The sequence below is a fragment of the Molothrus ater genome, chromosome 23 (assembly GCF_012460135.2).
Source record: "Molothrus ater isolate BHLD 08-10-18 breed brown headed cowbird chromosome 23, BPBGC_Mater_1.1, whole genome shotgun sequence".
NCBI lineage: Eukaryota > Metazoa > Chordata > Aves > Passeriformes > Icteridae > Molothrus > Molothrus ater.
The window spans coordinates 7,655,796-7,764,323 of NC_050500.2; the positions used below are offsets into that span (position 1 = coordinate 7,655,796).

Here is a 108,528-nt window from a genome sequence, read left to right on the forward strand (position 1 = left end):
TCCTCTTCCAGCCCACAGCACCCCTCCCTGGGAGCCTACAAACATCCTCTAGGCTGTTCCCCGTCCCTGTGGACCCATCCCATGGATGCTCCTGCTTTGCAGGGAAGCATCCTTCACTTGTGGGAGGCTTTCTGGAGCAAGGGAGGTGGTGACTAGCTGAGCATCTCAGTGCTGGTCCCCCTGAAGCAGCTGGGGTGTCCCCTATCCTCACTGCAAGTGGTGACAGCTCTGTGCAGCCCAGTGACAATTACAGGCGAGGAGATGGATCACGGAAAGAGGGATTTTTATTGTCCGGGGGAAGCGCACACTCTGAACATAAAAGGTAAACCCTGCCCCACCATCCCCACAGCCAGGAGCAGCCTAGGGACCCCACACTGCAGGATCTGACTCATGAACCACCTGGAAAGGGGCCATCTGGCAGCTCCCAGCCTCAGATCCTGCAGCCCACCTGGCTGGGGTTGCCCAGCAAACCCCAAGGACACAGGTGTGGCACTGCTCTGACCTCTGCTCTCACCAGCATGTCCATGACTGAGTCCCAAATGTTGGGAAGAGAGGACAGGGCCAGCACCAGCCCCCTGTGCTGCAGGGCTTGGATGAGCTTCATCACATGCTGGCTGTGGGGAGGGAGTGTGCCAGGGCTGAGTGCGGGATGTAGGGTGCAATACAAATGAAACAACACATTGCATCTGTCCCCCTCACAAAAAGCTTCCATAGGAAGAAGTAAAATACCCGCCATAGTCAGAGAATCCATCAGCACACAAGTGCTCTGCATGGAAAGCCAAGCCAGCCCTGGACAGGCTGGTTTAGCCAGGATTATTGCAGCTGAGAAATGGCTTCAACCCACCCCCCACCCCCTTGTGCCCCAACAGGCCTGGCAGGAGCAGCCCTCAGGCCACATCCCACCAGCACCTGCACTGGAGTGATGCTGAGTTTGCTGTGCCGTGGGAAGGACAGGCTGCTGTGGGTCAGGCTGGACCCTGCAGGGAGTGAGGCTCCTCTCCAGTCTCTCTGCCCTCCTGTCACCCCCCAACCCAGCCATGCTCCCAGCAGGTGTTTTTTGCAGTGAGTTCAGCCCCACAACTGAGGCTTCTGTGCTTTGAGACCATTTTGTGTACCTAACATCCTACTTCAGTAAAACAGCTCCCAAACCCATAGAAAATTGTATTTACACCAAAAGGAAACTCCCAGCCCACAGCCTGCCCCACTCCCCAGTTCATCTGCACCTCTGCACCCAGCTCAGCCTCTTGGACCAGCTCCACACATCTTTGGAGGCCACTGCTCAGCACCAGGCAAGCTCACCTGGATGAGACAGATGCTCCTGTGGAGGACAGACCACTCTCCCAGACACTGGGGTCACCAACAGGGAGATCCTGTGCCCAGAGCCTCTGTCCCCAGCCATAGGACGCTGTGATTGCAGCTGGAAACACGGCCAGGACCCCTCCTCTGCAGGTGATCCAGCAGCCCTGGGCACTGGCAGCCAGGTGATGGCACAGCTCCTGGGTTTCTCTAGGACAGTATAAGAACAAAGAAGAGCTGTTTCTCTATCCCTCTATCATGTGCTCCCATGAGCACACTCTCCCTTTCCTCTCTGTTCTGGGGGAGGCCAGGACGATTCTGCTGGTAGAGAAACCTGAGCTTGTGGCCCTAGAAAATATGCCTGGGCTGCCTGGAGGGCTGTGCTGGATCCATGGAGTAGTGCTGGTGGCTTAAAGAGGTGGAGAGTGTCCTGCAGCACTCCAGGGCTTCTTGAGTCTCCAGGCAGAAGTCCCTGGACAACTCTCCTCCCAGCTGGGAAGGATGGTCTGAAGGCAGAGCTGGGTGCTCCTGGCACTGCCACCTTGTTTTCTGTCCCCTGGCCTCCTGCTCTTGGTGGAGGTGGACCATGAAGTCACCTTCAGGCTGGTGCAGTTCGGGAGGCCCAGGCTGGAGTGTGCTGGGAGGTGCAGGGAGCAGGGCTGTCTCTGCTGTGTGCAGTGTGTGGAGCCTGCTCAGTTCAGAGATCCCAGGAGCTCCCCAGCTGCCTGATCCAAAGGAGCTGTGTGCCATGGCAAGCCCAGCCCACTGCTCCTGGTTATTGCTGATGTGTCTGATGCCCCTGCACCTGCAGGAGCAGCTGGACCATCCTACTGGGTGAAGGGGTTGTCTCCTGTCCTGCATAGTTGTGGGGAGACCCCCAGTCCCACAGGGAAATAGCAGAATCATGATGTGTCTGCTTGGAAGGCTGCTCCCCCCTTCACCTGGGGGAAGGAAGCAGCAGGACCACCAAGGTATCTGGAATACCACGTTTCCACCAATGCTGAAATCACAGAGATGCTGGCAGGGCTCCAGCTCCTGGCGCCCCTGTTCCTGCTCACCACCCTGCAGCCCCTTTGCCAGGGTAAGTGTTAAGGAATGCCTGATGCAGCTCTGCAGAGCTTTTGGTCAGAGATGCCTCCTGGGGCCATTTGTGTTCAGCAGCTGGGATCTCATGGCCTGGATGCTGCTCAAGATCTTCTTCTGGTGGCCCATCATGGTGATGCCCAGACTCCGAACATCCCTGGAGAACAAAGACACTGTCAAAGACACCTGAGCCAGGCCCCAGGGAGACAACTGCACCCATGGAGCAGCCCAGGAGCCTGTGCCTGGCTCTGCTCCACCTGCACATCAGCACAAGGCTGGTCCTGCCGAGGCTCCATGGACATTCTCCCAGGGACAGACAGACTGCCATTTTCTTGGACATGTCCTCCTGACAAGGCTGCTGTGACAGCCCTGTGGGAGCAGGAGCAGGATCAGTCCTGACAGGCTCGTAGGTGACAAGATCAATGCTGTGAAATTGGATTCAGTTTTAGTGAGATGCCCTCAGATAACCCAGTCAGAAGGATGGATGATGAGCCTTCCCCATTCAAAAGATTCTCTGATGTGCATGACAAACAAGGATCACTATCAGCTCAATCCCAGAGCAAAGGCCCCATGTACAGCTCCGATCAATACACTTGACAACTCTCTGTTTGTGTCTCTCTGCCTTCCCTTTCACTGCCACAGGAACCACTGTCCAGCAGCTCTCTGCCTTTGGAGAGGGAACAAGGCTCCTTAGAGGCTGAACAGGCTGTCACTCCTGGTAACAGCAAGGGATGAGAGATGTAAGCAGATATAAGGGCAGGAGCTGGCATAGTTGCCTTCTTTTCTGGTACTGCTTGGATGCTCCACCTTGGAAACTCCCAAGACAGGTGGGAAATCAAGTTCCTTACAGCAGGAGGGTGATGAGACACATCTTCTCCAGCTCTATCTACTTAACCCACCCTTCGTAATGTGTGAATGACCTTCCAGTGATGTCTCCCTCCTGGCTGCACTGAGCAGGGAGCCAGTCCTGTGCACAGGGGTCTGACAAAGCTCCAAGGTAATGCCCAGCTAGGATTGTTTCCCAGTGATCCTAGAGAAGCTGTGCAGAATAGCACAGCCACACTCTAGTCCAGAGGTGCCTTTTGCAGGGAAAACAAAGATGAGAAGCACAAGGAGACAGCAACCTCTTGCGTGACCCTGCTCTGACCAGGAGGCTGGGTTAGCAACCCAACCTGGAGCACCTTGCAACCTGAATTACCTCCTATGGGCCTATGGTGACATTGGAGAGCCACCATAGAGCACTGGAGGTGACTTGGAGCTCACAGCCTCTCAGTACAACTCGCACACCTTCCCTCAAAGCTCAGTGAAGCCTTGGACATTGTCCCAGGTCTCACCGCCATGTGCCTGGAGATACCTCTCCAGCACCAGGGACCAACCAGGCCAAGCCAGCAGAGGCAGGAGGTCACTGTTTGGGGCTGGGGGGTTGGTGTGGGCCTGGGCACACCCAGACAGCGCTGTTTGCTCCCTGATACTCACTCGAGGTTCATGTGCATCACCATGCCCAGGGAGGAGTACCCAGCCATGGCGAAGTTGTCCCGGTAGTGCCCCAGGCGGATGGAGTCCAGCCAGTCCTCCACAGTCAAGCAGCTGCTCAGGTCCAGGAGACCCCTGTCCAGGCGTGTCTGGGTGAACCTGGGAGCAGAACAGAAGGGGTTAGACAAGAAACGTTGGTCCAAGGTGAGCAGGCTGTGAGGGCCACCTGAATGCACCTATATAATCAGGAAAACATTAAGGTTGGAAAAGCCCTCTAACATCATCAACTCCAACTGTTGACTCAGCACTGCAAGGGCTACCACTATACCATGTCCCCAAGTGCCACATCCACACCTCCAGGGCATCCATGATGACTTCACCACTGCCCAGGGCAGCCTGTGCCAGGACCTGACCACCCTTTGTGTGAAAAAAAATTTCCCCAATATCAAACCTAAACCTCCTGTGGCACAACTTGAGGCCATTTTCTCTTTTCTGTCCCTCATTCCCTGGGACCAGAGGCCAACTGCTGCCTGGCTGCCCCCTCCTGTTGGGGAGTTGTGGAGAGCCAGAAGGTCCCCCTGAGCCTCCTTTTCCCCAAGCTGAGCCCCTCCCAGCTCCCTCAGTCTGGAGCCAGGGTGCTCCCGACCCTTCCCCAGCTCTGAACACGCTCTACCCCTCCATTTTTGTCTTGTCATGAAGAACCCAGAACTGACCCCAGGATTCAAGGTGGGGCCTCACCAGTGCCCAGCACAGGGGGGAAATCACCGCCCTGGTCCTGCTGGCCACATTATTCTAGATGGCACAGCTCTCCCTTGTTCTCCTGCCCACCTGGGCACACAGCTGTGACACAGCTGATCTGCAGATCATGCAGAGCAGCACAGACAGAGCCCTAGCAGGCAGGTAAAGGCAGGGATGCTGCTGCATGGGCACTGCTGCACTTTGTTGGCCTTGGCATAGGGATGTCGTGGTGGGAGCAAGGGGATGAAGTGCAGGAAGTTCCTCCCTACTCACCACAACCTCTGTCCACGGGCCCCGTGCACATCCATGCTCCCAAGGGCAGCCATCGCTGCTACAGCCAGTCAGAACTGCAGCCCACATGCTCTGAGCAGTGTCAAGTCATTAGGCCCTGCTCACAGTCATTAGGCTCCCTGCTCCCTGGGAGCCCTCACCTGTTGATGGTGCCTGTGCACTTGAGGCTGTCGGGGTTGCGGATCAGCTTGTCCAGGATGCCGACAATGTGGGAGAAGCGAGGCCGCTCGCTGCGCTCCTTCTGCCAGCAGTCCAGCATCAGCTGGTGCAGGGGGCCGGGGCAGCCCATGGGGGCAGGCAGGCGGTAGCCTTCCTCCACAGAGGTGATGACCTGCAAGGAAGCCACAACTGCAGGGGGGCTGCACCCCCATCCCACTCCAGCCCCACCGATGGGAAGATCCATGGAAACTGCTGGGGCCGTGGAATGGGAAGCAGAGGGATGTGCACAAGCTCCATGCTAAACAAGTGAATGGCTGCCTGCAGGCTCTGTGCAGAGCTGGCAGTGGGCTGGACTGTAGCAGACCCCACAGAATTGTCTAAGACCCCGTGGAGGGCTGAGACTTAACAGTAGGGATTGCTGAGTCATGATGAGACAGCAAAATAAGCTCCTGTCTTCCACCTCTCAGACCCCAGCTTATCTCTGTAACCCCATAGGTCACTTTCCCCTAACCCTTACTATTGGACAAGTTTGGATCCCTCTGTACCCTATAAAAAGGGGCTGTTTTAGCCCATTCAGCAGAAGAGCCGTCGCCGGAACCCTTCACAGACCCCTCAATAAACCATTGCTGTGGAACGCCAGGACCTCTCCTTCTCTCTTGTGTCTGCTTCTCCCCCTAGCCCTCTGGGACCTTAGCAAGCAAGCAAAGAGCTGAAATCATAAGAGAGCTGATAATCACTAAAGAGCTGAAATCCACTAAGCTTGCTTAAGGTAGCTGTGGCTATGAGTGGCCTGGGTATTTGGGATAACTCTGTCTCCAAGAGGGATTGAGCTATCCGGATAGGACTGCCTTGCTTGGGGACAAAGCCTGCTCTGCAGGCAGGGGAGACCTTTACTGGACATCACACACGCACAGGAAATCAGTGTTATGACAAGAGAGTTGTTTAGTGGTCCAGTGGCCTAAAATACTGCAGCTTCCCTCCAGGAGACAAGCCATAATGGCTGCACTCACACTCAGTTTTTCTACAGCTGGGGTGTGGCACTGGTTGGCAAGGCTGGAGGAAATGCTGCTTGAAGAAATTTTGTGGAGGAGGTAGTGTAAGCCACTGCATTCATGCCCTACTGTCACCAAAGCCACCACAAAATAAAAAAAAAAAAAAAAAAAAAAATAGGAAGAGAGGGGGCTCCCAGCACAGTGGGGCATTTATAGTACTCATAGGTAAAAAAAGGAGTCCTGTTGTTCTGCAGAGCCGAAATACTAATTTTACTGCCTCCTTTTGAAAATTTTGCCCTCAGGTTGTGGTCAGGATTATAACCTACATTTCCCTTCAGATTTTATGCTACTCTTGAGGTGAGAATGGTTCCACACAACTCAGACAAGCCCAAAGCCTACAGCTGGGTGGTGCTAGCCTGAGGCTCTCAGCAGCCTCATTTGGAAGGGATGGATGCCCAGCAGTGGAACTGGCAGGCTGGTCCAGTGGGGCTGCAATGATTCTAGGAAGCCCTGACCCCTCCCAGGGACTGGAAAATGTGGCACAACATAAGCTGACTCTCTCCAGCCAGCAGAAAGGCAGGATTGTGGACAGCCACAGAGCACACAGCCAGTGTGGCAGTGATCTCCCTGCCTGCATCTGTACTGGGAACTTAAGTCAGTGTCCCCAGGAATGGGGCAGAAAGGCCAGCAGGTAAGTCCATATATGAGCTCTGGTCACTCTTGGGTGCCACAGGACTGCAAAGGCAAAGGCTGTGCAGTGCAGGGATGGAGTGCTGTCAGCACAGAGGGGACATGCACCCTGTGCAGAGCCCTGGGAGGATGTGAAGAGAGGCAAGAGCTGATCCTTGGGCCCCTGCCAGGCTGGCTGGGAGGGCAGGAGGAGGGGCAGTTGGCAGCGCTCACGTCGCGGTTGGTCATGTTCCAGTAGGGCCGCTCGCCGTAGGCCAGCACCTCCCACATGACAATCCCATAGCTCCACACGTCGCTGGCCGAGGAGAACTTGCGGTACGCGATGGCCTCGGGAGCCGTCCAGCGGATCGGGATCTTCCCCCCCTGGAAAAGGAGCGAGAGTGGAGGCTCAGAGCAGGCAGGGATCAGCATCCTGAGCTCTGCAGATGGGACAGCTCTTGGACAAGCTGGGGTGGCATCTTCTAAAAAGGACTGAGGAAGTAATCTGCCCAAAAGAAGCCCAGGGGTGTATGTGAAGGACAACTTCAAGGTGTTTCCAGCAGAGCAAGGAGAACACTGTGCTCTTTTACAAGGTCTTCATGCACAGTTTGGTTCCCCTGTGCTCAAGAGACAAGGAATTCAAAGTGATGAAGAGGAGCCCTGGGCTACCAGAGCACACAAGCACAGAGCTAACTCTGTGTGCAAGCAGAGAGCCTGACCTGAGCAGACAGGGAGAGTGATGGGATGTGCTCCCTGTCCTTCCCCGCTTTGACAGGCAAGGACTGAAAAGGCAGATGCATTCAATTAAAGGACCATGCTGACAAAAATCAATATATGGACTAAGAATGCTTTTAAGTTGGAAATGTGGTTGCCAGCCATCTGAAGAGTAAAGTTGCAGCATAGGGGACATTGGGTGGGCTTCCCAGAGCCCTGGGGCAGGAATGGTGTGCCACCACCATTCAGGGATACCTGTATAGGGAGAGCTGCCTCTACCCAGCTGAGTCCTGCCTGCTCTGGCATATCAAATGCCATGATAAGGCATATCACATGCCATGATAAGGACTGAATATGAACAATGAGTCTTTTGGGAGAGTTCCTTGGGTGAAGCAATATCCTGAGCATGTTGAAGACAACACAGAGAAATACAAGTTTCTGAACACAAAAGAAACCGCATTTGTGGGGTACCCTGACTGAGACCTCACCAGAGATCTGACTCTGGCACTGCATCCTTGTGGTTCAGCTCTACCCACACTATGCACTATCCAATCTTCTTCCAGAGCAACCAGCTCTGGTGGGTTTCACTGCACCAAGGTACCTCAAAGCACCAGAAACCAAGCAGCAGGAACCTTGCCCAAAGTTAAATTATCTGGAATTACATGCTGTTTCTTGAGACACCAGAAGGGGCAGATTAATGCATAGACACACACACACACAGGGAGCCCCTCTGGCTCAGCTTCTCCACTTTGCTGAAGCCAAGCAAAGACCATGGAGGGCCATGTTCTTTAGGCTGGGCCATGGTGCACTCATTCCTCAGAGCTACAGCTACTCTGGGACATGCTCAGCATCAGCTACCCCAAAGGAACCTGAAGCTCTTTCTGCTTCTGTAGTTGTGGTCTTTCTGACAAATGATGCTTGGACTCCTCTGCTGCCTCCAAACTGGCCTCCATCAGGAACAGTCTGTCCACCAGATGTGTTCCAGGGGAGGACACCAATTCTTTTCATGGCTAGAGAAGAGCAAAGAGAGCTCAATTTATTTAACATATTCTATGTATTTCATGAAAATGTATTTCATTTTGCTCCTAATGACCTCCCATGGAGGAGGACATCAAGAAACAGAGCTGCCAGGTTGGCCAGAAAAATCTCAACAGGGCTTCACAGACAAAAGTGTCCTGCATGAAATAAAACCACAGGCTGCAAAATCAATTCCCACCTTTTCCACATCCATGAATGAGACAGAGTCACATGGAAAAACCAGTGTGTGGCCACAATGTTGAAGGGTGGACCAGAACACCCCTATGGATTGATGGCTCTAGGACAACTGCAGAGTGGATGGAGCTACACAGCCTAGGGAAGGACTCCAGTGGAGACACAGAGGCCACACACACCCATGGGAACAGTTGGCTGGGGATGTTTGATAACTCCCTGTCCTGCCATCCTGCTGCTCTTTGTTCACTGCACACTCAGTTCTGGGATGTCCCCGTGTCAAGGACAACGCTTTAAGGCTCAGGAGCTCTTTGGGTTTGAACTGCTGGCTCAGATATGAGCAGGAAGTGACATCGCCATTCCTGCCCTACCTATTCTGACTTGAGAGTCTCTGACTTTTCCATGTGTCAGAGGCCTGGGGCAGCAACCAGCAGCAGGGACCAGCTCTGTGAGCCACCCACCGTGGTGGTGTAGGCAGCGTCGGGGTCGTCCTCCAGGATGCGGGAGAGGCCGAAGTCAGACACCTTGCACACCAGGTTGCTGTTGACCAGGATGTTGCGGGCAGCCAGGTCCCGGTGCACGTAGCCCAGGTCAGACAGGTACCTCATGCCTGCCCCAATGCCCCGCAGCATCCCCACCAGCTGGATGATGGTGAATTGCCCATCGTGTTTCTGGAAAGGAAATAACCCAGAGTTCGCTTGTGGTGCTCACCACCATCCTGCTGGTGCTCCTGTCATTAAGCCAGCTCCCAGTGCCTCTCATCTTTGGCTTTGTACATCCTCTGACCCCACTGCCTCCTGCTTGTGCCCCTGCCCACTTCCTGCCCTCTCAGTGCCTGTGACATCTGCTCAGGCTGTTGTCCCTGCTTTTTCAGTGTCACTTCAGGGAGTCAGACACAATGCCTGGAGCCTGTGTCTGCTGGAGAGGTGAGAGCCCAGCACCCACAGCTCTCTCTAAAACAGGGGTTTCACTGGCTGTGAGGCTGAGGAGCAGGAACCAGCCCCAGGGGATGTGCAGGGAATGAAAATACAAACTCGCTCCTTACCCTGAGGAAGGTGTCTAGCGAGCCGTTCTCCATGTATTCAGTAACAATCATTACCAATTTGCCTGCAGAAAACAAGGGAGGTCAAGTTAGCAGAGAAGTCACCTTCCTCCAGGAAGCCCAGTGCCAGGTTTTCACTGGGAGAGACATGAATTCAGGTCTGTGGGTCTTCTGCAGCCCCTCAGACTGGTGTCACCCCTGCACTGGGCAGGACTGGCCCAATGATGGGGATGTGGCAACAACCCAGACAGGTATCCCTCCCTCCAGGTGCTATTGACATGGCTAGGTCAGTTTCGTTACCCTGCTGGAATTTGCATGCCATTAGTGTGAGGCTTTGCATCAGAATGTGCCTTTTTGGAGGAAGACTTCAAATTATGATTCAGTACAGGCAGCCTTTAAAATAAATGCCTTTGAGTAGGACATCTCCCAAACCAACAATGATCTGGAGCATGCTGCAAAGCACGATGTGGAACTGCCATGGGGAACTTTGTTCTGGAAGAGAAGGCAAGGGGATGGCTGTCCCAGGTAAATGCAGAAATCTGAAAAGCCACTGGGGCAGTGAAGGATGGAGTGCACCCAAAGTGAGCCCTGACCCACATCTCCCAGGTTGCCTGCAGGGAGATGCATCCCAGCTCTGCTCTGCCATACACTCCCTCCCCTGCCAGCCACGTACTCCTGGTGACCACCCCCTCCAGGTGGATGACGTTGGGGTGGTCGAACTGTGCCATGATGCTGGCCTCACTCAGGAAGTCCCGCCTCTGCTTCTCTGTGTAGCCTGCCTTCAGTGCTTTGATGGCCACGGGAATCTCCCTCTTCCCTGGCAGCTTCAGGCGGCCGTAGCACACCTCTCCAGATTCCCCTGCAAGGCAAGGGAAAGTGGGAGCATGGAGAGCTCCTCAGCTTCTTGTGCTCGCCCACCAACACCATGAGTCATCCAGTCTATCAGCATACTCACAGCATGCCTCAGTCCCTCTGGGTTTCAGCCTGGATTTCGATCCCCTCCAACCCCTCCACAATTTAATCCTCTGAAAGGATTGATCAGCTCTTGTTTCTAGTTCAGAAAGGGTGGGAACATATGAAACCACCTCTCTCTGGTGCCTGTCACTGAAGGCAATGGGCCAAGGGCAGTGATTACAATGGCATCATTCCTCTGGGTTCAGTGTCAGGCAGCAGCTGGTGAAGTTCCAGCTCCAGCTCTGCACTGTCCTTCTCCAAAAGTCCCTGTTCCTATGTAAAATTCCCTTTTGTTCTGAAAATGTGCCATTTTGCTTGCAATTTCATTTGCATCTTGTCATCCAGGTTTTTTCATGGGTGCATGTTGGGACACCCATGGGGACAGGCTGAGCCATCTGCTGTGTCAGCCTGAGCCACCAGTCCCACACCTGCTGACAAGCAACCCCCTGCACCAGGCTGCTCCAAAGGGTTTATTTCACTCCCCCAAACCCCCACTCTGTCCAAGGTTTTGATCTCACAAGGCTCAAGAGCAGATGAAGCCCCGCTGAGCACGGCTCTGATCCCAGCGGGCCAGGGGCATGGCTCAACCTCAGAGTATGGATTTCCCTGAACAGACACCAAGCCAAGGGGCAGCTGGCCACCAGCACTCACCAGACCCGATGACCTTCTCAATCTTGATCCGGGAGGCCTCTATTTCACGGGTGAACTCATGCACAGCTTGGCAGGGGTCCTCGTATGTGTGGGGGTCCACATAGAACTTGGACTCAGGGAACTTCACTGCCGGGTTGCAAAGTGGAGAGAGGAGATCAGCACTCTCAGGCAGCCCTGCTGGGAGGAGGGACACCAGCCACAGGGCAGAGGGTGGGCAGGGGCAGGACAGGCTGAGGAGCCATGGAGATGCAGCACAAGGAACCCTAAGTCACGCTTTGGTGCAGCAGGGTCCTCAGAGCAGTTCAGGACCTGGCTGCCCAGGTGTTCTCCACATGATTGTCCCACTACCCCACTCCTGCCCCTGGCCTGCTGCTCTCTGGCATGATCCTGCTGCACTCTCAGTGCACAGTGTTCAACATTCAACCCTGTTACCAGGATGCCCCTGAGATCAGATCGCCCACTCAAGTCTCCTAAGACACGTTCCCAGAAGGAGGCAAGATACAAAGACCTTCCCCCTGGAAACCACAGCACTGCCAGGGGGTAACAGTCCATCTCTGTCCATCCATGGGGCTGGAGTTCTTCCCAGAGAGTGTCCTACCTTGCCCATTCTGATAATGCATCTTCTCCTCATCAGAGTCCTGGAAAGCCTTGCTGTACCCACAGTGCCTGCCACAAGAGGACAAGGGTCAGAATAGAAGCCCCCATCCCTCACTCCCACAAGCATTCCAAAAGCAGGGTAGAAGGCAGTGCATGCTGGGGCTGTGGGCAGGCAGAGAAAACACTTGGCCATCCACCAGCTGCATCCCTGCATCTCACTGGACTGACACTTTGGTACTCTCCAGGTGCTCTCCAAGGCTTGGCAGTGCTAAAAGCATGTGAGCTCCACGTGCCTGGTTCAGCATGCTCATACAAAGCACACAGTCTCCCTTGGATCTGTCTGCTGTAGAAAAGATCTCTCCACCCCTGACCTGCCCACCGGTCCATCCAGTCACCTCTTGTACTGGTAGTGGTTCTGGTACTGGTATTGCTATTGCTCGTGCTACTGATATTCCGTATATCATATATTATAATATACACACTGATTTATTACTATTCAGCCTGCTGGCATGAGGGGAAGATCTGGAGGCTGGCTCTGCCTCAGGGAAAGTGGTGACCCTTAAAAGAAGTCCCTTGGCTGCTTATTAACCCTGGACCTATAGATGCTCTGGACAAACTGAAAGGAGAAAAGTTGTGCTCAAGTTCTCCCCTCCCTCCTTTCCCTGCTGGAGACCTCCAGGAAACCTCACTATCCTCAACAAAACTCTTACCTCTTCTTGCAGATCAGAACCACCAGCAAGGTGACAAGGCCAGTGATGAGTGACAGGCAGATCCAGACAATTGTCATCGTGTGGTACCGGAGAGACACTGGAAAAAGTGGGGTAGGAAGGGGCTGAGCTGGAATTCACTGCTGAGCTCAGGCACATACCCACCCCATGGTCGTCAAAGACAAAGTCTTGGGCTGACAATGCAGTAATGGCCTTCAAAGATGAAGCACTGTCCCACCTATTCCCAGTTTTGAGCCTCTCCCAGTGTACAGGGACTATTTACATGTGGGGAAGTCAAGGAGAGATCTGAGAAAGCCATAGTGACACAGCAAACGGGTACAGAGAGGAGACTGGAGCCTCAGGACCTCTGCAGGTCTTCCCTGGCCTAACTGCTGCATCCTTCCTCCCTTTTCTTTCTAATGTATAAGCATAGAATCACAGAATCATTAAGGTTGGAAAAGACCTCTAAGGTCATTGAGTCCAGCGATTAACCCAACATGGCCAAGGCCATCACTTAAACGTATCCCCAGGTGCCATATCAACAGATTAATCGAGCACTTCCAGGCATGGTGACTCTACCACTGTCCTGGGCAGACTGTTCCAGTATCTTCTTTCAGTGAAGAAATATTTCCTATTATCCAACCTGAACCCTGTTTCAACTTGAGTCTGTTTCCTCTTGTTCCAAACATGTCAGGAATGCAACCTCAAGCAGTCCCTGCAGGCTGAAACACTGGGGGGATGTGCCTTCAGGTCCCCTCCCTGTGTGGCAGAGGAACAGTGGCCATGGAGAAGGGCATCACCAGCCCCAGGCTCCCTGCCCCACACTTCCCACACCCACACCTGCACACACTCACCTGGCTTCCCCGTTTCCACCTCCACGGTCTGACTGAACCTCCCGCAGCCGGCAGAGGTGCGAGCCCGCACCTGGAAAATGTAGCGAGTTGCAGGCTTGAGCCCAGAGATGGTGGCAGTGGTGCTCTTGGATTTCAGAGTTGAGTAGCTCTGCATTTCCTTGTCCTGGGGAAAATCAACAACAAAACCTTCTCTGCATTAGCACGGCAACCACACGGTCTTCCAAAGAAGCCCCTTGTGCAAGGCTGGCTGATAGCAGGGGCTTTCTGAGAAACAAGCTCAGTGTTACCTTCTCATAGTACTTGATCTCATACTCCAGGATGATGCCGTTGGGCTGGTCCGGCTCTTGCCACAGCAAGGTGACACTGTTCTGGCCTGTGCTCTCCTGATGCACCACCACCACCTGTGATGGGGCTGGGGACCAGACAGGGGGTTAGGTGCCTGCTGAGGGGGGGGCAGCAGGAGACAGCAACAGAGAAGGGTGGAACCAGAGGCCCAGACAGGACTCCTGACTTAAACCAGGTTTCTGGTCTAATTAAAGCCATGTGGAGATGAGTGCTGTGATGGGGATTGCAAACAGGCTTTTCCTTGTTTTGGCTGCATCAGTCTCTTTCCCATGGAGTAAGGAAGCTCTGAGAAGATGAGAGAGGAGGGCCCTGTCCCAGCACAGGCAGGAGGGGACACGGGTGATTAGCTGTGATCTGGAGCCAGAAAGGAGAAGGACCAGTGTGGTTGCAGGTCATGGAGAGTGTGGAGGCTGGTGGGCTGACACAAAAAGGGTCCATTACAGTTCCTTGGATGGACAGACCCTAAGTTGGAAAAATCTCTGCTGTACAAGGCAACTGAGCAAAGCCTCTTCCAGGATGCTTTGCTGTGTATGCAAATGTACCCCAGTTCTACCTCCCTGGTTGGCCTGTTGGCCTCTCCGCCCCTTTTTCCTTATATGTATATGCCCTAGAATGTTCTCCTTCCCTGCTTTACCCATTGGCCCCATATGGCCACAGTGTCCAGCCCCCTTGACCCTATTGGCTGCCACCCCTTGTCCTGCCTCCGTACTGCCCTGAGCCCTCAGCCCATTGGCCCTGATGCTCTGCTTTGCCCTCTTTGTCCCCCATATTTAAACCTGGACCCTCCACTGTTCTTTTATCTTTGTTCCTGGACCCCTTCATGCATGGCTGGAATAAACCTCTTCCTCAGAGCTCCATGCAAAGACCCTTTCCACTTCTTTGTCATTGGTGTTTCTAGAATAGCTATGTGAAGTGTGTGCTGGAGTGATGGTGTGTGTTTGTGTGTGCTGCAGTTACTGTGTGTGCTGGAGTGATGGTGTGTGTGTGTGTGTGTGTGCTGGAGTGATGGTGTGTGTGTGTGTGTGCTGCAGTTACTGTGTGTGCTGGAGTGATGGTGTGTGTTTGTGTGTGCTGCAGTTACTGTGTGTGCTGGAGTGATGGTGTGTGTTTGTGTGTGCTGCAGTTACTGTGCGTGCTGGAGTGATGGTGTGTGTTTGTGTGTGCTGGAGTGACTGTGTGTGTGTGCTGGAGTGACTGTGCGTGTGTGCTGGAGTGACAGTGCATGTATGTGTGTGCCTGTGCCACCAGGCGAGCAGCTCCGTTACTGGAGACGTTTCTGGAAGGTCGGGCACCACTGCCACTCGCGCCGGTGCCAATGGGCCAGCGGCTCACAACAGGAGATCCCTACTGCACAAGAAGTCCCTTCTTGTTCTACCTGTGGTAAAGGGAGAAGGGCAGGGGAAGAGGGAAAGGGGAGATGATGAGCATGGTCAGGGTCTGAGCAGCAGTCTAAAAGTGCCTGGGGGTGCTCTACTGCCCTGGGATATTTGTCATCTTCCCAGTTCTGAGCTGGGAGCCTGTGAATCTGTTCTTGTACCTGTAGGCATACCTGAACTGTAGCTGTCACAGCTGAAGGAACCAACTCACCAGCCTCTTTTCCTACTAGGAAAATAGCCACTGGGATTTCCCCAGAGTGTAGTGGGTGCTGTGATGGCCAGGTGCAGCCATAGGCTCTGACTCATGAGAAGGTTTTGGGCCCCACTTGTGAGCTTCATTGTCAGGTGAAAAATGGGACGTGGCAGCTCTGGGGAAGACAGAGCTGCAGTGGCCATGGCTGCAGTGCAGGGGTGTTGCCAGAGCAGCACAGAGACCAAAAGAGGCCACAGGGACTGCAGCAGCAATTTTAGCTCTTTGGGGCTGGCTCCTCTGAGAAGCAGAAAATGCTGCTGGTACAGAGCACCCTGCACCAGATGGGGAGATGGGACAGGGTGGGATGGTGGGAATCAGTTAAACTGCATGAGCATGGGCAATGCTTTTTCTCCAAACAGCCCAGGGAATCTGTGCTGCAGCTGCCTCAGCCATTGGGGCTGGGGGGACAAGGGTGACAGCAGCCAGGAGGTCCCCCCATGCAGTGTTGGGGTCCCTCAGCCCCCTGGAGGGCAGGGGGCTCTGCCACATGCAGCAGCTGGAGCACAGAAGCTGAACTACTAAATTCCCAACCCCACTGCTTTCACAGCACCTGCTCAGAATCCATTTTGCAACTGAATGGTCAAAATAGGAATACTCAGCACTTCCTGAGAGCATATCCGTCTGAGACATCAGGATGAGGCAGCTCATCAGCACTTGGAGGGATTGTGAGGGATCAAGCCAGCAGGACTGAGCCATTTCCACGTGCTGCAGAAGTGCTACAGGCTGGCATTAGTGACGAAGGGACTTGTTCTCATGCCAGCCATGAACTAACCAGCAAGGCTCCCAAGTTTCTCCCACTGGTACCTCTGCCACAAGACCAGAAGGGGCTCAGCATCATGGGAAGTTCTTGTGGGCTCATGCAAACTGGGAGGACTGGCAACGAAGGTCAGTCCCTGCCCTGATCTCTCTGCTGACAGTGTGCTCCATTGAAAAATGCTATGGAACAAAGTCCTGTCCTACCTGGGCTAGAGCACTGCTCAGAGGAATTTCCTGAGGAAAGATCATTTTGCAGTGAGGGATTTGCAAAGGTGAGACGTGCATAAGAGAGACTTTTCCCAGCAAACATTGCTGTCATTTGCCAGGGCCTGGCACTGGTGTGAGATAAGAGCAGAGTATGAACTGCTGCCTGGCCCTTGGGAAGGGACAAAAGGCTGGAGGATCAGCCTGAAATATTCATACTCTCCTTAGTGCTACTGTCAATAAACAAGTATTCTCTGTGTCCCCTGTCTCTTGCAGAAAAGGAGCCTCCAACAGTGTCTGCAAGCTGAAGTGAAGGGAATGGAGAAGGGAAAAGGACCCCATGAAGCAGAAGCAGAGTAGGGTAAGAGTTACCTTGGGCAGCAATTTATCCCCATCCCATTCCAGTTCCCTGAACCCACCTCCAGCAGCATAGAGGACATGGGACCCATTTCTTGGCTGTCCCAAGCCCATCACCAAATCAGCCCCTCACTGCTAGAGCAGGTTCTGGCTCCTGCAGACACCCCCTGGAGCAATGATGGAGCAACATCAGCATCACCCCGCAGGCCAAGTCTGGAGGTGGGTCTGCTCCTCCTACCTGCCTGGTTTGTCGTGATGTTGGCCACCGCGGCTCTCCTGGACTCCAGGCTGAGGTCGGAGACGCCGTTGACAGCCTCCACCCAGAAGGAGTAGTTGGTGTGTGCCAGCAGGTTGGTGACGGTCAGTGCTCCCTGCACCAGGCTCATCTGCTGCGGCACGAAGCGGATGCCGCTGCCGCAGGCCTCGCACGGCCCCGCGGCGCCCGCGCAGCGCCGGCACCGCACGTTGTACACGACATCTGCACGGCCGCCCTTGTCCAGCGGCGGGCCCCACTCCAGCGTCACCGAGGTGCCGTTCACACTGGAGATCAGGTTCACCGGAGCAGAGGGGGGCCCTGCAAGAGAGGCGGGGATTCAGGCAGAGCAAGGGCTGCTGGAGTATTGAAATGGTGGAATGTGGGACCAATGGATGTCGGAATCCAGGACATTCCTCTGGCTACCCTGGAGAACTCGAGACCCTGGCAGGGGCCTCAGAGACCTTGGCATGGGGTCAAAAACACCTGTGCCTTTGATTTTAGCCCATGGAAAAAGCTACCAACTTTGTATGAAGATGTATAAGCCACAAGAGTTTGAGTAGAATGATAGTGAATTTTCCACAGGGTGGAAAAGTAGAATTTTGGGGTTTTTAGAATGGGGGTTCACAAGGAAAGATGGAGGAATCTGGGCGTGTTCTGTCTTTCTCCTTCTTCTTAGCCTCCATCTTCTGCTGTGATGGTGGCACTTTTGGATTGGTTTAGAGACAGACTGTCTAACATAGGGGATAGGTATTGGAAAATTATTGTAAATAAAGTACATGTAGTTTTTAGTATAAAAAGATAACACCACCCTGAGGCGGTCAGTGTGCCACAAACTGACCTGCCAGACAAATCTCAGCAGGTCAGAGAAAGAATGTTATAGATAAGGAAAAAGAAACAACCTTGAGAACGAGAGCCAAGGAATCCCGTCTTCTTCTTTGGTCTCGGGGCTGGGAAAAAGAGACTTTCTAACACCTTGGGGTCATCTCGACACCAGAGACCCCATCAAATGGAGATGTGCCTTGGGCAGCAGGACCTGAGCTCACAAACACTGCTGCAAGGGACACAGAACTGCCCAGAGCAGCGAATGTGCTGGACACGAGACAGCAAAGACACAGGCAGGGCACAGGGTGAAATGCCCTGGAGGTAAAACCATCAGGATCAGGATGCCAAATGCCAGACAGCAAGAGGTGGTGTTAGTTCTGGGGGAAGCAGGAAGCAATGGTGAGGCATGAAGATTTGTGGGGAGAGCCACAGTGGATGAGCTGGATATGCTCACCTAAAGGGAAAGGTGAACTCACATTTCCTTGCCAGACTAATAAACTTGGGTGGATATTCCTTAGGGAAATACAAGTCAAGTGCTGCTTATCCCTCCTTCACTCTGGCCTCAGCTAGCAATGCCACACCTGTCTGTCCTCCTGGACCAACTGCAGAAAGGAGGACACTCCCTGGGATGTCCTTGTCCTCTTTTAATAGCACTGGGCCCCTCAAAGCAGCATATTGCAAAGCTGAGCTGAGACCATATGACAAACTCTGGTGTCACCCACAGAGGAGAGCACAGCAACACTTGCACTGACCCCATGGCTTCCTAGGGGTGTTTGACCACCCAGTGCACTTCTAGGAAAAGAAAGCTGGGGTGGGAGTCAATCACTTCTCCCAGGTAACAAGTGACAGGATAAGAGGAAATGGCCTCAGGCTGTACCACAAGAGGGTTAGATTGGGTATTAGAGAAAATTGCCTCAAAGAAAGGACGGTCAGGCTTTGGAACAGGCTGTCCAGGGAAATGGTGGAGTTACCATCCCTGGAAGCGTTCAAACAAATGTGTGGATGTGGCACTTGGGGGCATGGTTTAGAGGTGAGATGGTGGTGGTGCTGGGCTGATATATGGACTTGACAAACACAGAGACTTTTCCAACCTTAACGATTCTGTGACTCTCTGACCCTGGTCAGCGGCGTTTGGAGAGCAGCAGGATGGGGCTGACACAGAGGCAGTGAGGGAGTGCAGCTAAGGAGGGCTCTCAGCTCACATGCCAGACAGATACTTGGGGTTGTAGGGCTGGTGGAGCACCTTGGGCAGCAGGTACAGGGCCTGGGGAGAGTGCTGGGCTCAGGCAGGAGCAGCAGCTGCGTCCGAGGATGTGACACTGCCCCAGTGCAGCACAGTGGGCACAGGACAGCCAGGGTTACTTAGGGGTTACTCAGAGGCTACTCAGGGGGTACTCAGGGGGCACTCAGGGGATACTCGGGGGTACTCAGGGGATACCCAGGGGGCACTCAGGGGATATTCAGGGGGTACTCAGGGGGCACTCAGGGGATACTCAGGGGGCACTCAGGGGATACCCAGGGGGCACTCAGGGGATATTCAGGGGGTACTCAGGGGGCACTCAGGGGATACTCAGGGGGTACTCACGCGTGCAGGCGGCCGAGGGGGGGTCCTGCACGGCGCGGTAGAAGCTGCTGTCACAGTGGCACACACGAGCTGCCCGGCTCTCCGAGTGGCTGTGCAGGGGACATTTGGCACACAGCTGGTCCCCAGGGGCTGATTTGTAAAATCCCAGCTGGCAGGCTGCAGGGAGAAGGGCACAGGTCAGAGGGATGTGCCTGGATGAGGATCATCCCACAGCTCAGCAGATCCCACCAGCACAAAGCTCAGCTCTGCTCTCATGTAGTGCACAGCAAACCAGCCTTTCTCCCCTGCACCTGGGCAAGTCCCCTCCAGCTGCTTGTCTGGAAACTGGGCTCTGTGGAAGCTTCTGTTCCCCCAGCTGCCATCCTGACACCCGTTCCCCACTGCTTCACAAACAAACTTGGGTGCCTCTGCTGTTCAGGAGCTGCCTGCAAAGCTCCAGGTATTCTTGCCCCTGTGCCTGCTGTCCAGCACTGTCTGCCCTCAGGACAGAGAGCATTGCAAGGATCAAACTGTGGAAGCACTGGAAATCTATTGGCAACTATTCCAAAATACCATTTATGGGGCAAATTTACAACACAATCCTCGCTTCATGGTGATTGCCACAAACACTGGCTATGCCCAGGTTCCCAAAAGCATCTATGTGGGAAGTTTCAGAAATTAAATTTTCCACATCTGGAACGTGGTACATGTCCCTCTGTAAGACCCTGGGGTGCTGCCACACAGAGCAATAAGTTTTCTTACACAAAAGGATAGGGAAAGAGCCTCTCTGGTTGCATAGTACAGCAAAAAGGCACTGCACGCCTGCTGCCCTCCCTCTGGAGGCAGAGGGAAATTCAGGCCAAATGAGACAGCCTTGGAAAAAAGTTTTTTTCTGACAATACAACCTGCCTGCAGTTCCTCTGCCTCCTCCTGATACAGGAGCTCATCTCACACCCATTGCTCTGCTTCATCCTACCCCTTCTCCCAGCTGCCCCTCAAGTAGATCATTTGTCACACAAACAAACAGCTTGTCTCTCGTTAAAAATCGATTTCTTCAAGAGGGACATGTGGCACGTCAGGTATCTGTCTCGGGGTGGAAGGATCTGCCCTCTCCTGCAGACTTAGATTCCAAATAAGGGAAAGCAGGCTCTGTCTGGGTCCCTGTGCTCATGAGGTACTTTTAGGACCAGTTCTAGTGATTCAAGGATTATTCCTGACTCTGACTCATCTCTGTTTTTCCCACTGAGGTAGTAATACCTTCATTTTCTCATCTTTACCTCCAGTGGCCAGATTTGCGTACAGCCTCAATCTTTGCTTTCAGGCATGTAAAAGGGTTTTTTGTGATCCAGCATCCTCAGTGGGCTGTGTGCCTCCATGCTGTTTGTTCTGTTTCAAGGTGCTGATTTGTTTTCTTATTAATAACACTCCTTTCCTTGCCACAGATCTCCCTGGACTGATGCTACCAGCATATTCCACCTCTCACACACTGTACAGTGACACAAGGGCCTTTTTATAACTGAGCCACTCTAGTAATGGCAGCTGAAGGCAGTGCTCCAGTCACGTATCCCTGGTGTGGGGAGCACTTGCTGGTCCCTCTCTGGGCTCTGTCACCAGTTTCTGTGGCACTTTTACACCAAATGCTTTGTTAACAGCAGCAGTGATACCACTGACAGGATGCACGTGCTGGATGTGCCAGAGGTGGTGGCACAGGCTGGTGTCACACCTTGGTTCAGCAAAGACCAGCAGTTCCAGACTTTGTTCCTAAATTTCTGCTTCTGCACTCCCCAAAGGGCATCAGGGCAAGGAGTAGAAATGCCCAAAATTGGAGATGCAAGGGAAGGCAGATGTGAAATTGCAGCAGCTTGGGGCTGGTTTTGTTCCTCAGCTCTTCTGGCACCTTTCACGTCCTCAAGTGCATCAGGAGAGGAGACAACACGGGGGATGCAGATTTTCAGGGGATTTCATGTCCTCCCAAGGATAGCCGGAGACATTTGGCAGGCTCTGGTGCTGACTGGTCCTGAGGATACCAAGAAATTCAGGACTCTGCCCTTGCCAAGTGGCCCCTGATGCAGCACCCTCCAGTCTGCATCATGTGAGCGCAGATACACCCTATTCTCATGTGGGGACAAATCTGGGGGGCAGCCAGATGGTGGGAAAAAACTGAACCAAATTCCCAAAATAAATCATAAAAAAGAAAATTTCCAGTTTTCCTGTGTGGGAAAGGATGAAGACACTGCATGAGCGCGGATGGGAGCTGAGCAATGGGACAGCCCCAGTCAGTGCTGGGCAGGTGCAGGACAGGAACTGCTGCCTTTAACTTGTGTGAATGTCCCTTGGACCTGCAAACCATCATCTCTACCCATGCAGCAACCAGCCACTTGTGGCTCCAGAGGAACTGGAGTGCTTCCCTCCACTGCTATTTAATTAAGGGCAGAGAAATCAGTGCTACCTCAGGTAGGAAAAGACAGGCAGCAGGAAGGATGGGAACACAAAGCACAGCAGATTTGCACGGAGCAATTGTAATCACTTAGCATTTAATGCTGTAAAAAACCCATTAATTACCTGTAGCAATGAGTCACAATTATTTTAGATGCATTCAAGGGGAAAATTATACTAAATGACAAATTACAGGTGAATTTGTGCACCAGGGCAGAGCCATCAGGAGCCAGCTCCCAGCACATGGACAGCATGAGCACGCAGGGAGGGCTGGGGAGCACCTGGTGCTGGGACAGGCACTGCTCAGGGGGTCATGCACTTCTGAGTGTCTCAGTGCTCACTTTTGAGGGAAGCAGGACATGTGCAAAGCCTTCAGGGGAGAGGGCACCAGCTCCAACCTGCACATAGTATGAGACACCTTCAGTACAGGATGCCAGGCATGTCCTGCTCTGGACTGAGCTCTCTCATGCCATGACAGTGACATGTGAAAGGCCAGGACCTCTCAAGTTAGCTCTGGGAAGAGCAAACAGCAGAGCCGTGACCAGTAGGAAAAATTCAATCAAATGCACCAGGTCTAAAACACACTGGGCTCCACAGCCGTGGTTGTGACACACACAGAAGCCTCCCAAGTCTGCAGCCATCCAGCAGAGAGGTGCAGAGTAGTTGTTCTGCTGTTTTCACGGCAGTCAACTATGGCCACCTGCCAGAAGTGCCCTCCCTGGAGCCCTGGGGAAGGTGAGGGTTTCTTTTACTCCTATTATTTTATGTGATAGACTCCTTTGCTCTGAATCTGAGGATCTCAGGTCCTGCCTCTTTGTGAGCCACCAGAAGTGCTGCAATGTCCCAGTGGCAGCCCCAGCTGCCCGTCCCTGCAGTTTGATCTCACATGCACGGTGGGACAGGAGCAGCCCTTCACCTGCCACTCAGCCCAAGACTTGTACACCTGCATTCTTCCTGCAGCCCAGGCACCCGGGTGATCCTGGTGTCACCAGCAGAGCCTACAAACCCCAGTGTTGAACCTGTGCTGGGCAGAGCACATCTCTAGCCCTGTATTGCACAGGTGAGTCCCCTGTGATCACTCCAGACCTGTCTGGGTCTATCCCGTGGGGCTTGCACTGATCCCCCCACCCTGCACTGCACACCTTGCCTGTTTTCCCAGCCCACCAGCCCCACTGTCATGTGTCACCTGCCCAAAGGACCCTGCAGCAGCAGGTTTGTCTCAGGAACAGTGAACGTGGAGGGCCCTGCCAGCCATCTGGAGTTCGGTCCATTTGTTTCACTCCCCCTCCATCCTCTGGGGACAGGACAACATCTGCTAATAAGCTGGCAGAGCTCAGGAGATGATGGATGGACCTGTCAAGGATCCGCTAGCAGGGAATGAGCTGCTCCTCTCCCTCTCAAGTGCTGCCTGGAAGCAGAGCTCTGCAGGTGGCCCTGGTGGGACCACCAAGGGCTGCTCCAGCAGGGCTGCAAATGCGAGCACTGCCCTCATGTCAGTCTCTCCTGGCTCTGTCCTCTGCCCAGGAGGTCTGGGCAGGGTGAGGGCATGGCTGAGGGTGACATGGGGCAGCTCTGTGACACTGGTGCCACCCTTCCTGACCCTTCAACAGATCTGGGCATCTGCAAGCAGCAGAAGAGCAGCCATGTATCTCCCTTTGGCCATGCTGGGAAGAGATAGAGATGGAAATAAAGGTGTCGCAGCCACTGTGACAGCCAGAGACAGGCACCAGTCCCAGAGCCCCCCAGGCTGCACAAGCCAGCACAGAAAATCCCAGCCTCCTTTCAATCCAGTTTCAGCATGATGCCTCAAATCTCAGCTCCCATATGACACAGACACTGAAACAGAAGCCAGTTATTCTCAGTCATGTCTTAAAATGACACATTTGCCTCATTGCCCAAAATCTTCTGTTTTAGCAGGGCTGTGCTCCCCTTTCCCTGCAATCCCAGGTCAGCCCAGGCTCTGTGGCCTGGAGGGAGTTTGGGGGCCTGGCTGGGCTGGTGCTCTCAAGTCATCTCCTGGTCCAGAGGTCATGCCTTGCCCTAGGGCCTGCTGGTGCTCACATACCCTCCTTGTGCTGCTTGTCTCCACTCTGCCTCAGCCCTGGTCACCTGTGGTCCCTGGGCACCACATTAGCCTGTCCACAGCCCCAGTACCACCTTGCAGCCCCTTTGCACAGTTCACAGATCTTCCCATCCCCAATACAACCCATCTCACCACTACACACCCCTGAACTTGTCTCCTATTGCCCCAGACTCCACCTCATATCACTTCCCCACTTCTTGGCCCTTCTTCCCACAATTAACCCACTTCACACCCCATTGTACCCCCGAGTCTTTCAGAGGGGGAAACAAGAGGAATTTTTTACCTATGAAAGCTTTGCAAAGCCAGAAGGACCCTGTGCTTGGGGCTCCCAGCAAATGGCACACACAGCAAAGGACACCCTCCATCCTTCTTGGTGATACCCAGATTTCACTGCCACCAGAACAAGTTATATTTAGGAGGGTCCTGGCCTTCCAAGTGGAGTAATTCCACTTGTAGTGCTGGGAAAACTAGAACTGCAGTTGCACAGACTGGCTGCATCCCAAACTAGAAATCTGCATGATGCTGCCATAGAAAAATCAGCAGGTCTTAGAGTCAGAATCACTTAGAACCACACCTCTAGCATAGAATTCCAGAATCCCAGAGCAGTTTGGTTTGGAAGGAACCTCAAAAACCATCGTGCTCCCCTGCCCTGCCATGGGCAGGGACACCTTCCACTAGACCAGATTGCTCACATCCCCATTCAGCCTGATTTTAGTACTGTTGGACACACACCTGACACTCTTCTCTTTCCTACATCTTAAAAAAATGAAAAATAAAAGCAGGAAACACCCAAGTCCCAGTTTGCTATGAGTGCTGCTCTGCTGCCTGGTGCAGACATCCCTCTGTGGGAGTGGAGGTGAGGCTGTGAAGACTTGTGTAGGTGAGACACCCTGACATGCTCAGAGCAAAGGCTTTTTTATAAAGCTTACCCAGGGAAAGGCTACAGCTTGCTGGAGTAGGATGGAAACAGGCAGCCTAGTGCCAGAATTAGAAAAAAGCTGTTTCCCAAACTCAGTCTTGTCAAAGAGTTTTAGACAGAAGTATCCAAAGCTTCTGAAATAACCCCACAGATTTCACCAGACCAGAAGCAAACCCAGAAAACGCAGTCTAGAGGAAGGGGTGTCACGCCTGAAGGGTGACAGTGCTGGAGGTAACTCTGTGTCCATTGCAAGGCATGAAAGAGGAAAGGACACACGGGACACCAAGAGCTTCATCCCATCTCTGGCAGGAGCTGGAGTGCAGTTTGGGGGGCATGTGAGCCCTTTCAGCACATCCATATGGCTGTGGATGTGTAGAGGGGCTCAGCTGTAAAATGAGGGTGCCCAGACATGCCAGGGCCAGCACAGCCCTTGGTCCCCTCTGCTGAGCTCCACCAGCCTTTGGATCTTTCTCCTTCCTGCAGAAGTGGCAGCAGCAGTTTTCAGAAGGGGAAGAAGCCCTGACACAAACAGTGTCATAAGTGGCATCTGGAGCTCCTGCCAAGGGCAGAACAAGTTTCTGGCAGGGCCCTCCTGCTCTGTGGGATGAGGAGAATCTTCTCCATGCAAGGCCATCTCACCAAACCTCTGAATGTGCCAGTGGGGAATTTGAGGTCCTTGCCCCGTACTGTGCTACACTATCTCCAGTGTAAGGACTGGTGCAAAATTCCAGGTCTTTCTTGTGTTCTGTGTCCTGACTCCCCAACAACAGCTTCCCAGGCACGTGCACACTGGAAATCCAGAGGAACAGCCTGTGTTTACCACCCAAAGGCAGCCAAGTTTTATGGAAGAGTTCAAAATAAAAATCCTCTGAAAAAAACCCACATTCCCAAACTGGTGAATGTCCTCATCCATCATAGCCCAGCTGCTCCTCACCACTTCTCAGAGGGACACAGAGACCTGCTAAGCACAAATAAAATTTGATTAATCCCCATCACTACCCTGAACTCCAGCTCACTATCATTCTCACCCTTCATTTCTGTCAGCACTGAAACACAGAAAACTCAGAGGAAAAGTGGCACACAAAATATTCAGCCAAGGACAAACCCTATATTGTTGTGTTGGTGAGATACAGTGGTGCTCTGCAGGCAGCTCCATCCTTTTTGTTTGTTCCTTAGCAGAAAAATAAGTGAACGGGTTCAGGTGCTGGGGTTCTGCTTTGTTTTGTTTTCCAAGCAAATGCAATTAGCCGCTGCATTTTAGAGGTGGGAGTGATGCTGGAGATCCTGGGATCACTCTGTCCTGCCTCCTGCCTTCTCCAGTGATCTCACTGGGCTGAATTAGCTACACACACACAGCCCAGCATCCCTGGGCTCCAAGCCTGAAGCCAGGTCTGTGACAGTGAGCTGGAGATCCTGGTACGAGACAAGTGTGAATCCAAGGGTCCCACCCCAAGGCTGGATAAGCCTCTACAGGAAAAAGTCTTTCCTAATGAAAAAAAGAAAGAGAGCAGGTTTAGATGGTATATTGGGAGAAATTCTTCCTTGTGAGGGTGGGCAGGCCCTGGCACAGGGTGCCCAGAGCAGCTGTGGCTGCCCCATCCCTGGAAGTGTCCCAGGCCAGGCTCGACAGGGCTTGGAGCAGCCTGGGACAGTGGAAGGTGTCCCTGCCAATGGCAGGGGCTTGGAAGGAGATGAGCTTTAAGGTTCCTTCCACCCCAAACCTTTCTATGATTCTGTGCTCCTAGATAGTCACAGCTTATGCATCTTGGAAGACAAACTGGCTTCTTTCTTTCTTTCTTGGGAGGATGCAGAGCTTTGGGATAACCAGGAGGTGACATGATCTCACCAGCAAGTATTCCCTGTATTTTACAGAGCACCTGATGGCCTTGCAAACCACAATGAAAATCTTATAAGTCACCAACTTTTTTTGATTCTGTTGCCTGGAATCACAGAAAGGACTTTTGCATAACTCCCATAGCACCACTTTGGAACTGTTTCTGCTCCTTGCATTGGAAGCTTTGTCTTGGTACACTCATGGCAGAGCCCCTCTGTGTGGGACACCTGGGGCATTGGTGCCACCAGCTCTGGGTACCAGGTGCAGCCTGGTACCAGACAGCAGGCAGAGGATGCTGCAGGCAGGTAAGGCTGTGGCTTGGGCCTACCATGTGTGTGCTGGGACTTGCACAGAAATTCCTCTTGAAATCCACTCCATGAAAACTGAAACATCTTCCAATATGTTTGCTTGGAGCTGCCATAACAGGATATTCTCATAGAATCATGGAATCACCAAATGGTTTGGATTGGAAGGGACCTTAAAGCCCATTTCATTCCACCTATGGCTGGGACACCTTCCAGTAGACCAGGCTGCTCCAATCCCCATCCAGTGCCTTCTCCTGGCATGTTTCTCCTCAGGTGTTTCCAGGGCTTTCCCTGCCCCTGTTCCAGGCTTTGCCCCCAGCACAGAACATGGGGTGCAGCTGGATAGGGTTTCCCCTCCTTTCACACAGCTCTGCTCCCCCCTTGCCCACCAGCTGTGGGACTTCCTTCAAAAATGTCCATGGATACAAAACTGTATTCACAAGCACATAATTACCAAGCTGGGTATTTTCTCCTCTTAATTAGCAATGCTGTGGTGCTTTAATTGCTCGATTAAAGTTGCCCACAAGGAAGTTTTAAGGTACATTAAATCTGCTGATTGGTTCATCAGCATGAATTCCACCAACTGGAAAAAATTAACTGGCTTCCAGATTGCTAACCAGACTCTCCAGATCCATTTCCACCAGCTGTGTACCACAGGAGGCACGAGAGAGCTCAGCAGTCCTTCGTCTGTTCCCACCTATCCTTCATTTTGGGGGCTGGAGGGGAAAGGGTCCCATCAGTGGCAGTGTCCCTCTCCTTTGCCCAGAGGAAAAAGGCCATTTTCGTGCTGAAGCAGAGCTGGGTAAAATCTAACCCAGGGCCAGATCCTTGTTCAGCCACACACATCAGACCTGTGTTTGGTGGCTGTTCTCACTCAGGCTACAAACGCCCATCTTCATGTACAAATGGGCTGCTGGAGCAGGAATTAGGAATTGCTCAGTTCCTGCTCCCTCATCAGCATTTTCCATCTAAAGGGAACAGCCAAACTGAAGGTCCCAAGAATGGAGGGAAAGCAGCCAGAGCAACCAGAATACCCAGAGGATAAGATGCCTGTTTCCAAACTTCAGACAGAAATGTCTGAACAGCTCCTGAAAGCCCTGGATATTCAACAAAGAAGCTCTTTGAGAGTGGCATTTCTGCCAAAGGCTCATCCACCCACTCTGACAACAGGAAAGAGGGCCTGCCCTCTTTTCTACTTGATTATTAACAAAAACCCTTCCTGGGAGATTCTGTGCTCCTGGGGGTCCCCCATGGCTGGATGCTGGATGGGTTTGTGTCAACTCCCAGAGAGCAGAACCATGATCTATAGCCATGGCACTGCTGCTGATGCTGCAAACAAACTCCCTCTGCATGTACAACCTGTGAGCAGCTGAACAGATTTTAGCCCAACTTGAAGTTTTGCTCACTGATACCTGGTGAGAGACGCAGCCCAAGAAATAATCAGGACTTGGCTCAAAAAGGGGACCCTCATGCAAGGACCATGGAATTACATGGTCCAAGGACCAAGGTCTATCCACCAAGGACCACCACCAAAACCCAAGGTCTTGGTGGCTCAGGAGCCTGACAGCCCTCCCCAAAGAGGGTAGGAGGGATGTGGTTGAAGAGCCACTGCCCCCACCTGTCTGACCCTCCATGTCCACCTCTCCATCCATCCACACACAGGACAGGGTACCAATGCTCCAGCTCTCAGCCTTTGGGGAAGTGGATTATGTGCCCTTCCCTGCCCACAGAAGCACAACCAGGCTCCCCTTTCCCATCCCTCTAATTGCACTGACTTTATTGAAATGGGTATCTATGTGTCCTGCACAGCAGTTGCATATCAATAAGGTGAATTATGCCGATTGTCTCCTTATCTGATAAATTGCTGGGACAGATCCCTTTCCCTCCTGCTCTTGCTTATTCTGCTGTTTAGGCAGAACAGTTGCTATTTGCAGTGTGTAAGAGATGTTAATGTGTTCTGTGTGGACTGTTGCATTTCAAGGAGCAAAGAGCAGTCCGAGGCTGTGGGTTAGGGGGTGAGGGAAGAAAAGTCCTTCAGAACCTTGAAAACAGAGGGAAAAACAAGTGGGCCGTGCTGTGCCAGGAGGAGTTTTATCCTTGTGGTGGCTGTGGCACAAGATACTGTGGGGCTAAATGTTGGGAATGTTAGGAGCTGGCAGACCCCAGGATGTCATCAACAGATGTAGGAATTCCAGCTCAAATCCCATATCTGTCCAGTAAGGTACTGTAGCACATGTGCCCAGTCCCAGCTGGAGAAGGGGGTTCTCTGGAGAGGAATCTGGCCAAGGCATTAGGCACAGATTTAGGGACAAATGTCTGGTGTGTGGGGGTTGTGACACACTCAGTGCCAAGCCAGCTGGCATCCTCAGACAATCCTGATCCCAGTGACCCTGGGCTGAGATCTGGCCCCCTCAATCCTGTGGAAACTGCCCTTCACATCCTTATTGCAAACAGCAGGACATCAAAGCAAGGCAAAATGTGGATCCTGCTGGGATGAGTGCAGGAGTCAGAGACCCCAGCCACCATCCCCCTGCCCCAAAAAAGGGCAGTGAAGGATCCAACATGATAGATGACAGCAAAGCCCCATCCCTGCAAGGCCAGGCTGGACAGGGCTTGGAGCAACCTGGTCAAGTGGAAGATGTCCCTGCCCATGAGAGATGGTGGAATAGGATGAGCTTTAAGATCCCTTTCAACCCATACCAGTCTGGGATTCTACAACTCTGTAATGGGGATGAAAGGCAAAGAAGTTCCTAATGTTCCTATACATCTTTCGCCATGTCCCACCTCACCCCTTCCTCCCCAAGTCTGTGGCACTGCCTTACTTCTCCTCTGAAGGGCTGGGAACACCCCTGGCTATGGTCTGGTTTCCTGAACTGTCTTCCATCACTCTGGCAGGCCCTTAGGAAAATGAATGTTAAAGAGGAGAGGAAGAAACCTCCACTATTCAAATATCTTTAGCTTTGACAAATAAGGCGTCTGGCTGTGAAAGGCAGAAGGAAATTAATTTGGAATCAGATTTTAAACACTGCCATAGAGGCAAAGTATCTTCTCTAATTTCTCCCCCTCCACACCTCCTCTCCCCAAGCAAAAAATGAATTTCCCTGATATTTATAGAAAGATTATTAGGGCCACAAGGAGTGATTTATACCATCTCATCCCTGTGACCAAGAATGAAAAATTGCTGGGGCGACAGCCACTGGAATCCTGCTTTTATCCGCCTGACAATTAAAATGGCTAATTTCCAGCTCCAACAGATCTGCTGGGCTTATAAATCATCCCCAAAAGGCACTTTTCAGCCTGAAAAATGAACTCTGCCCCAATCAGGCACAAGATGAGACATTTGCATCTGTTTGCCTTCATGTGTAAATATATGTCGTGCTGCCCCACCAAAGGAGATGCAGGAAAGGAGGTGCTGCCCCTGTTCCTTCGATGTTGGGTCATCAAACTGTGCTGGAGCCAGAAAAATGGTACAGGGAAGGCAGGAGGGTGAGACAACACTGATGTCAGAGAAAGTCCAGTGACATTTCTGTCTGTTTCTGATGCCACAAGGCTTGGAGAGTTTTACCAGAGAGCATTGCTGGGTCTGAGCTGTCTGTGGAGCCACCTGGGGACACATGCTGGACCACACTTCCTCCTGTGCCATGCCTGTGGTAGGAGCAATCCCACCAGAAACAGACAGGAGGGCAGAGAAGGGGCGCTGCCATAGCTTCACTGCCAGGAGAGAGCAAACCTATCCAAGGAATCACATGAAAATGAGGCAGGCAGAGCCCAGCACCAATGCCACAGCCTTGCTCAGCCTCCTACCTTTGGGGTGGGGATGTCCTGGGGCAGAGTGTGCCGTACAGGACTGCTGGAGGGGAACAAGAGGAAGGGCTGTTTTGTCTGTCTGAGCCAACTTGCAGCTCCTTGTAGTGGTGGGGCTAGCACAGCCAACCAGGAGGCCCATGCCAGTGCCCTCTCCTGCAGTAGCACACACCTGGCCCCACATACATCTTGCACCCACTCTTTAACATGATGGAAGACCTTTTCTGAGTTATTAGATCTATCCCAGGACAACTTTCAAATCGACTGTCACAGACAGAAGGAGTTTGACATAAAAGCATTTATTCTGCCCATCCTTCCCACTCTGTAACTGGAGACCTGCAGGAGCCAACGTGGGTCCCAGCAGCCCCTGGATCCATTCCAGTGTGGTGTTGGACGTCCTGACCTTGAGCCAAGCCTCCCTAACTTGACGTTACCATGAAACTCAAACAAAGGCCCCGCACTCATATTTGTGCTGCTCCCCCTCAACACATCCCATGAAGAAACAGAGAGCAAACAAATCTGTGTGGAGGGCTCTCCCGGGGAGCCCGTGCTCTGTATGCACACATCCCTGTGCTGATGCTGGTCACCCCACTTCCTTATCACAGTTTGTTCAGTTGGCAGCTCAAAGCTGCCCAGTGGCACTGAGGGCCCCTGGGAAGGCTCCCCACACCCCTGCATGAGGGGCTCTGCAGCAGCCCTGGGAGGTGAGAGATGGAGGCAATGACCTTGTTCCATGAAAGCTCAGTGTTTTCCTTTTTGCTTTTCTCCCTTTTAAACCCATTCCAGCAGTGGGTGTTTTGGAGAGGCCAAGTAGTGCCTTGCTGGAGCACACCAGAGATCTCAGCAGCAGTCAGAGCTGCTGGGGGCACTGAGCTGGGATCTCTGGGCCAGTGATCCATGGTACAGAAAGATGGAACCAGAGCAGCCCCTGTCCTGATGCCAGCCAGTCCCCATCTCAAAGCCCTGCCCTGTGCACCAGGACCTGTCAGAGCCACAGGAACTCCCAGGGAGTTTGTCAGTCACACCAGCCACATATTTTGGAAGGATCAAGCCAGCCAGCAAAGGCATGGACAGCCCTGGGCCTCCACAGAGACTGGCTGTCCCAGTTTCTGTGAGCAGGCTTCTGTCTTCAGCCCTTCCCCAAAGAGGCAAGAGCCCCTTGCAGCCACCCCTTCCCTTGCAGGCACTGCAGGTACTCACCCATGCAGGAATCCCGCTGCTCTTCATAGCCAGCACTGCACACACACTTCCCGATGGGCACCAGCCACTCTCCCTCGGCACTGCAGTACATTTTGGGGGTGTCCCTCTCCTCGGAATGGCCCACGCACTCTCCCCGCACTTCCACCAAGGAGGACGAGTCTGCCCCGGTCACAGCCTCGGAGAAGGACGCCAAGTTCCTCACGGTGGCCGGGCACTTCTTGTAGTACACGCGCACCGAGACGATGGCAATGCAGGCCCCGATGTCCTGGAAGGCCAGGTAGAAGCCCCTCTTGCTCAGCGGCCCCACGCCCCGCACCTCCGTGTTCAGCTTCAGGCGCCGCACGCCCAGGTCCACGTTGGTGAAGCTCTCGTCTGCTGCGATCGTGTCGATCTTCAGGAACTGGCTCTCGCGGGTGCTGGTGCCCAGGTCCCGGTCAGACTCCATGTAGTAAAGGTTGAAGGTCTCCTTGCAGGTGCCCAGCACACCTGGCATGCTGTTACAGTCCCTCAGCGTGAATTTGATCTCTGCGTACACCCGCCGCGCCCCGTCCCGCTGCACCCAGTTGGTCCGGAGCCAGTTGTTCTGGTTGGGGGTCATGACGTTACAGACCTGGTAGGTGTGGATGGGGCTGAAAAACTCATCCATTTCATTGATCGAATCCCACTGCAGGATAGAGAAAACGGGTCATTCCAGATATTCCCAACTCCTGGGGGAGCAGGGAGCATGCAGGGATGTGTGCCATCTCTGCTCCTCTGTCTGGATGGGAGGTCACTGCTGCCACAGAGCAAAGGGAAATGAGGAGCACTCATTAGCTGCACTAATTTGGGTGGTCATTTCCAGCAGCAGCAGGAACCACCTGCCTTGTGCTCACCTGGATCTCCACTGGCTCATGCACTGCCCATGCACAAACCAAACTGGGTGCTTTCCATCTGGAGAAGGAGTTTCTGGGTGGATACCAGAGGGTGAAGGGGAAGCATGTACTGAGCACAGGACTGTCAGCAAGAAATGTGGACTCATGGGGGCTCAGAGGTCTCTTCTTCCCTGCAAGGTGGTGCCAGTGTGGCTCCTCAGTGTGAGCCCACAGTGCCCAACCCAGCTGAGAGGCTGGATCAGGGCTGGCTCTGGGAACCAGAATGTTCATGGCTTGACAGCTCAGGGGTGAAAATTCCATATACTTGTGGCTGCAGGGCAAACCTGGGGAAGAGATACTGGCAAAAGCAGGTTGCAGCAAGCAGGATTGCAATGGAAGGTGGTCTGGATGAGTTCGGAGGGACAGGGCGTCACACAAGGGAGGGAGCTAAATGGGTTTAAGTGATAGGAAGTGAGAAGAAGTAGTGATATTTTGGATATGAGTTCCATGGGTGAGGAACAAGTAGAACTTAGCTGTTGGGAGCTACATGACGCTTCTGGGGGCTCAGTCTTGCCTGGCATCTCCCTCTCCACTCTCACCAAATGCCTCACCAGGACACACAGACTTTTGCTGCACTGGGGGCTTCTCACCACCTCTTTAGCTCACATTTCTGCTCAAACCAGGTACTCCAATCATACCCCCATGGACGGATGTGGGACCCCTGAATTCTTAGGAGAGAAAGGGAGGAGAAAGAGGAGCAGAGAGAACTTCAAACCATCTGGCTTTTCCCCAAACATAGAAACAGGCTTTGAAGTCCCACCCCCTATGCCCAATCCAGCTGTAAGTGACAGGCCTCAGATGCAATGCTGCAGAAACTGGGGAAGGCTCTGGCACTCCTGCTCCTTTGCCTTCCAAATGATCACCACCTTTCTACCCCCAGCCTCAGCATCCTCCTCCAGCACCTTCCTGGGGTCCTGGCTCTGCCTGGAAGCTGGCAGGGAGCAGCCCCCATCTCGGCACCCGTGTGTACCCAGCTATCCCAGGTAAATCAGGGATTTACCTGGGGGAGCCAGGTAAATCCCCAGCCATGCTGCACAGAGCAGGAAAACAAATCTTTTAGGCAGCATTTTAAGTACTTTAAAATAAACCTCTAGGCTTGCTCTGACAGGGCAAAAATGGTGTTTTCTTATGCAAGTGGTGACTTTGTTTCATTAGACACAAACCAGCAGTCCCAAGAGAAGGATGCTCTGCTCAAAGGAGGTGAGCCTGCAGCCTTCACCCCGGTGATGTGGGAGCTGACAAGGATGCAGATCCCTGGGACCTGCACCTGCCAGCCTTGCTGAGTGGCTGCCAGCAGTGCAGGGAGAGGGCTAGGAGAGGGCAGCACGCCTCCAGAACATAAGAGATACAGGAAAGAGGTCTCAGTGATACCTGTAAAACAGTCACTCCCTTCTCCCCTCTCAGATGGGAATGTCCTTCCTTGTTTGACCTCCCTGACCTGCTACTTCTGGGGACGTGTTATCATGTCTTCTGCTCATGTGAGGGTGATCAAACACTCACTCCAGTCATGTACCTCTTCAGTTTTCTCCAGCATCTCCAGTTTTCTCCTGCATTTAGGAGAAAACTCTGCTTCTCTGTCCTAAAGAGATTAAAGCAACCTGGAAAAGGCAGCAGCTCCAGGTGCAAACTACAATGGAAGCTCATTTTAAGGGGAATATGCTGGCAAAGGGGGTCAAAATCAAACCATTCCCAGGGAAGAAATATGTTTTGTGATGCATTTAAAAAAATTGTGTTCTGAATTCCCAGAAATGCCCAGGTTTGTCCTGGGATCACTGGGAACATGCCCTGCACTCCAGTACTCAGGTGGACAACATGGAAAGGGGCCAGGCTACAGGTCTGCTTGGCCAGAGGGATGAGGGCAGCAGCCCTCAGCGTCCCAAGCCCAGGGACGAGCCTGTCAAAGGTGCTGTGACACCCAGGAGCCTGCCCTGCTGCTTGGCCGGGGGGCACAGGGGTACTGGCAGTGTGTGCCAGCCACTGGCAGTGCTGCAGAGCAGAGCAGTCCCCAGTCCCACACCCACTGGCGCTCAGGCTGCTGCGGTGCTTCCGAGGGGGTGGAAGCTGCTGTCGAAATTAATTGAGCACAAATTAACACAACATCTGTTTCCTGTCTTTTCCCTGCTGAGTTTCCCAGGGAAAGGGAAGCAGAGCTGTGCACGGAAGGAGCCACACAGTGTGAGGGCAGAGCTGTGGGGGTGAGCAGGGATGTCCCCACAATGCACAGCCATCTCCCCTCGGCACTGCCTGGGCTGGCAGGGCTCTCTACGGGGGTCGGGCAAGGGAAAGATGAGGTGATTGTGAGCACCAAAATGCTTTGGATCCAGGTCATCTGGTTGGTTTTGGTCTCCAGACATTCTCTCCTAAATCTGGCAGAGGAGATGGAGCTTACTACTGCCACGTCCCCACATGGCAGTCCCCATGTGGCAGTCCCAGAGCTGGCAGCATCCTCCCTGTTGACAGAGCAGGAGATAAATGCCCATCTCTAAGTACCAGCAACAGTCAGTATCAGCCACACGTCCACCCTCTGAGGTGAATTTGGAGAGTTTGCATATGCACCATCACTCTTTCAAACTTAGTGCTGTTTTGCCCAGCAGCTGCACTGTCAGTTCTGTCCCACAGTCCCTTGGGATCCCAGTCTGAGACCAGCCCAAAATGCCACACTTGGCCTGCAGGGAAAGTGCACTAAGAATGGGGCAGGCAGGCTACCTGAGCTCATGGCTCACATGCCACAGATTCATCTTCCCAGCGTGTCACAGGTCAACCAAGGTCCCATAGGCCCTGCCAGGTCCCAGGAGTTACAGGGCCTTTGGGATCACAGAATCCAAGAAATTATTTGGATTGGAAGTGACCATCTTGTTCCAACCCCCTGCCATGGGCAGGGACACCTTCCACCATCCCAGGCTGCTCCAAGCCCTGCCCAGCCTGGCATTGGACACTTCCAGGGATGGGCCAGCCTGGGCACCCTGTGCTAGGGCCTGACCACCCTCACAGGGAAGAATTTTTTCCCAATATCCAATCCAAACGTACCCTCCCTCAGCTTAAAGCCACTATCCCTTATTCTATCACTGCTTAACCTTGCAAGAAGTCCCTCTCCAACCTTCCTGTAGGCCCTTTTAGGTACCAGAAGGGAGATGAAAGGACCTGCTTCAGGAATCCCCATGACTGGAGGGGTTTTTCTGTTTCACCTTAGTTCCAGGCTCTGTGGGCAGGAGGGGACCTCTGTGACACTGGGTACCACTGGTTCAGGAATGCAGGCAGCTTGCATGCCTCAGGCACTGCTGGCTCTCAGTTCATGGGCTGAGGTGGTTTTCTGAACCAAAGATCAGCTGGGCCCCAGCAGTGTGATAAGATCCCCCAGCGAGATGGAAATGAGGACATCATAATTAACGTGGTGAGCGCACGCGCTGGGGAGGATGTGATTGCATCTGCATTCAGGAGTTTGCCTAATAGTTTAAATTAAAGTCAACACCAGTTATAAAATATTTGCCAGATTATGAAAGGCAAGAGATGCAAACACCAGATATCTGGGCAGCTGAGTAAGGTCTTATAAGTCTCCCAGGGCCTGTGTGGCACAGCAGAGGAGAAGGAGGAGGAGCAGAGGAGAGACTGTGTCCCCTTGGCAGCAGCTCAGCCTCCCTCCATCCTTAGAGTGCAAAGGAACGAGTGTCCCCAGCCCTGGGACAGCTTCCAGGAGGGATGCCAGGTCTGCCTGGCATAGAAAGGCTTTTGTGGCCACTGAGACATCCAGCGCTTTCCTTCCCAGCACGCCATGGCACCTTCTCACACCATTGTCACTGGGAGAGGAAAAAAAGAGAAGGCTGTTATTGAAGCTATAAATCATTAGATGGGAGGACTTAATGGAGATAATCCCCATGAAATCAGTCACTGCTGTGCCTAAGGAGGGATTTTTCAGGCAGTTAACTACCCTGAGCTTCACTGCAGGTGATTAACTACTGGTAGTGACCAGCATCTGGGGAATTAGCAATAACCCAGGATTTACTGAACAAGCACTGGGAGATGAGCTTTTATCTCAATTACCAGTCTAAATCTTTATTTTCCAATGTTCCTTTCCTACACTTTTTTTTCTTTCCTCAAAGAAAATTAATTTCACCACAGCTTGAGCTGTAACTTGCTGGTACTTCTGGACCCAGGTAGAGGCTCCAGCTTGGAAGAGAAACCCAAGAAATACAACAGGGACATCAAAGTGAAGGAGAGCAGAGACATGGCCTAGGCACGTGGGAGAGCCCCAATATCTCTTGGTGGTCTGAGAAGAAGAGATGAACCTGAAGGGGGCTGGAATAGCAAGGACACAGCACAGCTCACACTGGGGATGGGATTTTACAGAGTGAGCTTGGGGCAAAGGGAGACCCTGCTTCATGACAGATGAGGCTCATCCCAGCCATGAACTGGCTGTTGGCTGCAGGATCAGACCCAGGTAAAAAACGTCCCCTGGTGTGTAGGGACAGCTCTGCAAATATCTCAGTCCCAGGGCTGAAATCCCCATTCTTAATGCACAAATACTGCTGGGAGACCATCCTGTGGCCATGTCTGTGCTTTCAGCTGAGGATTTCAGCAGATCTGGTGCCTTTCTGACAATGTTCTCTCTGGGTACTGTAGGATGAAGGAGGAACACCCTTGTGCCCAGGGGCTTCAGGATACATCCCTTTCTGAGGAGCAAAGGGGCAGGGATAGGGAGATCCAAAGCCCTCTGAAGTTCTTTCCTGATTCCCATCAGCAAAGCCAACATGGAGCATGCCAGGTGGGATTGCTGGGGATTGTACAGGGCCAGGAGTTGGACTTGATGACCCTGCTGTGGCCCCTTCCAGCTCAGGACAGTCCATGACTCTGTGACAGATGACGGGGCAGCTGCCTGGGTGGCAATGCCCAGCGGCTCTCTGGGCTGACCCCAGCCCCTGCTGCAAGAGGGAAACTGTGGGGCCACCACAGAAGGTGCTGGTGGGGGTGGATGGGGAGGTCATGGGCAGCATGGGGGGCCTTCCTCCAGCACTCAAGGTGCTCCCATTCTAATTACCTTTTGCAAGGCATCATTCAAGCTCCTTAGATGCCCTGTGTCTGAACAAAATAATTTCCTGTTTGACTTTGTAAATCAAAGTAGACGATACAATAATTATTAATAATATGTTGACTTATCTCATCAGTGTTTTAATTAGTCAGTAGAAAGGCAATTTGCAAAGGGGCCGATCAGCTCCCTCTGATCCAGCAGGTCACGTGCCCAGCAAGGAGAAGGGAGAGAAGGGCACTGGGGCACTGGGGCGTTTTGCTGGGCAGAACTGGGATACAGGAGGCATGGCAAGGGAAGGGGTTGACCACACTGATAAGAGTTTAATTTTCAATGCAAAGGGAATTGTTCTGGGAAAGGAGCGAGCTGCAAAGCTCCTGGGAGCCCTTTGAAGTTATAATTGAGAGGAACCGCAGCCTGCGGGACAGGGATGCTCCCGGTGACCCTTCTGCTTCCTGCACGTGTCTCTGGGGTGGAGGTGAGGGGGGGGATGCAATTAAACCCCTGAGCAGCAATTACAGCCAATTACCCCTCAGTTAATTGTCTGTCAAGAGAAAATGTCAAAACAGGCCAGGCATGGCTCCCTGATGGCCTGACATTCCCCAGGGCCCACGGCACTGCTGACCCTCACTGTGCCCATTGCTCCCAGCTCCTGTTCCTCTGCTCTTGCTGGCCCTGGCAAAGCCAGAGAGGGAAGTAACCTTCCAGAGAGGCAAGTTCACCTTGCCCACAGGTGTGATGAAGTGGCACCCGTCCAGTTTTGCCTTGGCTGTGCAGGTAGCTCTGGGATCTCCCAGTCAGAGGATGAAGCCTCTGAAGCTGCTGCCTTTCCTCTGGATCCCCAGGTGTGACAGGACCTGCAAGTGCCACAGGGCGAGCCATAGGGCACTAGACAGTGAACTAGCAGACACAAGTCCTCTTCAGAAGCTCCTCAGGCTGGGGACCAAGGCTCTGTGCTGCTTAGTGCCATGAAAAGACCCAGGCAGAGCTACCCACCTCCTACTGTCTGTCACCCATGTGGTGGCCCTGGGGGGAATGGAGATCTGGGTAAAGCAAAACAAACATGACTTCGGCCAGCAGTGCTGGACCCTTGGCAGGAGGATGCTGTCTGTGTCTGCCCACGGATGGAGCTGACAGGCTGTGGGGAAATCCTGCACTCTGGCCCAGGCAGGACAGCTGGGAGGTAGCAGGAATGAGGGGCCACTGCCACCAATCTTTCAGCTAGAGTATCTAAATTAAGGAAATGGCAGCAAAAATAAACGACCTCCATGAAAATCTGGCTTCACAGTACAATGCCTCTATACAACCCCAGCCCAAAGCTACAGCATGGGGCAGGGGCAGGGACAGCCCCAGGGACACCCAAAGCACTGGGCACAGATGGTGACCAGCAAAGGGAGTTCCTTTCTTAGTGCAGGGATCACACCAGATCTCTCCCACCTAAGCCTGAACTGCACTGTGGAGGCTGCTTGAGAGGCATCTGCTCAGAGCCAAAGCATTGGCACTGCCAGCGAGGATTCTACCCCAGCCTCCCTGAGACACCAGCACCCTAATGCAGCTCCTGGTGACAGCAAACAGATCCCAGAGCAAATTTCCTACTCAGAAAGGGCCTGGAGGTGAAGGACCAGCAGGGAGGGAAAGGAGTGAGATGTACTTTCCAGATTAGTGATGCAATGGCCCATGGAGGATGAACCATGGTCCAGACCAGTGTTCAGAGGAGCCATTAAAACGTCCAGCTGGAAAAATATATGAAAAGTTGAGGGTATTCAAGACAGTTTCCACACAGGTATGTGGTCATCCTGTTGGTAATAGGGCCAAAATTTGGGCAAAAGCACAGGGTAAGTGCACAGTGGAGTTACCCCACGCCTGACTAAGGTCGTGTAGGACTCAGCAGCATGGCCAAGAAGTGGCTCTGATGTTGGGTGGTATACAACATTTAATGTTGTGAGCCTTTTTGGTTTTCTTTTACTTTTTTGGCATCCAGTATTATAATTTTGTTTTATTCTTTGTTATATTTATTTACTCTTTTTAAAATTTACTTACTCTTTAATTTATTATATATTATTTAATTTATTATATATATTATTCATTCTATTATTATTTATTGTTAATAAACATCACCAATAAGATGGAGAACTCAGATGTACTAGTGTTCAAGGGCTGCTGGTGAAGGACTGCTGGGCATCTGCTGTAGAGAGCCCTGAGACTCAGCCCCAGCCCCTGTGGTCACCTTGCAGTCACAGCTGACAGTCCAAATGGGGTGGGGCTCTGGATTCATCCCTGGATTTGTCAATGTCCAGTACAGGATACTCCACCTTAGCTGGCCAAGGAAGTCCCTGGTGTGCTGAGAATGAGGCTCCTGTAGGCTCAATCCTTTTGTCTGCTTTGGGAGTGCAAGGACCAGCCCAGCACAGCCTGCCCAGGTGGATTCATCCTCACCCAAGTCACCTCAGTGATGCAATGGATTCCACCTGCACCCCTGACAGGGACCAAGGGCCTGGGCACAGGGACACCCAGAAGGATAACCTTGGGCAGTCTGCAAGCAGCAGGTGGTCTGACTGTGGGGAGGAATTGCCTGGGGAGGGGTTAAGGACAGATGTGAACAATGGAAAACAGCCCTGTCTCCCTGAAAATCCCAAAAACATTCTCCCTTGCAGGAGAGCAGAGGAAGCCCTGAATGTGTGTCAGGCTCCTCCAGGATGCCACAATCTGGCAGCAGGGCTGGGATGAGATGACAGCTGATTAGTGACAGGACAGCAGTGACAGCCAAGGGCAGCCATGAGGAGGACAACATCTGCCTCACCCAGGCAGAGGCAGAGGAAGGTCCCTGGCTGCAGACCAGAGGCAGGCAAACCCTCGGAGCGATCGCTTTTAACAGGGGCGCGTTAACAGCATCACCACAGGACCTGGAGGATTTACCATCACCAGCAATTTTGCAGCCAAGGATGTTTTTTCCTCAAAGCTGGGCTGCTTTGAGAGCTGAATGAATTGACAGGTCTGAAGGCCCGTATTTATGCAGGAGATCACATCACATTAGTTCCACAGTCCCCTCTGACCTTGTACCTCTCAATCTCTTACATTCCCAGGATACTCATCATTGCAACAACTAACTGCTAAAATTAGACTTGAGTTAACAGTTTAATATATTTACATGTATGATAAAGTCTGATAGAAATCTGATCATTGGTATTATTATGAATTCACTGTTCTGATCACTCCTGCTCAAGCAGTGCAGGGACTGAAAGTCGCAAGCAACAGATCAATGAAAATTATTAGAGACCTGGGAAGATTTCTGTGGGAGGTGGAATTGAAAAGATTAGGACCATTTAGTTCAGAGAGAGGATAAAAAGAATGGACATGAAAAATCAACACAGCAGCAACAGCCAGGTAGGCACCCCAATTTTGCACGTTTTGTGCCTGCAGAAAGCCCCACTGTGCCTTGCAGTTGGTCCTGTGGGTATTTATGGGATTGTTTCTGTTCACTAAATGAATGAGCAAAATCCTTCCAGCCAGGTCACCCTGACATCTGAAACTTACTATTTCCAGAAAGCTACTGTGTCAGGAAAACCTGGGCATGGAAATGCAAGTGAAGGGAGAGTGTGGAAAGGATCCAGCTGGTGGAGATGGCAGGCTCACGTGGGGGTCACCATGCCACCATCCCTCCTGGACATGCCACAGGGCTGTGAGTCTGCACTCCCATTCCTGTAAGATGCAATCCACAGGGGAGGCTCCCCTGCCCCTCGTTCCCAGTGCTCACAGAAATTCCTTGGATTCCAGGTGGTTGGGAGCTTCCTGGTCATTTGGGGCTGTTCCCCCTGATGCTCACCCAGTGCAGTGAGGAATGAGACACTTCTCAGCATGGCCCAGCTCTTGAGTCCCTTCAGAGTTCAGGACCTGGTGACAGCCTGGTCCTTACCAGGGGACATGGAGGGTTAAATGCCATTTTCAAAACAGCTGTATCCCTCTGCCAGTCTATCAGGCTGGCATTTTCCCAACAGACATGGTCTGTTTGCCTCATCAGCACTGACTTGGGGCTGAGATGTCCATTCCCTACTCATGCCCTGACCCCTGACCCGGTGACCCATGGTGACCCATCCCACTGGGGTCCCCCTCTGCCAACAGTCACCTCATACTTACCCCATGTGAGGGATAAGTCATCCAGCCCCAGTCTCCCAGGATTGTTGACGTGTCTAGCAAGTTCACTGGAAAACACAGGAGCAAAAGCTGTGTTAGAAAGCTTTGTCCCCATCCCTAAGGAACAGAGTCACCATGAAGAAGCCCTCTTCACTTGCCATTTCCTTGAAAATGCCCCCCATCCATCAATCTTTCTTCAGAGACTGCCTGGCTGGATATGAGGCAGGTATGGAGTTTGGGGATGGCAATAAGGGATGCTCCCCAGAGCTGGTGGTTCAGGATAGAGTTGAGTCCTGGCCCCAGCACTGAGAGCAGTGTGACCTTTGAGGGGGGAGGAAGCTGCAAAGAGCAGGTTGGAGGGAATGCAAAGCAAGGAAGGTTGTGGAAACAAATTCCCAGCATCAGGTTGTCCACCAGTCCCACCGTGGGCCAAGACTGATGCAACTGGAGCATCATTTCTCAGCTGGACACTTCTCTTCTGGAAGCCCTTTAGGCTCAGCTCCCTCTCAGCATCACTGGTTTGAAGTCTGCACTCCAGCAGCTGCTGTAATTGCACGCTGCAGTGCCCAGCTCCAGCACAAAGAGACTCCCCATGGTCCTGGCTGACACCCCACTGGAGAAGTCCATCAAAGCCAACCCCTCCAAATCCCTGCCATCACCAGGAGCCCAACTTAAAGAGGAGACAGAGGCAAACTGCAGGAAGAGGGGAGCAGATTGCGTGGTAGGAGAGGTGAGGATGCCTTCCAAGGTGCTCAGAAGCTTCCTGTGGAAACCTGTGCAGTGGCAGCAGTGGAGGAAAGCAGGATGCCATGGAACTGCTGCCTCTGAGCCATCTGAGCCCCACGCTCAGATCCCACAGCATCAAGCAGAGGAGAGCCTTGCCTTGCCTGATAAGCTTGAGTTGCTCAGCACCTGGGGAAGGAGCCCCAGCCCCAGCTCCATGGTGCAGACCCAGAGGGATGGAGGCTTGGGGGAGGCTGCCAGCAAGGTGCCTTGACCCTTGGTGCAGTGGGCACCAGGACCCTGATGCCTCAACACCCCCCCCAAGAGCACCAGACTCCCACAGGGACCCCCAGTGTCTCCAGCTTTCCCCATTCCCTTTATTCTGAAGCCACCCAGTGAGGTCAATGCCGCAGGAAGCTTCATCCTTGCTGGCTGCCTTTCCTCACCCTTGAGGAGCACCAAACTGGACCTGGAAACACCTTGTGACAGCATCCCTCTGCAGCAACAGGGCTGGGCTGGTCCCTGGGCTCAGGAGGGATGGTGGTCTTGTTGCCAGGACCAGCTTGTCACAGCAGGGACAGGGCATATCAGGACAGTGGCTCCAGTCCCTGCAGAGCCTGGGCTCAGCATGAGGCTGCTCTCTGTAGCCTGAGGAACGGGTGCCACTTTCATTTACTATTACCAGGCAGGGAAGGAGAGGGGAGGAGAGAGGAGCAGAGACGTGAGCTGGCTGTGAAACACCCAGACGTCATGCTCCTGACAGAGCAGATTAGGAGCTTTTGAGGCATTTATTAATGTTAGCAGAACAATTTGAAAGAATTTCCAGGATTTCTTGTGTGGTTCCATTGGCCCAACAGCAGGCCAAGCCCCTTCACTCCCTGTGCAGCACTGCTCCCACTGCTAAAGAGGCCCCTTGCCCTCAGCACAGAGTAATTACCTCAGAGATCTCAAATCCATTTTTATTTGTTATTGTTAATCTGAAGATTTTCTGCCTATTTTCCCTGGGTAATTCACCCAGCAGGAGCCCAGGCTTGGGAGGTTCCCTGTTGGCAGTGCAGGACCACAGTCCTGGTGACCCTCAGCAGGCAGGTTGCAGGGAGGAGACAGCTTTTGCAGACCCTCTCTCCCCCCCACCGTGGTCTCTGCACCCTCTTTCCCACGGTGGGATGCTCAGCAATGGATGTGGCTGCCTCCCACTGCTCTGCAAGCAGGATGAGGAGCCTGCATGAACTGGGGTCCAGCGGGATCATCGCATTATGAGGAACAATGCTGAGAGCATATAGTGGGGTGTACCCCAGACTTGTCTGCCAACAGTGTGTGGGACCTGGAGCCAGCTTGCTACACCCCATCCCACCACCCTGACCATGTGGTCATCACCCAGTCTCACAAAGATGTTGTCATGACCTGAGGAGTCTTCTCCTTTCAGTTGCTTTGGTTCCCAGACAACCTATGTCAGTTTGCATCCCACCCATTGTCAGATTCCCCTTTGCAGGAAGAGGGATAAGTTTCTTCTACTCCCTCACTTCAGCCAAGTGCACAGAGCCCTGCATTTTAAGCCCACACAGCAAACTGCACAAACACAAAGGCACTGTGTGTCCTAGAGCTCCTGTTAACTCATGAATAGCACACCCCCTGTGGATACCAGTGTCCATCCAGCAGCACTGTGACATGCTCCTATATGGGGACACCAACGCTCTCCCAAAACCCAGCTGGTTACAGCCCAGGTTACGGCCCAGCTCAAGGGAAGCCGCCACCCCTGCTGTGGCCAGTGCCTGCTCAGCCCTGTGCAGTGAGCTCCTGGCCGCGCTGCCTCTCGGGGGTGATGCTCAGCGCCCGCCTTCGAAGCCGCAGAGTGAGCAAGACCACCACAAAGGACCCCTTTCAGCTCAAACATTTTTTCAGAAAATGTGCTGGTTTGGGAGACCTCTCTCCTACAGCTGGGCAATTCTCTTTGATGCTATGGACTGTCTGCACGTATCAGTCTCAAACCGTGAGCTCCATTTTGTTTTCCTCAGCACCATTTTGTCATTTCCCTATTCTGTGCCTTGGCCTTGCCTCGGCATATTGAGCCAAAACACCAGGAGGTGTCAGGGGAAATTCTCGCCCTGGTGGAAAAGCTGTCAAGTCTGATTGCCCATTCAAATGTAAGCACCTAGGAGAGAGCAGGTCGTTTCCCAGCACAACTGGGGTCTGCAGACAGAGCCTCACGTAGGGCAGACCCTCATGCTGCATAAAGTTGCATCGTGCAATGGTGCATGAGTAGTGGACATTGCAGCCTCATAGATACAGACTAGGCAGGAGTCAAAGTGTGCAAGTCAGTATATGATGTATGTATATATTGTATTTATACCTATATCTCTACTGTTGGATCTATATCTGTATCCATTTCCATACCCATATCAACCAAATTCTATATCCTGCTTGGGATAAGTGAGGGACCTGAGACTGGGACTAGTATCCAGAGGATTTGAGTTTTACTTGGGACCATATATCTCGTGCCATATATCTGTATCTATATCTATTTCTATCTGTATCTGTATCTGTATCTATATCTATATCTGTATCTATAACATACGTATATCTCTATATTATCTATATATTTATATCCATATCTATATTTATATCTGTATCATATATATCTATATCATGTATAAAGAGTGAGTGCTTATATACCCTTCCCAACACTTTCACTGCTGGCCACAGCTCCTGCAGGGATGTATTGCATCCCTACAAACAGATGTGGGAGCACATCGGAATCTCACATCCAAGCATCCTGGGCTCAGGAATGGGCTTGTGGTATCTAGGGGAGCTTGTGCATCCTCAGCCCACCCCTGTGTTCATGGTGGGGTGGTAGAACAAGTCTGTTGTGACACATAGTGGATGTGTGACACACACAGTGGATGTGCTGAGTCCCAGCCTCTGGAAAAACAGTGGGGGACCAAAGAGGGCTCTGAGCACCCTCACTAATTGTTAACCCACTGTGGTCCTCCCTCTAATTACTCCACCATCTCCCTCTTAGGCAGGGGCTTTGTAGCGCAGGCGTAGGGAGGAAGGGTCACTGGGAGCAGCCCTGTTCCCTTGGGCTTCAGTTCCTCTCCATCACAACTTCAAAGGCCTCCCAAGATTCACAGCAAGGCTCCCCCCCCCCCCCCATGCAACAATGCCTTTTGCATCGATAATTAAACTCTTACCAGCACAGCTTGGCTGCTCCCCACTACCCAAAGACCAGCAGGCTCAGCTCCACAACTCCAAGCAGGTCTGCACAGCCCATAGCAGCCCCACAGCCCCAGCCCCTCTTCATGGGGGAATGACACAGGGAGGGTTATCCGCATGGGAAGAGAGGCAGCAAAAGGCTTCCTGAGAGGAGGGGAACAACAGCCAGTGGCAATCATTTCTTGTAATCTGCGGCAAAACTTGGAAGAGGCAGGTGGGGCCAGGGTGGGTCAGCTGTTTGTGTCCCGCCATTTAATGCAGAGGCCAGCTGAATAGGCAGCTGTGACCTTTCCAAATCAGGAGGCAAAGCTGAGACACAAAGTCAAGTCTTACTGGCCTTGGAATATGGCAAGAGGACAGGATGGGAAGCTTGCTTTCAGCCTCCTGATCCCTGGGACAGTATTTATCTTTAAGGAATGAAAAATAGCCATTTATTCCCCAAGACATGAGGCCAACGGGCAGGGCTCAGAGGGAGGAGCAGCCTACCTGGAGGGCAGGTCAGCTCCCCCCTTTCGGGAGCTGTGTGCAGGGATGTTCCCCACAGATCCAGGTCAGCAGTGGGTTGCTGCTCTGCCAGACCAGCAGCCAGATTCAGGCAGGATTTTTCCTGCAGCTGCTCATCCACAAGGCTGTACATAGTAAGGACACAGTGGGGATGGGGCTACACTCGGCACCCACCGGCCTCGGCTGCCCAGAGAAGGAGTTTAGAAAAGCATTGCGGGTAGATCCAGGAAATATGAAATCTGGCAGGAATTTTGGATTTCCACACTTCTGGAAATGCCAGAATCAAGCTAGAAAACAAAACAAAACAAAACAAAAAAAAGGAAAAGAAAAAAAAAACAGAGAAGAAAAATACCAAACAAACCAAAGGAAAAAACAAAACAAAACAAAACAAAAAAAAAACACCAAAAACCAACCCACCAAGCTAAAAAGAAATATTTTCAAATGAAAGCAGTACTGCTTTTTGGCTGTGCCCTAATTCCCATTTCAGGATTTCTTCTCAGACCTCCAGATTTTTGCTGTGAACTTTCTGCATTTAATTTTATATCATTTTGTAATGCATCAGGAGCGGCAATGCCCATAAGGACTGCCCAGAGGGTCACCCCTTTTCACTATACCCAGAGCAGGAGATACTTTGATGTAGGAAGAAAGCTTGTTTGTTCAATCAGTGCTAACAAAAAGCCTCAGTTCAGGTTTTAAAAATAAAATTATCAACCTGATCCTTCCAGCCCCTGCATGATATCATCTAAGATAATGTGCAGTGCAAGAGCACCTTACCTACCCATGGTAGGTCTGAGGTGTTGTGAAATAATGCAAAAAATGAAACAAAACAAAACACCCTGAATAAAGTATTTCTAAGGCTAAAACCCTTGAAATTATAGGGCAGGTTTTTTTCTTCCCAGAAAAAAAAAAGCACATCAAAAGCCGAACAACAAAAAGATGTTCCCTCTCAAAACTACAGGTGAGAAAATAGAGATGTAAAATGGTCATGTATCCTCCTCGCTTAGAGACTCCCAATGCTTGTGTGCAGGGGGACAGACAGGGAGAACTGGGCATGCTGGTGTAGGAGACCCAAATTAAACACACTACCCACCACTGGGCAGGGTGTTACAGTACAGGTGTGCATCCCCAGTACAGGTGTGCAGCCATCCCCAGTACAGGTGTGCAGCCACCCAGTACAGGTGTGTACCCATCCCCAGTACAGGTGTGCAGCCTGGCACTGTGGCACTCATTGGTTCCAGTGCAAGCTGAAACTGGAAATGTCAGGACGCCCTGGGCTGTCCAGGGCTCGGGGATGAGTGCGCAGGGCTGGACAGGGTTCCAAGTGAGGGTGACCCCACACTTCTGTGTCCCTGGTCCCGGAGTCAGGGAAAGGAACTATTTCAGGCTCCAGGGGTGACTGAGCTCGTTGTAATTCAGGGCAGAAGCCAGAGGAGGAGGTGGGAAGGCCCTGGGGATAGGGTATGAGAAAGGTCAGGGATTCAAGAAATTCCACGGAAACAACAAAAGTGAGCAGGGGAAGAGGCAAGACTGCAGTGAGGCTGGGGATGGAGCACTGGGGTCCCTGTGGCCATGGAGGAGGCACAACTGGTGCCCTCAGGTCTGGATTTGGCCATCTGGGAGTCACACATGTATTTTCTTCCACAACGTCCCCAGCCTGAGGGACAGCACAACGACATGGCCCTGTCCATCAGCAGAGAGGAGCCAATGCCTGGCACAGCCACCCCTTGATATCTCATCTGGCTAAAGCCCTGTGAGAACAGATCTATTCAACTCCCACACCACCAAAGAGTGGCTCCTGGCATCCTTGACCAAAGCCAGAAGCTTAAGGAACAGGTAATGGACCTGCGCCCAAATGGGGACTTCCCTCTGAGCTGCAGCTCAGGTACAGGCACAGCCTAAACACCTCATGGTACCAGTAATGCAATATTGTGACAGCCTTTAAAAATTACACAGGAGTTTTCTAACACAAGATAAATGTCTTCTGCTTGCAGTCAGCAACACCTCTGTCGTACAGATTCCAAGAAAGGGGAGCTGTGTCCAGAGGGGTTTGTCCCAGTGTCCTCACACTAGTCCTGACTCCTTCTTCTCTTTTCTCACATCTGTTTGGTATAATAAAATAGACACAAATGCATTTTCAGCTTTAGTCACTGAGTTTTCCAACCTCTGCTGCATTTTTTGGACATTGAAGCTCATGCCACGTATGCTGCTAACACTGTCCCAAGTCCTTTTCCCAGACTATCTCACTCCCCACACACAAGCTGCGTGCCCCCTCAGTTATCTCCTGCCTGTTTGGGGTCTGGAAGATTTCTTATGCCATACTGCCACTTCTTCCCATGCCACCCACTTTGACTCAGGCAAACCTGGCACTGGAGATCTGTGCCTGTATCAGAGCCAGGGCAAACCTTGCAGCACCCTGAAAATGCCATTCTGCCCTTCCCACCGGTCCCTGTGTCCCTGCAGTCCTGGTAAAGCTTTGAGTGTTATCCTCTCTGGAATCCTCACTAGGGAAACGTGGGTTTTACAAATGTGCTCGCTTATCTGGATTATCTGGAGGGGCTTTGCATGGCAGTTTTTCAGGCTATCATATGCTTTTTCCCTAATTTCTCTGAGGACATTTTTGCTCTCGCACCAGTTGGCCACCCTAAACTGTGCCTGAGCTGTTTGTACCCCAATGACATTTTAAAAGCAAGATAATTTCTTTTAAAGGCTTTTGCCTTTGCTCTCTTAAAAATAGCTTTCTAAAATGGAACATTTTCACAGACAAAAATACCAATACTAACTGCCTTTGAGGGGACAGGCTGAATATCTCATACCACTGGTAATTAAATATCACAAAAGTCTTTAATAATTGCATGGAAGGTGCATAACACAGAAGGTATTTCATCCAAGGAAAGACCCTGGAACTTGCGGCATCATTGATGCTGAGATGGAGCTGGGATGGATTCATCTATCCAGCTGCAGCCAGCACTGTTGTCACTCACTGGTGTGGTTAAATAAGCATTTTAAATATGAGAAACTGGACATAAAGCAGAAGATACCATAGGCACAACTATGATAACCAGGGCTGGAGGTAAAGAAAAATCACAGAAGGGAACCTGCAGAGCTCAATCTGTTCATGCCCACAAGGGCTGCGAGGTGCACAGGTTGAGTTTACCACTTTCACCGCCGAAAAAGATGGGCTCTTTAATCCTGCAGGAAAAGCCTAACAAGAACAAATGACTGGAAGGTGAAGCCAGGGAAATTTGTATCAGGGAAAGAGGGACCTGATTTTTAAAGGCTGGGGCTGACGAGCCCTTGGAAGGGATTATTAAAAGCAGCACTGCCTTTGCCGATTGTTTTTAGATAAACAGTGAATACTTTTCTGGCCACTATCCCTGGGCCAAATACACCTCATTAGGCTTTATTGGTGTGCCTGGATCTGATCCATTAAGGAGTTACATACTTAGGCTTTATTGGTGTGCCTGGATCTGATCCATCAAGGAGTTCCATCCTTTACACAGCTGTTTATGACACTGAGTATCACGCACCGACACGGGTTTTGTTTCGTTTTGAAGGTAATACAAGTGCATTATCTAACCACTGCCTTTGGGACTAGTAAGGCTGAAGGGGTTAATCGCCTCTGTGACAGAGGAATCATTTTGAGTGTTGGCCAGGCAAACAGGCTGGGTTAGAAGAATGAACTATCAAAAACTGTCAGGGTATGAATAGAGTTATCATATGAATGGATGTGCCCCTGGAGATAAAGGCAGCACCGAAGACTGCCAGCGAGGCCAGCAGGGACAGGCAGAACACAGGACCCGAGCAGAACAAAGAGCGGAGGTGGCGGGATGTCTCCAGAAAACCAGCGCTCCCCAAGCCCTGCCGCCGGCACCCAGCACTGACCTGGGATGTGTGGGATGAGCTTCCACCCTTCCTGAGCATCTTTGGGGCTGGGGTTTGCTGCTGGCTTGTTGAGGGTTTTTTTGAATAAAATATTTTGCTAACCACTTTTCAGCAATCGAAAAAATAAGGAATTTTTTCCTCCCCAAAGCAATTCATCAGGTTTTCAGCTGTACTTAAATTTGGCTTCATCAGATGCATTTCCACCATCACCAAAATGGGTGCTCATTTATTGTCACTGGAAACAACCCCTTGCAATTTCAGGAAACGAGAATTCAAGGAGAATGAAAAACCTGCCAAAGTAGGTGTGTTTTGTACACAGGTGTGTTATTTTTCTGCAAATTTTGGAGGTTGATTTTCCAGAAGTTTTATAAGCTATTAATACAGGAGGGATGGAAATGAAGATGGCACCAGAAACATATCCCTGTGAGCCTACCTAAAATTATGCAAATATTTGCTTTATATCAGCATTTTGGGAGCAATCAAAAAATTAAACACCCCCAGATTTTTTTTTCACTAATGTAGCCTAAACCAGCTCCCTGTTTTAAACCAATGTTTCTCCATCCCCCATCATCAAAAGTCCATAAGCTTAAACACTCTTGTTTCCTTTCCTCAGAGACAGAGACCCCCACAACCTTTTTAAAACGGAAAAGGCGATTTCCTCTCCCTTTCAATGTCTTGCTTTTCCCACAGCCTCGACTTCGGCATTGCTGCAGAGAAGTAGGAAAGAAGCATTGAATAAACATGCAGATTAGTTTTTACCTTTTTTTCTGTTTGAGCAGAGGGGCAATTAATGAGATTACAATGAGAGATTAGCGGGAGAGACCCCCATGAACCCTTCCTGTGGCCCCCGTTTCTGCGGCGCAGCAAGCGGCTGGGCTTTCCCAAGGATTCTGGTGCTTTCCCGCACCCCATCCCTGTTGAGTGGAGGAACAAAACCCCATCACTGTGGTACAAGGAAAAGATGAGCATCCTCTCCTCGGCTCAGCATCCTCCCCTATATGTCACCCCATCCCCATCACCTGCTGTTTGGCTCAGCCAGCCCTATGTGCCCCAAAAAGCTGGGGGAAATGTCCCCAAATCCCTCTCCCCTGCTTCACCAGGTCCCCACATGGAGCTCTCCAAGCTCACCCACGGGCCACGGGGTCCATGTTGTGATGGGGAGGAAAGTCACCCGTCTCATGGACGGAGGGCAGAGCTGAGCTGGGGGCACCACCTGGGAGGGAGTAGACCCCCAGCAGCAGCATTTGAAGTGCCATTTTTTGACAGAAAATACAATTTTGTTACCCCCCACCCAAGTTCCAAATGTGGTGATTTCTGCTTGTCTGATTTTCTTTCAATTTAATGAAAATATTTTGTATTTTATTATTTAACTTCAATTTGTGCTATAATATAAAATACCCGCTTTCATATTTTCACATATGCAACTCCATCTGCAATAGTGTAAATATTTTTAGTCTCTCATACTTCATATTATTGAAATATCTTATATTGAAATATTATATATATCGAAAATAATTTTTCTACCTCCCTGCTCTAAAGCAATTTAATAATTTCAGACAATTCTTTTTTCAGTACTCCAAATAAAAATCTTCCACATCCTGCAAATTTTTACCCCTCTTTAAAAAAAATCTGAGTTTTGGCTTTCAATGCATTTCGCAATGGCTGCCGTGCTGAAATGGGGGATTTCCCATGGAATAGCGATTCCCTTTTCCTCTTATTTCTCAGACACGCCTGCACACAAGACTGAAAGGAATAAAAAAATATAAGCTTAAAACTTCTTGGAACAAATATTTCAGGAAAGAGAAAGGCACTGGGAGCTCTTGGCAAGTAAAAAAACTAGGGTTGAAGCTGGTTTTTTAAACAGGTTAATACATGTTTTTATACACCAACTGCCTCCCAATACATGCATGCAGAGTGTAGCACACCGTGGCCTGAAATTTGCTTTGTGGTTGTAATTTTCTACCTTGTAGTTCCCAAACCAGCACTGGGTTTGCTCGGCAGCACAGCCAGAAATGCAGGGCACGGAGAGGCTGTGGGAGCAGGCAGAGATGATGGGCAGCCAGGCTACACCCTCACACCGTGCCCGTAGCCTCCACACGCTCTGGGATGGGCAGCCAAGCCTGGCACAACTGGAGGGTGGCATGCACCAAGGTTGGGCTCTACTCTGCAACATCTCCCACATTTCCAGTCCCATCCCATGCCAGGGTGCTCAACAACCGCCACCACAGCCGATCTAGTGCGGACGCTGCTCCCAGCCCTTCCCAACACTGGCGCACTGGGGACTGGCAGAGCCCACAGCCACATCCCAGCTCCACTGCTTATGTTGCAGACCTGGCTGGCACTGAGTGCCCCATGCCAGGGCACAGCAGAGCCCCAGGATCCGCGCGGCCACGAGCATCATTGTGGTGGTGGATGGAGCACCAGTCGATTTCTGCAGGCTCCCACACCTTTTCTTGATGCCATTCAGTGCCTCCTGTCTGGTCTAATTGAGATCCAGACTGCTTGGTCTGCCCCAGAGCCCAGCATATCCCCAGCCCTGTGCAACCTCCTGACCAAGGCTGTGATTGAGGATAGCTTTCTTTTCCAACAAATCTTGTGGGAAAGCCAGGTCTGTCCCAGCTGGCGACAGGCAGACAGCAGTGCAGGGCCTGGCTGTCCATGCAGACACCATAAAGCCCAACTCAGCATCCAGCGATCTCCTCCGTAGAGTACAGCAAGGAGCCCCTTGCCTCACTTGTCAGTGCCCAGCATGCGCCAAGTCCAGGCAGGGCTGTTTGGCTTTGCGGGGCTGCAGCACTGAGAGCCTGGCGCTGCACAGGCAGCATCCTGCACCACTCCCTGCCCGGGGCATGGGGCAAAGGGCAGCTGCTGCATCCCAGAGCAAAGACCAAGCAAAGGCTAGGAGAGTCGGGGTGCTGGGGCCCCATTCTGCACCGTCACAGCCCATCCCCAGTAGTGAGACCCCAATGCATCCCCCTGTGTGGGCAGCAAAGCAGATGGGAAAAGGAGCAGGAAGAAGGCCAGGAAGTAGGCATTTGGCAGAAAACAGAGTTAGGACCAGCAAATAGCTGGAAATTGGGGAAAAAGCGAGGAAAATGCTAGTGGGTGTTGGATGATGGCAGTAAGCACAAGGACCCAACCCAGCAGGGTTCTTCAAAGTGCACGAGGCACAGGGGTGGCAGCCCTTGGGCCCCGGTGTGCTGGAAGGATGGCAGAGATGCAGGGGCAGGAGAAGGGAGAGATCCCACCACCTCCATGGGGCAGGGACACCGGCCCCAGGGCTCACTGCAGAGCCTGTGCCGTGCTGGCCGTGGTTCTCAAGCACAGCAGAAGGGAGGAAGGATGCTGCTGCCGGTGCCAAGGACATGCTCGGGAGCGGGAACAGCAGATCCCTGGCGATGAAGATCAGCAGACCTGGGAAGCAGCCGTGCCGCCGCTGCCAGCACAGAGGGAGACAGGCGAGCGGGTGGGTGGCAGGAGCAGCACTGCCGAAACCCAGGGGGGCCTGGAATACTGGAGCAGGGACACGGACGAGGGCCGGGGATGAGGGCAGCCGGCAGCTGGGTAGAGTGGCTGGCTGGGGAGAGCAGGCCTGACGTGGCTGACACCAAGATGTCGGGAGAGGATCCTCAGCTGCGTCCCTGCTTCCTACTTCAGAAGTTTCCAGCCCTTTCTCTCACGAGAAGTTTCCCACCTGAATGCTCTTTCCAGCTCCCCTCATCCTCCACACACCTTCCTGTGCCCACCCACTCGCTCCATCACAGCCCATGCTGCTCAGCCAACACGCCCGGCCCCGCACTGCTGCCAGCTCCAGTGATGGGGATCGCCATGGCTGAGCTGGTGCCGGTGTCCCTGTCCTCTCTGCAGCCACCCCTGCATGCTGCAGCAGAGCCTGGGCAGAGGAGGGAGGCAGAGCTGCCGGCATTGCTGCAGAGTCGGGTTCTCCTGACCAGCTCCGAAGTTTTGCCTCTGGTGCAAAAGCTCCAGGATTAGCAAACTCAGGCAGGCAGGAACCTGGAGCTGCACTCCCCTGGGAGCACAGAGAAGCAAAGCTCGGCAGGGCTGAGCCCATGTGGGTGCATCCAAACAGCCACAGCGATCCCGCGAGTGCCCCTAACGCTGCCCCGTCACGCCAGGGCCACCCCGGTTCCTACCTTCGCTGCTGGTGGCCGAGAGGCAGGCAGCCAAGGTTATGACGATGGAGAGCGAGGATGTCAGATCCTCCTGTGCCCATGCCATGGTCCGGCGGGGGCCACCAGCGCAGGGCCACCTCGGTTGTCCCAGCACCTCTGCGAGCGAGCTACCTCTGCCCAGAGCTCCGGCAGTGGCCGGTAATGCAAAGGCACTTTGCGCACATTGCTCGCAGCCACACGGGCGGGCGGCAGGGAGGGAGCAGCCTGCCCGTCACCGCTCGCAAGCCAATGGGCTGGGTGGGCTCTGCAGCGAGCCCCCCTCTCCGCGCCACACGCGCTCGCTGTGCCCAGAGCCAGCGCCTGGCCTCGGGCTCCCGCTCCCCGCTGTCCCGCACCCCCCGCCCTCGGGGAGCTCCGACAGCCCCCGCTGCACCTTGTGCCCCCCATCCCGCTCCGCTCTCCTCACCGGCCGCGGCCAGAGACAAACTTGCAGCGCTGAGGGGAGCCCTGCACTCGGCCGGGGTCAGGTGTGAAGGGGATGGGGTTACACGTCCCTCCCGGTGTGCAAGGAGAGGAAAACCCCTTGTAACTGCTGCCCTTGCTTGTCTGTAGGAGACAGGTAGGACACCCCCATCCCGATGCTTTCCGTGCCACATCATTCTGGGACAGACACTGCTCACAATTGACCTGTGGCAGTGGGAGCAGGGGACAGCACACGGGGCTCACAACGCACTGTTTACTGTCACCTGACGGAGGGTCAACCCTCTCCAAAGCAGTTTGGGAAGACACAGCAATTGTGCCAAGGCAGAAAGGCTGGGCACTGGGCAAGGGTGTCCTGGGACAGGCTCCTGGGATTACCTAGGAAACACAAAGCATCCTTCCACAGCCTCTGCATCCCTCTTGCTTGGAGCCACCAGAATTGCCAAGCCAGGTGAGTACCTTGCTCAGCATTAGACACTCGACATCTGTCAACAGACCCCCTACAGCCACTACTGCTTCCCCATCTAAATGCTGAACAATCATTAATATCTGCCCGTGGTAACCACAGATGCTGACTCCCATCTACGCCACGTGCAGTGACTTATTTGCTCCTTCATGCACTCGTGGCCAGCGCATTGTGACTGCAGCTCTGCCCTGCCCCAGGAACTACCCGTGGGCAAGGCACACAGGGCAGGATAGGCATCTCTTCTGTTGTCTGTCAGGCCATCCCTTGGAAATGGAGATTTGCTCAGTGGCGACAGGGAGGAGAGGGGCTGTTGCACACCCTCCATTCCACTCTGTGTACCCTGTATGTTCCCTGGAGATGCTAGACCCCATGCTGGGGCACCCCATGGTGCTACCAGCAGCTTTCTGCCTGGAGGAGTGAGAAGAGCTCCCTGCCCGCCTCCCAGCGTGTAGTGGTAACAATTTCTCATTCAGAATGGATGAGGGCTGTTACCTGCAGGGATGGGTCTGCACCACTCATCACCAGGACCTGGGAACAGCACAGAACCTCAGGTCCCTCCAGGCTGTGTACCCTGCCTGCCTGGGAAGCAGTCAGTGCAGAGACAGTGCTAGAGAGATCCTGTCATCAGCAGTATCACAGGATGGGCTCGCAGAGTGGCTCAGGCAGGGACACAGCTGTGCCTCAGAGGACACCAGACACTCCCAGGGCAGCCGTCAGAGGCCGAGTGGGGCTGTCAGGTGACAGGTACAGCTACACAGGGGACTTTGCAGTGGACCTTGGAGCAGAGGTGAGGGCTGATGGCCTCCAAAATCACAGCAAGCCACCAGGAAACCCCTCATGATGCCACAGTAGTTGCACCCCTGCAGCTGGTGGGAAAGCAAATTTTCTGCCAGCTATCACATTGCTACTCTGACCCAGACATTTCCATTTGCTGAAAGGGCTTGTCACAGCTCAGTGCTGGATCATTCAGCTCTCTGTCCCACAGTGCCCAAGCAGAGCCAGGCATTCCAGAGGGATGATATTCACACTGCCACCATCTGCCTGGCTCTTTTGAAACCCCCCTGCAGAGTTACGTCCAACTCTGGTGCTCATCTGGAGAAGATAAGGCTCTGGGGAGTCCTTTTAGCCCCTTCCAGGGCCTAAAGGGGCTCCAGAAAATGGACTTTGGACAAGGGATGGAGGTATAAGGGGAAATGGCTTCACACTTATACAGGGCAGGGATGGATGGGATGTTGGGAAGAAAATCCTCCCTGTGAGGGTGGTGAGGCCCTGGCGCAGGGTGCCCAGAGAAGCTGTGGCTGTCCCATCCCTGGGAGTGTTCAAGGCCAGGCTGGGTAGGCTTGGAGCAACACGGTCTGTTGGATATGGGGTGGAATGAGATGGTCTTTAAGGTCCCTTCCAACACAAAGAATTCTATGATTCTGTGATCTCAGTCCCAAACTCTGGAAAAAGCTCTGGGGAGGCAGAAGCCAGCTTTGGCCTTCCAGCACTGAGTGATTCCACTCCCAGTGCCATGCCCCTAACCCTGCAGACCTTCAGCACATCCCAGCTACCCACATGGGCTCTCTAGTCCCCTGGTGCCCTCCCAGCCCCATGTGTGACAGGACTGTGGGTCCTCTGGGTCTTGCAAAGGGGCCAAGAGCCAGCAGCCATTGCACGTCCCCCCAGGTTTGGGTTTGCTGTGCTCCAGGACTGCAGAGAAGCTGTGCTGGCTGTTATACACTGTAAAGCAGCTTTGCAGGAGCCAAGACACAGCCACACCAGAAATGCCCTGAAATCCCTGCCAGGGAATGGGAGGCCTCTCAGATACACTGTCAGCTCTGGGGAGAGGGGATGGGTGTAATGGGATGCCTGCAAGCAGAGGTGGGTGCAGCAGGGAGTGGGGTCAGTGTGAACTCTGTACCACAACACAGTGCACACACGCTGGGCACAGACGGGCTGTAGGGGTAGGGGCAGACATTCTGCTTTCCCTGGACACTTGGTTTCATGGTCAGGATGTGCCCTGAGTGTGTAATCAATGCATGTGCATTGAGGCTGGGCACTGTCAGGGGTGCTGGAGCTAGTACAGGATCAAACACTTTTGGGATGCTCCTGGCTGGGAATGCAGACCCCTTCCACACCAGGATGCATGTGCAGCCACAAGGGGTGGTCACAAGGCATCCCAGGAACCCCAAAGAGAGCAGGAAACAGAAGCATGGAGGGCATCACACCAGGATCCCTGTCCCTCTCCCCACCTGCAGCTCTCCCCAGGCTCCCATTCAGCTATCTCTGGCCTGAGCCCAGCTGCCTCCCCCTTCTTGCTGAGTGCTGCTGCCTCCTCTCCTTGATGAGTCTCTTGCCACGTCCCTCAGCCATGGTCCTGCACCTGGCTGTCACTGAGATGGGGAGGATATTTATAGATGCAGCAGAGAGAGGAGAGTGCAGCTCAGACAGACAGATCAGCAAAGGAGGGAAGCAAGCCTGGGTTTACCCCTTTTAGCAGCACCCAGCTCACTGTGCATTTACCAGGGAGGCCACAGCCTCCTTGTTAACTCGGTAGCTCTAACCTGAGTGGTTGTTGCCCTTTGCATCCAGCTTTGCACCCAGGGATTGCCCATTGCAGCCCTGAAAGAGCAAATCTGTGCCTGGACTAAGGAGAGCAGCCCTGTCTCTGGTGTTCCAGCACTTCTCCAGCACGTCCAGGCACTTCTGCTCTCCTGTAGCATCTGCAGGGCCACGTGCCTTAGGGTCAAGGCTGGTGGAGGCACTACTGGCAGTCATCAAGGGAATGGGACCATCCCCACACCCATGTCACTCTGTGCTGGAACACCAGCAGAGCCAGGACTCTCTGCTCCAACCCCTGTGGAGAAGGAGATGCTTAGCACAGGGACAGAGCCATGGTGCAGGTCTCCATAACCCCTGACACCTCTTCATCCATCTGTCCCCCGCTGTACATCCCTTTCTGAGAAGGAGGAGACAGGATGGGACGTGGTGCCCTCGCCCAAACCCAGTGCACTTCCCGCTCATCAGGTGTCTGCAGAAGGACAAGGATGAGCTGTGTATGTCCCTGAGCAGTAACAACACTGCACAGAGGTCCAGGATCTTCCCAGAAAAGCACTGATCATTGTTGGTAGGGGGACAGGACTCCTGGGGGACTTTCTCCACCCAAATAGCCTTAAAGTATGTTCCATCCACATCTTGACCAGGCAACAGCCCTGAATCCAAGGAGCTTTAAAACCTGAGGTTTAAGAAGTCAGATTCCTACTGCCTTCCCCCCCTATCCTGAGCCCTCCATTCTGACTCTACAGCAGAGCCCCAGAGGTCACAGGACAGAAGGGGGGTGCTGGACCCATGCAGGTGGGACATACCCCTCTACACTTCTGGTGGCTGTGGCATCCCCCAGTAAAGTTTACATTTGATGCCCCAGCCTGAGCTGTCAGCAGGAATTCTCAGGGAGCTCCAGTGTGGCCCATGTAAGGATGCCAATGGACAGCCCTTTAAACGGGCATCTGCTGCATAAACATGCTGACAAGTTCTCTACATGCATATAACAATTCATCTGAAGCAATCTGGGTGTTAAATCACTGTAATTCCTTGTGCTGTGTCAAGGCTGGGACAGATTGCTCAACTGCAAGGCTGAGGATCACAGAGACCATGTCTCACCTCTTCCCTGCCTCCTGGGCAGACTCTGGCTTTTTTCCCTTTCCAGTGCCTTGGGGTTGTACTTTTCCTAATGTGCCAAGATCCTTTTTCAGCCAGGCACCTTCCCTGCTTGCCCAGTCCTCCCTGGGGTTCACCAGTACTCCCATCATTGCCTGGCCTCCTACCCAGGGAAGCAGCCATTCAGCCAGGACCTTTCATGAGATGCCATGGCTGAAGATCGCCTCCAGTCCTTCAGCACAGCCAGGTGGAGGGTGCTGCTCCCTCCTCATTATCACAAGCAGGTGCCCAGGTTGTTCCATTAATGCCAGCAGAGAGGGCCAGCCCTTGGCATCACTCGTGATGAGGTACGACTGTGGGAACCACTGGCCAGCTGAGCAATCAGCACACAATTAATTCAGGTCAAGGCTGGGGAGGCTGGGCATGCCTCTCCTTGTCATTATCAGAAATGCTGGGCATTAATATCCTTTATATTAAAAAAAATAATCTCATCATAATTTTTCCTCATTGAAAGAGACAGTTTGGAACTGGAATTGAGACAAACACAAGCCAGGAGAACCAGCTGCAGAAGGGGAGAGTTTAAGAAAGGTCTTTTGGTAATATCCATCGTTCCCTTATCAGTGAGGATATTAAATGTATTGAAATGCTAAGCAGCTCTTTAAGGGCTGTCTCTGATTTTCATTAAACAAGCAGAGGATGAGCAGGAGGGAAGGTGATGCAGCACTGTTCTCTCTAAGAAATTCTGATTGCTGGATATTAACAGCATTAGTCCTTTTATCCGAGAGCGCCAGGGTTGCACTTGCCTTCTTGCCTATTCTGTGTCTTGCTGAAGTGGAGCTAAGTCTCTGCTGTCTAACATGGGCACACAGTGGCTTTGGAGCTGTTAGAACCGGGGCTGTACAGAGATGCACAGCAAGAGTCTCCCAGGGATCATGAGTTGGGTCCCTGTATATCCCAGCCCCACCATGTTCCTACTGCCCAAAAGGAAATGTTAGCTCATGCCTTGGCAGGGCAGTCTGGTCTTGAGAGGAGATGGGGATGAGCAGTCAGAAGTTTAAACCAAGTGAAATCACCCCAACAGCCCCAGGCCCAAGGTGGAAGCATCACTGAGGGATGGTGAGGGAATGGGCTACACCCTTGAAATGTTTCTGGCATTGAGTCCTGGTGATCCCCAGACATCTCCAAGCATGGAGAAAAATGCTCCTGTGTCATGCTTGAAGGGAGGCCTGGGGAACACACAGTGCTGTAATGACTCCAGAGACCATCCCTCAGCTTCCCAAATGGGGACATTGCCATGGGAATGTTGGAGGGAACCACCACAGCATGCAGTGCTACACCATGGGTCAGCAGCAGGGCTGGGGCCACACAGGGCCACAGCAGAGGGGTTGGGGTGCTCTGCAGAGCAGAGCCTGTCTGCAATGCTGGCATGGCCAGCTGAGCACTTGCAGGAGCTCCAGCCAAAACTGCAGCTCTGACACCCAGGCAGGGCTGCGACAGCCTCTGGTACTTTGCTGGCTGAAGAAGCGGAGGTGTAATACAATCAAGTCCAACCACTTCAAAGACACATCACAAAACAAAGGCCATGAATTAGGTGCTAAAATGGCACAAGTGCCACAAGTACACCTCAGCACTCTTAATATCTTTTCTTTCCCTTCCAGTTTCTAACCTTGGCACGCCCCTGGCTCTGCTCTGAGTGGTCATAGAGGCCAAAGGCTCTGCTGCTATAACCACAGGCCTCCAGGAGCTGGGGCTTGACAGCACCTGAAAATAACAAGGCTGCCCATGGCATTTGTGAGAGATAGCAGCTGTGGAGGAAGGCAGGCAACCCCCATCCAGTGTACATGCATTTGGAAAAGAAAGGGACACAGGGACAGCCCCAGAGCTCCCTAGAGAAGAGCTGGTACAAACAAACAGAAATTAGCTGGAGCTAATAAAACAGGGGCTGCCACAAGCCCAGGCATGTGTTTAACCCCAGTCTCCAGAGCCCAGCAGCTCCGATATTGCCAAAGGGAACGGCTTTGTGGGCTAAGCAGGTGGTTTGAAATGCTCAGGCTTTGGGAAAACACAGGGTCCCTGCAGGACAGCTGGAATCTGCAACCCAGCTCACTACGCCTCCCACACAGGACCCTGGCATCACCCTGCTCTGGGCCATTCCCTCTTGCGCCTTTGGACCCAGCTTGTGCGTCTTTCCTCCCAATTTATTCCACACTTATCTTCACTCCCTTCTGTCCTTGCTCTTTCTTTTCTTGTGCATGGTTTGTTCTGTCCTGTCTCTGAGGCTTTATCCCACATGGGCAGATGAACAGCTTTGTGCCTGCCAGATGGCTGTGGCACCTCCGTCCCCATCCCCTGCCACCCATCACTGCCTCCTCTGTTCACAGACCTGGTCACTGCTTCCAGAGAATCCCAGAATAGTTTGGGTTGGGAGGGACCTTAAAGCTCATCTTGTTCCAATCCCCTGCCATGGGCAGGGAAACCTTCCCCTAGACTGAGTTGCTCAGAGGTTGCTTTGCTCCCAGCTCAAGCTCACCCTGCCTGCACCATCAGGCTTCTCCAGCAGCAATGAGACAAGTGTTCTCCAAGGCACCCAAAACTCCTGATATTTGTGCCATGGGATACAAATCCTCCACAGGAATCAAATGGGGCACTCCCATAGTTGCTTCTTCTTCTGGTTTCTTGACCAAAATTTTTCAGACACTGTCATGAGATAGAAAGGAAAGCAGGACAACAGCACCAGTCACCTTTAGAGTCCTGCAGCCCTGCATTGGAAGTACATTACAGCAAGAGTCACCCTCTGGCATTTCCAGTCCCTGCAATCCCAAGCTAAGGATCTCTGTTTGGCCCCACATCACTGGTGCTAAGGGGCAAAGACACAAGAGAGGCAGAAAATACCTCCAGCCCTATCTCAGGTGACCCTTGCACAGCCAAGAGAATGCTCTGATGCTGTTGAAACTGTCAGCTTCACTTCAAGCACATTGTTTCTGCTGGAAGTGGAAATTTCAAAGAGACTTAATTACAGAGCTGGGCAGACCCAGACATAATCCTTTTGAAAGCTGACAATGAGATGCTGTCCAAAAATAATTTTGATGCTACAAAAATATCCAAACAAAGCTGCATTTAAAATGGGATGAGTAATGGGGAAACAATAGCAAAACATATGGGAGCACCCACAGCAACCTCAGAGCCCAGGCAGGATTTCCCTGTGCAGAGGGAGGTACTGGTCAGGCAGGAGCTGCTCCTACAGAGTGGTACCCAGATCCTACTTACCTGGACTGTGCTTTTCCAGAGCTCTGTCTGTGCTGTCTGCCACTTCAGGGAATTTGGGAAGAGGCCAACAGCATGCAAAGGTGGGGCTGGCAATGGTAAAGGACAGTCCAAAACCACAATTTTCCCCTCTGGTTTTGGTTACATATCCTGGGATCCCCAGCTGCAGCTTCAGGTTTAATATTTGCTCTGTCCAATGACAAAGTTCAGCTGTAGCAGGGACCTATGCCACCACCTGGGCCTATTTATTACCTAGCATAGGTCTCTGTGTATGCAGTGTGCAGCCAGCCTCCTGCCCAGTAGCATTTCTTCATGTGGGATGTTGGATGCAGGAATACTTAGGAAGAACTAGAGCTATGCACCAAGCCCTGGCTATTGCAGAGTTATAAATAACCAGGTTACCTTGAGTAACCTTTCAGAGTTGCAGCCTAATTTCTTCAAACATCCACCCCTCCACCTCATGTCACTGAGATTTAACTCCCTGTGGGGTGTGAGGGGTCAGTGAAAAGCCCTTCATCAGTTCAAGAAGAAGATGAAAAAACAAATTGAAATTTCATAAAGAAAGTGTATTCAATTAATGCTGTCTCAGGAAATAATTAACAGATTCACTTGGAAATTGTCCAGAATATAACCTGTGTTTTAACAGAAGATGGAAAAGGGTAAGGGAAGACACATGTAGTTCACACTGTTAGGACTCAGGTCTGGGACTCAGATGTGGACAAAGCCCAGCCTTCAGCCTGGAGCTGAGCTTTTGCTGCCCCACAGAAGCACCGTGTGTGACCAGAGGCAGGGGAGAAGCCACAGTCTCCTCTGGAGCCTTGCCTCCCCAGGCCAGCAGGAGGCTGTTTGCTGCTCCCAAAGGTCAGTGCAAGCAGTCCCAGCTGCACAGAGGAGCCAGGAGCTGCTGAGCAGTCACAGAAGCCGAGGCTGGCAGCATCTGGCACCACCAGCTGCCACCCCACAGCCTCCTCACTGCCAAACCTGCCACCACAGCTCCAGCATTAGAGACCAGCTCTGCCCCTGGAGACACTTCAAGGGCTCGACCAAACTGTGTTGTATTGCTGCCTGCTCAGCTGAAGGCAGTGGGAGCGGCAGCCAAGTCAGAAGCAAGGGGTCACACTGCCAGATTCTGGCAGCACTTTTCCCCATGCCACGTTTTCAAACATTGTGAGATTTTCCTAGCCTGCAGCATGGGGGAAGTTTATTTCTCCCCTGGTCTGGGAAATTTGGGCTAAATTGAAGTCAAGTGACTTCAGATGAGAATGTCATCAAACTCCAGATATTGCAAGGCCTGAGATGAAATGCCCAGGAATAAGAAGGACAGACACTCCTCAGTCATCTTCCTCTTGCTCTGACTGACAGCAAGCTGTCTCTAATTTTTAAATACATACATTTTTTCCCATTCTGTCTTTGGAAACAGTCTCTCCATAAGGCAAAATGAACAGAGCTCCAGAGTTGATTTAGTCACTCCAGCTTTCCCCATGGCTGTTCTCCTCTCCAGTACCCCATCCCAAGGACACTGCAGCAAAGCTCCTCACTCACTGCCAGCAACCCTGACACAGGCCCTATTGTGCTGTGTGAGGTCCCATGGGGCACCAGGCACTGGCAAAAGCCACCCAAGGCTTTGGTCTGCCTACAAGGCAAGACTGTCTCCCTCTTAGGCACCTCAGTCCACCAAGGCAGCACCCCTAGGTCCATGCCTTCTTTCTAAGCTCTTATTGAAAATATTTCTCAACAGCATAGTAATTCTCCTTCCCAACAGCGTGTCTGGGGTCTTGAGGTGCCCTAATTTAGCAATAGGCTCCCTTTGAAGGCAGCTCTGCTGTCAGTTGCACTTCTGACCGTGTCATGCCCTGAGGGTCTCTCATCCCAATCTAGCCACCGAAAGCTTTGCAGTAGACTCCATGCCCCGTGTTTCTGTCATCTGGATATGCAGGAGGACATTCCCTAACACATTTAATTCCTTTGGTCCTCCAGTTACAGCACTCAGGTGCTGATGTTAGCAGAAATAGTTTTTTATCTGGTCAGTGGCACACTCAGGTGATGTTCACACATAGCAGAGACAAGTCTCTTCACCACTCTCAGAGTAGCTCCTTCTGTAGAGATACTTTCTGTTTTGCTCTCAAATATCTGTATTCAAAGTAAAGCTAGTTGCCTTGACCTGGATATTTAGAGTCCGTTTGCCTTCTGCAGCAGCTCTTTCCCTCACTGCTTTGAAGAACTCATCTGAGCTAATAGCATGGGCAATTTCGTCTTTATCCTCCCCGTGCATCTGCTGGTGCTCACAGGCTCTTGCATTTGCTGCCTCTCCCAGCTGCGGGTGCTTTGCTTTGGGTGCTTATCAGAGCCCATGCAGCATTCAGGGGCTGTGCTGGCTTCATCCCTGCTCTCAGATCTGCTCTCATCTCCGCCACGGGTCACTCTGGTGGTGTCAGGTGTTTTCAGTGGTTTATGAAGGTTCCACACTGCTCACCCTTCAAAGGTGTCACTCTGGACAGGGTGACTTCTGCCTGGAAAATTCTAATTGCTGTGCCCCAGCTTTAGCTCTGCAACCACACCTTGCTCACTGCCTCTGCCTCCCTCTCAGTTGCCTGTTCTCCAGCCACACATCAGTCACCAGCTCTTCTGAGATTTCCCTTTCTTTCAGTCCTCTTTGATTAAAGCATGTCTTTTATATGTTTCATTTTTTCCCATGGTGTTCCCACGTGCCTCGGGTTTCTGTGCCGCACTCCTGTAATTAGCTTCCTCAGCCTCAGTCAGCTGAATCCTACCAGAGAAATCAAATGCTTCAGAACCAGCCAGTGTCAAAAATAAGGCCTTGACACCTTTGTTTTTACCACAACCTACTACTTCCAGTAGCTGTGAGAAAGCTGCTTGAAGCTCTCTTCCCATGCCAGGGAACTCCAGCATCCTCCCACAGACCCCAGGACACAGAGAAGCAGGTCAGGAGAGCAAACACGGCAGGCATACTGACCAGCAAACTCACCTGTGCTGTGGGGCACAAGAGTCACACCTCCCTCTGCCCAAGAGGATTCAACCACCACTTTTAGCCTCTCCAGACTGTGCTCCAGCCCTTCACAGATGGTGCATGGCTGGACCCCTTGGGCAGATGTGAGCCTTGAACACAGAGCCTCGTGCAGCAGCTCATCCTTCTGCAGGGCTTGGAGAGACAGATTTTGTCCCAACAAGGTCCCTGGAGGGTCAGATGTGGAAACCAAACTCAGAAGACCACTCTGGAGTTAGGATCACACCTTAGAAAGAGTAGAATTTTTGGCTTCTCTGCTTTCCCAAGCTCCAGAAGACACCAGCCCATTCTTGGCATTATTGCAGGTGCCTTGAACTGGGAAGGTGGGTTGCACCAATCAAGCTGGTTTTGTGGGGCCAAAATCCCATTCAAAATGTTGCCTCCAGAGCTGAGGCACATGAGAGTGAACTGTACCATACTCTAACCAGCCAAGTAAAAACCTTATCTCCCTGCTTGACTGGGAAGCTCAGTCTCGCACAGCAGACCATCCATAACATGATCAATGTTGAAGATTTCCAGACCATATTTTTCCTCTACCCACAAGAAAAGGCTGCTGTCCCAGAAGTTATTAAATAAAATGACTGAAGAGGAGAGAAGGGTACAGAGAGGTCAGAACCGCCTTTGCAGAGCAGATAGAGACCTGGGTCCTGTTCTCTCCTTTGCTTGCAGGTTTACTCCCCAAGTCTTGCCTTGCCTTGTCTTAAAGCCCAGCAGATGTCCTGTCTCAAGTTTTTCCACATACACTTTACATGGAATGCCCTTGTCCTGCCCCATAGGGTTGGAAAATTATTTTATCCACTCCCAAGACACTGTGAGTACTTCCCATGCAGCAGAAGAGAGGAGATGAGGACAACCTACATCCACGAGTGGCATAAATGTCCTAAAGAATGGGCTCCAGCCTGCTACCAGGGTCTCCCACAGAGGGGACAATTTCTTCAGTGGACGTGTCTGAGGAGACAAACCTAAACTTAAGCCAAAACACTTCTCCTGTCTACATAATTTGGTGAATGTGGATAAGATATACACACCACCAAGGAAAAGTTTCCAAAATCTATGGGTGAAGTTAAGGACCAGGCCAGGTACTCTCTACATGACTCTGCTGGATCCACTAACCACATCTCCTTCCCTGCAGGAGAGCTGATGTCCCAGTTACCATCCCAGGGCAGTGTGAGGGCACTGCAGTAGGTACTACTGTTCATGGGAACAGCAACACAGAGCCAAACAGCTTTAAACTGGAGTCAGAATTGTGATCTGAAATCAGAATGAATATCCCTGTAGCTTTTTTATCTTCAGCCCTGTCCCACTCAGGCACAAAGCCGTGGAACTTCCCACAAAGGCATTGCCTGCTCCAGTAGGTGGTGGGGAGCAAGGACAGGGGCTGCTGGGGCTCTTTGCAGACACCTGCCAGATTTTCCGAGCCTGGGAAGCAGCACCCCCGCAGCTCAGAGCAGATTTCCAGAGGGCGGAGGAGCTGATGCTGGGGGAGCTGATGCTGGGCGGGCGCTGCCGCTGGGTGTGCTCGGGCTCTCCGCGTGCTGGAGCTCAGCTCTCAGCAGGGCACGCACTCAGCCAGGTGGGGCGTCGGACAGGGGTTCCAAGCTCCGCAGGGAGACGGCCCCTTCCCCTGGAATGGCTGTCAGACCTTCCCTGGCAGACCTGTCAAAGGCAGAGCCCGGGCATGGGCTGACGGACAGACGGACAGAGCCCGGGGTGAGCGGCAGCGCCGGGCCGGGGCCGCCCGGCCGGACCCGGGGCTGGAACAGCGCTGTCAGCAGCACATCAGACTGCAGCACATCAGGCTGCAGCACATCAGACTGCAGCACGGGCCCGGCTGATGCCGGCAGACACGTCTGGATGTTCCTGCACTCACTGAAAAACAAGTTCCATCTGGCCCTGCAGAGGGATGAGGTGCCTGCACAAAGGTGCGCAGCCCAAACCGAGCCGTGGTGCGATGCCGCCTGCATCCACTTGCCCTCCTGTCCTTTGCCTCCTCACACACAGATGCTAAAGTCCAGTTCAGCACTCACCACTGACAGGTTTGCTCTGAGGAACTGCTGTCTGCCCACCCTTGGGGCAGCCCAGGGGCTGGGAAGCCTTGGTGGAGTGCTCCCTGGAAGATAACAGGTCTCCAGCTTGGCTTAGGGGATATCCCTTGTGCTCTTTGCTGCTCCACCCAGCAATGAAGAAGTTCAACTGGGTTAAACTGAGAGAGGGAAGGGTTATGTTAGATAATGTGAAGAAATCATTCCGTGTGAGGGTAGTGAGGCCCTGGCACAGGTTGCCCAGAGGAGCTGTGGCTGTCCCTGGATCCCTGGAAGTGTCCAAGGCCAGGTTGGATGGGGCTTGGAGCAACCTGGGACAGTGGAAGGTGTCCCCACACATGGCAAGGGATGGAACTGGAAGGGCTTTTAGGTCCCTTCCATTTCCAACCTAAACCATTCTAGAGTTCTATGATAATTACAAGTGATAATTTATTCCTTACTGCTTTACCTGTTTACTCTGTCTAAGCCTGTTCCCCCTGAGCTAGAAGACAGGGCCAGGGAGCAGAATGACACCCACCATTATAAAAGGGTTAATGGTCAGCAAGCCACACCAGAGAGATTCACACATGTCTATGGAGTCAGATGCGATCTGAAGGATCTGGTGGAAGTGCTTATCAAGACACTTTCCATCATTTGTCAGCAGTCCTGGCACACTTGGGAGATCCCAGCTCTCTCAAAGTGGTGTTCCCCAGGGCTCAGTAGTGGGTCCAGTCCTGTCTAACATCTTTACCAATGATTTGGATGAGAAGATTGAGTGTACCCTCAATAAGTTTACTCACAACACCAAGGGGGGTGGGAGTGGGATCTGCTGAAGGGCAGGAAGGCTCTGCAGAGGTATCAGGACAGGCTGGATTGATGGGCCGAGGCAACTGCACAAGGCCAAGTGCCAGGTCCTGAACTCAGGTCACACCAAACCCAGGCAGTGCTCCAGGCATGCAGAAAAGTCTGGAAAGCTGCTGGGCAGAAAAGGACCTGGGGGTGCCGAACATGAGCCAGCATGTGCCCAGGTGGGCAAGAGGCCAAGGCAAAGCAGGACCAGGGCAGTGATTGTCCCCAGTGCTGGCCACTGGTGAGGCCCCACCTCAAATCCTGGGGTCAGTTCTGGGCTCCTCATGACAGGAAAGACCCTGAGGGGCTGGAGTGTGTTCAGAGAAGGGAATGGAGCTGGGGAAGGGTCTGGGACACCAGGAGCAGCTGAGGGGGCTCCTGGAGAAAAGGAGGCTCAGGAGGGACCTTGTGGGTCTGCACAGCTCCTGCCAGGAGGGGACAGCCGGGGGGGGCTGGGTTCTGCTCCCAGGGAACAGGGACAGAACAAGATGAAGTGGCTCAAGCTGTGCAAGGGGAGGTTTAGATTGGATATTAGGAAAACTTTCTTCACTGAGAGGGTGTTCAGATATTGGAACAGGCTGCCATGGCAAGGGTGGAGTTACCATCCATGGAATTGTTAATAATGTGTTGATGGGGCATTTGAGGACATGGTTTAATGGTAAACATGGTGGTGCTGGGTTGATGGTTGGACTCAATGATCTTAAAGGTCTTTTCCAACCTAAATGATTCTATGATTCTAAATAGAAAACAGGGAACCAGCTGACTGACCTGGGTGGTCTCTCTTTTCCATCAGCAATGCCCACTGCTAAGCAGGAATGGAGCTGCAGGGGCACTTCCCTCCCAGCCCAGTGGTGCAGGAATGAGTGCCTGGGAAGGAGCGAGGGACTCTGGCTGACTCAGGGCAGCCCTCAGCTGGACTGTGCATCACAGAGAGGCATGGGAGGCACCTCATTCATTGTGGAGGGATCAGAGAATCCCAGAATGGTTTAGGTTGGAAAGGACCTTAAATCTCATCTCATTCCACCCCATGCCATGGGCAGGGAATCCTTCCACTATCCCAGGTTGCTCCAAGTCCTGTCCAACCTGGCCTTGGGCACTTCCAGGAGTGTGGTTACACCTTCTCTGGGCAACCTGTGCCAGGGCCTCACTACCCTCACAGGGAGGAATTTCCTCCTAACACCCAATCAAAAACAGTCCTCAATTAGTTTAAAACTGGGTACACACATACATAACACATACATAAACACACACACACACACACACACACACACACACGCACACACACGTTCTGTCACTGTCTGCCTGCGCAAAAAGTCTCATTTCCTCCTTTTTATATGCTCAGCTTATCAAAGCTGCAGCTGCTTTGGATTAGCAAAGAGGAGAGGCTGAGAGAGACCCTCCCTATCAGCAGCATGGTCAGTGGCTGGCACAAGGGAGGTCCTGAGCCCCTGGGCCAGAGCAGGAAAGCCAGTATTGATTCAGCTGGCTGTAGCAACCAGAGCCCATCTAGAATGGAAATGAATAGAATAGAAATAGAAATAGAATAGAATAGAATAGAATAGAATAGAATAGAATAGAATAGAATAGAATAGAATAGAATAGAATAGAATATCCTGAGGTGGGAGGAGTCCACAAGGATCATGGAAGTCTCCTGGCCCTGCACAGACAACCCTACCTCCCTCTCCATGAACAAGGAGCTGTTCCACAGCAGTGATGCCTGGGATCAATGCCAAGAGTCCCTCCTCCTCCTCGCCTCTTGTTCTCTCAGCTGCAGGATGGCCCTGCAGGGAGAGGAAGAGGAGGGATGCCTGGTTGCAGCAGAACATCAGGAGCAGGGCTCAGCACAGCTGCCTTGCCTGCAGCTCCCTTCTAGGCCACTGCAGTGGAGCCTGGCCTGCAGCAAGCTGCACACAGCTGCCTGCACTGCCAGGCTTCCTGCTGGGCACCAATCTTCATCTCTTTGAAATCCACATTAAAATACATGAGCCACACTCTCTGGCCAGGGCTCCCAGCGCTGGATAATTGCCTTTTAAGTGCTTTCTAAATGCAAACTGCATGTCATTCTTACCACCATTGCCACCTCCCCTGCACCAAGTCTTTGATCTGCTACATGTCATGACAATATTGCAATTACCCTGTCAGTGTGGGGAAGTGCAGGCACTCCCAGATGTAAAGTACAGGGATATGCTGGACACTGCCCTCCCAGCTGACCCTGCAGAAAAGGGGCTGGCAAGAGTCCTGCACACTGGCTGGACTTGGTGGATCCAGAGGAGCACGTGGGGGTCACCAGTGAGGAGCACCAGGACAGATCCCCTCAGGTAAGGAGGTGACCTGCTGTAGGCTGGGGCTGGAAAGGCAGTGCATCCCTGATTATGCAATGGATCCCTGGTGATGAGATGAATCCCCTTGAAAGCTGTGTGCAACTTCCTGGCTGTGTCCTTCCTCTGCAAGGTATCTGCAAAGTCCATGGCTTTTAAAACTCAATCAGATCCCTGCCTATGTATCCTTTTTCCTCAGGCATATGAACCCAAGATCTGCTGCATGCTGAATCAGCAAAAATCACTCAATTCACCCCAAAACCAACTTACAGTCACAGAATAATAGAATCACTGGGGTTGGGAAAGCTCTCTAAGATCATCAAGTCCAGCTGTTAACCCAGCACTGCCAGATGCATCACTAACCCATGTCCCTAAGCACCACATCGACACATTTTTTAACCCTTACAGAGACTTTTTCTGTCTTTCTGCTTTGTGGGAAATGCTGAAGGAAAGAAAGAGAAAAAAAAAAAGAAGGGAGAAAGAAGCCAGTATCATTCTGGACTGGTTCCAGGTGTTGATTTAAAGGTGCTGTTCCCAGACTTGGCAACAAAGCTGAACTCTGACCCAGCCACCACATCCTGGGAGGACACAGCTCTGAAGGCAGCAGCAGCAGGCTTCTCCACGGCTCACTCCAGACTCTGTGCCCGCATCGTTCCCAGCTGCTGGAGGGCTGCTGGTGGGAACCTGCCCCTGCCACCACCTGCAGCTGCCCAGCCCTGTCATCTCCACACAGCCAGACCGTGGGGCAGGGCAGATCCTTTGCACAGAGGTGAGACAAGGCAGTGCTGCTTGCTAGAGTGTGGCTCTGAAGACCTTTGGGGATGCCATGTGGATGCAGTGAAGAGCCCTGGGGTCTTTTCCTTCCCCACCTGCTCCATCTGTCCCAAACAGGGATGGTGAGGCTGGGACACAGGTGGTCCCCAGCAGGGAACACTGCCTGGGATGGAAACAGTGTGGAAAGAACCTTGTGGTGGCAGCAGAGCCTTTTGGACTGTCATGTCAGCAGACCCAGGAAAAACACCCAAAATGATCCTAATACAGCTCTGTGGGAGCAACATGCACCATGTCACTGTCCACAGCATCACCCTTCTGCTGTCACTGTCACCAGGCAGGGTCAGGAGTACAGGGCTGTGGATTGGCTCCTCCACCAGCTCCCAGTATGCCCAGTGTGCCTGGCAGAGCAGTGCCCCAGGGAGAGGGCGCAGGGAGAAGCAGCTCCCATCTCCACAGGAAAAGGACAGAGCAACTCCTCATCTATGGGAAGCCCCAGAAGGCACATTGCTGTCTGACCCTGGAGAAAGGGGACAAAAGCAACATAGAAAAGACAGTATTAATGCTGCTTTCCTTCCCCATTCACTCTGGCTGGGTAACTCCCTTCTGACTGTTCCTAAATCCTACAGGGATCCTCTGAATACCAATTTCCACATCACACGCACCTCTGAGACTCCGTGCAATGCAGCTCCCCCACAGCCATCTCCCCCTCTCCCACCACCTTTATTCTGGAGTGCCCAACTACATCTCAGGCAGTATTTCCCAATTTCCAGAGCTCCTTGCCCAGTCATACATGCACTGAGTGGCCAGGACTCAGCAGGGAACTGTCTTTGAGCTTGCCTCAACTTGTATTCACTGCCTTGGGGTGCAGCACCTGGTAATGCTGCATCTAATTCCCATGGGTGTGCCCACTGTGTCTGCAGTACACAGTCATTTCATAAGACATTTGGTGCCCAGCACTGGATTTCATGCCTGGCTGACTCATTTGCAATGTACCAGGGCCCTATGGTCACCACCACAGTCTTTGTGCCTATGAGTGGCCACAGCCACAATCTGCTTGCTGTGACACTAGAGGGAAACACCACACTAGGAGCTGCTGGGCATCTCTGCCATTTGGGGAAGGAGACAGAGCAGAGCAGACATCCTGCCTTGCTCAGTGCTGGTGAGAAGCACTGGAGACATTGCAGGCAGAAATGAGCTGGTACTTTGTCCTCTGTTTCCTGCTGCCTTGGATCCTACAGGTCACTTGAACCCTGCTGCCCCAGATTCCACAGACAAATCATTTGAACCCGGAGAAAGCTCCTTCCTGCATCCATTTGCAAGAAGGGCCCTTTCAGCTCCCCAGGTGCCTCTTGCTTTGTTGAGAGTGGCTGGTGGATGCATCTCCCCTGTCCCATTCATTATTCTATCCATCTCACCCTTTCATTCGTCCCTTCTCAAACTAAATAGCTCCTTTCTCCTCTCTTCTCATGTGGAAATCGCTCTCCACCCATTATCATTTTCATGATTTCACTTTCTGCTGTACCCACTGTGATGAGACACGAGGATGCAGCAGTTCTCTGTGCATTTCTGGGTGCGTGGAACATCTGTCCTCACGTTGGTGTGTCTTGTCTTAATGCATGTGGAAAAATTCATTTCCTCCCTTTTAGTGGCAATACAGTCCCCTGGTGAGAGCTCATTGCTCTCTGTTCCCAGGTCCTGTCTCAATGCAGGGGCATTGGAAACACATCTGAGGGTCTTGTTCCTGGCTTCAGATGATCTTCCTCTCAGCTGTTGCACTGCTGTCTTTAACTTCCTTCTTTTCATCCTCTCATGGTGCTATAGGAAGATGCACCATATACCTCCCCATGATTCCTCACCAGTTTGCTCCTGGATATCAGGAGCATGGCACCATGGCCATCCCTTCAGAGGGATGCAGTGGCTTGAGGCATTTCCAGCTGTGGGTCATGTGTGGTGTGGTCCTGTCCCAGCCATCAGAGAACTGCCAGCACCGTGCAAACAACAGGCCAGGCTCACACTGCATGGCTCGGGCTCTCCCTTATATCCAACAGAGCAGTGCAGGGACCCAGTGCAGGCAGGGCCTCTGCCAGCTGGGATCCAGCATCCAGCCCCTGCAGCCACTGCCAGCCTGGCCACTCCCAGAGTCAGCTGCTCAGAGAGCTGAACAAACACTTGGGCTGGTACACTCCTGATAAGGCTCTTTTTTATTCTGCATAACAATGTCACACTTCTTATCTGACACAAATCCTCGGTGTTGCTCCAGTAGCTCTCCAAAGCAGCAATTTAACCCCAGACACATTGGTGTGAACTTGGGTAATTACAGCTGGGGCTGCCTCCAGCTCTGCGAGGGCTGTGGGTGTTACAGGTGCTCTGTCTCAGCAAGGTGAGCCGGATTAGAGACATCATCCTCCCAGGAGAGGGGAGCTCAGTCCTGGAATATAAATCAGCCTCTTCTCCAGGCTGATATGTCATTTTCCTGACCCCTAGGGTGTCGTGCAGTGCTTTACACCAGTTCCCCTGTGACTACCCAAGGCATTAGCAATGGCAGCTGGGCTTTGCAATCTGCCCATTCGTGGCCAAGTGGTTTTTATGTGTGGTTTCCAGATGATGACCAGGTGTCATACCAAGCCTGACCAGCACCACCAGCAGAGCCTGGAATGGTGTGGCTCAGGGTGCCTTGTCCTTGCACTCCCCTGCTCTCAGCAAAATTCAAGACTGAAAGCACAGGTGAAGCCTTTCCACCCTGCCCATTTCCTGTAGAGCCAGGCCAGGCAAGGGAAGGCCACCACCAACTGTCCAACACAGAGAGGAATTGCCAGCCTTGAGGACAGCCCAGGGAGGGGCCTCCCTGCCTGAGTGCTTGCTGGGATTAGGGAGCCTTTCTGAAGGGCAGACCTTACAGTGGGGAGCGTCCTGGCACTTCACAGGGGATCAGAGAGCCTAGTGCTCCTCCACAAGGTGGGAACAACCTTTGTGCTGTTTGTCCCCAGCTGTCCTTGATGTCTGAGGCTACAATCACCATGGGCAAGTTACCTGGGCTGGGCACAGTGGGGAAGGGGAACAGATTCCCACCGTGGCCCTTGGGGTGAGCCTAAGGGACAGTGACATCTGCAGGGGCATCTGCAGTAGCACTGCCCCACTTGGGTACCAGCTTGAGACCCTGGGCAACTGGAGTGGGGCCACACTGGCTCTGCCCAGAGCCCCAAGGCCACCTCAGCACTGGCTGCTGGTAGGGACAGCAGGGGACATGGCCAGGATGGCAGACAGGACAGAAGACCATGATGCTGCAGTGACATTTGCAGCCTGATCCCAGGAACGTTCTCACATCCTGACACATCCCATAGCCACCGTCTGGTGGCAGACCTTGCTGCTTGAGAGAAAACCCACTCATCCCCCAGGCCGTGGGAGAGAAATGGGGATTTCCAAGGGTGAGGACAAAAGGATGTGTAAGACCAGAGCATCAGCACTGTGCATAGGTCTGGGACAAATTTCAGGTCTGATCTCTGCATGTCTAATGGAAGAGAAGCCTCCCCACACAGGCTGTTCCACTGCAGCAGGGACAGGCTCAGATGCACGCCAAGGGAGGCACGCAGATGCCAGCATAATTAGCCACAAAATAGACTTTTCAGTATCACACAATGACAAAGGAAAAAAAAAGCTCTGCGTGCTGATAATTCCTCAGTGCGCTTCAGTGACAAGGAACTGGGACAGACCTGAGCTTCCACTGATCCAGAGGAAAAGGTATTTTTAAAAAGCAGATTATCTGGTTAAACAGAGGGCAGGGGGCTGAGCTGGGAGATAATGGGGGTGTCTGTGACAGCTTTATTAGGAAGTGCCTAACGTCGGAGTGATTTCACAGAGGCTTTCAGAGCAGAGGCTAACTCTGAGAGCTGGATCCCCACCAGGGAGCCTTGGCAGCACTGTCACATGGGCTTAGATGGCAACTGGCCCCAGCTCTGTGCAGCAGGGGACAGCGGGAGCGGCAGGGATGTGCTGTAGGGGCTGCCCACCTGTGTGAGCTCCTGGGGTACAGCCTGAGGGTGGCAAGGGGTGAGTGCTGTATCCATGAACCATCATCAGTAGGAGTAGCTCTACTATGCCAAAAGAGGGAATGTTCAGAAACACAGGGCAATGCCATTGCCTCCATCATCAGGACTGGCAGTCCTGGTCCAAACACTCCCAGGTTTGGCAGGGGCAGGATACAACCCTTTATTGGCCTTGAAGCTGCCACTCAGGACATGCTCACCTCCTTTTTGCAGGGTTTCCTTGTTGCTTCTGTCTCATTCCTTGCTGTGTCATGTTCCCACACGATGCAAAGACCCCTCAAAGTTGGCATGGCACTCGTGCAGCTGACCCCAGTCAAGGGTGGTGGGGCACTGCCCAGGCTCCCCAGGGAATGGTCATGGTCCCAAGGCTGCCAGAGTTCCAGGAGCATTTGGACAACACTCTCAGGCGAGGGTGGGATTGTTGGGGTTTTCATGCAGGGCCAGGATTTGGACTCAATGATCTTTCTGGGTCCATTCCACCTCAGAATATTCCATGATTCTATGATTCTCATCACATCTCCAGCACCTTTTGCATCCAGGGTCTGCAGAGAGTTACTATCTCCAGCTTTCAGGGTCCTTCTGCCCACCCTGGCAGCACACCATGTCTCACACAGACACCTCCCAGCACTGACCCCTGTAGTGCTGGGCTCCCAGAGGTATGGGAATGCACAGCCCCAGAGTGCATGGGCAATACATTGATGGGATGGGTGCATGGGGATGCAGCACATCCCTTCCTTCTCCAGGCTCTTCTGTCAGGGCAGGGACCCAGCCTGGTTTCAGGGTGTCACCAGTGTGCACTAGCAGGATGCTGACCACTGAGAAACCCAGGCTGTGATCATCCCGTTCCAAGGGACCAGCCAACAATGCAGGGCACCAGAGGAAAACAAGGCTTTGCTAGCGTGACTCCTGGCCTAGGTCTCTGGGAGCAGCTGTAACCGGGAACAGGGGCACTTGAAGGCATCTCTAATCCCAGATTTTACATGAGCTGAGCAGGTCCTGCCACTTGTCTGGGGCTTACAGTGGGATTGACAGCCACTCCCATGCTGCCCGCATGCCCTGGCCAGCCAGAGCTGCCACAAGTGGCTCCTATCGTCCGGGCCAGGGCTTCCCTGTGAGAGAAGGGCAAGCTCAAATGCTGGGACTGGCCCTGAACATGCCTGGCCATGGCTCTGTCCACAGGCATCAGAAGGGGGGATGCAAATCCGGGTCCCCAGGAACAAAAGGCTGCGGTGCCTCTGCCCCCAAAGCTGCCAGCTCAGCGTGAGAGGACTCCCGAGGGCTCAGGGGAGCCAGCAATGAAGCTGTCTCTGACAAGGGAAGCTTAAGATGTAAGAGGCAGCATGAAATCACAGGTGACAACCATAACAGGCAGCTCCAGACATGTGAGGGGGAGCAGGAACTGTGCTGCATCCACCCAGGAGGCACAGCCACGACTGTAGTGAGTGGTGCATGGTGGTGGGGTGCAGGACTGACACAGGAGGAGATGGAGACAGGCCCTGCACTGGCCCCATTGCCTGGTGATGCTCTGTCCTGTCTCACAGCACAGGGACTGGGTGACATGTTGTCCCAATCCTGGCCACGATTCCAGCTGCTGTCCAATGCTGCAACCCTGAATGAAATGTATTTAACACAAAGGAGATTGCAGCACCCAGGGTGCTTCACCTTGACTGGGCTGTCAGCCTGAGTGCCCAGCTAGGACAGAAAACACTTGCTAATTTCCTTCTGAAAGTATTCCTGTTCCATTATCAGTTTTAACCAGAATGCCTGAGCCAGTGCACCATCTTGTCAAACCCTGGAGCTGCAGACTGCCTGTGCAAGCAGGGTGCTGCCTGTGCTGGGATGTTACCTGGGCTGGGATGTTACCTGGGCTGGGGTGTTACCTGGGCTGGGGTCCTGTCTGTGGTGTCAGTGATGCTGCCCAGCTGCTCCCATCACTTCGTACCACCAGCTCCATATCTCCCCTTTGTATGCCTCTGCATAAGAGCACCAGAATTTAGCCACCCTCTCTTTCAACTTTTCCCCTCTCTCCTTTCCCCCAGTCTGTAACAAATCAGTGAAAAGAGGGAAGAGAAGAGGCTCCAATGACAGATGGAGCTGGCACTATCATCTCTCTTAACTGTCACAGAGAAAATCACATGGCAGCCACTGAAATTCAAATTAGAGTTTTGCTGAAGCTGCTAAAACTCATCAAAAGATATCTTTGAAGTCCACTGTCAGGCTGGTCATTTCTTTTAAATTAGTCCCTGTTGAAAATGAAATTGCAGGGAGTTGGTGTATTAGCATATTGGAGTGAGAGAGACCGCATAATGCTGCCTTTCCAGGGAGCAGAGGCAGTTTGCTCCCGCACAAAGCCCACACTCAGACGGGGCTCTCACTGCATTAGTGTAAATGAGCCAGTCCTTTCACAGCTGCCATTAAGGGGCCGGGCTGGTGCTCACGGGGAAGGCGGCAGAGCCAGGTCAGCTCTGTCCCTGTGTCTGTGCCCTCCCAGCTCCACAGCACGGCACCATGCAAATGAGAGCTGCCTTGTTAGAGGAGCAAAATTGATACCCAGGGCACAGGGATCCTCTCCAGTCCCAGTGCAGGGACTGGCGTTTGCCAGAGCTGATGTGGTGCTCAGGACGTGCAGCTCATCACAGCCCTCTGGGGGGGTGCAGAGCCAGGATCAGTCCCACAAAAGCAGGGACAGTTCCCTCCCCAGGCTTCTTCTACATTGTGCTTTATTCCAGCACCTTCCAGACAGACTGAAGTCAGCATCCTGCTGTCCCAGAGGTAGCTAAGCCCCAAGGAAGGGCTCTGGAGAACCCCAGACCATGCCTGGAAAGCTGCAGCAGCACCAGCAGGAGCACCAGGCAGACCTCCTCAGATAATCTGGCCCTGAAAAAGAGGTTCAGTCCCAGCAGTGGCTTCCCCTCACCTGAACCCCAGGTGCCTTGCATCCCAAAGGTGCCTATTGGAGGTGAGTGCAGGCATTGATGGCTCTTGTGAGCCACAGACTGTGGTGGGACTCCCCTGAGACATGGGAAACCAGTAAACTGGATACAGTGGGATGATGGGCAGTAGCTCCAAGAACAGCTGCCATTAGTAGATTTTTTCAACACAGACAAAAAGATTTTTTCAACACAGACAAAATCTGTCAACCTGCTCCAACTCAGTCCAACAAGGATTTGCACAGAAATACTGATTTTTAGGATGAGTACCAGCCCCCTTCTCATTTCCCAGGCCATGCACCACACCACTCTCCCCTCCCCTGGGAGACTGAGCACAGCATTCTTTCTCTTTAGGAGGCAGTCAGCCACTGCTCCTTCTTTCCCCAGCCCCACTAGCCCAGAACATATCGTTTCCTTTGCCTGCCCTGAATCTCTGAGCAGAGGTTTCCCTATCACTCTGAATCCTTAGGCAGACAGTTGCTGTTGGATAGAACTGCTTCTTTCATTCCCAGGCTGATGTGATGGGATTTAGAGTGGCACTAGTCACACTCTGGTGTCTTGACACAGAATATCTTCGAGCCAAGAGCTATTGGCTGCAGATTTCACAGGGCTCTGAGATGGGTTGGGAGCAGGTCAGAGGTGGAGAGTGTGACCAATTCCCCCCTGAACTGCCAGAGACAGAACAGAACTTGCCCCAGAGCATGTAACCTGTGACATTTTCCTGAGCCAATGCAAATTGCACCAACCCCCAGGCAGAGGAGCTCCTGCTGTCACCAGCTCACTTGGCACAGGCTGAGCAGGGGCTTTTGCTGAGGGTTTTGTCAGAAAGGTCACACAGTCCACGGCTAAGCCTGTCCTCCAAATTGTTAGCTCCTTACTGTGATTTTCCCTGGATTTCTGACAAAGAGGCACAAGGAGGCACAGATCTAATCTAGAAAATACACCATTAGGGTGCATAGTGAGAAGGTTTTTCTCCACCACCTTGGCTAGTTTATGGCATTTAACTGCATTTCCCAGCCTTGACTGGGCTGAACACTGAAGTGTTGGATGGGATGGGGACTCTGAAGGTCATGCAGCCTATGCTGTGATATAGCCCAGCATTCCAACATCCCAGGCAGGAACAGCAAGCAGGGAAGCCAGTACCAGGGTTCTGAGCGTGTGTTTCTGACATGCAACCCCAAATCCCCTGCATGGGAGGAGGCTTGAAGCAGCAACTGCAGTTTGGCCAAGGTCACCAACCTCCAACCTGGAAGGAAAAGCAGTGCCCAGGGATCACTGGGAACATCCACCATGGTTGCTTCTCATAGCATCATAGAATATCCTGAGCTGGAAGGGACCCCCAAGCATCATCAAAGTCAAACCCCTGGCCCTGCACAGAGTCCCCAACAAACCCACCCTGTCCCTGAGAGCATTGTCCAATGTTTCTGGAGCTCTGGCAGCCTTGGGACTGTGACCATTCCTTGGGGAACCTGTTCAGTGCCTGACAACCATCTGGGAGAAGAACCTTTTCCTGATATCCAGCCTAAGCCTCCCAAGCTTTGATAAGCAGGTGGCCAGTTGGTCTGCAACTGGTGGGATCACATCCCAGTCACCTCCTGCAGGGCGCTGCCTGAGCTGGAAATTCAAACCTCCAATCCCGGTTTTCAGGATCTCATCTCAACCCCTTGCATTTCCCCAGAAATCCTGTCACTCAGCTATCAGTAAGAGTAATAGGATGGCCAGAAAGCCATGACAGAAACAAAACTTCTTCAGCTCTGGACTGTTAATTGCCCTCTCTAAAATGCCAGAAGCTGGAATACTGTAGGCTCCAACTGCTTTGCTTTCCCCCAGCAGCTCTTCATCCCTCCACAGGCACCAGCAAGGCCACCAAGAGTGTGCCTGGGGCAAGGGCAGCAGCCTCCTGCCCACCTGGGCCAGATACCTTCATTGCTCACCCCAGCACCAAGCCCCATCAGTACCTGCTGAGCTCCCTTCTGCTGCCCCTGGAGTGTTTGGCTCGGAGTGTGGCTGCAGTGGGAGGGGAGAAGGCAGCGCAGGGGCTCTGCCCCCGCCCCAGCCACGGGAGGATCGGGAGCATCGGGAGGATCGGGAGCATCGCTCCTTCCAGCTGCTCCATGCACCCAGAGCAGCAGCTGCTGCCTCACCCCACCCACCCCTGCCCCACTGCCTCCTGTGCAGGCAAACAGCCCCAGCCCGGCCATCCAGATGTGGTGTGGATGGGGAGCAGAGAGGATGGCAGGGAAGGGCAGAGCCCAGAGCCTGCAGGGCACGGCCGCCATCATTAACTTCTCGTTGTGTGCTCCTCTTCCTCTTAGAGAGAAAGGCTTTAAATGTCACCATTTTCTGCTGTAACAAACCAAGAGATGGTGACACACAGAGCAGTCCTTGAGTCTCAAGCCCTGGTCAGGTTTCCAGCCTGTGGGCATTGCAAGAGCCGACAGGGTTCCACCAGCCTGGGAATCAGCTCCCAAAATATCCCTTTTCTGAGCCCAGAGAGCCTCATGTGTGGTGGGAGGCTCTTCTTGGGGTATTTCCTGAGGGTTTTGAAAAGCCACTAAGATGGACAGGATTGTTTCCCATGGGATCACAGGAGTAGTGAGCTGGAGGAGGGGTGTGGGGAACTCATGTCCCAGACACAGACACATATCAGTGCAGGGACCAGCATGACAACATCCAACAGGGCTCCCATCTGAAGTGATCTTGACACTTCTCCTTTTAAACTTGCTTGTTTTACCTTTTGGTAAGATCAAAAGTGATGTAAAACCTCAGTGGGAGACTGCATTGGGAAAGGGATTTATTTAATGCCATTTCCAGCATGAACCCTTCCACTTGCCCTCGGCACCCAGCAGTGTCCAAGTGGTATGAGCAGAACCCCTTGTGTGTGACAGAAGGGACAGGGGATGTCAGTCAATGTACCGTCCCCAGGAGTGTCAGGAGTGACAACCAACTGGCTTTAACACCCTTTGGGAAGCAGTGGGGATTCCAGGGTTATCTCTCACCTCAGGATCTTGCTTATCCCACCTCACAGATCATGGGCCCAGTCACTGCCTGTTGTGTTGGTCATTGTGTCCTCATTCTGCATGGCCATAGCCACTGCCAGAGGTCTTTGCCAGCTGACCCTCTGCTGCTGGCTGTTCCCAGGGCAGGGCACAAAGGCTGTTTTGCAGGATGGATACAGGGGGAGAAGTCCAGGTTGTGAGCTGTTTTCAGGGCAGGGATCTAGTCTTAGCCCTGTGGGGAAGGAAGAACTAATCTGAATTTCTGCAGGTTGGTGGGGATTATCTGCTGCTCCAAGGGGACGTTCACACCAACACACACAAACTGCAGAGCATCCCCTCAATGTCTTGCCCAAAGAAAGATCTGTCAGAGAGGCAAACACAGTTTCAAGTGCTTATGAACAGCTTTATCATCCATTTGTATTTGTCATCTGCCTTTGTGCCTGGTGGTGAATAATCCAGGGTCCACTGAGGAAGTTGGAGAGACAGAAATTGAGTGACTGCCCCATAAATGCAGACAGGTAATTGGGAAACCAAGATCTTTTCAATGCTGCCTGAGAATCACAGGAACTTTAGAAGGAACCTTCCTTAGAAGGAACCTTAAAGCTCATCCAGTCCCACCCCCTGCCAGGGGCAGGGACATCTTTCACTGTCCCAGGTTGCTCCAAGCCCCATCCAGCCTGATCTTGGACATTCCAGGGAAGGAGCACCCACAGTTTCTTTGGGCAACCTGAGGCAGGGCCTCACCACCCTCACAGCCAGGAACTCCTCCCTTGTATATATTCTAAATCTGCCTGATTCAATATAAGGCCATTATGAAAGAAAGGAGCCATATTCTCTGGAAGGATTAATGGTAGGAGTAGCTCGGTCTGTGATGGGCTGAGGGAATCACTCTCTCCTCTTTCTGCTGGGCTCTGGCATTTTGTCTGCATGGGGACAGTTGGGTCTGGGTGATGGATGGCCTCGCAGCGAGCTTCACGAGCTACGTGTTCTTTGGGCTGGATCCCTGTAAGGAAGTCTGACAGCACTGCTCAGGTCTGCTCTCCTGCTCAGCATTATCTTAATGAGGGGGCACATAAAAAAAAACAAACTACATATATCTTATTTTTCCATTCAAGAGATAAACAACACACAAATGTGAGTGAGCAGAGTTTGGAGAGTCTGGAGCAGAGTTTGGAAATACTGGTGCAGACTCTGGTGCTGCATAGACAGGCTGGTGCAGAACATCCCAACTCTTCTCACTGGAACTAGGTCACTGTTCTCTTTCCAGAAACAGAAACAACATCTGCAAAGGGCCCAGCAAACACCACAGTCCCCAGGCACGTGAATGAATGTGAAGGAGTTTTGCATCTCCAGGCAGGAGGAGAGGAATCAGTTTTACTTTTTGAAGCACAGACCAGCTCTGAACAAAGAGATTCTGATCTTCTCCAATCTTATGGCTTCCAAATGGGTCATGTTAGAAATCTGGAACCTTCTGAATCCCACATTTTTTCTAAAGAAGTATTTTTTCCCAAGATAATTTAAAATGTCTTCAAGATGAGCAAAAAAGCATTTTCTGTGGAAAAACCCCCAAACTGTCCGGCTCCAGTCACCCCCCTGCATCCTTGATCCCTCTAAAGACACTATCAAATCCAGCAGACACAAAGCCTGAGGTGGAAGCTCCACACCAGTACCATGTGCCAATGCAGAGTTCACCAGATGTGTCATTAAGCATCTCCTCATTTCCTGAAGCCCAGGACACAACAGTATCTTGGACTTCTCCTTCCCACTCCTGCATTGCTGCGGGCTATCTCTTGCGTTGTGTTCTGGCTTTCTGGAGTTGGCATTGCTGAGTGAGGCCATCAGCCCTGTCCCCACTGCACCTGCAGGGATGGGGAGCATGGTGGCCCTTGAAGCAGCCAACACCTGAACAGCCTGCTAATTCCAGAGGCTGCTCCACACCACACATCCCTCACATGAAGACAGGGCCAACCAACACAGTGGCTGCTCCTCAGCCATCCCTGGCAGGCAGTGACAGCTCTCCCAGCATCTCTGCCAAGCAGGGAGGCAGCAGGATGGATTAGGGACAGTGTGACCATGAGTGGCTCTTACCCTGCTGTGCCACCCACACACGCACATCCCAGCCGTGCTGTGTGGAGCAGCAGGTGCCCTGTGCATGTGGGGATCAGGCCCTGGGACCAGGTCACATCCTGCCACACGTGTGCAGCTCAGGGCTGTGTGGAAGGAAATCATTGGCTTCCACAGGGGCCTTCCCAAACCTCCCCACCCATATGATCCCCACTCAGATCATCCCTTCCCAAACCTTCCATTCCCAAATCCTCCCTGCCCATACCCTCCCTACCGAAACATTCCATTCCCAAATGTTCCTTTCCCAAATCCTCCCCCATGCAAAACTTCCCTTCCCAAATCATTACTTTCCAAATATTTCCTACCCAAATTATTCCTTTCCCAAACCCTCCATACCAAAACATTCCATTCCCCAAACTTCCATTCACAAACCCACCCCACCCAAAACTTCTCACAAACCTTCCTTTCCCAAATCCTCCCCACCCAGATCTTCCTTTCACAAACTGCACTCCCTCAAACCACACCTGCCCAAATCAGCCCTTCCCAAACCTTCCTTTCCCAAAACCTCCCTACCCAAACCATTCCTTCCCAGATCATCTGCACCCAAATCATGCCTTCCCACACCCTCTCTACCAAAACCATCCATTCCCAAATCTTCCCTTTTCCAAACCCTCCTGACACAAACATTCCCTTCCCAAACCTCCCCACCCATATCATCCCCACACAAATCATCTCTTTCCAAACATTCCATTCCCTAACCTCCCATTTCCAAATCCTCCCCACCCAAAACTTCCCTTCCCTAATCATTCCCACCCAAATCATCCCTTTCTGAAATATTCCCTTCCCAAATCATCTCTTTCCCAAGCCTTCCCTACCAAAATCTGGCCACCCAAATCATTCCTTCCCACAGCCTCCCTACAGAAACATTCCATTCCCAAAAGTTCCTTTCCCAAATCCTCCCTTCCCAAAACTTCCCCATCCATATCATCCCTGCCGAAATCATCCCTTCCCAAACATTCCATTTGCTAACCTTCCATTCCAAAGTGCTCCCTACCAAACACTTCCCTTCCCAAATAATTTCCACCAAAATCATCCCTATCCCAAACACCCCCTACCTAGACATTGCCTTCCCAAATGATCCCCATCCAAATCATCCCATCCCACATCCTCCCTAAGGAAATATTTCATTCCAAACCTTCCCTTCTGAACTCATTCCCACCCAAATCATCCCTATTCAGATCATCCCTACCCAGATCTTCCTTTCCTAAACAATCCCCACCCAAACCACACCTGCCCAAATAAGCTCTCTCCTTCTCACACTCTTCCTACCAAAACCTTGCATTACCAAACCATACCTCTCCCAAATAATTCCCACCCATATCATCCCTTTCCCAAACACTGCCTTCCCAAACCTCCCCACCCATATCATCTCTTCTCAAATCTTCTCTTTCCAAACATTCAATTCCCTAACCTTTTATTCCCAAATCTCCCCATGAAAAACTTCCCTTCCCGGATCATTGCCACCCAAACCATCCCTTTCTGAAATATTCTCTTCCCAAATCATCCCTTCCCACAGCCTCCCTACAGAAACATTCCATTCCCAAAAGTTCCTTTCCCAAATCCTCCCCACCCAAAACTTCCCTTCCCAAATAATTCCCACCCAAATCATCCCTTTCCCAAACCACCTCACCCAAATCATCCCTTTCCAAACATTCCATTCCCAAATCCTCCCCCCTGAAAACATCCCTTCCCAAGTCATCCCTTCCAAAATCATTTCCACCCAAGTCATCCCTTTCTCAAACTCTCCCTGCCCAAAAAATCCCTTCCCAAACCTCCCCCACTGATATCATTTCCACCCAAATAATCCCTTTCCAAACATTCCATTCCCTAACCTTCCTTTCCCGAATCCTCCCCACCCAAAACTTCCCTTCCCAAATTATTCCTTTCTGAAGTAATTTCCACCCAAGTCATTCCTTTTTCAAATCCTCCCTCTCCAAAAGCTTCTCTTCCCAAAACATTTCTTTCAAGATCCTCCCCACCTAAATCATCCCCTGCCAAAGCTTCCCAAACCATCCCCACCTAAATCATCCCTTCCCAAACCTTCCTTTCCCAAATCATCCCAATCATCACCCCTACCCAAATAATTTCTTTCCTAAATCATTCCTTCCTAAACCCTCCTTACTCAAACATTCCCTTCCAAGATCATCCTTTCCCAAATAATTCCAAACCAGAAATTCTTCTCACAAACCTTCCTTTCCCAAATCAATCATTCCCAGATCATTCCTCCCATGCCAGTCTCTGGAGAGTCAGCAGAGCCTGTGCTGGTCCCTTCTCACAGCCCACAGCTGCAAAGTTTCCATGGGCATCATTTGCTCCTTTTTCCTGAGCTGCCCTTGAAGATGGGAGAAATTGGGATGTTTCAATTATGGAATCATGGGATGGTTTGGGTGGGAAGGGACCTTAAAGCTCATCCTCTTCCACCCCCTGCCATGGGCAGGGGTGCCTTCCACTATCCTAGGTTGCTTCAAGTCCCGTCTAACCTGACCTTGGACACCTTTTGAACATCTTCATGACTGTCCAACCTGCCTTGAATCTTCATGGACCACCAGAAGAGCTGGATAAGTGGATAAATTCCATTGTTTCCCCCTAGAATGCCATCCCTGGTTGCAGCTGCAGCCCCTTAGCTCCCTTCCCTGTGGGAACCCAGCTGGAAACCCAGTGCTCCTCATCCTCCTTCACAGTTTGGAGCTTTCTCAAAGAACTGGGAGAAAGGGTTCAAAATCTTTCCAAAAATTTCCCAAGCCTGGAATTTTTTAAAATCAATACATGAGTTTCAGGAGGAAAAATGTAAATAATTTAAAACTTCATCCTTGACATTGTTTGAAAAGTTTATTTTTTTGATATTATTAGAAATTGGTAATAAGTTTATTACTAATTTTATTTATTACTATTTAGTAGGACTTGTAAAGTCAACGTGTCTTGGTTTGAAAAGACAGGTGTCTGCTAAGGAAGGTAGGAGCCTCCCCTGAAATTCAAAATGTAAACCTCCTCTGTCCAGATTTCGAGGAGGAGGTTTACATTTTGAATTATAATTTCGAAATTAAGGGGCTTTCAGGCAAAGATATGGGAGTAGGAATAACAGTTCTTTATTAGGGAAGAAAATAAAAATAAAATTAAAAATGCAATAATATAAAACAACACTGGCAGAGTCAGAATAGGACTTGACACCCTGTGGGTCAGGCTGTTAGCAGCAGTCCCATCCCATGGGGGCTCAGCCCTCCTGCAGTGCCAGCTGTGGCTCTGCTGGAGCAGGGATCCTGCACAAGGGGGGAGTTTCCTCTGCAGCTCCAGGGCTGCTGCAGATGGGCCTGGGCTCCCTCTGGCAATGCAGGGCAGCAGAAGCTGCTCCTCTGGGAATGCACTGGGCAAAGGCTGCCCTGGTGTCCCAAATCTCAGATTGTACCCAGGTAGGAATGCTTGGTTCCTCCCCTGGGCGCAGCATCTCCCCATGGGATGATGGGATTGGATCAGCCCTGCAGGGACACTCAGTGGCCATGGACAGCAGAGATCTCCTGCAGGGAGGATTGGTTGTGGAAGAGATAAAGGAAACTGCCCCATGAACAGAACTGCCCCACCTCTAACAGATGGTGATAGAATAGACACCCTCAGCTACATCTTCTAACCTAAGACACCTTCCTAGGTGGAAAACTGCTTTTCCAGGGAAGTTCAAGAATAGGAATAGTAATAACAGACCAGGAAAAGTGAACATTTTTTATAGCAGGAATTCTGCTCAGGGAGAAGCTCTCAATGAATTGACCCAATCCCAACTTTTGAAGGTTCAATTGTCAAAATCCTGGATTTGAAAGTCCACTCAGGAGTGCTGGAAATGGATGGTTCCCTCTGCTCTAAATGGCAATTTGTAACTGGGGATGAGCAGTGGGAAATGTAGGAGAATGCCTGGACTGACATTATCTTCCAGGTGTCACCCTCTTCCATCCTTTTCCAGAGAGAAATTTCCAGTTGCTCCACCTCATCTCCTTCCATGGAAACGCTATTCATATTCCTTACAAATGTTGAACTTTTGTGTTCCCTGTGCAGAACAAGCCTTCCCAGGATGTTTGGCACCATTTCATCCTCTTATCTCCAGAAGATTCCCTGCCTGGGAATTCAGTAATCACTGAAATCCCTTTTTCCACATAGAAGTCACTCAGACATTCATCCAAATCTGCAAATAATGCAAACAATTCTGTGGCATCAGGAAGAGGCACTGACTCCAGAGAGCTGGGAATCAGGGCCCAGTGTTGGTTTAAACACTCTGCATCAGATTGTGGAGAGAGGAATGAGCCAGAGCAAAATGGAAGGAAAACATGAGGAACTAAGAACCTCAATATGTTGATGGGCAGAGAAGAACTGTCTGGAAGTAGAGAACAGGGAAACACAGGTCCTGCACCTGGAGAGAAACAACCACCCCAGGCTGGGGGGGACCTGCTGGAGCAGCTCTGTGGAGAAGTACCTAGGGACAACAAGGTGTCCCTGCCCAGCAGAGAGACCTGGGTACAAAGAGCCAATGGGATCCTGAGACCATCAGGAAGAGCATTCCCAGCAGGTCAGCCAGTGATCCTGCCACTCTGCCCTGCCCTGGGAGGTATCTCTGGGGTGCTGTGCCCAGCTCTGGCTCCTCAGCACAGCAGGGACAGGAGCTCCTGGAGCGGGGTCAGCAGAGGCTGCGGAGGTGAAGAAGGGCCTGGAGCATCAGGGTGCCCAGGAAAGGCTGAGGGAGCTGGGGCTGCTCAGCCTGGAGAGGAGCCCCAGCTGAGAGGGGCCTTCAACCCTGGGTGTCCCTGTGTGCAGGGAGGGGCAGAGCAGGGCCCAGGCTCTGCTCCCTGGGGCCCAGCAACGGCACCTGAGCCATGGGCAGGCTCTGATCCCAGAATTCTCCCTGCACAGGAGGCAGAACTTCTCTGTGCAGTGCCCAGCCCTGAGTAGAGCCCAGAGAGGCTGTGGAGTCTCCTCCCTGGGGATATTCCAGAGCTGTGTGAACATAATCCTATGCCCTGTGCTCTGGGATGGCCCTGCTGAAGCAGGGAGGTGGCACCAGTGACCCACTGTAGTCCCTCCAATCTGACCCATCCTGGAGGATCCCTCTTGCCATTCCGGGAGCGCAGTGGAGCCTGTGCTGACCCTGGAGCCATTGGAGCTGTGCTGCATTCCCATCCTTCCTCTCCTTCCTCATCTCCTGCAAGAACAGAACAGCTGTGTTTTCCTGCCATCTCTTGGGGCTCTTTCATACCTCACCAAATATCATTGCAGAGAGACAAATTACTGTGTTTACAGTGCTCTGTTTACAGAAGGTGCTCTCAATTTAGGGTTTTTATTATGATACTTTATTTTTATGGCTCTCTGCATGATCTGTTTGTTTGCATTAATTTGAGTCAAAGGTTTCATAATCTGATTATGGGGAGCAGGGCTTGGGAAGAACTTGTAAAAAACTCAGAGTCCAGCAATGCACCTGCATTCCTGGGCACTGGCTGGGTTTGCTCCTTGATTCTCAATTTCTTCCTTTCCCAGGGCTTTTTCCGGAGAAGAAAGGTTCTGATGGATCTGTGGCCAGGAAAAGGGACAGTAAAGGTAACACAAGAAGGACTTTGAAGACTTGTTTCTTAACTGTTAAAAGTGTTCCCTGGCCGTGCCCTGTGACGCAGGACCTGCCTGTTCATGAGTTTAACAGGTCCATAGTTACGAAGCAGAGTGATGCAGACTCCCCAGGCAGGTGCAAGAGAGAACTCTTTATTGCAAAACCAGGACTTTTTAAGCAGTTAGGTCTTTATCAGTTACATTCCATTTAAGCACAACAAATGTAATTCAACTAATCACCATAAATGACAATGTGAACATGTAGTAGTTATATAACTTATTTTTCTACCTCTAATTCATCTGAGTCACTTTCCCATAGTCCTACTTAGTCAAAGTAATAGGCCTGAGCCATATTTTTAAAAGGGTTACAAGGCCCTTATTTTGTAAAGTTTTACCTATATGCAACATCTCCCCCTTTGTTTTTTGTGCAAAGGGTTCATGTACCCTAATGCCAAAACAGTCTGCACCTGTAAGGCCATAATCTTATTAAGACTATTACTGGTCATCTGCTGGACACAGGATAAGATACAAGGAATACAGATCACAATCAATAAAAAACCCATCAAATATAACCATGCCACTGACAAAGACACTCACAGCAGAGGAAAACAAAAAGATGATGTCCAATGTCCCCAGGAAGTAGAAAGAAATGGCTCCTGTTCCAAAGTTCATATGGCTGGAGCTCAGAGGCCATGCTGTTTAGGTAGGAGGAAGTCCATTAGATAGAAATGCTGTCTTTGACATTACTGAATGTCCTTCTGGAAGCATGGAACAGGGAATAACTGAAGAAGGTCATCAGGAACACAATAACGTGATAGTGGGTGCAGTGTGACACAAGCAGGCTGCCTTCATAAGCTTCCAGACAAGGCCATGTCCTGGCGGTCCTACCCCTGCTCCTGCATTGGCACGAGGGCTGGATTGTGATTAGATTGTTTCTCCTCTCACTGGGCCTCGTCTCCTCGGAGGCAATCAATGTTTGTCCAGACAAGCAGGTAACCACTTTAGACCTGTTGGCAATAAAAACACATGCCTACGTCCTCCCCTAGGTTAGTAAATCAGCTCAGCCTTGCCATTGCACATCCAATTGTGGATCCTTATGTAAAACTTCCAGAAACTGGTTCTGTCATGGGCAGCATTGTTCAGAGTGCTGCAACCTTCCCGAAGAAGTGTCTTGAAAAAGACACCTTGGGGGCACAGGCACATCTGTGCTCACACCAGGTGATTTCAGCTCTTCTATGTCCAGGCAATGCAGAAGGAGAGACAGGGTCATGGTGTAGGGTTGCAAGGAGAGCCTTCATGCAAGCTCCCCCTCAAAGGAATCCAAGGACAAAAGAGCCACTCAGACAGGCAAAGCAAGTATTTATATAGGGATCTCGAGGGGTGGGACAGAACACCAGGGCCAATGGGATGAGGGCACAGGGGTGGAGCAAGGGGGAAGGGCCAATGGGATACAAGGAATCAACATAAAAAACCAAGGAGCAGCGAGGCTGCTCTTTTTGCTCACCATAACCACAGGGGTTGTGGCTTAGGGGTCAGTCCTCCAGGGGAGGGCAGCAGGCTTTTGCTTGGCCAGATTTCCGGCCTCCACAGGTTCTGTATCTGCAAATCTTCAGAGCAGTATCGCTCTGCCAGGAATCAAAATTGATGATCTGCTTTCAAAAATTCTTGTATAAGTATTGCATTATCTAAATGTTCTTGAGGAGCCGTATTCCCCCTTCTTTGTTTTTTCAACATGCGCGTCTCTCACTATGAACATGAAGGCAACATAAAAGTAAAGCAATACATGTGGCAAAGCAATAAACTCACACCAAGCAAAAATAAGCAAGCTAATACATGTAATAATTAGCACACAAGAAAAAGCATTGTTATTTAGAATGATGCATCATCAATTGCCTAAATACTGTACCATCACCGAGAGTCTGCAATAGCTGGCAAACCCTGATTCACAATGAGGACCCAGAGAACCATTCCTGGGAAAAGTTTCTAGGTTTACCTCAAAAGGGGGTCCAGCTTTTATAAGTCCAAATTGGCAAGTCAAAGTGACCTGAGTACAGTTTTAATGCAGAAAACACCTGGGTCTGTTGGCATACTTCCAACCAGCTAGGGCTGGGGCTTGGCTGGGGTGAAGGCCTTAACTGGAAGGCTTTACCTAACATATCCTATGAACAAGCCTCTAGTAATAGCAGTTGGGAAAGTTCCTTAAAATTATACATGTCCTTCAGATAGCTACCAACAGTACGGGAAAGTTTGTAAAGCAGCTGGCATTGTCATTCATCCTTAGCTAAGCAGTCATGGTACCACAAACATACTCCAAACAACCAAAGCAATGCATGTGTCAACCTCAAATAATATCCTATGGATAATGCCCATTATGAAAAGTCAGCGAATTCACACTGTGACATCCACAACATATTCAGAATCATTAATACATCAACAGTAACCATCCTAAGAAGTTGAGAGTATGTTTTTCCACACATCTATGCATCTATGAAACTAAAGCAACATAAAAGCAAGAAACAAAGTTCTAAACAGCTTGCAATTAATAACAGCCATAATTTGGAATTGTTACTCATCCCTCTGTGTTACCTATGGAAGATAAAACAGCAAAGATTGTTATGAATAATTACATTAATTGATCAATGTAGAATGTTTAAACTCATAGAATTTTCTTTGAAATTAAGGATCTAATAAACTGCATCCTCACATATTTTTACACAATCTAGTATCTTATATTCTTAAACAGTTGCTTACCAAATTCTTCATTATAATTGTTTCAGTCAGTTCCATCTTATCTCTACAACAAAATAACTGTATCTTGTAATTTAAATGAGCATATTTCAACAGATCTTAAACTTAACGTCACCCAAACATAACAAAAAGTACCCCTAACAAAACTTTAAGTTAACATTACTGAAACTGAACAGAAATTAATCTTAATAGAATTTAACAGAGCTTAAAATAACGGACTTAAACTGAACAACACTTCACTTAAACTTGACAGAAACTAAACTTAACAGAACCTAACCTTAACAGAACTTAAATTTAACAGAACCTAAACTTGGCAGAACTTAAATGAATTTAAAGAACTTCAAATTAACAGAATGTAAACATAACATCACTTAAATGTAACAGAACTTAAAACTTAACATCACTTGAATTTCACAACACTTAAACTTAACAGAAATGAACCTCAACATCACTGAAACATAACAAAACTGAAAATTAACATCACTTAAATCTAACAAAACTAAAGTTAGAGTTGAGAGTGTTCCTTTAAAAGTTTCAGATACAAAAGAATTTAACTAATTTTGACTCCATCATTACAAGAAAGCTGTTGAAAATTTGTCATACAACAGTTAAGCATCAATGAACAATATTCAGGCAACCAACTGATTTGTAACTGAAATAGCAGCAACATGGATTTACTGGAGAGATTATAAAGGTGTGGCAAATGCATTTATGATGCATTAAATGCATTAAATGATTTTATATTATTTATTTTTGAGAATAGCTCATGGTAAGTGCAAATATTATTGAAAATACTTGTTCACAGTCAGGGCTTTTCTGGTGTAAGTTTGCCAGGGTTTATTCAGGTGCAGCTTTACTCAAAAAAATGACAACAGTGTGTATCTTGCCAAATTGTACTTCAAACCTGTTCAGTTCCAAGATGGTAAGACAGCTTTTCAAGACTGTCTGTGCAATAGATTTTGGACTATTAAAGGTAATGAGATACAAATATTTAGGAATAAAACATCAAGGACCTATATAATACTGCCATGAGTTTTGCACATGTAGCTCAGTTAGGTCAGTGAGTGTGTAAGACTGACATGTGGAACTAAACTGCTACAAAGTCATGGTTTCAGATTATTCTAAAGGAATGAGCTACTGTTTACTGTACTTGTGGTCCATCAATTTAAACTGTTTTAATATCAAGTACAATTTCAATTTATAAGTGGCAAGGAAGAATAACTATGTTTGAATCACTAAATAGCTGTACCTAACCAAAATGGTGTCACATGTGTCTTCATGGCAAAAGATTCACAATAAAATTACTTTATCAAAGCTGTGAGGTAAAAAGCAAGCGAACAGGTGAAGCCAGCACAATTCTGCCTGCCTTTACAGTGGAGAGTCATGAGCTAATTATATCTAATTCTCTAATAGCTTCTGCAGATAACACTCAGGGTTTGCCTTCAAGTGAGCACAGGAATGCCTGATTTATGAGTGGCATTAATTGCTGTGGCTTAACATTGTATTACATTCATATCCACCTGAAATATTTCCAAGGAGGGATCTACTGAATTTTCTAAGGAGCCACAATATCTTACAAATATGAATCTTCTTGTCCACAAACTAAAACATTAGCCATATAGTGATAAATGTGGCTCTGAGTATATCAACTTGCAAATATTTTTCCAGGTATACAAATTTCTAATTTTCATGGTAACAGCTAACATCATTATAACTTAGCAAATGATTGGTATTAATTCAGTCCAATCAGACTTTTAAATTGAAATTCCTGAAAAGGGAGTATTCATCCCACATGGCAAGTTTTACCAATCATGCACTATATCAGCATTTCTGTTGAAGAATTTAGACCTTGCTAAGCAGCCTCAAAGCAAGAAATTGCAGAATGCAAACAGCATGAGGAATGACACTACCTTCACACACCTAGCTTTGCATCTCTCCTGTAAACAATCCTGTCAAAATCCACAACTCACTGAAAAAACAAGGTTAGTTTTAACAGAGTTCTGGTAATGATGTCTGTGTTCTGGGGTTTGAGTGTGCAGCATCACCTGTTAACTGAATGACAGTCTCCTGTCCCACTCTCCACAGGTCTCTGATAACAGAGTAGCCCAAGTCCTTGTAAGCAGGTGGGCACACAGTAATAACCAACAGATCTCCATGTTTCAATGTGTCCTCTTGCCATTCTGACAGCGATGTGCTGCAGCATCAGCATTCCCGGTAGGCTGTAACTCTGCCATGTGCCCCTGAGTACGTTCCAGGGTTGGAAGAGTAGGCTCAGACAGGAGCTACATGGATGCTGTGTTCATCTGTGTGGTGCTCCTGGGACACTCATTGCTGCACTGAGACAGAGCTTCAAGAAGGTACAGCCTCTGTCCAGGGGAAAGCCTCTTCCCCAGAGCGATAGATGGGGACAGGAGGCGGTAGAGCATGAACTAAAGCAATGGTACTAGTTCTGGAGACTGGGAGAAATAGCTGCAGATGTAGTTGAACTGCATCTCTCAGTGCAAATCCCAAACCAGTGCCAACATGTAACAGAAACACACTCCTGCCATTGCAGCCACATGATGTGGAGAGAGACCAGCAGCAGCATCATCAAGAGTTGCCCAGGAGCTGCTGGAGAATAGGCTGCAAATAGTGCCTATGGTCTCTGCTGCTAAATGAGCCTTTGCTGCTAATCTAGGCCTCCTTCTGTAGCCCTTAGGAATGATAAATTTGGCATTACTCAGCAAAGAGCCCCAGCTTTTCCCCTGCTGCAGGATGGCACATGCCATCCTGGAACTCCTCTAAGGGGTCTGCAGCTACAGACCTGCATCAGCAGAGGGGTGTTGAGAGAAAATAGAGTTAGATGGGACAGGTAAACTGCACCTACAAGAAAAGTCTGGAATGGGCTCCACCCAGGACCTATGAGCACCCAGAAGCAAAATGTGTAGATTCTGATTAAACTGCAGAAAATTGTTTAAATGCAACTGAGGTCCTTTGCACAATCTAAAACATAAAAGACAGTTTTGGACACCAGGTTTCCAGGTCACATTCTGCTGGAGAGCAGAGGCATCTTTCAGATCCAGAGGATCCTCAGCTGCAGGGAAATGGCCCTGGGAGCCTGTGATGCTGGATCTCAGTCCCTTTGGGCTGTCTGCAGAAGCAGGGGAGAGGGAGAGCAACATGTAATCAGCAGATTAACTTTGTGTCAGAGCAGAAAAACCCCTGAAGCAGCTGCTGGTCCACAGCTGGAGCAGAGAGCCTGCCCTGAGCAAGGCAAACTTGGCTGTCACGCTGCAGGCATCATTTGAGGCTCACTGGCTGGGTACTGTGTCTCCCCCCCATCATTTCAAGAGACAGAGAGAGGAGATGGTTTCTCCTCCTGAAAGATAAATGCCTCCAGATTGTAGCCACTCGACAGGTCCACTGAAATTCATCAGTTCTGACTTGAAATGAAAGCTGCAATAAATCTCCCTGTTGAATAGGAGATCAAAGGCAGATCATTAGAGCTCTTGGATTACCCAGTGAGAGTGCGCTTCCATCAGCCACCGTGCTGCCAGTCCCCTGTGTCCAGAATGACCCCTTTGACAGTGCAGCTTTGACTGTAAAGAAAAGGACAGCTTTCCTATGAGAAGGTCTGGGTTGTGCCCCTCTCCTTTATCCACCTGTTCCTTGACTTCTGTCAGACAGCTCTGTGAGGCTCGTGTCCACATCCTTGGCAGTCACAAGAATGGAGTGTGGCATTGCTCCACCCCACAGGCACAGCAGAAGAACTTGGTGTTGGCCAAGGCCTCAGTGAAAGCCCTTCCCCACATCAAAAACTTCCTGCATCTTCTTTCCAGGGAAGGGAAGTCCTCCCCAAGACTTGGGAACTATCCCAGCTCAGCTGCTCTTCTTTAATTAAAGACAGACCTCAAAACTGCAAGGTAGAGCCCTGCAACCCTTCAGTGGGACCAGGTGTCCATGTCACTCCTGTCTCTGGAGGGATGTAGGATGTTGTACTGATTTTCCACTCTGTTCTGAGGATTCCCAGCAGGAATCAGGAGCAATCTCTATCTCAGCCTCTCAAAACATATTTGTTTGCAACAGCCTGTGATATGGCCACAGTCTCAATAAGCTCCCTGGGGAAAACATCCCCCTTTCCCAAATCTGTGTGAGTTAACCCCTTCTCTCTGCTTGGGCCATGAGATCCCAAACTCAGCCAGCCCCCTGGGCTTCCTGCTTTCTCATTTCAATCTCAGTAGCCATGTTCACACATCCAAGCTGGCATCTGTATATGGGTGCAGGGGAAGGTTGTGCAGGAGGAGCATAAGGTAAGGAGGTTTCAAGCTGCAGGTGGTGGCATCCTATCAGCAATACAGCTGCTGGTCCACCCTTCCTGGCTCCTTGGTCCTGTCAGGGAGGATCTTCTCCCAGCCTAATGCTGATCTGGTGAGACAGTTGTGCCTAAGCCAGCTGGAGGATGCTGGAGAGCAAATTCTCTAAATACTAACAGCATAAGGCAAGTAGGTCTTTCCCAATGCCCTGACCTGTGGATTGCTAGATTTTCACCAGAACAAGCTGGAAAACATCATCTGATGTCCCTGCCTCAGCACAGTTGGGACACAGACTTTGCTTCACTGCAGCAGAGCTGGATCTGGGCTGTGGGCTGCATGCCCAGCAGTGCCTGGGGACAGCAAGGGGACCAGGCCCTGCAGAAGCCACACAGAGGGAACTTTATCTCCATGCAAAATGTGTTGCACACAACAGAATGAATTTCATCCCTGGAAAGATTTTTTTCCCCCTGAGACCAGGTTTGCTGAGCTTAGGTCTGAAATGAGGGACCATAATAAGTCCATTAGCTTCAGAGGAGTTATCCTGAGCACATAGTTCGGCCTATGATCCTTCATTTTACAAAGGGCTAAACATGGAGAGGATATAGCAGTGGAAAGAGAGAACCTCTGCCATTTTGCACGGCTGTGATGTGAAAATCAGCGCTAGGGTGAAAGTGGGGTTATGTAGGACTTATTTCACTGACTGAAACACGTGATCCTGGTAATCAAGCTTCTCATGCTGTAGCTGCTCTTCTGTTCTGCAGGATGGGCCATGGGGTGTCTTACACCAAAGGGTGTCTGGGGACATGGGGTATGTGTGTTGGGGGTGTCCCATGACAGTGGAAGTCCTGCAGTTGGGTATCCTGTGATACACCCTACCACACAAGTTATCCTCAGTTGCAGGGTATCCCAGAGAATGGAAAGTCCTGACAACACAGATATTGATACAAGACATTAAGCACCCTGAGAAGAGACACTTTGGGTGGACTTTTACTGGATACCAGCCTGGCTGGCTGCAGGGAAATATCTGCAGCTGGGCGGAAAGCCTCAAAAAAGGTCCCAGCACTGGGGCTCCGATAATGAAGAAACAACCCTGCAATTTCTATCTGAGCATAGAGTTTTGGAAGCCCACGGTCTGACTTTTGAAGTGCAAACCAGCACAACACCCCCCATTACCCAGCTCACCCTGGGAGCAGCCCCAGCCCTTTATGTCACCTCCAGCACAGAAGGTTTCCTGGACCCCCAAGCACAGCTCCTGCCGGACACTCGCACAGATGAAACTGCTGAGCAAGATCAAACACAAACCATTCCCCAGGCTTCCCCCCCTGACTGCTCCAGCTGCCTGATAATCCCTCTGACTGAAAGGGAACCTGAACCCTGAGTGGTTTTGTGCACTGGGAAATGGAGCTGAGCCCCTAAACCCTCTTTGTGCTGGGATAATGGTCATGGTGCCCTCCATCCCCACACTGTCCCCATCCCCACTGGCACTGACCAGCCAGGAAGATGAGCTGTGGAGCTGTCACCACTCTGAGCTTCAATCCAGCATAAACCAAACTTTTTGTTCGAGGTAGTAGTTTGAAAAAAAAAAAAAGCATATGTCTTTGATCTTGAATAAAGCTTTTATCACAGCGCCTTCAGTCCCGGTGAGCAAAGGGGATTATCTTTCTTTCGCACAAAAGTTCACCTCCCAGTGCAGGTCACGGGAGGAAGATTTCACTGGAGTGGGAGGCGTTTTCTCCAGGGCATTCACCTCAAGTCCAGCAGGCAGCTGCTCCCAGGGAAACCTTTTTATGAGCTAACCTACTGCCTCAAATCCTTTCACATGCAAAGGGAACAAAAATAAGAACCCTCCAAAAGAAAGAAGTAGACGCAAACTCCCTGACAATCACTGCCAGCCTCATTTAGTAGCAAAGACCTCAGCTCAGCATCCTGCCAGCTCTCCTAACTCCCAGGTGAACAGCTAGGACTCAGGCAAGTCACTTGAGACAGTATCCTGGCCCAAATCCAGCCTGCATGCAGAGTAGGGACTGGATTTAGCCTTGTACAGGGTCTACTCTGGATCTGGCCAAGGGTGTCCCCATGATGCTGCTCCCCATGTCAGGCAGGCTGGTTCCATGAGGATCATCCCTTTACCCACAATAGGTTAATGCCAGAGGTGTTTGCTGCCTGGAATGGGGCTCATTACCTGAGCTCTGGGCAGCCTCCCTGCCCTCACCTGCCCTACCTATGCATCAGACAGGCAGTGCTGGATAATGGGATTTGCCAAGAATGCCTCAAAGCTGCTGCCTGTTCCCAGGGTCTGGCAAGAACTGGGGGTAGGAGGCAGCATCACCAACATACTGTAACCTGCCCATGGGGGCACACAGGTAGACAGGGCTGCCTGAGGTGCAGCACCCACCTCCACTCTCCTACAGCCTTCAGGAGCCATGGGGAGCAGGGTGCTGCCTGGTCAAGGAAGGGTGCTGTGGTGGTAGAGGCCCAAGTTCTCCCACTCCCATGGACAGGGACATTAATGAAAGTGACAAATATGCTTTGACATCAATTATGTTGCTTTCTTGTTCAGCCAAGAAGTAATTAACTTAAGTGAAGCAATTAGGTAAACTTATCAAGTGAAGTTTGCAGCACCTTAAACAAGCAGCTAATTGGGATAGGAAGGAATGGAGATAAAAGGAGATAGGATGAAACTGCCAAAAGGGGCCTGGAGGTCCCCAGGGGCTGAGGCTGCTGCAGGCATCAGTTCAAGGGGGAAATTCTGCAATGGGGATGTCTGGAATGAAACATCCCTCCTCCCATCTGTACCTCTGAAATTGTCCCTCCTGCTCTTCTCAGGACACAGGCAAGAGGAAAAGACACAGCCCCAGGAGTCTGCTAAGAGAGTGGTAAGAGATGAAGTGATCGATGGGGACCCCCACTGTGTACAAGAGACTGTACAAGCAGGTCTCAAAGCATTTCCTGATAATAACAGGTAAGGCAGAAGATGGACATGGACACTCAGTGATGGACTCCCTGCAGGGACAGCAAAGACACAAGTGGCTGTATCTCATTCTCAGCCTTCTTCACTAGAGGAGCAAGAAGGGCTGGGGTGTTCTGCTGGGACAGATGGTCACAGGGCTCTGTCCCATGGAAAGGTGGGACAGAGGCATGGAGAGAAGTGTCATGGCTCAGAAATACTCCTGGAAGCCTGTGTGCTCCCAGGACCCCATCACTTTATAAAAGACATAAAATTCTGAAAAAGGTCCCTCAAGAATGACAGAGAATCAGCACAGCCACGCCAGGCACTGGCCACTCCCTCAGGCAGTTGGTGCCACCATACCCCTCTGCTGTGTCCAGTCCACTGCCCTACCTTTCAAGTCAATGAGCTGCTAAATTTTAAGATCTAATTTCCAGATTTCAGAAGAATCCATGGCACAATCCACTTTTAAAGATTGCTAAGGTGTCAAATCAACATGCAATACTATAAATGATTAATGCACCCCTGTGTTGCAATGAAGTTGGAATATTTTAATCACTGAATATTGAAGTCAATACTCACAAATCTCAGCTGTCATTAGAAATTCACATGCCTCTGTGCACCCTGCTGGAGAGGAAATTTTGCAAGTGGACTGGATTTACCCAGAGGAAGTGCAGGCAGAAGCACCGCAGCAGCAGTGGGACTCAAGTGGGTGGGTTTTGCAGCTCAGTTTTGTGACCAGCAGTGAGTCAGCAGGCTGCTCTGAGCAGCATGATGGACTTATTACAAGGGCATGTAGTGATAGGACAAAAGGGAATAGCTTTAAACTGAGACAGAAAATTTATATTATTAGGAAGAAATTCTTCCCTGGGAGGCTAGTGAGGCCCTGGCACAGGTTGCCAGAGCAGCTGTGGCTGCCCCATCCCTGGAAGTGTCCAAGGCCAGGCTGGACAGGGCTTAGAACAACATGGGAGAGTGGAAGGTGAACACAGGGGGTAGAATGGGATAAGCTTCAAGGTCTTTCCAACCCAAATCTCTTTGAGATTCTGTGATTGCTAAAAGAAAGAAACTCAAGCTAACCCCTGATGTGGTTCTGGTAGAAATAACAGTGGCTGGAGCATTTACAGATTGGATGAGCACTGGGGTTTTGAAGTGAACACTACTGGACTGCTCACCTTTGTACCAGGAGAGTTTTGTCCACTCCCATTGAGGACAGTCCAGAATGGGAATGTCCTGCATCCAGGACCAGACACCATCCTGGAGCTGGAAAAGTCCTGGAGACAACGATGTGGAGAGAACCAGAAAGGGCAGATCTGGAAGGTGGTGAGCAGAAGGCAGAAGGGCAAAGTTAGAACAGTTCTGTGAATGCTGGGACACGCCTGCAGGCAGCAAGAACCACTGTGTCCCTGGCACAGATGGAGCATGTGGCTTGGAGCTGCAGCAACTGTGTGGGTGGGAGGAGGGTTGGCCCTGCCAGGGAAAAGAGGAACAGGCATTAGGCACTACTGAGTAACACCAGCTTCCTCAAAGAAAGGAAACCTCTGGAAGTACAGCATCAGGATGGCAAACAGCCACAGCCAGCACAGAGGCTGAACACAGAGGGAAGTGCTGATGTTTCTGCCTGCCCCAGCTAGGATGTGATGCACTGCTCAGGTGTGTGGTCCCACCACTTCTAGGACATACCTTGTGGTGTGATAACAAGCCTGAGGCCCCAGCATTGCAACAGGGCTGCTATCCACCTGGATGTCTGAATACTCATGGTACCTGCATGGTCAGAACATTACCAGGACAAGAGGGACAGAGGGACAGAGGGACAGAGGAACAGGACAGAGGGACCTATCGCTTGATACTTCCAGAGCTGGGTCCAAATCACATTAAGACAGAGCTGCTAGGACCTGTGGGAAGTGGAACAGGTGAGAAACTGCCTCTTTGTTTCATCATAAAAGGAGGAACAGTCATAACAGTGCTCTCACACGGTTGTTGCAGTGGGAACAGAGCTGTCAAATGGTCACCTGAACCGCAGGAAACCTCCCTGTGGCTCTGCACAGAGTAGGCTGAAGTACCGCACACCCTGGATAAGTGGCATAACTTTGAGTCAGATATTCCTTCCTCAAGAACCTGGTGAGACAAACTGTCCACCTTGAGCTGTCCTGCTCCAACTTGTCTTGGCACGAGGATTTCACTGACGCCCACACTTAAAAGTCTTTTGGGTTTGCTCCATATCTTCTCTAGCTGAAGAACGGAAGCAGCACTCTTGAGTTCAGGATTTGCTTAGACTGGAGAAGGACATTTTTAGGGGCATTGTAGTGACAGGACAAGAGGAAATGGCCTTAAGGTGAATGAGGGTAGATTTAGAATGGAAATTAGGAAGGACTTCTTCCCTCTGAGGGTGGGGAGGCCCTGGCACAGGTTACCCTGAGAAGCTGTGGCTGCCCCTGGATCCCTGGAAGTGTCCAAGGCCAGGCTGGATGGGGATTGGAGCAACCTGGGATAGTGGAAGGTGTCCCTGCCCATGGCAGGTGGTGGAACTGCCACTGTGGAACTGGGTGGGCTTTTAGGTCCTGTCCAATCCAAAGCATTGTAAGCTTCTATGATAGTTCTCTGTTCCAGTTAGAGAAACACAGCTAAAGCCATGGATTCAATCCTCAGGGGAAAAATTGAAGAGATATGTCAAAAATTTGCAATCACAGAATCACAGAGTAAATGGAGGTTGGACAGAAGCTCTGAAAATCACTTACTTCACCACAACACCTTGCTCAAATCATTGCTGTGCCTTTTTCTCCCAACTTCACTAAGCCCTCAGAGATGGCACGCTGGTGGTGCTGATCACATCTCAGGGTGTAACAGCAGAGAGGCACAGCAGGACATGCAGCTGGCATCCTTCTATGGGTGACATCAACATCAACAGTGCCCATCAGATTTCACTTCTGTTTTGCTCTTTTTGAAGTAATGATTTAACTGTTGGAGCTTCCTGGAACTGCCCCCCTAGATAAGGGGGGCCTGGAGCAAGTCCTGCCAACCAATCCCTAAATTAATTCCAACCTGGACAACACCATAGGCTTTGCAGCAGTGTAACAGGGTTTGGCCCTCCAACAGTGATAGCCAAAATATTTGCTTAAAATCTGAGGGGACACAGTGCACCAAAGAGATTTCTTTCCCTCTCAAGCTGCTGCAGAAGTGTTCATGTGGGTGGTAGAGGATTTTCACCTTTAGTGCATGAGTCCAGTCACCTCTGAAGAGGGGACCCTGAGTGAGCTGGACCAACATGGCAAATCCCATTTCCTCATCGATTTTCTTGAAGGATGCTTTGGAGGTAGCTGGGTATATCTATTTGTGTGAACAAGGGATATTAGAGACTCATGCGTTGAGATTATAGCCAACACCAAATGTTGTTCTCTCCTAAACCCCTCTTTTAAGGCGTTAACAACTTTAAAAAACCCCAGCTCTTTGTGCTGGAGATGTCTCAAGCTTCATCACAGATTAAAGGTTTTTTTGGGGAATTCTGAGCCAAAATCTCTGTGGCTGTGTTCTGCATTACCTGAGCTCACATTAAAAAAAAAAAAAAAAAAAAAAAAAAAAAAAAAAGTGAGGTGGGGGAAGGGGGGAAGCACACCCTGTTAATACTGGTTTTTGTCATAATCCTCTAATCCTCTTCTTCCATCATCCTGCCCAGCAACAGCTGCCTGGGTCTGCCCCTGCCCCTCCTCTGAGATAAGGCTTGTGTGTGCACCTTCCTGCTCCCCCCTTTCCCACTGGAACCATCCAGTGCCCTGATCCACCTGTGCATGCATATAAGATGCCCTCCTAGACCATCCCTTGGACAGGCAGCTGGGAAACTCTTGACCCCCCATCAGCTCCCTGCTGCCTCCAGGGCAGAGTGACCACGCTGAGTCCCCGTTCTCAGTGCCAACAGGGCCATCAGCAATGCCAGGACAAGGCAGGAAGCAAAGAGGCTCAGCAGACGGGGGAATCATGCAGGCCATGATTCCACAGGGTTGTGAAGGGAAACCTCATCCAGCCTGTCCAGGACATGCAGTAAAGAGCATGGAGGAAGACTCAGCAGGAGAGCTCACTGAAGTCAGGGAGTGACATGGCATGGTGAGCAGGGCCAGAAGAAAATGGAGCAACCCCTCAATGAGCAGAGACCTGCCCCAAACACACAAGACCAGAGGGTGGACATAGCTCCCCTCAGGGCAGGGAGGAAGACTGCGCCAGCCCTCATCACTACCCCAAATTAAACAGCTTGTTCAGGATCCTCAGAGCTCCAGCAGTGTGGTTTCATCCAGGGCACTACCATCAGTGCTGGGGCTCAGTGGGGCACAGGGCCAAGCCAGCAGAGGTGCTCTGAGGATGAGAGGTCACTGGAGATGCCACTGAGAACCCTCAGAACCCAGCCAGTGTCCCCAAGGGATGAGAAGATCCTACAACTCCTGCTGAAGCCTATCACCAGCACCCCCTCACCTGCAGCCATTGATTCCAGCTGCTTTTGGACTCTTTTTGCTTCCCATCATGGCAGACCTCAGTTTCCATATTTAAACCAACACCAGTTAGTTCCCACTCAAAATACAGCCAGGGGAATCCCTCCAGCCCAGGGGAAGGGATTGTTCCCAACAGGAGACCTCTCCCTGCAAGCACCTGGCCTGAGCACAACCCCAGGAATGAGCTTGTGACACAGAAAAAGGAAATTGTGTTCGATCACTCTAGCAAGATGAGCTGCCTGCTCCCTGAGGGGAAAGGGGAGCGCAGGATCCCTGCCAGTGTTGCAGGGTTTTGGAAGGGGGAGAGGAGCCAGGCAGGGACAGGAACACAGCATCAACAGTGTGTGGGGCTGTCCCAGGGCTGTGTCCCACATGCCTGTGTGGGCTGTGGCTGACACAAGAAGTGCAGGGACCTGAGCACTCCGTCACTTCCCAGAGCTGCTCCAATATGCTCAAAATAATCTCTGGAGCATCTGCAATTCTTTGCTAAGTGCTGAATCATCTTCCTGCAACGTTTGCATTAGGAATGCAGGAGTGGTAGAGCCCTTTGCAGAGAGCCAGGGAGGCGGGGACAGGTACTGGCCACCCAGCAAAGAGAGTATCAGCAGGAATGTGCTCTCTGTGCTACCTGCTCTGCTGGCCCTTCTAAGTGCCAACACTTGGCAAACAGCTGGGCACATCCCAGAGGGACACAGGCTGAGTCTTGATGCATGGCAAGCCTGAGGGTTTAGTTTCATCACCATTAAATGAATCACTGTCAACCCCCAAAGCAAGTCCACTCTGTCCTCATTCTCCACTAGAGCTGCAGGGAGACACAACCTCACTTGTGCAAAGCTCCTGGAACGGGATTGGATCAATCCCCTACCACGGATTCCCATCAGCTCTTGGCCTGCTGTACCACCAATTATGTGAACCAGCTCACTGGGGGGAACAGCAATGCCTTGCCTTTAAAACAGAAAAACCCTCAGAGCCACAGAGAAATGGATGAGTAAAAGAGGTGTATTTATTTAGACTTTGACAGAAACTTTGATAAGAATCCTACACTGGGGGATTTGAAATCTTTGAGCATATCCTGGTTACACACAAGGACACAAGAACTCATGTGTATTTAATAGATCTACTGAGATGTGGCAGATAGCAAAGGATTATCTGGGTTAGTCTGTGAGAGGTTGGAGGGAGCTGGGGAAGGAATTCTCTCTTCACAGAGACCGGTCATGTGGCAAGGGGAACGCAGTGGTGATAAACAGGAGTTCACACTCACCATGGGGATCATCTGGCTTGCTCCTGAGTGCCACCAAACTCACCATCATCTATAATCCCACTGGAGAAAGCCCCATGTCTACCAGAAAGCTCAATAATAACAGCTTTACATGCTCAGAGACAAAAGAAACAACTTCAGGTCTGAAGTGCAATGTACTAAACCAAGGTGATGTTAGCACAGCATTAAGGATCAACAGATGGGGTAGCTCCACTCTAAGCAATGTCTCACTGGACCTTCTGAGCTGGAAAAAATGAAAAGAACACAAGTTGGATAAAGGGAACAACCCCCTCACTTGTAATTGCCAAGGTTTTTTTTTACCAGTCATCCCACCCATCTTCTACCCAGCACAGAGCCCTCCTTGTGACTCCTGCAGAAGGCCAGAATGGGAACTATTTACCTGCAGCTGTAGGCTGTCCAGATGTGCCTCTACACATCTCTACAGGGCAGAGCATGGGCAGACACATGTTGAGAGGTGCCACCTCTGCAGCATGAGCTTTGTGAAGAAGGTCTGGGTGATGGCAGACCAGGGGAATGTGGGTGGAGGGCTGGGGTGAGTGGCTGGGGACCTAGTCCAGGTGAAGGACAGCAAAGTGGAGGGACAAGGGTGGCTGGCAAGGGCTGAAGTTTAACTTTTCCCTTTCAAAGTGTTGGCCAGAAGGCCAAGGCCATCAAGTAGGTGACTTATGGCCTTGGCCTCCTTGGGCAGAGAAAGACAGCTTCACATCATACCCGTCAGCAGGCTCAGCACAGCTGGTGGGGCACAGATTATCTCCCCAGGCAGCCTGAAACCCGAGGCAGGGCTCTTATTTCAGCCAAGAGGAGAAGGGCAAACTCCATCTCCAGCAGGAAGTCTCCAGTGGATGGAAAACCTATGAGCGGAGACAATTTTGCACAGTCCCAAACTAGATCTAATCTATCCAGACAGACCCATTTGTTGGCAGCTCCTTTGTGCTGCTAGTGAGGATATGCACACCAGACCCATCCTGGCCAACCCTCCCCATTAGCAGGAGGTTCTGGGGCCAGCAGGAAAGAGGCACACAGAAGAGCTTTCCATATGCTACAGGCCTCTAAGCATCCCTGATCCATGGGATGAAGGAACACAGGCCAACAAACTTGACCCTGAGCTCCCTGGGAGAAAGACACGGACTGACTACTCCCATTAGAGGTGGAAAGGTCACCATCCGGACTACCTGCAATGCTGGGCATCCCCAGGGTGTCCAAGACAAAGGAAATAAGGCCAATCTAAGCATTTGTGCTCTGCACAGATCAACCCTAGCTAGTGTTGATGCTCTTTAGCACTTGCCGGAGAGCAGAGATGGCAGTGAGCACCAGCACAGGAGCAAAGGCTGCCACCAGTTCACTCCCCAGACATGCCAAGCAGCTTGAGCTCCTTCAGTCTTGTACTCTTTGGCAGATTTCCCACCTCTTGACTCGTGCTGCTAGTCGTTTCCCGCAATCTCCAGTTTGTCATTTACATGTCATGTGCTGCTATGGGTGAGCAGCTGTAGGCAATGACATGTCATTGCAGCAACGCCCAGAGCAGGGGCAGCAGAGAATGTCTTGTGATGTGCCAAAAGCAGCTCCTAAAGCCCACAAACATCACTCAGGACTCTGCATGCCTCTAGCTCTGACCAGCAGCCTTCAGGATGCGGTTACATGTCTGACCAGTTCCCTCCTGTCCCCATGCAGCCAGCATCGCTTCTTCCCAGGCACACGGTCTGACATTTAGCAGTGCTGAGGTGCTCAACTATGCCCATGTGCTGGGCAATTCAGATCCTACTGCTCCTTACTGCTCCTTCAGCCTCTGTCCCAGCAAGGGCTTTCTGTTTCCTTGCAGGTCACAGAAACCAGTGCCATGGCCCAATCCACGGGTGTCTCCCATTGTAGATGAGAGCTCTGTGCCACGACTTTCAGAACATCCATGTGTCTGCTATTACATGGACTAAGAAATACACTTTATCAAATTTGCTTAACGTGATTAGAAGTCTGGGTAGATTTCCTACCTTGAGTGATCATAAACAGTGCAGGGTAAGAAAAGCAAGAGCTTCTGCTCCCAATAAAAGGAATTACTGCGTTAACACAGGAAATCAGGAATTGTGGTGACTTAGTGAAGGAGGCCCCATGCAGCTGACAGTACTGGGGGTTCAGGCACATAAATTGGAGAGGCAGCTGAACACCCACCAGCCAGCCTGCTCCTCCCCAGGACAGAAGGTCACCGAGCCCATCTCCTGGGGACATGCCTCAGATCTCACTGTCTGCAGCAAACCACCAAAATTTGGGAAAGCGCCTCTGGCTGCTGAAGCAGCTCATGTCTGTGTTGTGAAAGGGCACTCAGGTTTGCTGAGCTGGATGGAGGCCACTGGAGATATCACTTCCCTTTTCCAGTGCTCAAATTAACTGGGGACATGCTGGCAGTCTGCCAGATCAATAATAGAATTTGCCAAGACATCAGCATCAGCTGGGGCTGCCGGGGCTTGTCCAAATTACAAGGAGGGTTTTCAGACCACTGGTACCATTTTTCTCCTGCTCTCCCTCACAAAAGGCTTCAAGAAACATCCAAACTGCCTCTGTGCTCCCACCACTGCCATCCCTCACTTCTGAGCAAGCAGCAGATCTTTGCACCTAATTATGGACAGGTTGGGTTTCAAAATAATAAAACCTTAACCCCAAAACAAAGCCTAAAGCACCAAATTTGCATATACTGTGTTAAAATAACACCTGGGGGCTGTGAAATGACACTTTACATGGGAAATGTCAAGTGAGGGTTGCTCAGGGCCACTAGTGTACCCAGGGTACTCTGCCTTCTTCCAAAGGATCCCACAGCAACAAGACAGACACTGGGTCACAAATGGGAGTTGTGTACAAAACAGACATTTAATAATGGTCACAGGCTTAGTCCTGCACCCTAAATTCAAGGAAATTGTGCTGGTTTTGGCTGGGGTGGAGTTAACTGCCATCATAGTGGCTGATGTGGGGCTGTGTTTTGAATTTGTGCTGAACACAAGGTTGATAATATAGAGGTGCTTTTGTTATTGCTGAGTGGGGTTTACACAGGGCCAGGGCCTTTTCTGCTTTTCCTAAGGCCATGCTGGGGAAGAAGCTGGGGATGCAGGGGAGGTTGGGAGGAGGCACAGCCAGGACAGGTGACTCCAACTGACCAAAGGGGTATTTCAGACCACATGACATCATGCTCGGTATATAAAGCTGGAGGGAAGAAGGAGGGAGGGGACATTTGGAGTTATGGCGCTTGTCTTCCCAAGTTGCTCTTCCATGGGATGGGGCCTTGCTCTCCTGGATGTGTTGAATACCTGCCTGCCCATGGGAAGCAGGGAATTAATTCTGTTTTTCTCTGCTTGTGTGTGTAGCTTTTGGTTTCCCTGTTGAGCTGTCTTTATCTCAACCCACAAGTTCTCCAGCTTTTGCCCTTCAAATTCTCTCTCCGATACCACTGGTGGGGGAGTGAGCGAGTGGCTGCAAGGGGTTTGGCTGCTGGCTGGGGTTAAACCAGGACAGAGATGTATAAATCATAGAATCATAGGATGGTTTGGGTTGGAAAGGACCTTAAACCTCATCCAGTCCCACCCCCTGCCTTGGGCAGCAACACCTTCCACTATCCCAGGCTGCTCCAATCCCCATCCAACCTGGCCTTGGACACTTCCAGGGATCCAGGGGCAGCCACAGCTGCTCTGGGCAGCCTGTGCCAGGGCCTCCCCACCCTCAGAGGGAAGAAGTCCTTCCTAATTTCCATTCTAAATCTACCTTCTTTCAGCTTAAAGCCATTCCCCTTTGTCCTGTCACTCCACCATTACCTGATCTAACATCCTCCATGGGATGTC

At 51.4% G+C, this 108,528-nt stretch overlaps 1 protein-coding gene across 1 annotated transcript; it reads right to left on the bottom strand.

Moving 5' to 3' along the window:
* Nucleotides 1–266: 266 nt before the first annotated feature.
* On the bottom strand, nucleotides 267–54,588 carry EPHA8 (EPH receptor A8). Its single transcript, XM_036396378.1, has 17 exons — nucleotides 54,482–54,588; nucleotides 42,009–42,073; nucleotides 31,944–32,607; nucleotides 19,384–19,539; nucleotides 16,959–17,294; nucleotides 13,717–13,841; nucleotides 13,430–13,592; nucleotides 12,579–12,675; nucleotides 11,870–11,937; nucleotides 11,272–11,397; nucleotides 10,340–10,525; nucleotides 9,670–9,731; nucleotides 9,086–9,295; nucleotides 6,936–7,085; nucleotides 5,022–5,212; nucleotides 3,856–4,011; nucleotides 267–2,536 (listed from the first exon to the last, which is right to left on the bottom strand). Exons 1-17 carry the CDS (start codon nucleotides 54,564–54,566, stop codon nucleotides 2,422–2,424), a joined length of 2,955 nt encoding a protein of 984 aa, XP_036252271.1. The 5' UTR covers nucleotides 54,567–54,588; the 3' UTR covers nucleotides 267–2,421.
* Nucleotides 54,589–108,528: the final 53,940 nt, after the last annotated feature.

Excerpts from the sequence above, each read along its gene's own strand:
- EPHA8 (XM_036396378.1), bottom strand. The coding sequence starts at position 54,566 with ATGGCATGGGCACAGGAGGATCTGACATCCTCGCTCTCCATCGTCATA. Across the intron at positions 42,074-54,481 it reads CTCGGCCACCAGCAGCGAAG|TGAACTTGCTAGACACGTCA; the intron begins GTAGGAACCGGG and ends TGTGTTTTCCAG. Across the intron at positions 5,213-6,935 it reads GGAACATGACCAACCGCGAC|GTCATCACCTCTGTGGAGGA; the intron begins GTGAGCGCTGCC and ends GCTTCCTTGCAG.